The 105,384-nt window shown below is 43.1% G+C and overlaps 3 protein-coding genes and 1 pseudogene across 8 annotated transcripts; 1 reads left to right on the forward strand and 3 right to left on the reverse strand.

The window, feature by feature from the left end:
* The window catches only part of LOC111551872, a 55,641-nt pseudogene extending 52,915 nt beyond the window's left edge, over positions 1-2,726 (reverse strand).
* Positions 2,727-29,685: 26,959 nt separating this feature from the next.
* CBX3 (chromobox 3) lies at positions 29,686-41,361 on the reverse strand. Of its 3 annotated transcripts, none has more exons than XM_023225931.2 (6): positions 41,224-41,352; positions 39,764-39,815; positions 36,383-36,525; positions 34,387-34,549; positions 31,273-31,367; positions 29,686-30,948 (listed from the first exon to the last, which is right to left on the reverse strand). In XM_023225931.2, the coding sequence occupies exons 2-6, from the start codon at positions 39,785-39,787 to the stop codon at positions 30,822-30,824; spliced, it is 552 nt and encodes a 183-aa protein (XP_023081699.1). In that variant the 5' UTR covers positions 39,788-39,815; positions 41,224-41,352; the 3' UTR covers positions 29,686-30,821. The 3 variants fall into 3 exon arrangements, with proteins under 3 accessions (XP_023081699.1, XP_023081698.1, XP_023081700.1); XM_023225930.2 differs by lacking the exon at positions 41,224-41,352 and adding an exon at positions 40,960-41,108 and having other exon boundaries at positions 29,690-30,948; XM_023225932.3 differs by lacking the exon at positions 39,764-39,815 and having other exon boundaries at positions 29,691-30,948; positions 41,224-41,361.
* Positions 41,362-42,009: 648 nt separating this feature from the next.
* On the forward strand, positions 42,010-52,899 carry HNRNPA2B1 (heterogeneous nuclear ribonucleoprotein A2/B1). 4 transcript variants are annotated; one of them, XR_002734484.2, is made up of 13 exons: positions 42,010-42,215; positions 44,949-44,984; positions 45,083-45,193; positions 45,358-45,504; positions 45,804-46,014; positions 46,162-46,263; positions 46,337-46,417; positions 46,922-46,984; positions 49,136-49,255; positions 49,462-49,584; positions 50,251-50,333; positions 51,699-51,834; positions 52,366-52,899. XR_002734484.2 is itself a non-coding variant. In XM_023225928.3 (12 exons), exons 1-11 carry the CDS (start codon positions 42,210-42,212, stop codon positions 50,310-50,312), a joined length of 1,062 nt encoding a protein of 353 aa, XP_023081696.1. In that variant the 5' UTR covers positions 42,010-42,209; the 3' UTR covers positions 50,313-50,333; positions 50,490-52,522. The 4 variants fall into 4 exon arrangements, 2 of the variants coding, with proteins under 2 accessions (XP_023081696.1, XP_023081697.1); XR_002734485.2 differs by having other exon boundaries at positions 51,699-51,771; XM_023225928.3 differs by having other exon boundaries at positions 50,490-52,522.
* A 2,743-nt stretch (positions 52,900-55,642) lies between these two features.
* On the reverse strand, positions 55,643-87,235 carry NFE2L3 (nuclear factor, erythroid 2 like 3). The gene is made up of 4 exons (XM_023225927.2): positions 86,339-87,235; positions 64,913-65,092; positions 59,010-59,093; positions 55,643-58,238 (listed from the first exon to the last, which is right to left on the reverse strand). Exons 1-4 carry the CDS (start codon positions 86,906-86,908, stop codon positions 56,988-56,990), a joined length of 2,085 nt encoding a protein of 694 aa, XP_023081695.2. The 5' UTR covers positions 86,909-87,235; the 3' UTR covers positions 55,643-56,987.
* Positions 87,236-105,384: the final 18,149 nt, after the last annotated feature.

Below are 105,384 nucleotides of genomic sequence, written 5' to 3' on the forward strand. Positions count from 1 at the left end.
GTTTTGTTTTGTTTTTGAGACATGGTCTCACTCTGTTGCCCAGGCCGGAGTGCAGTGGCGCAATCTCAGCTCACTGCAGCCTCTGCCTCCCAGGATCATGTGATCCTCCCACCTCAGCCTCCCAAGTAGCTGGGATTACAGGCACGCACCACCACACCCAGCTAAGTTTTGTATTTTTTGTAGAGATGAGGTTTCGCCACACTGCCCAAGCTGGTCTCAAACTCCTGGGCTCAAGCAATCCACCCACCTTTGCCTCCCAAAGTGCTAGGATTATAGGCATGAGCCACTGTGCCTGGCCAAGAGCAGGGCTTTGCCATGTTGGCCAGGCTGGTCTCGAATTCCTGACCTCAAGTGATCCTCCTCTCTCAGTCTCCCAAAGTACTGAGATTATAGGCGTGAGCAACCAAGCATAGCCATAAAAAATGCTTTTTCTTTTTTTACGTGTGAGACAGGGTCTTGCTCTGTCACCAAGGTTGGAACGCAGTGGAGCAATCTCAGCTCACTGCAGCCTTGACCTCCTGAGCTCAAGCAATCCTCCCACCTCTGCCTCCAGAGTAGAAGGAATATGCCATTAGGCTTGGCTAATTTTTAAATTGTTTGTAGAGACAGGGTCTCGCTATGTTGGTCAGGCTGGTCTTGAACTCCTTGGCTCAAGTGATTCTCCCACCTCAGCCTCCCAAAGCGCTGGGATTACAGGCAAGAGCCACTGCACCCGGCTGAAAAAAAAGTTGTTAGAAATATTTCTGAGTACCATATTTCCTGCTTTGCTTTTAATAATATATTGCAAATACTCAGTTTCCACTCTGCAGCTGACTATGAATATGTTTATACTAACAGCTAATGACTGTGCCAAGCTTGTCTTTTTTACTTTGTATTAAATCCAGCTTTCTGGATTTTTTTCTCTCAGTTATGCTTGTATTTTTCCATATTCCTATGGTGAAGGCAGGAGTAGGCACTGGAGCCTATTGTCATGGATATAGATGACACTAAGTTAGTGAAAAGTATTCAATGATGAGATAATGATTATTTAGTCTCTAATATGAAGTAGTCCTTTTTAAAAAAAAAAAAAATTAGGCCAATGAAAGAAAATTTGACAATGGCTTCTGTAGATTATTTTAGGCTTTTATTTTTCTTTATTTAATTATATAGCTAAGAGAGAAGTCTGGTGTGTGAAGGTCAAACCTGGAGGTGACACAAAGCCATACCCTAAATTCTGATCTTAGCTCTATTGCTAATTAGGTATGTCTGAGGCCGCTAAGTCCCTGTTTCCAAAAGGGTTAAAAACAATCACCTAGCAAGGCCTCCTGCTGTTCAGCATAGTGCCCTAGATCCAGAGAATGCTATTTAAGAGCTCTTTTAAAATCTTTTTGCATGCAGGTTCTTATGTCCTCAGAGTATTATATATTTTATTTTTTGTTTATTTTTTTGAGATGGAGTCTCGCTGTGTTGCTCAGGCTGGAGTGCAATGGTGTGATCTCGGCTCACTGGAACCTCTACCTCCCTGGTTCAAGCGATTCCCCTGCCTCAGCCTCCCGAGTAACTGGGATTATAGGCACACACCACCATGCCTGGCTAATTTTTGTGTTCTTAGTAGAGATGAAGTTTTGCCATGTTGGCTAGGTTGGTCTTGAACTCCTAACATTGGGTGATCCACCCTCCGTGGCTTCCCAAAGTCCTGGGATTACAGACATGAGTCACCAGCCCGGCTGGAGTATTATATATTCTGAAAACAGCAAGGTTATGTCATTTACAGATGATAAAACTGAGAAAGAGAAAGATTAAAAGTTGGCCAACGTTTGACTGGATTGTGAGACAAGAGATCCAAAACCTGAACTTTCCAGCCCCTGAAACACTAACTATCACAGGAAAAATACATAGGGGACAAATGTTTGTGAAGTGTCTCCCATCAGCAACGTCTATATCTGGAACAGTATAGTTTATCAACTTGAAACACTATCTTTCCAATTTCTACGTTCTTCATCAAAATTCTTTCAAACGGCTGCATTAAGAGTTCATACTGGCCGGGTGTGGTGGCTGACGCCTGTAATCCCAGCTCTTTGGGAGGACAAGGTGGGAGGATTGCTTGAGATCAGGAGTTTGAGACCAGCCTGGGCAACATGGTGAAACTTCATCTTTACAAAAAATACAAAAATTAGCTGGGCCTGGTGGCACACTGCTATAGTCCCAGATACTTGGGAGGCAGAGGTGGGAGGATCACTTGAGCCTGGGAGGTGGAGTTTGCAGTGAGTGGAGATCACACCACTGCACTCTAGCCTAGGCAACAGAGCTAGACCCTGTTTCCAAAAAAAAAAAAAAAAACAACCAACCAAACAAAAAACAGTTCATACTGTAGCTGTGCCATAATTTACCATTTTCCTGGTGTGTTGAGTATTTTGCTGGGTGTGTGCCATTTGGACTTTATTTTTATACATCATTTATAGTTTTGGAGAAGTAGGAGTTCAATAGACAGTTATTGACCAAGTCACCAACCCCCGAAGACAGTTGAGAGGAGTTGCTTAAGGGTTTTCTCTCTTCTCTGTCTCAGTAGACACCCTAAACGTCTCAGAGTTTCAGGGGTATAATTAGAATCTTTTGAAGACTAATACGGACGTTAATTCTTCATTAATAAAGGGATAGGCACTATAGGAGCCGTCTAATGAGGTACCAGCTCTCCTTGGAGAATTATTCATTTGCTTGATTTTCTCTCCTCTTTCTCCTACCCCCATGCTGACGGTCTGTTAGGTTAACAAAACCAGTTTCATCCAGTTTTTTTGTAAGCATTTTCTCTCTGAAAGACAAGGAAGTTGTCTTAATCCATTCAGTCTGCTATAACAAAATACCATAAACTGGGTGATTTATAAACAACAAAATTTATTTCTCACAGTTGCGGAGGTTTGAATTCAAGGCAGATTTGGTGTCTGGTAAGGGCTGGCTTCCTGGTTCATGGATGGCCATCTTGTGACTGTAACCTCATATGGTGGAAGCAGCTAATGAGCTATTGGGACCTCTTTTATAGGGGCATTAATCCCTTCATAAGGGCTCTGCCCCCATGAACTAATCATCTCTCAAAGGCCCACATCCTAATATCATCACCTTGAAGGTTAGAATTGCAACATATGCATTTTGGGAGTGGGGACAGAAACATTCATTGTATTGCAGAAGGTATATGTATTAGTTACCTATTGCTACGTAATAAATTACCCCCCAAATTTAGCAGATTAAAACAACAAACATGTATTATTTCACACGATTTCTGAGAGTCAAGAATTCAGGGGTGGCTTAGCTGAGTGGTTCTGAGTGTCTTTCATGAGGCTATAGTCAAGCTATTGGCTGGAGCTGCAGTCATCTCAAGGCGTGACTGGGGCTGGGGAATCAGCTTCCAGGCTCACACACATAGTTGTTGGCAGGCATGGTTTGTTCACTGCCTGTTGACTGGAGCCTTCAGTTCTTCAACAGGTAGTTCTCTCCATAAGACTGCTTAGCACATGGCAGCTTGCCTCCCTGAGAGCAAGTGATCTAGGTTGGGAGTGGAAGCGGGGAGAGCACGCAAGACAGAAGCTGCAATCTTTTATAACCTACTCTTGGAAAAGTGACATACCAGCTTTTGTGCTACACGTTTTTGGTCACACAGACCAAGACTGGTACAATGTGAGAAAGGACTACCCACAGCTGTGAATACCTAGAGGAGGAATCACTGAGGGATATCTTGGAAGCTGGCTATCACAGCATCCAGTCAAGCCCTATTGCCTCTACAACCCATTCTTATCTCCGGAGGATCGGTAGAAACAGGGAAACATAATTTCAGACTTAAACAATGAGCTTCCCGCTTAGTCACTCTGGGAACTGTAAACTTACCCATGGTTTGTCAAGTCCTGTGTGGTTTGTAGAGGCATATGTTGGAGGGAGTGGAAACTTCTTTGTTCTCTCAATGATATTTAATTAGCATTTTGCCACATTTTCGGTTATGTTTGCCTGGTCTTCATAATAGGTCTTCATTTCCCATTGAAGTAACTAACTTTATATAAAATCCCACCAGCTCTGTATTTGTAACATTACTGGTGCTTTTTACATTAAATGCTTTTTTCCCTGAGGGTTGCCAAAGTAATTATGACAACTTTTCATAGAGTCTTTGTGTTACTTTGGGCTTAAATTCACATACTTCAACATGCATTAGAAAAGACATACACATATGTATTAATTCATTCTCATGATGCTATAAAGAAATACCTGAGACTGGGTAATCTATAAGGAAAAAAGGTTTAGGCCCGGCACGGTGGTTCATGCCTGTAATCCTAGCACTTTGGGAGGCCGAGGCGGGCAGATTCCTTGAGGCCAAGAGTTCGAGACCAGCCTGGCCAACATGGCAAAACCCCATATCTACTAAAAATATAAAAATTAGCCAGGCATGGTGGCGTGAGCCTATGGTCCCAGTTACTCTGAGACTGGGAGGTGGAAGTTGCAGCGAGCCAAGATTGCCCCACTGCATTCCAGGCTGGACGACAGAGTGAGACTCTGTCTCAAAAAAAAAAAAAAAGAAAAAAGAAAAAAAGAAGTTTAATTGGCTTATGATTCTGCAGGCTGAACAAGAAGCGTAGCTGCTTCTGCTTCTAGGGAAGCCTCAGGAAACTTACAATCACGGTGGAAGGCAAAGGGGAAGCAGCACTTCACACGGCCAAAGAAGGAACAAGAGGCTAGGGAGAGGTGCCACACACTTTTTTTTTTTTCCTAATTGTTTTTATTTATTATTTTCTTTCTTTCTTTTTTTTTTTTCTGAGATGGAGTCTTGCTCTGTCGCACAGGCTGGAGTGCAGTGGCACAATCTCGGCCACTGCAACCTCCACTTCCTGGGTTCAAGCGATTCTCCTGCCTCAGCCTCTTGAGTAGCTGGGACTGCAGGCGCCTGCCACCATGCCCTGCTAATTTTTGTATTTTCAGTAGAGACGGGGTTTCACCATATTGTCCAGGCTAGTCTCAAACTCCTAACCTTGTGATCTGCCCCACCTTGGCCTCCCAAAGTGCTAAGATTACATGCATGAACCACTGCATCCGGTCTACTTATTTTTTCTTATACTTATTTCAGATTCTCAAGTGTCACATACCTTTAAACAACCAGATCTCACAATAACTCACTCACTCACTATCATGAGAACAGCACCCGGGGGGATGGTGCCAACCCATTCATGAGAACTATGCCCACATGATCTGGTCACCTCCCACCAGGCCGCACCTCCAATACGGGAGATTATAATTCAACATGAAATTTGGTGGGGACACAGATCCAAACTGTATGAGCAAACTATTGTGGGCATTTCAGTGAATGTTAGAATACAGGCTGGCCACGGTGGCTCATGCCTATAATCCCAGCACTTTGGGAGGCCGAGGTGGGAGGATCCTTTGAGCCCAGGGGTTTGAGACCAGCTTGGGCAACATGGTGAAATTCTGTCTCTACAGAAAAATACAAAAATTAGCCGTATATGGTGGCACGCATCTGCAGTCCCAGCTGCTCAGGAGGCTGAGGTGGGAGATTGCTTGAGCCCGGGAGATGGGGGTTGCAGTGAGCTGTGCTCATGTCACTGCACTCCAGTCGGGGTGATACAGCAAGATCCTGTCTCAAAATTAATAAATAAAAAATAAAAAAAAATGCAGAGCTATATATATAATTTATTCTTAAATTCACTTATGTTTAAATAAAAGCTGCTATTAGCTAACTCACAATGTAAATTAAAAGTCTGGCCGGGCGCGGTGGCTCACACCTGTAATCCCAGCACTTTGGGAGGCCGAGACAGGCGGATAACGAGGTCAGGAGATTGAGACCATCCTGGTTAACACGGTGAAATCCCGTCTCTACTAAAAATACAAAAAAAATTAGCCGGGCTTGGTGATGGGTGCCTGTCATCACAGCTACTTGGGAGGCTGAAGCAGGAGAATGTCGTGAACCCGGTGATTTGCTTTCTAGGAAACTGATTTGCTTTCTAGGAAACCGATTTGCTTTCTAGGCTCACCAGGGCCAGTATTAAAGGACCAGCAAGTAGGCAAGGCTAGGAGCAAAACTGCAAGTTTATTTTTTGGTCAGCCAGCTTTGTGGGGGAGGGGTGAGGTCCGTCGGTCTCCGGCAGGGGAGGCCGGGGGAGTCACCCAGTGGAGCTCTCGGTCGAGGTTCCTAATGCAGTCCCGACAGGAGTGGGGGCTGAGTAAGTTCCCGCAGCTCCCCCGCCAGGAGCTGCTTTTATGTCCTGGGCCTGGGAGTGGGAGGGCAGTGGGCGGGACATAGGCGGGTCAGGGGCCGGGCGGTAGGCGTGGCTAGGCGGGTTCTGGTTTTTCTCCGTCGGAGGACGGGTTGCACCTGCGCAGTTGACCCGTGTCTTTCCCGGGCGCTGGAAAGTTGATGGTGAAGAACCCAGAACTGTGCCATCTGAAGAACCCGGAACTGTGCCATCTTGCCTCCGTTGGTCCAAACACCAGGGAGGCAGAGCTTGCAGTGAGCTGAGATCACGCCACTGCACTCCAGCCTGGGCAACAGAGTGAGATTCTGTCTCAAAAAAAAAAAAAAAAAAAAAAAAATCTGGATAAGAATCATTTACAACTAACATTCTACAAAAAGTGATGTAAAATCCTGAAAGAAAAAAACCACTTCTGTTTCCACATTGTAGTATATGGTCCTAGGCATTCTGTTTCTCAATAAAGGATACAAATGCCCAATGAAGGATATTATCTGTGATGTTAATAATGCAGTCTTGGGTAATTACTCTTTCCAATGAAAAAAGAACTATACAAGGCCAGTCACGGTGGCTCATTCCTGTAATCCCAGCACTTTGGGAGGCCAAGGCAGGTGGATCACCTGATGTCAGGAGTTCAAGACAAGCCTGGCCAACATGGTGAAAACCTGTCTCTACTCAAAATACAAAAAATTAGCCAGGCATGGTGGTGGGCACCTGTAATCCCAGCTACTTGAGAGACTGAAGCAGGAGAATTGCTTGAACCCAGGAGGCAGAGATTGCAGTGGGCTGAGATCGTGCCATTGCACTCCAACCTGGGCAACAAGAGTGAAACTCTATCTCCAAAAATAAATAATAAAGTAAAAAAGAACTACATAAAAGTAATTTCATTTGATATATGGTTTAGTTTGCTTATCTTTTCCTCACCAATATTTTTGCACAATTTGAGTACTGCTGCAGACTCTTTAAGGAAATACACCCACTGTTGCAGGACTCAAGAGATTCCTTTCTCCACCTGTATGCAGACGGTGAAATTACTTCTGATAATCATTTGAAACCATGAGCTATGTCCTAGGTCTGGAGTTCTGCCTTCTAGCCAGAAATGTGTCACTTTCCACACCTGGCACACTTATCAACTTTTAGCCTTTCTTCTGCTACCTCATTTCTACTGTCCCCATTCACATTGTGTCCTTGCCCCTCTGTGCCACCAAGTCATCCGGGTAGGGACACTTGCTGGGCTTTTGCTCTAGCCTCTTTCACCTTCCACATTCAGTCATCAGCAGGCCTCGCTTCAGCTTACCCATTCCTATCTCCAATAATCAGAGTCTAAGCCAGCTCTTCATTTCCTCTTCCCACAGCCCCCATTGTAATGCACCTTCCTGCATACAGTGTTCTCGCTGTATCATGTTCCTCCAGCTCCACACTTATCTGACCCCTAAAGATGGCCACTGCTGACACAGTTTATGCCTATCGTTCAGCCATTACAGTGTTCATGTCCTCACTTATGATGGTGGACACACAGCTTGGCACTGTGCTTCTTGTATGTCCTCTCCCATAGACTCAATTCTAGTTTCTTCAAAGTAAGAAGCATTAGGGTAATAATAGTGGCCAAGGACTGTGGCAGATGCTTTACAGACACCAGTGACTCTCAATCTGGGGTGATTTTGTCTCCCAGGGGAAATTTGGCAATGTCAGGAGATGGTTTTTGATCGTCATAACTGGAGGGGGTGCTACTGGCATCTAGTGGGTAGAGGGCAGGAATACTGTTTAACATTCTACAATCCACAGGACAGTCTCCACAACAAAACATTCTCCAACTCAAAATGTCAATAGTTCCAAAGTTGAGAAACCCTGATTATACGCTCATTTAGTTTGTTGTTTTTGTTGTTGTTGAGATGGAGTCTTGCTCTGTCACCCAGGCTGGAGTGCAGTGGCTCAGTCTTGGCTCACTGCAACCTCTGCCTACAGGGTTCAAGTAATTCTCCTGCCTCAGCCTCCCCAGTAGCTAGGATTACAGGCATGTGCCACCACACCTGGTTAATTTTTGTATTTTTAGTAGAGACAGGGCTTCACCATATTGGTCGGGCTGGTCTCGAACTCCTGACCTCATGATCCACCAGCCTCGGCCTCTCAAAATGCTGGGATTACAGGTATGAGCCACCGTGCCGCGCCCAGCCTTCTTCTTCTTCTTCTTCTTCTTTTTTTTTTTTTTTGAGACGGAGTCTCGTCTCGCTCTGTCGCCCAGGCTGGAGTTGCAGTGGCATGATCTTGGCTCACTGCAACCACTGCTTCCCTGGTTCAAGCCATTCTCCTGACAGCCTCCCGAGTAGTTGGTACCACAGGCATGCACCACCACGCCCGTCTAATTTTTGTGTTTTTGGTAGAGATGGGGTTTCACCATGTTAGCCAGGCTGGTCTTAAACTCCTGACCTCAAACAATCTGCCAGCCTCAGCCTCCCAAAGTACCGGGATTACAGGCGTGACCCACCGTGATCGGTTTTATTTAGTCTTTATAAAAGCCCCACAAGGATTCTAATAACCTCCTTTTCCAGATAAAGAGGCTGTTGCTTTCCCCAGTATCCTTTTCCAGAAAACTGAGACTGTTATTTTCCCTAGATCCTGAGTGGAACTAGTACTTGCATTCAGGACTCTGCCTAGAGAGTCTACTCTTTTTTCCACCACCTCCATCTCGGTGGAAGCGTCTGCTGACTGCCAATCAGGAGCAGCTAGGGTAGGACTGAGGCTGCTGCATGCCTGTGTTTTTCAAACTGCAGCTTCTGATTTATTCGTGGGTTGTGTATGAAATTAGTGGTGGTCTGTGACCAGCAAAAATAGCAACAGCCACAGCAATCGTAATAATACAAGATAAGACAGACTAGAAAACATATAGAAGTATCGTTTGGTAAAACTTTAGTTTCAGATATATGTGTGGTAGAGTATATGTTCTATGTTAATGTAAAATAAATTTATTTATTTTATTTGAGAGTGAGTCTCACTCTGTGGTCCATGCTGGAGTGCAATGGTGCCATCTTGGCTCACTGCAACCTCTGCCTCCTGGGTTCAAGTGATCCTCCCACTTCAGCCTGCCGAGCAGCTGGGATTACAGGCGCACGCCACCACGCCTGGTTAATTTTTGTGTTATAGTAGAGACAGGGTTTTGCCTTGTTGCCCAGGCTGGTCTTGAATTCCTGGGCTCAAGTGATCCACCCGCCTCGACCTCCCAAAGTGCTGGGATTACAGGTGTGAGCCAACGCGCCTGGCCAGCATAATTTATTTCTTCTTAATATTTGCCATCAAAATGTTTGGTAAACATGTTCTATATAGTTGCTAAGTTGGGAGTATAATCCACTAAGAAACCCTTACTCCAATCCCTGATGATAGATAATTTTTTGCAGCTTGAATCCAACTTGATCCAACTCATGGGAGATAGGAAGGAAACGGTGAAACTGGGTTAATTATATACTGAAGACGTCATCTCCCCAGAAATTATATTTACTAAGCATCTGCTCTACTTGGGTCTATTCTAGGCAGCAAAGATACAGTGGAGAACAAAACAGTGAAGTTCTATTGGAGTTTACATTCCGGTGGGGGCTGGCAGGCAATAGTCAGGTAGATGGAGAAAAGAAAGTATCCACCTAATAAAGACTGCAGTCACTTTCAGAGTTGTGATCTGCATAGACACCTCCTCACCTGACATCCAAACAGTCACCGCATTCACAGGCTGCATCTTGGTTTCTTTCTTTTTTGTGTGTGAGACAGTCTCCCTCTGTCACCCAGGCTGGAGTTGAGTGGCGTTGATCTCAGCTCACTGCAACCTCCGCCTCCCAGCTTCCAGCAATTCTCCTGCCTCAGCCTCACGAGTAGCTGGGATTACAGGCACCTGCCACCACGCCTAGCTAATTTTGTGTTTTCAGTAGAGACGGGCCTTCGTCATGTTGGCCAGGCTCAAACTCCTAGCCTCAAGTGATCCACCCGCCTTGGCCTCCAAAAGTGCTGGGATTACAGACATGAGCCACCATGTCCGGCCTGCATCTTGGTTTCTGATGACTAAAATTCATATCTCCCTCCAGAATCAGTGCAGTGATCAACCTTAGCAAGCACAGAATTTAGAGAAAGGAAAAATTGGGCCGGGTGCGGTGGCTCACACCTGTAATCCCAGCACTTTGGGAGGCCGAGACGGGCGGATCACGAGGTCAGGAGGTCGAGACCATCCTGGCTAACGTGGTGAAACCCCATCTCTACTAAAAATACAAAAAAAATTAGCCGGGTGAGGTGGCAGGCACCTGTAATCCCAGCTACTCAGGAGGCTGAGGCAGGAGAATGGCGTGAACCCGGGAGGCGGAGCTTGCAGTGAGCTGAGATCCAGCCACTGCACTCCAGCCTGGGCGACAGAGCGAGACTCCGTCTCAAAAAAAAAAAAAAAAAAAGAGAAAGGAAAAATTAAGAAAAGAAAGGGAGTGAGAATGATTGGGATACTGGATAATGTAATCCCGAAACTATTTGAACTTTAAAAATACTATTAATGTGCTCCAGAGATGCCATGAAGAAATAAGAATGTCATGGGGTTTTTAGCCATTTAGTCAAAAATATTATACATTTAAATAATTTTCCCTGCCTTCCAATTTCTTTTATTGAAGAGTGGATTTTTTAAAAATAGCTTTTTTGGAGTCCATCTCGTTTTTATAGATGACGACTCTACTTGAACAATGGATTCTGTATGTAGGAGCAAGAGGTTTATGAATTATTGATATGAAGTCAATAAATAATCAGACTAGTGCTTCTTTATTGCTGTGGTATAGTAATACTGTATGATACAGATAAACCATCCTATTAGAGATATTTCTACTTTTATGAGATGTCATATACACATATTAACTGCATCTGTCTGAGACTGGAAGTGTCTGGTTTGTGAAGTTAGTTGAATTTTTGGTGAATGGCAGGTAAGGACATTGCAAAGAATGGACCTGTGAGCTTAGGTGAAAATGGCCCTTAGGGTCTGGGAGCACATAGATGTTTGGGGTACTTAGATAAGTGACTGGTTGAATTTTTTTTCTTTTTTTTTTTTTCTTTGAGATGGAGTCTCACCCTGTCGCCCAGACTGGAGTGCAGTGGTGCGATCTTGGCTCACCGCAACCTCCGCTTCCTGGATTCAAGCTATTCTCCCACCTCAGCCTCCTGAGTAGCTGGGATTACAGGCACCCGCCATCATGCCCGGCTCATTTCTGTATTTTTAGAAGAGACAGGGTTTCTCCATGTTGGCCAGGTTGGTCTTGAACTCCTGACCTCAGGTGATTCACCCACCTCAACCTCCCAGAGTGCTGGGATTACAGGTGTGAACCACTGTGCCTGGCCAACTGGTTGAGATTTTATTCATATCCTCATAGAATGGTTAATATAAACTAGCTGCATGTATGCTAGGCACAGAGGCTAAAAGAGTGAACAAAACATAGTGCCTGCTCCTAGGAGCTTGTCATGGGAAGTCAGGCCAATTAGCTAGCAATCACAATACCACAATGGAAGAGGTGGTGGGGTAGAGACAGAAGCTCATGGGAGGAGGCCTAACTCATAAACTTCTTTTGGGGGAAAAATGTAAGTTAGCAGGTAGAGGGTAATTGAAAGCAGGAGGAGGTTGGTAAGAAATGGAAGGGGTAGGTAAAAGAAAGGAGAGATCACAGAATGGCAGGGCATGTCGAAGGACTGTGCATGAGCATTCTGAGGGGCACCAGGAAAACTTCAGCCCACCAGAACGCCTGTAATTCCAACAATGAAACTTTGTGTTTGAGCATCATTTTTAGGACACTGTTAGAGTGCACATATATTAAAAGGATGGGGAAGGAAGGAGGGCAAAGTAATTTCTTAGCTTACTGATTTCACCTTGGAAAGCAGAATCCATGATTGTGAGGGGTGGGAAACAGGATAGGCGGGTTTAAAAAACACTGCAGAAGGCTGGGCACGGTGGCTCACGCCTGTAATCCCAGCACTTTGGGAGGCCGAGGCAGGCAGATCATGAGGTCAGGAGTTTGAGATCAGCCTGGCCAATATGGTGAAACCCTGTCTCTACAAAAAATACAAAAATTAGCCAGGAATGGCGGCAGATGTATGTAATCCCAGGTACTCGGGAGGCTGAGGCACAAGAATCACTTGAACCCAGGAGAGGGAGGTTGCAGTGAGCCAAGATCATGCCCCTGCACTCCAGCCTGGGTGACAAAGTGAGACTCCATCTCCAAAATAAAATAAAATAAAATAAAATAAAATAAAATAAAATAAAAAATGAAAACTACAGAAAAGACCTAAAATAGGTCTTTAGTTTTAAGTCAATTTTTTTGTGATGAATTAATTATTTGAGAATATGTTGCAATTTTGGACCATTTGCCTTGAAATTTCTCCGCCAAAGTATTGCATTAAATTCATGGAGCCTCTTGCATCAGGTTAAGAACTTCTGTTTTGAAGTATAGGTGTGGATGGTCTCCAGTGGAATGCCATGTGAGGAGACCCTAGACAGCTGTAGGGAAAACACAGAGGGGAAAGGAAATCTCTGGAAGAGAGGAGGAACTAAAAGAGAAATTTCACAATTTTTCAATGATTGGCCCTGGAAGGTAATGGCCCATACTATGATAAAAAGTAGGTATGCCATTGTGAATATTGCTGCAATGAACATACACAAAGACATGGAATCAACCTAAATGCTCATCAATGATAGACTGGATAAAGAAAATGTGGTACAGATACACCATAAAATACTATGCAGCCATAAAAAGGAATAAAATCTTGTCCTTTGCAGGGACATGGATGGAGTTGGAAGCCACACTAACTCAGCAGAGTAATTCAGGAACACAAAACCAAACACCCACTTGTAAGGGTGAGCTGAATGATGAGAACACATGGACACATGGGGGGAACAACACAACACTGGGGCCTGTTGAAGGAAGAGCACCAGGAAGAATAGCTAATAGTTACTGGGCTTAATATGTAGGTGATGGGATGATCTGTGCAGCAAACCACCATGGTACATGTTTCCCTATGTAACAAACCTGCACATCCTGCACATGTACCCCGGAACTTAAAAGTTGAAGGAAAAAAAAAAAAGAACAAAACCAAAAAAGTAGGGGGCGGGGCAGTGGGGAGGTCTCACCATGTTGCCCAGGCTGGTCTTGAACTCCTAGACTCAAGTGAGCTGCCCACCTCCTCCTCCCAAAGTGCTAGGATTACAGGTATGAGCCACCACACCCAGCCAGTAGAGATTCTTTTAGAGGAAAGGTTTACCTACACACCTTAATCCTGTAGGACAGTGGTCCCCAACCATTTTGGCACCAGGGACTAGTTTCATGGAAGACAATTTTTCCATGGACATGGAGTTAGGGGACAGGGAAAAAGGTTTTGGGATGAAACTGTTCTTCAGTTCATCAGATCATCAGGCATAAGATTCTCATAAGGAGCTCACACCTAGATCCCTAGCATGTTCATTTCTCAATAGGGTTCTTGATCCCGTGAGAATCTAATGCTGCTGCTGAGCTGACAGGAGGCAGAGCTCAGGCAGTAATGCTGGCTCCCCTGCTGCTCACTGCCTGCTGTGCAATCCAGTTCATAACAGGCCACAGATTGGTACCAGTGCGAGGCCCTAGGTTCGGTGATGGGGGGTCCCCTGCTATGGAATAATGTCAAACTATAGTTTTCAGGCTAAATCAGCCCTCTGCCTATTTCTATATGACCAGCTGCCTGTTTTATAGTGATGCAAAAACTAAGAAGGATCTTTAAATGTTTAAGTGGCTGAAAAATATAAACAACAGAATAATATTCCATGACATATGAAAATTACATGAAATTCCAATTTCAGTGTCAGTAAAGTTTTATTAGAACACAGCCACGCTCATTCATCTGTTGTGCTTTTGTGCTAATGGCAGAGTTGGTAGTTACAATAGAAAACATAATTCTCATGGAAACCTAAAATATAACCATGTGGTCCTTTACAGAAAAAGTTTGCCAACCTCTGTGTTAGCGTAAAACTAGTAGGCATCAACAGACCTAAGTGATAGTGTGAATTATTTGGGGCTAATATCAAAGAAATAACTATTTTCATAAAAATAGATCATTTCTTTTTTTTTTTTGAGACAGAGTCTTGCTCTGTCGCCCGGGCTGGAGTGCAGTGGCCGGATCTCAGCTCACTGCAAGCTCCGCCTCCCGGGTTTACGCCATTCTCCTGCCTCAGCCTCCCGAGTAGCTGGGACTACAGGCTCCCGCCACCTCGCCCAGCTAGTTTTTTGTATTTTTTAGTAGAGACGGGGTTTCACCAGGTTAGCCAGGATGGTCTCGATCTCCTGACCTCGTGATCCACCCGTCTCGGCCTCCCAAAGTGCTGGGATTACAGGCTTGAGCCACCGCGCCCGGCCGAGAAAAATTTTTAAAAAGATCTCACCTACAGTATGAGATATATATTAATCCTTAGGAAGCCAGACTGCGCAACATAGCAAGACCTCTTCTCTACAAAAAATGAAAAATAAAAAAAAGTAGCTGGTGTATTAGGGTTCTCTAGAGGGACAGAACTAATGGAATATATATAAATTACTAAAATATATATAAATATATATAAATTACATATATATATAGGAGTCTATTGAGTATTAACTCACACGATCACAAGGTCCCACAATAGGCCATCTGCAGGCTGAGGAGCAAGGAGAGCCAGTCTGAATCCCAAAGCTGAAGAACTTGGAGTCTGATGTTTGAGGGCAGGAAGCATCCAGAATGAGAGGAAGATGTAGGCTAGGGGCTAGGCCTGTCTCTCTTTTCACATTTTTCTGCCTGCTTTATATTCTAGCTGTGCTGGCAGCTGATTAGATTGTGCCCACCCAGATTGAGGGTGGGTCTTCCTCTCCCAGTCCACTGACTCAAATGTTAATCTCCTCTGGCAACACCCTCACAGACACACCCAGGATCAATACTTTGTATCCTTCAATCCAATCAATTTGACACTCAATATTAACCATCAAAGCTGGGTATGGTGGCATGCTCCTGTAATCCTAGCTACTCAGGAGGCTAAGGTGGGAGGACTACTTGAGCCCAGGAATTCAAGGTTACAGTGAGCTACGATGTCACCACTGCACTCTAGCCTAAGTGGCACAGAAAGACCCTATTTTAAAAAAGAAGAAAGAAAGAGAGAGAGAGAGAGAAAGAGAGAGAAAGCAAGCAAGCAAGAAAGAAATATTCTTAGGAAACATATCACTAAAGCTAAGACAATTTAAAGTATGTCATAAGTCTTCACATAAATTATTAATCTAGGCTGATACCTTATTTAAAGTATAGGAGACAAATGATATGAAAATTGAGATATAATTTTATATTTTTCCCATCCTATCTTTTACACCCTTAGTGTAATTGTCTGTTCACTGGTGAGGACGTATAGCCATTCTGCTGTACAACCAGGGTAGTTATTTATTTAAGCATCTTTTGTATCTTGTATGCTACAAATGAAAGCACTGTGATGATTACATAAAGTTTTGTTTTTCTCCTAATATTTAGTTGACCAGTATAGTCCAAGAGTCCTTTCTATGAGCATAAAATGTGAGGCTTTTCAGAAAAACTTCTGTCCAATTCTAAAGACTCTTTTTTTTTTTTTTTTTTTTTTCTGATACAGGGTCTTGCTGTGCCGCTCAGGCTGGAGTGCACTGGTGCAATCTCAGCTCACTGCAGCCTCGACCTCTGAATTCAAGTGATCCTCCCATCTTGGCCTCCCAATGTGCTGGAATTACAGGCATGAGCCACTGATTTACAATCTTCTAATAAGAGTCTTTATCTTAAAGATATTTGTTTCCTGTGTTTGAGAATTAAAATGCTGGCTTTTTGCTGAATAAAAACAAGTTGGCAATAATAGTTAAATTGACATAGTAGGAGAAATTATTCTAAAAACCCACCAGCTCTTTAGTAATTTATTTTAGAAGTTTTCACTTGAGTTACCTTACAGATTTCTTTGCATTTTTATTTTGGAATTTAGTAAGTATGCTTTATTTTCTAGGGACAAACCAATAAGAATCAACCAGTAAGCAAATAGCAAAAAAAAAAAAAAAAAAAAAAAAACAAAAGTTATAACTGCTTTCTGTCAAAAAGTTGAAGAGTCAGCCAAAATTCAGAAATTGTTTGGAAGGTACATTTCATCCTGATTAGTTTCTCTTGACTGACACTTGGGTTTCTAGTCTGTAGGAAATCACTGCAACCCCAGTAGGGTCAGAACAATGTATGGGGGACCCCCAAAAGACTTAACATGGAAGTCATAGTAATGAATCCCAGGGGCAATAGCTGAGGATGTGGCAGAATGTGAAACAAAATTCAGAGTCCGCTGGTCAGTACTTGTACATTGCATCTGGGTTCTCTGTGGTATAAGCCATCACACAGCACAAAATACATTTCCCCAATAGTCTTGCCTTGTCTTTTCTTTTCTTTTCTCTATTCTTTTCTTACTTTTTCTTTTTGAGATGGATGTGATATGGTTTGGCTGTGTCCCCATACAAATCTCATATTGAATTGTTGCTCCCATAATCCTCACATGTCATGGGAGGGACCCAACAGGAGGTAATTGAATCATGAGGGTGGGTTTTTCCATGCTGTTCTCGTGATGGTGAATAAGTCTCATGATATCTGTGGTTTATAAAGGGTAGTTCCTCTGCATGTGCTCTCTTGCCTGTCACCATGTAAGATAAGCCTTTACTCCTCCTTCACCTTCGGCTATGACGGAGAGACCTCCCCAACCATGTGGAACTGTGAGTCCATTAAACCTCTTTTTCTTTATAAATTACCCAGTCTCAGGTATGTTTTTATTAGCAGCATGAGAATGTACTAATACAGGGTGTCACTATGTTGCCCAGGCTGGTCTCCAACTCCTGGGCTCAAGGGATCCTCCTGCATCAGCCTCTTAAATAGCTGGGATTACAGGCACACACCACCATGCTTGGCTAATTTCCCTACTAGCTGACTAGGAAATCTACCTGTAAGAAGCCCCAGCCCAGCTTTGTGGGTATACAGGGCATTCCAGGATTCAGGCGTTTACCCAGTTCAGGCCATTGTATACCAACACTTTCATAATTTCCCTGTTAACACTGTAAGATGTATAATATGACTTTTTAAATTGATGTCACACCAAAGAAGTGTGAGCAAAGGAAGACATGAAGGTAAAAGTAGGAGAGAAAGTTTTGAGGTGACAGAAAATGATGGCATGATCAAATCAAAGAGTCTATGAAGGAGATAATTAAGAAGCATGACATTTTAAAAATTGTTTAATTTTATTTTTTAATTCCCCCAGCTTTATAAAGGCATAAGTGACAAAAAGTGTATACATTTACAATGTTCAATGTGATTTTTTTTTTTTTTTTGAGACAGGGTCTCACTTTGTCACCCAGGCTAGACTGCAGTGGTGGCAGCCTTGACCCCTCAGACTCAGTAAATTTTCCCACCCCAGTCTCCCAAGTAGCTGAGACTACAGGCATGCATGCACCACCATGCCTGGCTAATTTTTTTGTATTTTTTGTAGAGACAGGGTCTTACCATGTTGCCCAGGTTGGTCTTGAACTCCTGGGCTCAGGCTATCCACCCACCTGGGCCTCCCAGATGGCTGGGATCACAGGCATGAGGCCTCAATGTAATGTTTTGATATAACCACCTTACCCCCATTCTACTCTCTGCTTTTACTTTTTTTTTTTTCTTTACAGACAGAGTCTTGCTATGTTTCCCAGGCTGGAGTGCAGTGGCCATAGGGTACTATGGCCCCCAAATCCTGGATTCAAGTGAGCCTCTTGCCTCAGCCTCTGGAGTAACTGGGATTACAAGCACATGCCATCGCACCCAGCTCTACTCTTTCTTCTACAAGGTCAACCTTTGCAGATTCCACATATGAGTGAGACATGCAGTATTTATCTTTCTGTGCCTGGCTTTTTTCACTTAGCATAATGTCCTCCAGGTTTATCCATGTTGTCATGAATGATGGCATTTCCATCTTTTAAAGGCTGAAGAATATTCCATTGCATGTGTGTGTGTATATAGATATATTTTCTTTGCCTATTCATCTGACAGACACTTAGGTTGATTTCATATCTTGGTTATTGTGAATAATCCTGCAATAAACATGGGAGTGCAGATATCTCTTCAACACACTGACTTCATTTCCTTTACATATATTTATCCAGAAATAGGATTGCTGGATCATATGGTCATTTTATTTTTAGTTTTCTGAGGAACCACCATTCTGTTTTCCATAATAGCTGTACTGACTTACACTCCCGCCAACAGTATGCAAGGCTTTCTTTTTCTCCACATCCTTGCCAACACTAGTATCTTTTGTTTTTGTGCTAATAGCCATTGTTAACAAGTATGCAGTGATAGCTGATTATGGCTTTAATTTGCATTTCCCTGATGATTAATGACGTTAAGCATTTTTTTTTTTTTTTTTGAGATGGAGTCTCGCTCTGTCGCCCAGGCTGGAGTGCAGTGGCCGGATCTCAGCTCACCGCAAGCTCCGCCTCCCAGGTTCACGCCATTCTCCTGCCTCAACCTCCCGAGTAGCTGGGACTACAGGCGCCCGCCACCTCGCCCGGCTAGTTTTTTGTATTTTTTTAGTAGAGACGGGGTTTCACCGTGTTAGCCAGGATGGTCTCAATCTCCTGACCTCGTGATCCGCCGGCCTCAGCCTCCCAAAGTGCTAGGATTACAGGCTTGAGACACCGTGCCCGGCCGCAATGTTAAGCATGTTATTATATAACTCTTGTCTCTTTGGTATGGGAGAAAATATTTGCAAACCATACATCTGATCCAAAATACAGAAGAAACTCAAAAAAACTCAATAGCAAGAAAAATAAGAACCAGATTAAAAAATGATTTTTAAAAGTATTTTTTCAGCTCACTGCTTTCTCATACTGCAACTTTTTCTTTTCTTTTTTTTTTTTTTTGAGATGGAATCTCACTCTGTTGCCTAGGCTGGAGTACAGTGGTGTGGTCTCAGCTCACTGCAACCTCCGCCTCCCAGGTTCAAGCGATTCTCTTGCCTCAGCCTCCAGAGTAGTTGGGATTACAGGCACAGACCACTATGCCAGGCTAATTTTTTTTTATTTGCATTTTTATTTTTATTTTATTTTATTTTTTGGAGATAGAGTTTTGCTCTTGTTGCCCAGGCTGGAGTGCAATGGCACAATCTTGGCTCACTGCAACCTCTGCCTCCTGGGTTCAAGCAAGTCTCCTGTCTCAGCCTCCCGAGTAGCTGGGATTACAGGCATACGTCACCACGCCCAGCTAATTTTGTATTTTTTTAGTGGAGATGGGGTTTCTCCTTGTGGGTCAGGCTGGTCTTGAACTCCTAACCTCAGGTGATCCACCCACCTCAGCCTCCCAAAGTGCTGGGATTACAGGCATGAGCCACTGCGCCTGGCCTTGTATTTTTAATAGAGATGGGATTTCTCCATGTTGGCCAGGCTGGTCTCGAACTTCTGACCTTAGGTGTTCCACCCTCCTTGGCCTCCCAAAGTGCTGGGATTACAGGCATGAGCCACCACACCCAGCCAGCTTTTTCTTTAAGCATTGAATTATTGAAATATAATTCACATACCATACTATTTAACCATTTATAATGTACAATTAAATATCTTAGTATAAAGCTTGTGCAACCAGAGGCATGACTCATATGTGGCATGCTTTTTTATTTTGGCTGGCTGAACAAGGTGTCCCAATTGCATATGTCTGCTTTACTCACTCCTGTATTTCAATCCAGTTTGATTGAGTGTTCTCACCAGCGTCCATGTTAAAATGTAAATACTGCCAGGAAAAGAAATATGTCTATGTAGAATAGACTTGGGTCCAACACCTAGTACAGTACCAGCTCAGTACAGAGCGAATGGTTAAAACTTGTTTCATAATAATAGTACCATTTTAAATTTAAGCCTGCTTGTTTAAAGAAGAGTAATTTTCATCATGGATTTAATTCATCCTTGAAAATGACCATGTACTCAAAATCCCTGAGCTCTTCTCACTTCCCCTTGTTCTTCCCTCTTTTCTCATAGCAAAATGATAGGGTATGGGACCATATTAGTCCACTGTTCTGCTCCCAAAGAAAAATATGCTTTTAGTTAGATAAATGAGAAGTAATAGAGGGAGAAATTATTAACAGTATAGAAGACAATGATCCAGCATGGCCAACAAGGGGAAACCCCAGCTCTACTAAAAATACAAAAATTAGTGGGGTGTGGTGGCTTGTGCCTATAATCCCAGCTACTCGGGAGGCTGAGGTGGGAGAATTGCTGAAACCTGAGAGGCAGAAGTTGCAGTGAGCCACCATCGCACCACTGCACTCTAGCCTGGGTGACAGAGCGAGACTCTGTCTCAAAAAAAAAAAGACAATGATAAACACAAGGAAGACCATTGTAGATTATGTGGGGTCAATTAAAGCAGGCTTCGTGATTTAGAGAGGGAAAAAAAAAGTAGTGTTCATTCCTAGGACTATCTTATTAATTCAGGCATTCAGGCACTTGACTATAGCACTTTTTTTTTTTTTTTTTTGAAACGGAGTCTGCCTCTATCACTCAGGCTAAAGTGCAGTGGTGCGATCTCGGCTCACTGTAACCTCTGCATCCCAGGTTCAAGCGATTCTCTTGCCTCAGCCTCCTGAGTAGCTGAGATTACAGGCACCCGCCATCATGCCCAGCTAATTTTTGTATTTTTGTAGAGACGAGGTTTCACCATGTTGGCCAGGATGGTCTCGAACTCCTGACCTCGTGATCCGCCCACCTCAGCCTCCCAAACTGCTGGGATTACAGGCATGAGCCACCACACCCAGCAGCGCTTTTAAGTTAATATATATGTATATATATATAAAATTTTGCGCTGTCCAGCCTTAATATATAATCCATATGTCAAGCTTGCTGTATTGCATTTTTAATGGTAGAACTGGCTGGGTGCGGTGGCTCACACCTGTAATCCCAGCACTTTGGGAGGCCAAGAGTGCTGGGATTACAGGACTCAAGAGGGGAGGATCACTTGAGGTCGGGAGTTTGAGACCAGCCTGGCCAACATGGTGAAATCCCGTCTGTACTAAAAATACAAAAATTAGCTGGGCACGGTGGTGGGCACCTGTAATCCCAGTTACTTGGGAGGCCGAGGCAGGAGAATTGCTTGAACCTGGGAGGTGGAGGTTGCAGTAAGCTGAGATTATACCACTGCACTCCAACCTGAGAGAGCAAGACTCCATCTCAAAAAAAAAAAAAAAGTAGAACCACTGTACTTCAAGCCCAAATTTAAATCTCGGGCCCTTCCTCCAACACTCCTTTCCCCAAATAGATGCTAGGTCCTCTCTTCCAGGTGCTAGGCATACACCAGTGAAAAAGACAAGTACTTGTTCCCATGTTCTAGAAGAGGGGAAAGCAGAAGATTCAGTCATCCTCTGCCCTGGTTTGCCTAACAACCACCTGTGGAAATATCAGTATCTTATTTTTTCATGATACTACAAAGGAGCAGTATAATTTGCTTTAAGAATTCTGTCCTACTAGATGTCATGTTTTGGTGCTAGAAAATGGTTGACTATGGCTTTCCGTGGTGAACAACTGGGATTTCAGAGTAAATCTTGAGTTTTTCATTGTATTGCCACTCTATGTAACTAACTGCAAGAAAGCTACAGCATTCTCTGTGCAAAATGTCCCAATTTTTATCCTTTTCATCAGGTCAGAGATAGGTTTCTATAATATTACTTAAAAAGTTTTCTTGGGGCAAAGAAATCAGATATTCATAAAAGTTAAATAAAAAGACTAGAGAATTAAGAGGAAGGAATCTCCCTGCAACACTCTTTGCTAGAAAGATGAATTTCCCTTTAAAATGTGTCCATCTTGGGGACTATCCAAAGGTGTTCAGTTACTGAAATACCAAAAAGGCCTTAAGTGATGGCATGGATATTGAATATATATCTTCTTTGGTTTCTTAATTTCATTCTTAAACTTCCCAATGCCCATTCTCACCTACACTTTTCCTCTTGATGTCTGCCCCTCAGTTTTCTTTATTCATTTGATTTTCTCCTACTTTCATCAAAATGAATAAGAGCATAGAGACACTAAAACTGGCTTTAGAGCACTAAAAATATTAGCTTAATATGTAAGAATGACCAATTCAGCATATTAAATTATGGTGTTATGAGTGTCTAATAAATGCATCAGGGAAATAGATAGTGGTTGGATATCATTGAGCTTGACTGAGCCTTATAGTAGAAGTTGAAATATGGCCAGGCGCGGTGGCTCATGTCTGTAATCCCAGCACTTTGGTAGGCTGAGGCGGGCAGATCATGAGGTCAGAAGTTCGAGACCAGCCTGGGCCAACATGAGGAAAACCCTGTCTCTACTAAAAATACAAAAATTAGCTGGGGCATGGTGGCACACACCTGTAATCCCAGCTACTTGGGAGGCTGAGACAGCAGAATCATTTGAATGCGGGAGGTGGACGTTGCAGTGAGCCAGGATCACACCACTGCACTCCAGCCTGGATGACAAGAGTGAAACTCCGTCTCAAAAAAAAAATTAAAAAAAAAAAAAAAAAAAAAAGAGAAATTGACATATAAGGAAAAAGGGAAGGTTGGTAGGTTGGTATGAAAGATTTTTTAATATTAGTTTCAGTGTCATATTATTTTCTCCTTTAAGGAGCTAAAATGCAGAACTTCTGAATAAGGATAAAAGGGAGTCTATGGTCTTAAGTTTTTTAAAAAGTGGCCAGGTGCAGTGGCTCACACCTGTAATCCTAGCACTCTGGGAGGCCAAGGCAGGAGGATTGCTTAAGCCCAGGAGTTTGAGACTAGGCTGGGTAACATAGTGAGCTCTCGTTCTACAAAATAAACAAAATTAGCTGGATGTGGCGGTGTGTGCCTATAATCCCAGCTACTTGGGAGGCTGAGATGGGAGGATTGCTTGAGCCTGGGAAGTTGAGGCTGCAGTGAGCTGTAATCATGCCGTTGCACTCCAGCCTGGTGACAGAGCGAGAGCATCTCAAAATCAAAAAAAAAGAAAAAAAAAAAAGATCTAAAAAGCAAGAACAAAAGGTATTTTAAGAAGTCATTTTCGGCCATAGTGGCTCACGCCTATAATCCCAGCACTCAGGTGGAACATCTGAGGTCAGAAGTTTGAGACCAGCCTGGCCAACATGGCAAAACCCTGTACATACTAAAAATACAAAAAAATTAGCCTGGCATGGTGGTGTGTGCCTGTAATCCCAGCTACTCGGGAGGCTGAGGCAAGAGAATTGCTTGAACCTGGGAGGTGGAGGTTGCAGCGAGCTGAGATCACGCCACTGTACTCCAGCCTGGGGACAGAGCGAGACTCCATCTCAAAAAATAAATAGATAAATAAGAAGGCATTTGCAAATTGGCTGAAATTCCATGTTAGTTACACATTTTGTTTATATAGGGCAAATATCCATCTTTTCCTGGAAAGCACTCTTCTGGTGATTGATGTAATCATAGTACTCCACACATCTCCTTATGCTTGATAGTTCCAGGGAGGACATCTGATGCAAGCCAGGACAATCAGAGATCTTTTAGAGGAATTTTTTTTTTTTTTTTTTCCTGAGATGGAGTCTCGCCCTGTTGTCCAGGCTAGAGTGCAGTGGTGCGATCTCGGCTCACTGCAACCTCTGCTTTTGGGGTTCAAGTGATTCTCCTGTCTCAGCCTCCCGAGTAGCTAGCATTACAGGCCCACGCCACCACGCCCAGCTAATTTTTATATTTTTAGTAGAGATGGGTTTTCACCCTGTTGGCCAGGCTGTTCTTGAACTCCTGACATTGTGATCCGCCTGCCTCGGCCTCCAAAGTGCTGGGATTACAGGTGTAAGCCACCACGCCCAGCCTTAGATGATTTTTTTTTCTTTTTTTCTTTTTGAGACCGAGTTTCACTCTTGTTGCCCAGGCTAGAGCGCATGGCTTGATCTTGGCTCACTGCAACCTCTGCCTCTCGGGTTCAGGCGATTCTCCTGCCTCAGCCTCTCAAGTAGCTGGGATTGCAGACACCTGCCACCATGCCCAGCTAATTTGTATTTTTAGTAGAGATAGAGTTTCATCATGTTGGCCAGGCTGGTCTCAAACTCCCGACCTCAGGTGATTCACCTGCCTGGGCCTCCCAAAGTGCTGGGATTACAGGCGTGAGCCACGGCACCCGGCTAGAAGATTTTTTTTTTTTTTTTTTTAGACAGAGTTTCGCTTTGTTGCCCAGGCTAGAGTGCAGTGGTGCGATCTCTGCTCACTGCAAGCAATGTCTCCCAGGTTCATGCCATTCTTCTGCCTCAGCCTCCTGAGTAGCTGGTACTACAGATGCCCACCAAATTTTTTGTATTTTTAGTAGAGACGCGGTTTCATTGCGTTAGCCAGGACGGTCTCGATCTCCTGACCTTGTGATCCACCACCTTGGCCTCCCAAAGTACTGGGATTACAGGTGCGAGTCACTGCGCCTGGCCAGATTTTTAAACTGGACACTACAGTGAATTTCAGTCTCCTTAGAACAAACCTGTGGATCTGGGAGTTGCTAGCAGCTGTTTTTGGTTTGTGGAGATCAGTCCCAAAGAGGAGAGCTAACATAAGGAAAGCAGCAGAAACCAGGGATGGCAAGTCTTGAGGTTGTGCTGGGTGAGGGTTCCAGATATCTGAGGCTTACAGTGGAGACTGGCAATTAACACTGATCTGGTTCTTCTTCTTATATACCAGATAATCAGCTCTAGGTGTTTTTCACATTTCACATTTAATCCTGAAAAGCTCGAGGTAAGTACCATCATTATCCTGCCTGTTTTACAGATGAAAATATTGAGGCATAGGGAAGTTAAGTAACTTGCCTAAATTCATACAATAAATAGCTGAGTTTGGATTTAAACTGAAGGGGTCAAGCTCCAGAGCCAGCGCTCTGAACTACTTTGTTATTGTCTCTAGGCCAGGAATTTCCTTTATCTTTTTTTTTTTTTTTTTTTGAGAGTCTCGCTCTGTCACTTAGGCTGGAGTGCAGTGGTGCAATCTCAGCTCCCTGCAGCCTCTGCCTCTCAGGTTCCAGCAATTCTCCTGCCTCAGCCTCCTGAGTAGCTGGGATTACGGACCGATCGACTACTGGAGCTCTTGTTAAAATTGCTCCCCTCGTTCAGTAAATATTCAAGGCATAAATTCACTTGATTCAACAAAGGATAAGAGTCTCTATTGTATAGGTAACATACAAATACAGACACAAAATATTCACATTCCACTTCATATTAGAGATTGTTTTATTGTTGTTGTTTTGAGATGGGGCCTTGCTCTGTTTCCCACACTGGAGTACAGTGGCACAATCATAGCTCACTGTAGCATCAAACTTCTGGGCTCAAGGGATCCTCCCGCCTTAGCCTCCCAAAGTGCTGGGATTACAGGTATGAGCCACCACACCCGGCCTCTTTTTTTCTTGATACTCAATGTCCATATTGGCTTAAAAAAATGAAAAGGGCCAGGTATGGTGGTGGTTCACACTTGTAATCTGAGACAGGAGGATCACTTAAGATCAGGAGTTTGAGATCAGCCTAAGCAACAGAGTTAAGACCCAGCTCCAAAAAAGGTAGCCAGGCATGGTGGCACGTGCCTGTAGTCCCAGCTACTCAGGAGGCTGAGGTGGGAGGATCACTTGCCCTCAGGAGTTTGAGGCTGCAGTGAGTTATTGTCTCACTGCTCTCCAGTGCAGATGACAGATGAGGACCCCCCTGGGGGGGGGGGGGGGGGGGAGAAAAAAGCCTACTGTAAGGATCAAATATAAGACAGCTTATGAATTTTTCCCATTAAAATACATTTGTCTTCATTAGCCTTCTGGGGGAATAGAGCCATACATATGAGTCCAGCTAGGAGTCTGAGGGTTGTGTGGTTAAGACAAAATAAACTGGGGTGTTTTTTGTGTGACAGAAATAGAAAAGGAAGATCTAGTAATAATCAAACTCAAATGCATGATTTCCTGTCATGCATTGCTTAATGACAGGGATGTTCTGAGAAATGCATCATTAGGCAATTTCATTACTGTGTGAACATCACAGAATGTACTTAGGCAAATCTAGATGGTGCAGCCTACTCCACACCTAGGCTAGATACTGGTCCTAGGCTACAAACCCATACAGCATGTTACTATATTGAACACTGTAGGTAACGGTAACACAACAGTAAGCATTCATGGATCTAAACATAAAAAAAGTAGTGTAAAAATACTGATATTATAATCTTATGGGATCCACTATTGGTATATACTGTCCATCATTGATCAAAGCCTTGTTATGCAGAGCATAACTAATCTACATAAAAGGAAATGCAAATAGTTAAGTATGAAAAGAATGCTCAACAAAACCAAACATGTAAAATTAAACCAAGATGCCATCAGATTGACTAAAAATTAGTAAAATCGGCCTAGCAAGTGGTTCATGCCTGTAATCCCAGCACTTTGGGAGGCTGAGGTGGGAGGATCACTTGAGGCCAGGAGTTCGAGACTGGCCTGGGCAACATAGTGAGGCCTCATCCCTAAAAAAGATTAAAAATTAGTAAGATCAATGGTGTTAATTTGTAGTACTAGTGAGGAAATGGGGTAATGGCTATTGATAGAAGAGTAAATCACCACAATCTTGACTTCTCTAATGACTTCTGAGAATCCATCTGTCTGCTAAGTGTCACTATATGTAAGAATGAGCACTACATTAATCTTTTTTTTTTTTTTGGGATGGAGTCTCACTCTGTCACCAGGTGGGAGTACAGTGACATGATCTCAGTTCACTGCAACCTCCGCCTCCAGGTTTCAAGTGATTCTTTTACCTCAGCCTCCCAAGTAGCTGGGACTACAGGTGCACGCCACCACGCCCTGCTCATTTTTGTATTTTTAGTAGAGACGAGGTTTCTCCATGTTGGCCAGGCTGGTATCGAACTCCTGACCTCCTGATCTGTCTACCTCCGCCTCCCAGAGAGCTGGGATTACAGGCGTGAGCCACCTCGCCTGGCTTCCCTACATTAATCTAATAGCAGGAAACTACCAACCACCTAGGTACTCATACCCAGCAATTGGTTAAGTTGGGGAGCTGCCATATGATATCCTACTATGTCCCTACTAAAAAAGATAAAACACATCTTGATTACTAAACAAACACAAGGCACTGTTCTGTCTCACATGCATACATTTCACCCTTAGACGAGCCCATGAATAACAGATGAGGAAACTCAGACACAGGGAGATGAAGTACATTAATTTGTTCAGAATCAAAGAATAGACAGCAGATTCCAACCCTGGTAACTTTTCTGGAGTGGTTAGCAGCTATGCTAGAATATATTTTAGTGTATTAAATAAGATGGCTCAAGAGTTGGGTGAAATATAAGTTGCAAAATAAAATTAAAAAATAAAATTGTTTTTGTTAAAAGCAAATTTTTTTTTGAGGCAGAGTTTTACTCGTTGCCCAGGATGGAGTGCCATGGTACAATCTCGGCTCACTGCAACCCCCGCTCCCTGGGTTCAAGCAATTCTCCTGCCTCAGCCTCCACAGCAGCTGGGATTACAGGCACACACCCCCATGCCTGGCTAATTTTTGTATTTTTAGTAGAGAGGGGGTTTTGTTATGTTGGCCAGGCTGGTCTTGACCTCAGGTGATCCATCCACCTCAGCTGCCCAAAGTGCTGGGATTACAAGTGTGAGCCACCATGCCTGGCCTAAAAACTGTATTTAAATGTATAAAGCTGGGTCGGGCACAGTGGCTCACGCCTGTAATCCCAGCACTTTGGGAGGCTGAGGTGGGCGGATCACCAGGTTAGGAATTTGAGACCGGCCTGGCGAATACGGCGAAACCCCGTCTCTACTAAAAATACAAAAATTAGCCAGGCATGGTGGTGAGTGCCTGTAGTCCCAGCTACTGGGGAGGCTGAGGCAGAATAGTTTGAACCTGGGAGGCAGAAGTTGCAGTGAGCTGAGATCGTGCCACTGCACTCCAGTCTGGGTGACAGAGCAAAACTCCATCTCAAAAAAAAAAAAAAAAGTATAGTCATATACGCAGAGATATGGGTGTCAATTAAACTTTGAGTTGAAGCAAGGAAATTGGTGAGGTGGCCTTAACAGCATCTGAGTTGTTACAAGAAGCCTATTACACAGACGTTAGAGGGTAGAAATGATAGAAAAAGGGTTTTCTCTTCATCTAAAGACCTAAGCTCCAGGAATTCAAGAACTTGAACGAATGATTTGGCTCAATCCATAACACACCGTGGTAGCCAGGAGAGACGGAAAGAGGAAGAGGGGAAGGGGGAGAAAGATAATGCAAGATGCTCTACTGCTTGCTGGTTCTGAAGATGGAAAGGGCCAGGAACCAAATATAGGTGGCCTTTTGAAATGGAAGAGACAAGGAAAAAAGATTCTGCCATCGAAAACTCCAGAAGGAACTCCCCTGATAACCTGACTTCAGCTGGCTGATTTTTGGACTTCTGACCCACAGAACTACTGTAAGCCATAAATGGGCTAAATTTGTGGTAATTTGTTAAAGTACCAATAGGAAAGTAACACAAACATGAGTATAAAAGGACAGTATTTTAAAAAATTTTTTGAGACAGAGTCTGTCATCCAGGCTGGAGCACAATGGCATGTATATATAGCTGTCTTAAACTCCTAGGCTTAAGGGACCTTCCCAAGTAGCAAGAACTACAGGTGCAAGACACCACACCCAGCTAATTTTAAAATTTTTTGTAGAGGTGGGGGTCTCACTATGTTGCCGGGCTGATCTCAAACTCCTGGGGTTCAAGTAATCTTCCTGCCTTGGCCTCCCCAAATTTTGGAATTACAGGACATCAGTTATTTCCTTTTCTGTATGGATTTTGGAAATCAATTAAAATGTGTCTATCATCACACTGAGCCCTATCAGAATACTTTACGTTCTTTAGAAGATAGTTACAACCACCAGATTTTAAAACCTCATTTTAATGAGACAATTCCTCCTAGCGATCACATGAAACTAACTTTTTTGTTTGTTTGTTTGAGACGGAGTCTCGCTCTGTCGCCCGGACTGCAGTGCAGTGGCCGGATCTCAGCTCACCGCAAGCTCCGCCTCCCGGGTTTATGCCATTCTCCTGCTTCAGCCTCCGAGTAGCTGGGACTACAGGCGCCCGCCACCTCGCCCGGCTAGTTTTTTGTCTGTTTTTAGTAGAGACGGGGTTTCACCGTGTTAGCCAGGATGGTCTCGATCTCCTGACCTCGTGATCCGCCCGTCTTGGCCTCCCAAAGTGCTGGGATTACAGGCTTGAGCCACCGTGCCCGGCGAAACTAACTTTTATCTCCCAACTGTGGAAACATTCCTGTGGAAATACATATTCAAGTTTAAAACTCATAAGCTCAAAAGATCTAGGATATGTACTCTAATGCCTTACTAGTATCATCCAACTTATAAACAAAGATAATCCAATGAGTGTGGGCATTTCTATTTCTACCGTAAAGGCGTATCAAATAAAGAAAGAAAAGTCTAATAATTGCATAAAGGAATATAAAACTATTTATTAACCACTGTTCACCAGTATTTACAATAAAGTAAACAATATACAGTTGGATAACACTCTGATTACTACAAAGTTGTTCTTCCTGGCTTTTGTTGAACCAGTAATGCAAATAACTGAAGATAGAGCCTACATGTAAGGAATCAGTTGGGGTAAAGAAAAAACATGCAGGTCAATAGGTTAGATCACAAAAGGCTGTTCACACATTTATGGCAGCAGGTCTTCAACTGCCAACATGTCTAACCATCTGATTAGGTTTATATGAGCGAAGTCTTACATATTCCATTCAACATTACCTTTTAGTCAATGTAGCAACAGGGATTTCAACATTTTGTTAAGGAATGGCTCACTAGGGAAAATTTTAAATTTTCATTTAACTTAAGTTTTGTTTAGCTAGTTAAAATACACTAGCATTTGTCTAGTTTCCTCACATGGATGAGGAAACCTGCTGCGATGGCAGTGATAAAATTTTTCCTTTTAGGAATTTTGCAAATAAACCACTGCAATTATAGATACTTTAAAATTATCCAATTTAAATTGTCCTATTTAGAATTACTTATTCCACTTAAAATGTATGGCTTCAGGAAAATTTTCAATTTAACTTGAAGTGATTATCTCTTACTTTGGTCAGAATAATGGCATCTCAGAAACATGGGTTTACCTGTGATTTTTTGTTTAGGTGAATGCTTAAAAACAAAGAAAAATTTACATATGCATTTTATGGATACACACACACAAAAAAACATGTAAAAAACCTAAAATGGTCCTTAGGCTTATGAGAACACAAGTTTTGATTGAGTAATGACTATGGACATTTCCCCCAACATTTAGAAAAGCTGTTCTTCAATGAAGAGGAAATAATATACCATGGTATCAAATGTTCTTTTCTGATAAAGGAAGCAACTACAGAAAGCTTTTATTTATTTGTTCAAAGTAACCAGTGCTATGGATGCAAAAAACCCCCCAACAACTCTTCCAACGCTACTTTCAAAACAAACATATCAAACTTGATTTTCATTAGGATGTAGTTATTTCGTCACACTAGTAAATCAAAATCCAAGACCCAAATTTTATATATATATATAAATATATATAAAAAAAAATGTGAACAATTATTGAGCTTCATCTTCTGGACAAGAATGCCAAGTTAGTCTCTCTTCATAAAAAGCAATTACAATTTGAGGACACTTCATATTTGCCTCTTTCGCCAGCACCAAGTCTGCCTCATCTGAATCTTTCCTGTTTTAAAAAAAAGAAAAATTCAGTTACAAGTCTAAGTTGTTTGTCAACTGACAACCATTCATTTAAAAAAATAATAGTCCAAACAAAAGGTATTAAGTGCTCCAGGAGGGTTATATGTTACTTGTTGGTGTGTTCTAAATAAACTTCATTTTCAAAACAGGCCACAGTTTGCTGACCCTTGCTTTAAAACACTACTAGTAAAACTAACCAGAATCATCCTCTCGGCAGATAATTTTTCCCTACCTAATGATGAAAACCATTTCACAAATTAAAAAAAAAGTCTATTCTTACTTTCAAATCTAACAGTCCCTGCATACTCACCATTTCATAAGAAACATCAATTCTCCACTGCTGTCTGTGGCACCAATTATTCTTTCAGGATCAAGACCTCTGGCAAATCCTCTTGGTTTGTCAGCCTGTTTAGAAGACATTTTTTTCATATAGCAAACTCAAGAGTATTAAATTGTTTTCATGGTGTTATTTTAAATAAACACGTTCCAATAGCAAGACAGAAACGACTAGAGCAGGAACCCATATTTGGTAATTAAAAACATCTGATTTCCATTAACTTTACAAGTAGAAAAACAACCTGAGTTTGATACTCAACGTAGAACACTTAAAATTTCCAAAAACATTCAGAATCAAAACTCAAGAAAATTATTGCGTTCAGTGACACCAAAGGCAGAGTTGTGTGGGCATACAGAAAAACTAATCTCTTTATTTCTGGTAATAATAAAGTCTTGAAAGTTAATATATTTCAAATTACTTCCAGGAATTAGTCTGAATTACCAATGCATTTTAAAAGCATAAACAAAACACAGTGAGAAATATTAAAAATGTTAAAACTCACACCAACTATCTGTGATCATTCTAAATGATAGGAAATGTTAGAACAAACTTGTCTAACCTGCGGCCCAACACAAATTTGTAAACTTTCTTATACTGAGACTTTCTTGTGATTTTTTTTTTTTAAGCTCACCAGCTGTGGTTGGTGTTAAGTCTATTTTATGTGTAGCCCTAGACAACTCTCCTAATGTGGCCCAGGGCCGCCAAAAGATTAGACGCCCTGCATTAGAAAGTACTTAATATAAACCAGTGGTTCTCAAAATGTGGTCTACGGATTCATTGGGGATTCCAGAGTTCTTTTTGGGAGGGGGTTGTGTAAGGCCCCCTTTTTTCACCTATTTGTGACTTTGGATTGTCTTCATATACCTCCACCAAAACAATACGCCACAGCAATCAAATGTGTTTCAGTAAAATTGCCTTAAGACACAAGTCGAAGATTTGTAAAAATGTAAAACGCTATTCTTCTCAACTTTTTTAGAAAAGTCATTTTAGAAATTTGTTTTAATTTCTACCATGTTAGTATTGATAGTTACAACCCATATAAACAAAAGCTCTCTGGGGATTCTCAATAATTTTTTTTGGAGTATAAAGAGGCCTTGAGACCAAAAAAGGTTGGAGAACGAATGATTTCAATAAATCCTTTATTCTTGTCAGAGTTTTATGTCAATGTCACAGGCTCTGGAGTAACACTGCCAGGGTGAGAATGATGGACCTACCCCACTTACGAACTGTGTGGCTTTGGGCAAGTTAATCAACCTCTTTGTGGTTTCATAAAACAGAATTTTAGTATCTATAGCACAGGTATTTCACAGCACATTAAAAGCAAAGGATTTGGCACACAGTATGGCACATGGTAAGCTCAATAAGTATTGTTAAAGTAGTGCTTGATTTATTATTTAATAATTTTCGGAGACAAGGTCTTGCTCCATTGCCTAAGCTGACGTGCACTGGCATGATCACAGTTCACTACACCTTCAACTCCCAGGTTCAAGCAATCCTTCTGCTGCAGCCTTCCAAGTAGCTGAGACTACAGGAGGCGTCCACCATGTCTTGCTGATTTTTTTTTTCTTTGTAGAGATGGGGTCTCACTAAGTTGTCCAAACTGGCCTCCAACTCCTGGGCTCAAGCAATGTTCCTGCTTTGGTTTCCCAAGGTGCTGGGATTATAGGCGCGAGCCACTGTGCCTGGCCAAAACTGTGCTTCCGCTAAGCATGTGATTTAGTTTCAAAACCAAATTTGTTGCTGTAATAGCGATTATACCTATGACCTTATACAGAGTTATCATGAAGGTTGTACTTCTTTGCTTCTAGTTCAAATGATCAAGTTTTAAATCATGTTTATAGTGCCTAAGCCTAGAACCTAATTCAGCACCAAGATGTTTCCCCAAATTGCCACACTAGGACAGTGGGCAAGATAAGTATGATCTGTTTTACAGTCAAGGATGTAAGTAAGAAGTTACCTGACTTGCCTGAAGCCACAGAAACGTAAGTAAAGGAAAGACTGGACCAAAACACATGTATAGTGAATCAACTGAATGTCTCAATTCATGTCAAGAAAGTGTGTAACGATTATCAAAGATTATAGACTTCAAAATCAAGGCATTGTTTGGCAATACAAAGATGACATGCAAATACTTTTTGGTGATCAATGCCATTAATGGACTATAATCAGAAAGTTCTGTTTACATTGTTTTTACTATAGTGCAAAGGCTTTCAATAATCTTAGTATTGTTTGTACTTAAGATTGCTAGCCTGGGATCACAGGTAATTAATGGGTCTAATCAGGGATCAAATCCATGAAACTAAGAAAAACCGCACTAGCACAACCTAAGTGGCATAAGCACTTACAGCACATTTACACAATGTAGGCTAAACCATGCCCATCCTTATTGTCCTAAATATTAAAATATTTAAGATACGATTAAGAAGCCTTTTATAAAAGTATCTGAGTTTTAAAAAAGCAAGCCATCAAAGCTGGGCTTGGTGGGGTGGCTCACGCCTATAATCCCATCACTCTGGGAGGCCGAGGCGGGTGGATCACCTGAGGTCAGGAGTTCGAGATCAGTCTGGCCAATATGATGAAACCCCGTCTCTACTAAACATACAAAAATCAGCCAGGTGTGGTGGCGCACCCTTATAATCCCAGCTACCCTGGAGGCGGAGGTTGCAGTGAGCCGAGATAGCGTACCACTGCACTCCTGCCTGGGCGACAGAGGGAGACTCTGTCTCCAAAAAAAAAAAGAAAAAGCTGGGTGCGGTGGCTCACGCCTGTCATCCCAGCACTTTGGGAGGCTGAGGCGGGAGGATCACGAGGTGAGGAGCTCAAGACCAGCCTGGCCAACATGACAAAACCCCATCTCTATTAAAAATACCAAATTAGGCGGGAACCTGTAATCTCAGCTACTTGGGAGGCTCAGGCAGGAGAATGGCTTGAACCTGGGACGTGGTGTTGCAGTGAGCCAAGATCATGCCATTGCACTCCAGCCTGGGCAACAAGAGCAAGTCTCCATCTCACGGGGTGGGGGGCGGGGGAATCAAGCCATCAACGTTTTACGAAAGGACAAGCTGGTGGGCAGTATTTTATACTTACAGCATCTCTTTTCTTCTTTGATTTGCTGTCATCAGATTCACTGTCAGATAAAGATTTTCTTTTTGTACCATCTTTTTCTTTGCCAGCTTTCTGAGAGTTAAGAAATGCTTCAATCAACTCTGGACAATCTAAATTTTCTTCAGGTTCCCAAGTATTGTCAGCACTGTGTTTAGTTTAAGAAAAAATTTGATTGAATTAGACACAATTCATCACCATTATCCAGATCCATTTTAATAGACAACTGGGGGAATAAAAAGTCCTCTGTACTGCAGATACTAATAATTTCCTTCTTCCCTACACTACCCACCCCCCGGCCTGCCTCTGCCAAAGACAGGGTCCTGCTTTGTTGCCCAGACGGGAGTGCAGTGGTGGAATCACAGCTCACTGAAGATTCCAACTCCCGGCTCAGGCGATCCTCAGCCTTAGCCCAAGTAGCTGGGACTGCAGGCAGGCACCACCATGCCCAGCTAACTTAAAACACACACACATTTTTTTTTTTTTTAATAGAGAAGGGGTCTCATTTTGTTGGCCAGGCTGGTCTTGAATTCCTCGTTTCAAGTGATCCTCCAGCCTTGGACCCTCAAAGTGCTGGAATTACAGGTGTGAGCCACTGGACCCAGGCCCTACATTCTAATTTGAGACTCCAAATTAGTAAATCCAAATTACTGGGTAGAGAACAAAAGTCTCTGCTTTGTAGTATTATTTTCATTAAAGTCTTCTTGGCCGGGAGTGGTGGCTCACACCTGTAACCCCAGCACTTTGGGAGGCCAAAGCAGGTGGATCCCTTGAGGTCAGGAGTTTGGGATCAGCCTGGCCAACATGGTGAAACCCTGTCTCTGCTAAAATACAAAAATTAGCCGGGCATAGTGGCAAATGCCTGTAGTCCCAGCTACTCGGGAGGCTGAGGCAGGAAAATCGCTTGAACTCGGGAGGCAGAGGTTGCAGTGAGCTGAGATCACGCCACTGCACTCCAGCCTGGGCAACAGGGCGAGACCCCATCTCAAAAAAAAAAGTCTTTTACATTACTTATTACACTGCACATGGCCAAATGCAGTGTAATTTTGCTAGTGGCCTTAAGTTTTGGGAGAAAGAAAAGGGAGGAGCCCATTCATTTCCTAAAGTTTTGCTGGGTAAAAATAATTTTTCATGTTTCATGGGCTTAATAAAGTATGGACTTATGATACATACTTAATTTCAACTAAAAATACTGGAGAATAAAACAGGCAAACGTAAATCTCCCATTCAACTCATATTTCCCAAACTGCTATGAATTAAATGTGAAGAGCAGGGAAAGCAAAAGATAACAGGTATGTGAAACCCAATCACTTGACTGCTCTACCTCCAGCAAGCTCAGGAAATTGATTTCCACCTATCCATTTTTAATTGTCACTGCCTATGGAGCTTTGTGGTGTAACAGGGAAGAATCAAAGCAGATAAGCACAACAAACACTAAGTGTTAAAGTATGTAATTGCTGCATGTTCGATATTCACATTTTGTGAAAATTATCAAGAATCCATATCAAAGAACACAAGGAACCAGAGAGCTTAAACATGCCCAGGCTCTACTTCTTAGGTATTAGAATATAATAAACTTAGTATAAAGCCTAGATTATATGTAATCCTGTATGAGACCCACTAGTCTATACTGTATAGCTTCAATGCTTTTTAGTACGCTCTGTGTGGAGGAAAACAAGGCAGATTATTATAATCCGTATAATATCTAACCACATTAAAATATATTAAATAGTAAACTACACTCTATAATTTTATAAATTTGACTCCCCAGGGTAATAAACTAGTCTCTAGTCTGCTCAGCTTCAACTGTACAATAAAGTCTTGGTTCTTTTTAAATATATTTCAAATAAGATACCTAAATTCAAGGTGTCTTTACATTTAAAGACATCTATGGGAAAGCAGGTAAAAGAGGGTAAAAACAAATTCTAAAACCACTTAGCTGCAGTCAAACATACAATACAGATGCACTAAAGTTTCTTACTCTGTAAATCCCTTCCACTTCAGGAAATATTCCACTTTCCCATTCACTACACGTCGATCTAGTACTTTTTCCACCACAAATTCTTCAGGCTCTGCCTCTTCAACTTTTTTACTCTTTCCATTCTGTTTTTTTCCCATTTTTTGCTAAAATAAAACAAATGAGAAATTAAGAAATATTCTTCTTGAATTTTGGGCATATTTTCAAGGCTCAATTGCTTACATTATTATTACATTCAACATACATTTTTACTTCCATATCCCAAGGCAGACAGGGAAAGATTAAAAGTCAACAGACAATAAAATAAAAGAATGCTTTATTTTGTTGATTTAGCTCAAACTTATGACCCACCACCAAAATAATACAATCAAAAACGCTATCCGGAAAAATTATTTTTTTCCAGTTTTTTTTTTTTTTTTGAGACAGGGTCTCTCACTCTGTCACCCAGGCTGGAGTGCAATGGCGTGATCTCAGCTCACTGCAACCTCTGCCTCCCTAGGTTCAAGCAATTCTCAAGCCTCAGCCTCCCCAGTAGCTGGGATTACGGACGCATGCCACCATGCCGGGCTAATTTTTTGTGTGTTTTTATTAGAAACACGGTTTCACCATGTTGACCAGGCTGGTCTCAAACTCCTGATTTCAAGTGATTCACCCGCCTCTGCCTCCCAAAGTGCTGGGATTACAGGCGTAAGCCACTGCTCCTGGCCCCGTAGTCTTAAAAGACCAAGTTTACTAGAGTTTTCACTCATTTTAACAACACAGCAACTATACAGGAAGTACTTAAAGGGTGATACAGACAAGAAAATAATAGTGACAGGTCTTAGGTGAACCGACAGACCTAAGAGCCTCCTTCTCAATTCAAATACTAATGTCAAAAGCTTCAATAATACAGATAAAAGGTAAGCGCAGAATGAAAACATGACTCACAATCCTGATACCAACTGCAGAGTCAACTATGGAGACCACTAGGAGGTTAAATTAAAGGACAAGATTATTTTTCCATCTCTGTAGATAGTATTTCTTACCACTTAGAACCTATAAAACTGTCACTTCAAGAGGACAAAAGGGGAGATTTTAATTCCCTAAGGTGAAAAAAATCCTTCCTTCCTGGTTTCTCAAGACAAAGTCTATATTGGTAGCCAACTTCACTTTAAACAGGCATTTTTTGGTATGACACTATTTAAGAGAAGCAGGAGACCAACCTCAACCAGCTCTTTCCAATAGCTCAAGATTTGCTATGAGAGGATTAAAAATGGGGGGGAAAAACCCTGAAATGGTTAATCAGAAGATCCTATGGGCAGAGAAGAAATCCACCTTAACATTTCATTTTAAAACAAATGCTACTGCCGGGTGTGGTGGCTCATGCCTGTAATTCCAGCACTTTGGGAGGCTGAGGTGGGCAGATCACCTGATGTCAGGAGTTTGAGACCAGCCTGACCAACATGGAGAAACGCCGTCTCTACTAAAAATGAAAAAGTAGCCAGGCGTGGTGGTGCATGCCTGTAATCCCAGCTACTTGGGAGGCTGAGGCAGGAGAATCGCTTGAACCCGGGAGGCCGAAGTTGCGGTGAGCCAAGATCACGCCATTGCACTCTAGCCTGGACAAGAGAAAAACTGTCTCAAAAATATCCCCCACAAAACCAAAAAACCCAAATACTATTAAAAAAAGATAACCCTTAATTGCCCAGTCACTAAAGCCATCCCACAAGAAAGGCAGCAAGCAGAAAAAAGTTAACAGCAACACCTCAAGGCTACAAAAGGACATTTCAAGCTATGCAGGCATATGAAGTACGCAAACATATATGTAAGAAGGGCCTCAAGACTGCAAAATGACATTTCAAGCTATGCAAGCAAGCATATAGGTAACACACACACACAATAAAAATCCCCTGGAATACAAAAAAACGCAGCAAACACCTGACTTTTTTGGATACCATTTCCAAGTCAGATCTTATGATTCTCATTAGTCAAGATACTTGAGTACTGGGCCCAAATAGCTTTCTGCCACTGTACAGTACAAGAAGGTAGAAATAATAGTGGGAGAAGCAAAGACAAACTGGAATAGACAGAAGTATATTAGATACCTATACTACATGAAAAACAAAACAGCTACTGCCACAAAGGGAGAAGGCTAACAAAATAAAGTAGTAGTAAAAAATAAATATACAAAATTAAAAGGATATACACTAAGGTTAAAAAAAGAAAAAAAAAGCAGACAAAATACCATACAGTATTTACTACTATGGCATTCATAAGCTAGTTTCAAATGTTCACCATTTTCTTTTGTAGTATATGTTTGGCTTAACCCAGCACTTTTTTCCAAACGTGGATTTGAGTCAAAATAAATTTCCCATTATTTAAGTGAAATTAACAGTACACATATCTCACAACACTAATGAATTTTTAAAATGAAAAGTTAAAAAGTTTTAAAGTGGCCAACCTGTGATCCTTCACAAAATAAACTATTTAAATACCAATAAATAACAGACCCCAAAGAGTATCAATTGAGTGCAAAAACAACTTCTGTTTTCCAGGGTATCTGACTTAACACAGAATCTAATGATGGCACAAATTAAAAATCACCAACGTGCCCTTTCTAGTGTGAAACCCAGAGAGAACATATACAGACCAAAAATAAATGCTTTACTTTACTTAGGAGACATTAACATTCACCTTTACCCGCTTAAGATTAATGCAGTATGTTAAGAGTTAAATATTGTGAAAACTGTAACTTTGAATTTCATGATTTTTATGTGAATATTCCAGGGTTTTAAAAAACTTGTAACATGACATGGCTGAATAAGATACAGAAAATCTAGCCTTTTCTCCCTTCTGGATCGTATTTGCTATTTCGATCTTTTTTTAAAAAAAACAAAACACCGCAATGAATTATATTTAAGATTCTTCTATATTTCCGAGTAAATAAAAGATAAAGTGACCAAAGGAATTTGAAAGATTCAATAACTTTTGCTCCAAACTAGGTGCACAAGGTACCTGGTTCTTTAAATTTGGGTTTAATGAAAATACTTCTCCAGAATTCTGGGGATTTAAGGAAAATTACGCCAACAAGGGCTTTATCATTTTATGTAATATTTTTCCATGTTGCAAAAATGTGTGTATTTCTATCTGAAGATAAAAATCCTCAGCAAAATCCACATTGCACTGTCCTTCAAAGATTAAACTAGTTAAGACGCTATTAAGTCAACTCAGCAAGTATCTTCATGTAATGAATTCGTTTTGCTCCTAATTTTCCCCTATAATTATACTAGGAGAGCTGGGAAATATGTCGATGTAAATTTCTCAACCACAAAGACGCAAAGTTACACTTTGGGGGAAAAAACCTTGGGTTAAATCCTTACATACTTTAGCTTTTCATTAACTTACCAATGTAGTTTTATTGGAGGCCATTTTTTATTGCAGACTTGAAGAACTATTACTAGAAAAATGCATGACAGTTAAGAGAAGTTTGCACGACACAGAAAAGGTAACTAAATACAAGTTCTGTTTGGATTCCAACCCCCAAGTAGGGAGCGCACATTTCAAACGTTGATACAAATCCAGAGTAGATTTGCGCTCCTACCTACATTGCTGATGATGCACGTAAGTACGTGTTCTAACCATGTGAGTCTAGACAGACTTTACTGGGGATCTTGGTACCTAAGGCAGCTTCACATGGCTTAAAATAGGGGACAAATATCTTTTCCAATGTAAGTCCCATTTGTAATAAAGTCCATATTCCATTTTTAAAGGACAATCCTTTCGGTTTAAAACCATGCACGATTACCCAAACAACTCACAACTGTAAACCACTGTGAATCTTCTCTGTTCTGCAATCCTAACTTTGTTTCTGCTCAGAAACCCTCTCTTTCCAATCGGCAGTTAACTAAATAAAGGAAAAAACTTAACGATGCTTCAACCCCATTTCGTGACACTTTGAAGACGCAATCACCTTTTGCATACACCCGCTCCCCCTCCGACCCCCTCCGCTGGAGCCCTGCGTCCCCAGGCCTAAGCGCAGGTGCCCGCCCCCACCCGGGAGCGCGGGCCTCGTGGTCAGCGCATCCGCAGGGAGAAACAAAGGCCGCGGCGCGGGGGCTCAAGGGCACTGCGCCACACGGCACGCGCCTACCCCCGCGGAGGCCACGTTAACGGAACGGCCGTCGCAACCTCGGGACAGTCGGCCGCGCGCCGCCAGGCCTCGCGGAAACGGGACCACGCGCCGCCCTCCCGGAGGCCCAAGTCTCGACCCAGCCCCGCGTGGCGGCTGGGGGAGGGGGCGCCTCCGCCGGAACGCTGGTGGGGGAGGGGAGGGAAAATGCGCTTTGTCTCGAAATAGGGCGACGGTCGCCACAGCTCCCTACCCCCTCGAGGACCGAACAGTCCCCCCACTAACTGCCGGCGCCGGCCCCGCGCCAGCTCAGCCGCGAGGCCACCGCCCGACCCTCTCCAATCCTTCCCGCAGCTCCCGGAGCGGGGTCCGGCAAGGAAAGGACGGGAGCGGAGAACCGGGCCCCCGGGGCGCGTGCAGCATCTGATGCACCACCACCGAGCGAGAGCTAGAGAAAAGGAAAACCACCGACTTCACCGCCTCTGAGCTGCTCCGGGTCGCGGGTCTGCAGCGTCTCCGGCCCTGCGCGCCTACAGCTCTAGCCACATCCGAGGGGGGAGGGAGCCGGGAGCTGCGCGCGGGGCCGCCGGGGGGGAGGGGTGGCACCGCCCACGCCGGGCGGCCACGAAGGGCGGGGCAGCGGGCGCGCGCCCGGCAGGGGGGAGGGGCCGCGCGCCGCACCCGCTGGGAATTGGGGCCCTAGGGGGAGGGCGGCTGCGAAGACCGCGGCACTTACCGTTCGCAGCGTAGGGCCTGGTGGTCCCCGAGGGGAGGGAGGGGGGAGGAGGGGCGAAGACGGTGACCAGAGTCTCCTCAGCGGTGGCTTTTCTGCTTTGCAGCCTCAGCGCTGGCGCCAAAACCAGACTCCGCCCACTTCCTCGCCCCTGCGGTGCGAGGGTGCGGAATCCTCCAAACGCTGGGGGAGAGAGAGTTGGGAGCTTAAAAACTAGTACCCCTTTGGGACCACTTTCAGCAGAGATCCCTCTTGTACCCTAGGGGTCAGCTGCATAGACGCGGGTCAGGGTTAGGTCAGTGTGGCGTGAACGATAATTTGACTAGAAATTGATTCGGGTGTTTCCGGAAGGGGCCGAGTCAATCCGCCGAGTTGGGACACGGAAAACGAAAAGGGAAGGCTCACACTACGATTTTTCTGGCGGGGGTTATCAAAGGCGTAGCTGCAGGGACCACCTCCCAGGTTGAGAGGGATGGATCTCCGGGATGCGGATTAGGCTCCTCCCGTCGGCGTTAATTTCAAACTGCGCGACCGTTTCTCACCTGCCTTGCGCCAAGGCGGGGGGCGGGACCCTATTCCGAGAGGTAGTAACTCGCGGGACTCGAGCCTTCCGCAATTCACTGAGCGCATTTACGGAAGTAACGTCGGGCACTGTCGCTGGCCACAAGAGTGGGAGGAGTACGCATTTGGCGTAAGGAGGGGCGTAGAGCCTTCCCGCCATTGGCGGCGGTTAGGCCGTTTACGCAACGGCCTGACGTAGAGGAAGACGCGTTAGTGGGGGGGAAGGTTCTAGAAAAGCGGCGGCAGCGGCTCTAGCGGCAGTAGCAGCAGCGCCGGGTCCCGTGCGGAGGTACTCCTAGCGGTGTTGTTTCTCGAGCAGCGGCAGTTCTCACTACAGCGCCAGGACGAGTCCGGTTCGTGTTCGTCCGCGGAGATCTCTCTCATCTCGCTCGGCTGCGGGAAATCGGGCTGAAGCGACTGAGTCCGCGATGGAGGTAACGGGTTTGAAATCAATGAGTTATTGGAAAGGGCATGGCGAGGCCGTTGGCCCCCTTGTGGAAGTCGGCCAGCCGCCTCCGTGGGAGAGCGGCAGGAAATCGGACCGCTTCAGTAGCAGTGGGGCTTGAGGTTTATGAACGGGGTCCTGACCGGAGGCCTGAACGTACAAACAGCTTCCCCACCCTCAGCCTCCCGGCGCCATTTCCCTTCACTGGGGGTGGGGGATGGGGAGCTTTCACATGGCGGACGCTGCCCTGCTGGAGTGAAAGTGGGGCGCGGAGGCGGGAATTCTTACTCCCTTTTTAAAGCACGGTGCTTCGGGGGCCACGGCGTCTCCGCGGCGAGTGTTTCGGCGGGCACGGGTCCCCGTGAGCGAGGCTGCGGAGCTTCCCCTCCCCCTCTCTCCTGGGAACCGGATTTGGCGGCCGCCATTTTCATGGCTCGCCTTCCTCTCAGCGTTTTTCTTAAAACTCTCTTATTCTCTTAGTGTGCTTTTTCTGTCAAGGCATAGAAGTGGTTAACTATTTTTCTTTCTTCTCGGGCTCTTTTCATACCGTTTCGAGGTGGATTTGGAGTGTTTTGTGAGCTTGGATCTTTAGAGTCCTGCGCACCTCATTAAAGGCGCTCAGCCTTCCCCTCGATGAAATGGCGCCATTGCGTTCGGAAGCCACACCGAAGAGCGGGCGGGGGGGTGCTCCGGGTTTGCGGGCCCGGTTTCAGAGAAGATACCACCACCCAGGGCGTCGGGGCCGGGTTTAATGCGAGCTGTAGGACAAAGAAACCGTTTTATATTTTTCCTGTTTTTTAAATTTATTTGAGTAACGGATATATCTGGGTCTGCAGTCACTAAAACGGCAGATGAACCGCAGCAAAAATAAACACACTTTGGAAGCCATCGGCCACGAGGGGCAGGGACGAGGATGGTTTTCTGGGCGGGGGAGGGATATTCGCGTCAGAAGTCTTCAGGATTCCGCTTAAGTTGTAGAGCCGACTCGTATTTTAAGTAATGTTTTTACTGAGAAGTTTAATCCTTACGGGACAGTTCCATGGACCATTATAGATGATTAGTTAGAAATTACGAGGAAAGTGAAATAACGATTTTATCCTTAGTTGTACTTCGGTTAAAACATGGCTTCAGAGGCTCTTTCCTGTAATGCGTGTGTATTTTTGTGCAAAATTGTTTTGGGCCTGGGCCGCTCTGTATTTGAACTTTGTTACTTTTCTCATTTATGTTTGCAATCTTGGTTGAACATTACATTGATAAGCATAAGGTCTCAAGCGAACGGGGTCTACCTGGTTATTTTCTTTGACCCTAAGCACGTTTATAAAATAACATTGTTTAAAATCGATAGTGGACATCGGGTAAGTTTGGAAAAATTGTGAGGTAAGTAATGAGTTTTTGCTTTTTGTTAGTGATCTGTAAGACTTGTTATAAATGTACATTATCGATAATTTCAGTTTAGAGACACGTATGTGCTGACGACAATTAAGAAAAAACTAGTTGAGAAAATGAAAACACCTATCTTGGCAAGTAACCATTTCAAGACTGCGTTGTGTCTCATAGGAAGTAGTTTAATCATTTCAGTTAATTTTTTTTTTTTTTTTAATTTTTACCAGTCCTGAAAACAATTACAGGAAAAAATCCGAACTGGCTTTTACCACTATTTTTTAGCAGTTAGGAGCATGTGAATGGAGGGAGAGAGCTCTGTAGAACTGGGATGAGAGCAGCAATTGTGCTTGCTAGGAACAAAAAATAATTCTTCATTCAAAATTACGTGTGACTTTTCAGCGTGCATTATGCATTCGTAGCAGTTGGTCCTGGACATCACTTCCTCTCGTTTGAGTTTTTTTTTTTTTTAACGTAGTTACTTTTTAAGACAGGTTTACTTAACATTCTTAACTGCCCAAAATACTGGGCTGTGTAATACAGCATATTTGCTTGTTTGCAGGTATTAAAGATTTCAACTCTGAGATTTTTCCTATTGAGTTAGAAAATTGTTTCGTTCCGTGTCGCTTGCCACATGGCCAATCAAGTTCAGTAAGCTTCAGCTTTCAGTAATAGTTAGCTTAGAGATTATGTTAGGTGACTGTATTTTATTGTACATAAGGTTAAGCGGAGTAATTTATATTCTGTATTGTCATATCCTGTATAGACAATGTCCAAAAACCAGTTAAAACTTTTAAGCTTTGAGTGCTACTGGTCATAAAAATGAATTTGTCCTGGTTTTAAGTAATTTTTAAGGTTATTGCTAATGCATATCATGATTTTAAATATTTTTGTCACAGAGTCATAGGGAGAAACAGTGTTTTACAAAGATTTTTTTGGCTGATATACTTAGAATCACCACCAGAGGGGGCAGTTAAGGGAAAATAAATGGTACTGAATCGTGAAATAAAAACTTTGGGTCATAACCATCGAACCAAAAGTTATTTTCTGATGTTTATAAATAGAAATCTGCGTTTTTAGGTTATAGGGTTGAAATTTTTGGTAAAGATTTAGTAATCTTTTGATAACCACGGTCTACATTTGTTCATTTCTCCTTAGAAATTTTTTAAATTAAGTAATAATATTTGTTTAAGATAATTTAATGTTGAGTAAATTTAGATCAAGCATTAATGACTTTGAAACTTGTGTAGATCAGCTGAGGCAATTTTTTTGGTGTAACACAACTAATATGCAGTTTAACATATGGTTTAAATTTGATGTAAGTTTTTTTTTTCCCCCCCAGAAAACTTTAGAAACTGTTCCTTTGGAGAGGAAAAAGGTACTCTGCCAGCAGGTCACCTCATATTTAAGAATTTAATTTCCTGCATACAAAGAGGAAAATGTAAATAAAAATTGAAATGGTATTTTCCTTTGCAGAGAGAAAAGGAACAGTTCCGTAAGCTCTTTATTGGTGGCTTAAGCTTTGAAACCACAGAAGAAAGTTTGAGGAACTATTACGAACAATGGGGAAAGCTTACAGACTGTGTGGTACGTAAGTTACTGAATTTTTACTGTATATTAGTATTGTAGCTGGCTGTTAAGTGAATCATGGAGGAAGTAACTACATCAGTATAGTAAAAAATTCTATTATGACTGTTTACTTATAAGCCATAATGAGATTAAATGCTAAAGTTTTCTCTTTGGTTTGAAAGGTAATGAGGGATCCTGCAAGCAAAAGATCAAGAGGATTTGGTTTTGTAACTTTCTCATCCATGGCTGAGGTTGATGCTGCCATGGCTGCAAGACCTCATTCAATTGATGGGAGAGTAGTTGAGCCAAAACGTGCTGTAGCAAGAGAGGTAAGCAAACCATGACTGTCTTGTGCAATTAAATTAACATAAAGAATGCTGCCTTGCTGAACATCGGAAAGTATTTCTGAATTTAGTTTTAACTCAAGATTTTATTAAAGTTCTGTTGGGTTTCTGGACCATTTTCTGAAGCTAACTTACTTTTCAAAAGCTAGGTCCCTAAAAGCTGTTGTTGTAGATCTGGTAGTTTTAAGGTGGATACAAGCCAAGTATGGTACAAAGGTCGGCTACTTTGAATCATGCTTGTGTTTTTTTCTGTCGGGATGACTTTTACCCCACCACTATTTTAGGAATCTGGAAAACCAGGGGCTCATGTAACTGTGAAGAAGCTGTTTGTTGGCGGAATTAAAGAAGATACTGAGGAACATCACCTTAGAGATTACTTTGAGGAATATGGAAAAATTGATACCATTGAGATAATTACTGATAGACAGTCTGGAAAGAAAAGAGGCTTTGGCTTTGTTACTTTTGATGACCATGATCCTGTGGATAAAATCGTATGTAAGTGTCTAACCACAAATGTACTGTTCTTGCCATGTATTCAATTTTGTGTATGTTAACATCTAATTTTTTTATTGAAAGGTAAACTTTTAAAGTTGCTTAATGTTGTTGTTTTAATTTAAAAGGAGTTTGAATTTTTCATTGCAGTGCAGAAATACCATACCATCAATGGTCATAATGCAGAAGTAAGAAAGGCTTTGTCTAGACAAGAAATGCAGGAAGTTCAGAGTTCTAGGAGTGGAAGAGGAGGTGATTTCAATTCTGTTTTTTCTTTATTTTTATTCACATAAGGGCTTGCTTCTAACTGGGGCATTTATTGTAGGCAACTTCGGCTTCGGGGATTCGCGTGGTGGCGGTGGAAATTTCGGACCAGGACCAGGAAGTAACTTCAGAGGAGGATCTGGTAAGTTCAAATTCTATGTGTTGAAAGGATGAGTGTGCTTTTATTTTAAATATGATTAGGTTTTCATTAGTAGAATCAGGAAATCAACCTAAATCAAAACCTTTCCCTAGGACTTCAAATAAATAGTATCCTGGCAAGTTCCTGTGATTTGGCCAGACAAGAAGTTTAATAGGGTTGTGTTAATAACAGTTGTGTTTTATCTGGATTAATAATGTAAAATGAAGTGTCATCAGAAAAGCTTTGGCCCCATGAAGTGTCATTCTTATGTATAAATTAAATGGAATCTCTAAAGTTGAGACTTGTTCAGTTAAGAGTTCAAAATTTAGGTGGTAATGAGATATAATTATATGCTTTCATGTTTTGTGAATAAACTAGTAGCAGTAGTGTGTGCTTTTCTGAGGTTCTTAATTACTGTGCTGAGGTATTAAGAGAACTGAAAAAATGAGTATTAGCAATAATGGTGAACAGCTTATAATCAATGTAATCTTTTTTGGCCCCTAACAGATGGATATGGCAGTGGACGTGGATTTGGGGATGGCTATAATGGGTATGGAGGAGGGCCTGGAGGTCAGTTTCCTCTATGTTTTGGTTTGTTCATGTGACTAATACTTAACCATGTTGTATATTTAGTTCGTTTATATTTTGAGTTTTTAAACATTTTATATTGCCCCTTATAAAGGGCTTAGGTGATAGTGGTCCAGTTATTTCTTTTATAAGTAATTTGCCATCTTAGTTGTTACAGTCTGAGGAATACAGTGCTATTTAAAATGAAAATTTAAAGATAATCATTATCATATTCCATCTTAAGCAAAATAATTGGATCTAGATATATATTTGTACTGTGCTTCTCTGGAAAAGTGCAGAAGACTGTATTTAACTGAGAGTAAAATCTTAAGAGGGGGGAGAATATGTAGGAGAAAAATGTAAAATATGTCTAAACCCATAACTAGATGGTAAACATCCCAGGATAACTTTCAAAAAGTAACCTAAGGAAATTTTCCAAAATGTTCACTGTGCTCCTGGCTACAGATAAGGTTGTGAACTACCATTGAACCTGAAATGTGATATAATAAATATATCAGTTTTATTGGCGTACAGAAAAGGCTGGTACACACTGACAGATTTTGTGATAAGGAAGGGACATTTAAAACTATGAGCTGGTAATAGACTTGATTTTTGGTGTTGCCACTCATTAGGTGTGAGTAAGTACTGTATCTCACTGTTCTACCTTTTAAAATTTTAGAGAAAGCTGAGTTCTTGTATTTACAAGTAATTTGAGACTCAGCCCACAACACAAGCCTTTTTTTTTTTTTCCCCCTTTTTATAAGGTGGCTTTTGTGTTTTTGAGACAACCTTGCTCTGTTGCCCAGGCCTGGAGTGTGGTGGCGTGTGTCTGCTCACTACAACCTCTGCCTTCCCGGCCCAAGTGATTCTCCTGCCTCAGCCTCCTGAGTAGCTGGGATTACTGGTGTGCACCACCACGCCCACCTAATTTTTGTATTTTTAGTAGAGACAGGGTTTCCCCTGTTGGTCAGGCTGGTCTTAAACTCACTGACCTCGTGATCCGCCCACCTTGGCCTCCCAAAAGTCCTGGGATTAGAGGCGTGAGCCACTGCCCAGCTTTTTGTTTTGTTTTGTTTTGTTTTTTAGGTTTTGCATTATGTGAAAGTGTTTCATTTGTCCTTACTTCTGTTTACAGTAAAGAACATACTATGTGGAGTGTTGCGTCTGTTTTTTTTCTTTGAGATGGGGTCTGGCTTTGTTGCTCAGACCTGGAGTGCAGTGGTGTGATCTTAGCTCACTGCACCCTTAGCCTCAAGCCATCCTCCCACCTCAGCCTCCTGAATAGCTGGAGCTACAGGGTGCACCACTGTTAACAGCTAATTTTGTGTTTTTTTGTAGAGGTGTTGTAGGGGTTTTGCTATGTCGCCCTGACTGGTCTTGAATTTCTGGGCTCAAGCAATCCACCGGCCTCAACTTTTCCAGTACTGCTGGGATTACAGGTGTGAGCTGCTGGGCCTGGCCAACAACATTGTTTCGTTTTGTTTCAGAGAGTCTCTGTTGCTCAGGCTGGAGTGCAGTGGCGCAATAACAGCTCACTGCAACCTCCGCCTCCCTGGTTCACTCCATTCTCCTGACTCAGCCTCCCAAGTAGCTAGGACTACAGGCACCTGCCACTACACCTGGCTAATTTTTTGTATTTTTAGTGGAGATGGGGTTTCACTGTTAGCCAGATGGTCTCATCTCTTGACCTTGTGATCCACCCACCTCAGCCTCCCAAAGTGCTGGGATTACAGGCGGGAGCCACCGTGCCTGACGGAGAACATTGTTTTAAGAGATGTAATTCGTAGAGACATAATCGTTTGGGCCAGTAGGGGGAAGTACTCTTACTTTCTCCCTAACCCACGCTGCTAGTCTAGCCTCACAGTCCTTACCCACAATATACATGCAGTATTTCAAGATAACTTAAGATTTTTAGTTTTGAGGGAAAGCTGTAGCATTACAGGTTATTTAAGTAGGTACACATGGTGTTATCCATTTGGCTGGGTGGGCACTCCAACCACCACGTTTACCAAGGGTAGGTATTCAGTCCTTGAAGCTATTTTAGAGGAATTTCATTGAATGTTTCACATGCAAACTTGGAAATGGATGTGAGGAGACAGTTCAAAATGGCATTGAAAATATTAAGTGATTACTTAAAGGCTTATTTTATAATAGGTGGCAATTTCGGAGGTAGCCCCGGTTATGGAGGAGGAAGAGGAGGATATGGTGGTGGAGGACCTGGATATGGCAACCAGGGTGGGGGCTACGGAGGTGGTTATGACAACTATGGAGGAGGTAATAAATTCACCTGCAACCTTTATGTGGGAATTTGGAATTAATGGCTTTGTAACACTTGGTCTTTTATTTCAATGTTTGTCACTAGATAAAATGTTTGCTTTTGTTTTTGTGGGAGCTTTGTCCTAAATCCTTAGCATGTGTCTTTGGTTTAATGTTTGTATTGTTCTGAGGTCCATTATACCAGTATTCCAATTTTTTTATAGGAAATTATGGAAGTGGAAATTATAATGATTTTGGAAATTATAACCAGCAACCTTCTAACTATGGTCCAATGAAGAGTGGAAACTTTGGTGGTAGCAGGAACATGGGGGGACCATATGGTGGAGGTAATTTATAATAATTGAGATGATTCAGATTTTTGTGATTAAAGGATTAGCCTTTTGTGATTTAAAGGGAAAATAACATACTAAGTAGTTTGGGTTATGGGATATACAGTCTTAGTGAAAATAAAGAAATTTTGCATAAATCTCCACAGAAGTACTCAGCAAGCGGTTGTAACATCAAATTGGGATTAGGGGTGTTGGAGGTGGGGAAGTTCAGTAGTTTTAATTTCTGGTGGGGGCTGGTAAACAGCTAAGTAAAATTGTAACCCACATTGCAAGTGGTGTAAATTGGAATGAGGGTCTTTGAAGCTAAATTCTTAAACTATGATTCAAACCATTGCTTAGCTTATTCTTGAGGTTTTTAGCAGGAGTAAACATTTTCTGTGTCTTGTTCTTGGTGTAGTTTAAAAAAATCCCTTACTCAGTCCAAATGAGGATGAGAGGACCCTTTATTTAAAAGAATAGCATAGCATCAGCCACGAAATAAAAATGTCTATGAACCTGAGTAATTTATCTCCCAAGTAATTGTGCTAACTGGCTGCAAAAGGTTAGGATCTGCTTGTTTTTATTAAAGACTGGATGGATAGAAAATAGAATCAGCTGTAGTGTTATGGTGATCATGGGAAATCAAAGTAAGTTTGTTTTCTCTTGCTGTTCCAACAACTATAGGAAACTATGGTCCAGGAGGCAGTGGAGGAAGTGGGGGTTATGGTGGGAGGAGCCGATACTGAGCTTCTTCCTATTTGCCATGGGTAAGTAGCTTTTGAGTTTTACAATTATTATTATCTTGGGAGACATAGCTGCAGGAGTAAAAGCTTTTTAGGATCATGTTATCTTTCCTTAAAATCTGGTTAGATGGATAATTTCATAACCTATTTTTTTTTTACTCTTTACTTCTGTTGAAACAGGCTTCACTGTATAAATAGGAGAGGATGAGAGCCCAGAGGTAACAGAACAGCTTCAGGTTATCGAAATAACAATGTTAAGGAAACTCTTATCTCAGTCATGCATAAATATGCAGTGATATGGCAGAAGACACCAGAGCAGATGCAGAGAGCCATTTTGTGAATGGATTGGATTATTTAATAACATTACCTTACTGTGGAGGAAGGATTGTAAAAAAAAATGCCTTTGAGACAGTTTCTTAGCTTTTTAATTGTTGTTTCTTTCTAGTGGTCTTTGTAAGAGTGTAGAAGCATTCCTTCTTTGATAATGTTAAATTTGTAAGTTTCAGGTGACATGTGAAACCTTTTTTAAGATTTTTCTCAAAGTTTTGAAAAGCTATTAGCCAGGATCATGGTGTAATAAGACATAACGTTTTTCCTTTAAAAAATTTAAGTGCGTGTGTAGAGTTAAGAAGCTGTTGTACATTTATGATTTAATAAAATAATTCTAAAGGAAATTGTGTAATTATAGACTTTTTATTTTAAATAAGTTAAGGAGTGGGTAGTATAATTAAGGTCCGTTGCAAAGCTGTTGTTATATTTGTATAAGATAAATGCTGGTCAGATGTAAGTGTGTTGTCTGCAATTCATCAGGATTAAATTATGTAGATAACTTAAGGGATATCTCTGCAAGGAGAAACACCTTTTTAGATCTTTTAGATGCTGCTTCTTCAATGCAAGGAAAGGAAATAACCCCAGCGAGGTACTCTTCAGGGACACAGGTCTAGTACAAGAGAACTCTTGACGGCTACTAAGTTCAGCCAGTCTTAAAAAACTGTGCTGTTTCTACAAAACTTTAACTACAGTAGTTTTTAAGGATGCCAACGAAAGCTGAGGGTGTAGAGCAAAATAGTTCTAAGCTTCAGTTAAACTTCTTTAGGTAAGATCTTATTTACTTTTCCTTTCTTAATTTTCCTCCCTAAAAGATAAACTAATACTCTTAAATGGTCTTTCAGTATAGTGGTTCTTACGTAGTTTAACATAGCTATAAATTGAGTTTAACAATTTATAAACTCAAGAGAATAATTTTTATAAAACCTGTTTTCCAATCTGTCATTTACTTAAATTATTTTGGTTGTTTTTCCCTTTTTTTCCTTCTTTTCCTACCCCCTCCCCCTCCATGTGAAGATTTGGGTGCTTAACATATCATTTTTTTCCCTGCTGGAATTTTAGCATTGATATGAACCATGGACAAGTATATTCTGCTGCCACAAAGACTGTAAAGTGCTTCATTTCAACAGCTGAGGCAAGCCAAGTGATCATTAATAAAGCTTTTCTTGGTTCCTTCAGTGGTGTTGGTAGTAAAATGGTAGGTAAAAGTTAGGCTGCAAGTTCAATAAATCATGAGATTTCCCATCGTTACACCCTTGTGTATTCACATTTCTTGGATCAAACATTTTGAGTGAACTAGGGGTTTTTATTAAAGACATTTGTTGTATTTATGGTTGTAACTGTACATGCTTATCAGGATGAGACTGAAGGTAGGGCAAAAATGGTTGAATCTATTTTCAGATAGTAGTTCATACTTGAGTGAAGTGTCTGTCTACATTATGAAGCCTGTATGTATCCAGTACCAAGTAGGTGGGTTAAATGTGGTTATTTTAGTTCAGTGTCTTACCCTGCAGAGAAAGTTGTAGGTTGGCTGTTGAAATTCATTCCTTAGATACCATCAGTTTGATTGCCTGGCTTTATTGCCTTTACAGGAATGTGATACTCAAGGCTTACTCTACTATATGCACCAGTGAGTCTTCTTTGATCCTAAGACCACCACTGAAGTTGTTTAGGTTCTTTTGGACAAACATGATAAACTTCTTCAGATACTTTTTTTTTCCTTTGGCAGGAAGGTGTCTTGCTGCAGGTAACTAATGAAGAAGTGGTCAACCACAGAGTCTTCAAGAAATAAGAAATTCTGTACCATCTGAAAGTAGTTCTTGTTGGTGCCTTCATTTAAAAAGCACTCTTTAAAATAAAAGGGAAATGTTTTCTGATAAAACAAACATTTAGTTCAGGTTTTTGATATAAAACAATTAAAAAATGAGTGTTGTTTGTAAAACTAACATCAAATTGGCTAGAGAGATAAATGTATCATGTTTTAAATTAGGTTTTGTGAGTAGACAGATTACAATTCTATTTTAAATATAAAGTTTATAAAATAAATATTTTTTGTATCCAAATACTTGGTGTAATGTTTACACATAAAATGTGTGAATCTTGTTCTATAAACATTTGGTTGTCTAAAAGATCACCATCCCCTAAATTTTTTAAAGCAGTTTGGGGCTATGCATATTTTCTTTTAATATTAACAGATAAATGAGAAGAGCATTGTGGACATTATTGACTGTCCCCAATAAAATGCTGTTCATTATGCACTGTATATTCAGCGTTTGAGTACTCCTACTAAAGTTCCTGGCTTTACCTTGTATGTTCAGCAATACTGGTGGCATTTTGAAAATCATGGATTTTAAAGGTTAACTGGCCAGAGTGGTCTAGATTAACTGGCTTTGCAAAAGCACTGAGGCTTAAAATATGTACTAGATTGTCACATGTCAATTAGTTTTATTGTGTTTCACACAGAGTAAATGAATATTGGTGTTTTTTTTTTTTAAATGTGTTTATTTGGACATTTATCTGAATTAAGAAAACCAAAAAATAAGGGCCAAGTTAATTGATTTGTTTCTATGATAATTTGTTTTGGTTTTGATAATTTGAGATCTAACAGGTAAGTCACACTAACAGTGGGTAACACATAGCACTTTTCTGTTTGAAATAGCTGAATTCATCACAGACTTGTACAAATACCCCAACTTCAGGAAAATTTTGAAGTTTTAAAAATGTTTGGATGTACAAAGAACGTTGAGCTTTGAAATACATCAGGTTGATATGCATAACCTCAAAATACCAACCCCTATCCAGCAAGGTCAAGGGAATATCACAAATACGGGAGAATTAGGTAATTGCACAATAGACTGAAATGAACTGATTGAAGGAGGATTTACTGAAACATGGGGTAATGTTGGATATTCAACATAGACTTATTTCCTATGTGTAGTGTTGAACTGTTTTTCTTGGAGAAATTGAAGTTTAAAGTAGTTGTTGTGCAGCTTTGAGACTGTTCTAAAATGAAGAAAGGCTGCCTTTTGCCCGAGGCTTTGTATTGTTGCTGTGTAACAACTTTTAGAGCAGTTTAGAGAAACAAACTTCAGCATCTATGGGTCAGCAGTTGGGAGCAACTTAACTGATTCTGGATAAAGCTCACAGTTGAAATCACAGAAAACTAGGATTGGATAATTTTTTTTAATATCCAGAGTGGCATACTAACAGGGCTGAAAAGTTACTGCTGGTTGTCATCTTCCCTCGGTGAGTGAGCAAGAAAAGCTGTAAAACTACAAAGTAGTCATGCCATCTTACATCCTTTATGGGCACAGAATGTGGTGGGAGGGTTCTATTCACTGGTACAATTACCAAGCAGGCAAGGATCATTGGGAACTGTCTTAGATGCCAGCTGTCACACACTTAGATGCCTTACTCAGTTTATGCATGAGTGTAAAACCGGATTTCCCTGTGTAAGGTTTTCCTTGTAGCCCAATTCGGTAGATGCCAAATTGCTTGACCTAATAAATACTAGTTAGGTATTGGGAGCTAACAATGTAAGGCAACAAGTCTCGGTTTGTCACTGATGGTTGAAAAGTGCAAAAGGTAGTAAACACCTATCTCAGGACACCTGGAGTGCATGTTGTTTAAATTTGCTATCTTTAAGGTTTGGAACTAATGTACCGAGTTGGTTGACAGGTCCTACGTAATTTTGACATTTGCACTATTTAGTAATGCACTAATACTGGCTTGTTTTGGGGTGGTGGAGGGGAATTGGGGTAACCAGTGAGTTGCATGGATTTACCAGAGAACAAATAGTTTGAAAACTGAGATGGGGAAAGAAGGATCTAGCCACTTGAGTGCATTTAGGAAAGTTAGTATTACCACAAAAACCCTGTATACTGGTTCTGTAGCTCTGCTCAACCGAAGCCTTGCCTTTATTTTCCATACAATTGGCCTAAAATCTGATCACACTTCAGAAGATGCTCAAGTGAGTTTTAATTGGAAAAGATATCCTACCCACTTGGGTTGTCTTTCTCCCTATCTTCCTCATTCTGATGAAGACATTCGATATTGCAATCAAGATTACTCAACTAGGTAGGTAATGTGGAGGGTCCTAGGCAATGGTGGTTTGGTTTTTGGCATTGACTTTGTAATCTAGTTGGGTTGCACTGGAGAGCGAATGTGGAATTCCTTCTACCTTTAACACTGGACTGTCTGAAAAGCAGTTCGGTTATTATGCCTTGAATCCAGCATGTTAAGATGGAGACGGGGTAGTGTCAGGAAGCCAGCCCATAGCCAATTAGATCTTGTAAAGCTGGCTGCTTAATGCACCAATTAAAAGTCCGAACCTACACTACCAAAATATGCTGTAGTCCCCTTGTATGAAACATATTTGCACATGACCTAAGCACGTCTCATACACTTCTTGTCTCTAGGTTACTTTTATTTAATCCAAGATAGAAGCTTGGTAAATAGTATGCTGCATTGTATGGGGGAATAATGACAAAGTTCAGTACAGACACTACTATCTTTAAATATATTCAGTTTGCAGTTACTTGATCTGTGTGCTATATTTAAGGTTTTTTATAGCTTAAACTTCAGGCCAGACATGGTGCATAATCTGAGCAGCTTGGGAGGCTGAGGTATGCGGATCTGAGTACAGGAGTTCGAGGCTGGATCTTTGGGGGCCACTGCAATTCAGCAGTGCCAAGACTCACCATGATTACCAATTCTGCTTTCTGCTGTCCTTTCCTTTTAGAGGTTTGAAGAATGCTGATAAGCAGGCACTGGTGCGGGTGCACTTGGTCAACTTTGAAACAAGTAAATTGGTACTGTAGGATTTCCTACTGTAAACAAATGTTTTACGTGTGTCCTTAAATTATAACTATCAAAAGCTTAAGACATTTGAAATACTCCCTTGTAAAAAGCAGCTCGTCAGCAGACTAAACAAATGATCATCGAACACCATGAGTCATTGAATGGGGCAATAATTTTATCTAGAAGCATTTCTGGCAAAATGCTTGGGTCTTGGGAAAAAAACTTACTACAAAAATCCAACGGTATATATAAACTGCGTTTCTCTAGCCCAAGATATTTATGTGATACTCTACACTGTAACGGCAGAAATAGCATGAGAAACTTCATTTTGAAAAACTGGACATAAAATTTTATGTACACATTATAGTACACATAATGTGTTGATGTTCCCCAGACTTGACAGTCATCTAGGTGAGGTCATTGCTGTCTTCAGAAAACTCAATCTGTTTACTGTTAGAGTGAACTTAGGTTTTCATTTCAAATGCCATTATTTCTAGAATTTACCTTACCCTGGTTTATTTTCAAATTCACCTTTTTTTTATTCCCCCCCCCCCCCCCCCCCCCCCCCCCCCATAGCTTTTGCCTATTTTAAACAATCTTAGATGGTTTCACTGTTACTCTTCCTACTGTTGGTTTGTTTATATGGCTTACCACAATGTTCTGGTGAGGTCTCAGTATTCTAAGATGTGAGGCCATCCCTCCAGGCTGGCTTTACTACTGCCAGAGATTTTATGGATTTAATATACGCGCAAGGAGTTCTGTTTATGCAAGTAGCCCATTTTATCTCTGGTTACATGAGGAAAGCCTGTGGCTTAAACTACCAGTGACTCCAGGTCTTCAGTGCACTCTATATCACATAGTGTTCAGTGTGTTAAGTATTGGGGTGGAGGGGGGTGAATTTGCCTTACTTTGGCATACTATGTTGGCCTCAATTTGGCTTGAGTCTGATCAATTTGCTATGCTGCCCTATTTGTTATTCACCTATATTTCTGAATGGATATTTTGGAAGGAAAACAAATTTGCTTGAGATTTCTGTATAAAAGGGAAAAGTTAATTTTTTAATACAAATACAAAATTTATTTCAACAGAAAGCAAAATGTATAAGTTAAATATAAAGACTAAAATAGTGTTTGAAAAGCTTACTATAGTGCTAACAAACTAAATGAAAATAAGGCTATTTTGCATTTAAAAAACTGAAATACCTCTTAAAATAATTTGATCCCCAGTGTTTGCTCTTTCTGAAGTAACCAACTTACTAAAAAGGATGGCTGCCAAAAAGTCTTACTGGGTTTTCAAAATGTTAACCTATTCTTTGGACATAACTGAATTTTGTATACAATGCATTTCATGAAAAGTTGTGGCTCCCCCAGATTTCCCACAAGTGTGATCCTGAAGTCCTAAACATTTGTCCATATAAGCTTCAAAACAGAGCCTTAACTGAGTTATTCAAGTAGCAGTACTTAAAGATAATTCTTGAAGCAGTTTCTGATCCAAATAATCAGTTTCCGAACATTACTACTTCACATAATAGAGTCCATCTTCAGTTTCTTCTCACAGGTTTCTCTTTCCCTTTTGGGTTTCCTTTTTGTGCCCTGAGGCCCCCAGTTCTTTGGGTACTAACAAGACACTTCCATCATGGGTACACTGAAGTGCATAGTGGTTTGGATTGACTGGCCTACCTTCGTCATCTCTTAATCTACTAACAACATCATGATAGAGGTCATGCAGTTTCTGTTTCATTATGTTAATAGCTTTGTTACATTGTGCTCGCTGTCTCTTAAGAGTTTCCTTCTTTGCTTGCAAGTTACATACATCATTTTCTAGATTCAAAATTATGTCCAATTTGCGTTTACGACAGTTCTGTGCAGCAACTTTGTTTTTCCCTCTTCGTCTGATATCACGGATAAGTGAGACTTGTAGGTCTGTCAGATAGTACCTACTTAACATGCTATTGAAAGAATCAACAGGCATGCCGACAATTTCATCTACAGAAAAAGGGATATGCAAAGCTTTAGCACGCCGTTCATCACGGCTCAAGTTTCTATCTGTGTCTTCAAGGTACCTACTCCTTATCTTCTGTGACCTCCCAGGCCATGAAAAAGGTTCAGAAGTAGATTCTGGTGCACTTGGCTGTAAGTGGTAAGTGTGGTTATGAAATATGTGTTGAAATGTAAGATCCCCATGGAAACCAGAATCACTATGATCCATGTGACAAAGCTTACTAGGTTCTGGGTAGTCGCCGCCTACGGCACCTTCTAAGTCATGGTGGGAACTAGATTCATGGTCAGTACAATAACCTGTAGCACCTTCACACACACAGTGAGAGGAATTAGACTTGGTGACAGAGGTACTATTGTGACTTGAATCTAAAGAAAGGCCAGAATCAGAATCTGGTTCATCAAAAAGCTGAGAAACATCGATTGGATCAAAGTCGTCTTCTGTGCCCAATGACATTAGGTTTATCTCATCAAATATATTTACGTCAAGGTCATACAGTAGGTCTTGGCTTGTTAGATTCCGCATATGATTGTCAACCGGTGAAAGAAATCCTGTCGAATTAGTTCCAGGAAGGGTTTGCTCAGGATTGGTGGTATGAGAATTTAACTGCAGAAATGGTTCTTGTGAGTGTGAAGTCCTTGTTACTGGATTTCCTCTAAGTGTATTGTTGGGACAAAGCAAGATGGCCTCGTGAAGATTCACATCCTGACTTATAGCCTGGCTGAAGTTTACATGATGATGTGCTGAAGAATTCATGCCATCACTGATACTGCCTGGAAGAGGAATATCTCCCAATGAGACGCCCTGAAAAATGAAGGAAAAACACTTTAAACATGAATAGCCCTATTTCTGAAGCAGTCCTATTACCTAACAACTTTTCTTTCCTGTCTTGTCAGTTCCTTTATATTTAATACAGAGATGCTGTTGGCAGTAACTTCATGGTTAAAATGCAGTCAATAACAATACATGATGTGAGTCCAAATCCGAATACTTGGAATTCTGCAGAATACTTGGAATTCTGAGTAACCTAGAAATTAAGATTGATTAGTATAAAAGCTGACTGCATTTTCTTATTAAAAAGTCTAATTTACTACTTTATAATAAGATGTAACTCTCGTCCTAGTGGGTTGGTAATCACATTGTGGCAGGTCAGGGATAATAAACCACAGTGAAGTAGTCTGAAGGAAAGAGGTTGTTTAAATGCCTCTAAGCACTACAACGATAAGGCTATTGTGAATGTTGCTGCAGTAAACATGGGGGTGCAGGTGTCCCTTTGATAACACCAATTTCCTTTCCTTTGGATAAATACCTGATAGTGGAATCATGGCAGTTCAATTTTTAGTTTTTTGACAAACCTCCACACTGTTTTCCATGACCAGTCTAAATTTGATTACACTTTTGGGATTTGGAAAGAGGAATACTATACATACTTGGTTAATTCTAAGCTGAAGTGCTTCTGTAAAAATAAGCATTACTTTAAACTGCTGTGTCAACCAAGTAAAGGAGTTGTATTTATTCACCAAAAAGTCAGTGCAGATACGTTCCTGCAAGGATAAAGGCCAAGGTTCCAATTACCTCCAGTGAATTTTCAGGCTGCGATGAAAGCAACTGGAATAAGTCTTCCAGAGAGAAAGAAGTATCTGTCCCATTCAGATGTAACTGTTGAGAAACACAAAAGGTGCATCCTTCACGTAAAAGACCGAACTGGTTGTCTGGGGCTTTAGGCTTTATCTTTAAAGGATCACCAGGTCTTATCTTCACACTGGGTTTTTATCCTATTATGTTCCTCGGTTGGTTGGAAGTTTTACTTTTTATTATTTTTTGAGACGGAGTCTCACTCTGTCGCCCAGAATGGAGTGCAGTGGTGTAATCTCAGCTCACTACAACCTCTGCCTCCCAGGTTCAAAGGATTCTCCTGCCTTAGCCTCTGGAGTAGCTGGGATTACAGCTGTGCACCACTATATCTGGCTAATTTTTTTATTTTTAGTAGAGACAGGGTTTCACCATGTTGGCCAGGTTGGTCTCGAACTTCTGACCTCAAGTAATCCACCCACCTAGGCCTCCCAAAGTGCTGGGATTACAGATGTGAGCCACTGCAGGTGGCCTATTTCTTTTCTTACAGTACTCAATATTTCAACATGCATACTTAAAAAGTTAATCAGTATTTCTATACCTTCCATAAACAACTTCCATATAATTTTTGGCTAGTTCTTAGTTTCAGCTTATTTTGCCCCTCCATAGCCAGCCCTCCCAGTTGGTTACACAATTACGTAATTTTGGCCAGGTGTGGTGGCTTACGCTTGTAATCCCAGCACTTCGGGAGGCCAAAGCAGGCAGATCGCTTGAGCCCAGGAGTTGGAGATCAGCTTGGGCAACATAACAAGACCGCCTCTACAAATAAAATGAGCTGGGTGTGGTGGTGTGCACCTGTGGTCCCAGCTACTCTGGGAAGCTGAGGCAGGAGGACTGCCAGAGTCCGGGAGGCTGAGGCTGCAGTGAGTTGTGACAGCGCTGCCACACTCCAACCTAACAGAATGAGATCTTGTCTCAAAAAGTAATTTTTACAGTCGATACTTATTTACATGTACTCCCAATTTTTTTTTTTTTTAAACCAACTTAATGCTTCATCTCACTCCTGGCCTTCATGGTTTAGTTTAGCTTATTTCTAGTTGAAAGAACTCTTCAGAGTTCTGTAGCTGGGACTACAGGCATTTGCCACTGCACCTGGCTAATTTTTATATTTTTAGTAGAGATGGGGTTTTGCCACGTTGGCCAGGCTTGTTTTGAACTACTGACCACAGGTGATCCACTGGCCTTGGCCTCACAAAGAGGGGATTACAGGCATGAGCCACCATGCCTGGCCTACATGGAATTATTTTGCCTTCATGCTTAAATGATGAGTTAACAGGTAAATTTAAGGTTTAATGTTTTCCCTCAGTACTCTGTCTTACGGCATTTATTACTACTGGTAAGTTTGCTCTCAGTGTTATTTATAATGAACCTTTTCTATCTCAGGTAATTTAAAAGATTTTTCTTCTTAGTTCCTGATGTTCTGCTTCAATCTGGTATGTCTGGGACTTAATTTGTCTTTATTAAGAGCTCTATGTACTCCTTTAATCTGAGGACTTTTCTAGAAATTTATTATTGCTTCTCTTTCATATTTTATAGTCTCTTCTGGGACTCCTATTAGAAGTAACTTAGATTTTTCTCTTCTATCATTGTCTCAATTTTGCTTTCATATTTTGCATCTCTGTGGTACATTCTAGATAATTTTCTTAGATCTGTCTTCCAACTTACCCTTTTCTTTAGCTGTTCACACCACTTCCACTGAATTTTCAATGAAAATGACTATTTTTCATATCTAGAATTTCATATGGGCTCTTTTCTAGATCTTTTTCTTTTTTCATGATAGTCTGTTCTTGCCTTATAGATTCTGTTCCTTCATGAACAATTTAAACACTATTTTAGAGTTTTTCAGAGGACTAGGAATCCTGACTCTTGCATATGCCGACTCATGGCTATTTATGTCATTTTTAATTCTTACAAGGTGAGCTTTTCGGGGAGCAGTTTTGCATTCTTCTCTTCAAGAACCAGTGTTTGTATCATTTTCCAGATGTACTTCTCTTGGCTGAGGATTCTTCATGGTGATGGTAGTGTGCATTCAGATCTTATATCTAGCTTTGGGGCCCCCACTGGGGTTCTGATTTCTAAAGCATAGCCAGAATTGTACCAGTCCCCATTTCCTAGATATTCTTCCAGAGTTGTCATCTGGAAGAATGGAAATGCCAGTGATTCACTGGTCTAACTCATTTTTGTTTTATTTCAACAAGCTTTAAAAGCACTTTCTAAATAATAGCTCAATAAAAGAACAGAAATATATTGTCAGAACTACTGTAAGAAATGTGACCGGGTGCAGTAGTTCACACCTGTAATCCCAGCACTTTGGGAGGCCAAAGTGGGCAGATTGCTTGAGCCCAGGAGTTTGAGACCAGCCTGAGCAACATGGTGAAACCCCACCTCTACTGAAAATACAAAAAATTAGCTGGGCATGGTGGCGTGCACCTGTAGCCCCAGTTACTTGGGAGGCTGAAGTGGGAGATCACCTGAGCTTGGGTGGTTGAAGCTGCAGTGAGCCATGATAGTGCCACTGCACTTTAGCCTGGGTGACAGAGTGAGATCCTGTCCTCCCCCAACCCAAAAAAAAAAGTGTAAGTACACAAAGATGTGATGTAAATGCTCAGGCTAGGAACATGGAGATACACAATAAGGAACCAAGTCTGATAAGAACTAGGCACAAATGCCTGGCTTTGAATGATTAGTATGTTTCTGAAAAGTTTTGTCCAAATTGATGTTTGTCCTATGTCAAATTATATTTTTAATTCTCTCCAAGGAAGCTCCCTACTTCATTTGTCTCCTCATTAATATTTAGTAAGTGCCTATTCTGTGCCTAGCAGTGAATTAGTTTGTTACAGGTAGAGGTAGAGAAAACAGTTCTTGCTTTTCTGGGAAGCCCAGTGAGGGAGTAAAGATGAAGACATACCTCGGAGAAAGGCAATATAGAATTCAGTGTTAAGTAAGTGAAAGACTACTGAAAACATCTTTTTCCTCAAAGAGAACTGTGAACACTCAGGGAAGTAGTCAGAAATGTTGTCCCCTTCAAAATACATATGGTTCTGTCAGTATTTTAATGTAAAAGTCCAGGGGTATTGATTTGACAATACAGTATGTATGCTGTGGGGAGAGTGGTAAAACCATACAACACATCCAAATATAAATATAAAGCCTAGATAAGTCAGAGGAGCTGGGGAGAAAACCAGCTGGGAAAAAAGAACAGGCAGTTGCCAAATGCCAGGCTGCAATTGAGGGTTACAAAAGGGTTGAAGCTGCAGTGGTCAGAGTGAAAATGGGAGGGTTCCTTGGGGTGTGCTCTCTACCCCTCCCCTTCATCTGAAGAATGGCAAAAAGGGCCTCAAGGAGACCATTTAGAACTTGGTGTGTGTTCTCTGCACTTTGGGGACACAGAAGCTTAGTATCCCACTTTTGCCTGGGAAATATAAAGGGTGAGAGACCATGCAAGAGCCATAGTTAGGGAACTGAAAAAGGGTCTAAGGTGCTAGGTCTAAGGTGCTAGGTGGCCAGCAAATGGTTGAGAGGACCACCTGGAGAGGTGAGATGCATGTATGCCACAGAACATTCAGGGAAGAGCCCTAAAGGACCAGCTACAGTGGAGATGCATTTGCCTCTGTCAAGAGGAAGACTCCCAGCTGTGGCGCCAGGGGTCTCCAAAGAACCTATATATGAAAATGTGCCCACGTGACAAAGAGTTGTATAATATTTAAATGTATGGGATGGTCAAGAGAAACAATTTCCTATGTTCTTAGCACCCCACACCCTCAACCCCAGAGAAATCGGCAGGGCAGGCCACACAAAACTGAGGGAAGATGCTGACTTTTAGCTCAGTGTTTTTTGTTTTGGATTTTTCTTTTTTGAGACAGGGTCCCGCTCTGTCGCCCTGTCTGAAGTGCAGTGGCATGATGACGACTCACTGCAGCCTCAACTTCCCAGGCTCAAGTGATCCTCCCACCTCAGCCTGCCAAGCAGCTGGGACCACAGGCACACACTACCACGCCCAGCTAACTTTTGGTTCAGCGTTCTTGAAAATTACACTGGGTTATACCTTTTTTTTTTTTTGAGACATGGTCTCACTCTGTTGCCCAGGTTGGAGTGCACTGGTGTGATCACAGCTCACTGCAGCCTTGACCTTCCAGGCTCAGGTAATCCTCCCACTTCAGCCTCCTGGGTAGCTAGAACTACAGGAAGACATCACCACACCAACTAATTTTTGTGGAGATGTGGTTTTGCCATGTTGCCCAGGCTGCTCTCCAACTCTTGGGCTCAAGTGATCTGCCTGCTTTGGCTTCCCAAAGTGCTGGGATTACAGGCGTGAGCAACTGTACATGGCCACACTGGGTTATTCTTATCAATTGCTGCACTGGGATGGCCAAAGGGATTTTCATGAGTATCTAGAATTTATGGGACCTGCCCTAGATTTCACCAAGGGGCTCTAGGTGGAAGCTGGAGGGGCAAGGGAGTGGCAGGTAGGCAAAGAGAACAAACCTGTTTTCTGATTTCATGCCAAATAAGTAATGTTCCATGTAATATTATAAGCCCTAATAATACGCAGGCCTAAACTCCACCTTCTGGGAAGGGGACACACTAAAGCAGGTGATGGCTAAGAGAACCATCAGGGCAAGACCTGTGAGGGTATGCCTTCCAGGTGGAAGTGCCACATGGTTATTAAATATCTCTGGAGTGCCTGTTTGCTATGCTGTGGGCAGGACCTCAGCAGGGCTGAAAAGAAACCACAGTACAGCCCAAATGAAAGAAGAAGGAAGCACAGATCACAGGAAGCATCCATCCCTTCAGCCTGGCTCTGGAAATTCATTTGTACACCTCTTCTCACAGCTAAAGAGTAAGGTTAGGCAATGAGGAGTTAAGGAGGTGGTCCCACTGGACCATGGATGCCCAGTGGTTCAGCCAGGCCTGCCAGGAGACTGAACAAAGATTTGAGTCCAAGCCTTAGCTGACATCATAGGTGTTCGGCTGTAGGGTTGGTTGGTTCTCGGCTTGCTCTCCTGGACTAGGCCAGCCTGGCTGCCTGTTCATGTGGCTGGTTGAGGACTCCTAGGTTCACCATTTCTTCATCCCTTGCCTTGGGAAACATAACTAGCAAAACCTGCTAGCAAGGTCCTGGAAGGGGGTGTGTGCACATACACACAAAATCTTGAGTTTAACCAGAGAAAATAACTGTATGGGCTAATTCATTTATAAATCAAATTACTACTCCCATAACTTAAAGACAGAGGTATTTTCATATATGATATTTGTTAACAGTAGAGCATACTTACATGCTTATTCTTTTTTTTTTTTTTGAGACGGAGTCTCACTCTGTTGCCCAGGCTGGAGTGCAGTGGCGAGATCTTGGCTCACTGCAAGCTCCACCTCCCGGGTTCACACCATTCTCCTGCCTCAGCCTCCTGAGTAGCTGGGACTACAGGCACCCGCCACCTCGCCTGGCTAGGTTTTTGTATTTTTTTTTTTTTTTGAGACGGAGTCTCGCTCTGTCGCCCAGGCTGGAGTTCAGTGGCCGGATCTCAGCTCGCTGCTAGCTCCGCCTCCCGGGTTTACACCATTCTCCTGCCTCAGCCTCCTGAGTAGCTGGGACTACAGGCGCCCGCCACCTCGCCCGGCTAGTTTTTTGTATTTTTTCAGTAGAGACGGGGTTTCACCGTGTTAGCCAGGATGGTCTCGATCTCCTGACCTCGTGATCCGCCCGTCTCGGCCTCCCAAAGTGCTGGGATTACAGGCTTGAGCCACCGCGCCCGGCCTTACATGCTCATTCTTAACACAAACTGTCAATGCCACAAAATCTACATTAAAACCAAAATGGCAAGGCTTGAATATTCTGACAGGCGTACCTCATTTCTAGATTCAGTGTTCTTTTCTGCCTCCCAATCAGGTTTCTCTGCTACTTTGTTTTCATCTTCATTATTCTGCTGAAGTGAGTTCTCCTTCTGGGCTGACACCCTTTCTTCATTTTCCTCACGCTGGGAACTATGACCCACAGCTTCGTGCTTTTCTCTTAGTACCTCGTTCTCCTATAAAAGTACCAAATTGCATCAAATAAGCAAACAGTCTTTAAAACTGCATTGTGCTTATTGTTCAGGGACCATGAAACCCACAAGTCAAAAGCTAAGACTGGCATTTCATTATTTTAGTATCAAAGAAACATTTAATTCAGAAACAAAGGTCAGTTTTATATCTTGTCCTGAGACAGGCTGTTCGAATCTGTGCAATTTAAATTAACACGCACTTATAAAGCCCCTGAATTTAAAATACTCGTGAGTTAGATTAGATATGGAAATTAATGTTGCCAGCAGGCAGTTTTAGTTTTCTGTTCAAAATCAAACAGCTAAGTTGGAAGCAAACACTGATCAAATATGGAAACTATTATTACAAACTATTAATTGTGGTTCTCTCTGGAAGGTTGGGAACAGGGTGGGAAAGAGTTTACTTCACTTTATACATGTCTATAACTGTGAATATTTTACAACAAACACATATTGCTTTATTTATTTTTGAGACGGAGTCTCACTCTATAGCCCAGGCTGGAGTGCAGTGGCGAGATCTCGGCTCACTGCAAGCTCTGTCTCCCGGGTTCACACCATTCTCCTGCCTCAGCCTCCCTAGTAGCTGGGACTACAGGTGCCTGCCACCACGCCTGGCTATTTTTTTAAATTTTTAAAAATTTTTTTATTTTTAGTAGAGATGGGGTTTCACCATGTTAGCCAGGATGGTCTCAATCTCCTGACCTCATGATACACCCGCCTCGGCCTCCCAAAGTGCTGGGATTACAGGCGTGAGCCACTGCATCCGGCCATATTCCTTTTATAATCAGGAAAATGATACATATAAAACATCTCCACAGATCTATACTTATTTACCCAGATATGTCCTTCTACCTTAATTTACTTTATAAATAAGGAGACCTAAATAACTAAAAGGCTAGAGAATTCCTCTAAACATTCAAATATGATTACCATTTAGAGTGTACCGCGTATTCAGATAGTTTCACATAGTTTCAACATAGTTTCAACTATGATATCAAAAGCTCTCTGGATATATTTTTTTCCCCTATAACATTAAAGCTTGTCAAACTTTTTCACAATTTCTGTTCTTCCAGGAACAGACACACTGGCACACCCCCTTCCCACCAAACCACAGAAAAAAAAATTTTTAAGTGAAGGTTGAAGAAATGGAAATTTATAGATGCCAGAAGAAAGGGGAAAGATCAAGCAAGATAAGGAAAAAAGGAGGCTGATATTCTGCTGGCCCACTTGGTTTACTGGCTTCTCTGTCTGATTGTGCCTAATTGTGACACTGTGCCTTCCCTCTAGACACTGTAGATGATGTTCGGTCCTAGCTCAATCAGTCTCTTCCTTTGCACATTCCATTACAACCCTGCTCATGTGCTCAAGATATTGCTCCTGCTACTCTCCCGTCTCTTCTGCATCAACAGTTGTTTCTCATCTACTGGACAATTCCCATCAGCCTACTATCATACACAAATACCCCCACCTTTAAAAACCACTCCCTTGGTCCCACACTAGTCTTCAGATTCCATCCCATTTTTCTGCTCCCCTTTAAACCAAAAACCTCCTAAGAGTTATCTGTACTCAGTGTATTTTCTCTTCATCCATCAGCAAAATTTGACTTAGTTACTACCTCCTCCTGGAAACAGCTTCTTCAGCTGGCATCCAAGTACCTCTCTATTCTCCTACCTCATCAAGAACTTCTGCTTTGCGGATTCTTCATCCCCTTGATATCTAAACAGCAATGTCCCAAGGCTCAGTCCTCAGGTCCACCAAGCACTCTCCCACTTCACAGCCCTTGTATTTGCAGCCCTTTCTGCCTGTAAGCTCTCTCAACCCTCTTATCCTCCTGCCCCCAGGTCTCTTCAAATATTTGCCATCCCCGTTTTCTTTCTTAATCACTCTATATAAAAAACTACACCAAAATCTATTTCCCTTATCTTGCTTTATTTTTTCTCCATAGCATTTAGCACCAGCTGATGTATCACCATGTTTATTTGTTTGCTGTTTGTCCTACTAGAATGCTAGTTTTTTGAAGGCAAGGGCTCTGTCTGCTTGGTTCCTGCTATTGGCCACTTCCTAACCCAGATTCTGGCACATAACAGACCCTTACTACACATTTGTTGAATAGCTGAACTCTTAGACACAATATCCCAAGACTTTGATAGAGATCCTACTTCTGATGGATTGTTCCTTCCTGCAACAATACTGATATAAATTTGGGGAAGAAAGAAAAGGTGACTGACCAAAGGTTTTTTGTTGTTGTTAAATCTGAAGATAATCAAATTCAAAACTTTGGATACCTGAAGCAGCTAACTTTGTTTAAAAATTTGCTGTTGGTAGAGAGATAAACTTCTAATCTCTAAATCAAATGATCTATTTTAGAACCATGAAGCAAACTCCCCTAAATATGTAATATATGCATTAATACAACACACATGGACACACACAAACATGCAAACACAAGAGTGTCACCTATATTACATAAATAGTAACAGGGAAACAAGTGGTTGATATAGATCAAACCCATAGAGGAACTGATTAAGAAAACTTTAGTCTGGGAAGGCTATTTTTGTGGGGGAAACTTTTTGAGTGTAACGAATTGGTAACAAAGGTATGTAAGATGTCTTGCCTGAAAACTCAGGAAGAGAAGGACTGGAGGCAGAGAAATTCTGTGTGGTCAAAATTCACACTATAAGAAGCCAAAATTAGGTCAAAAATCCTATAATATAATAATGGATCATAACTCATTGAATAAAATGAGTTGAACAAAAGAATCAATGAGTGCATTTAAATATAAATAAATAAATGAAGGAAAGAGGAAATCTCTTTCTTAAAGTAGAATACAAATAATAAATATAAAAGGAGAATGATGAATTTGAAAACCATCAATGGATGCTTAATTTAGGGAGTGAAAATTTTATGAGAAATAAGATACTTAAATAGTCTCAAAGTATCACGCTGCAGATTACTTGTTAATTACAAAAAAAAAAAATAATAACACTGCAGGAGAAATCTGGCGGACACCATCTAAATCAAATGGTCAACTCTATCATCAAAATACGGAGTTAAACCAACATTGTGCTCTCCTGATATGGAGGGCACGATACCATTTCTGTGGTTTTCTCACCAAAAATTCATAACCTCAATCTAACCATTAAGGAAACATCAGATAAATCAACATTGGGGGTCATTTTTACAAACTAACTGATTGATGCCCTTCAGCAATCTAAAGGTGAAGAAACACCAAGAATGAGGAGTGTTTCCACATTACAGGTGACTAAAGAGACCTGGCAACTAAATACCTACTGACAGATTCTGAAGATGGACTGTAGATTAGATAGTGGCCTTACATTCATATTAAATGTCCTGATTTGATAACTGGCTATAGAAAAGAAAATCACTGTTCTTAGGAAATATACACTAATAAGTATCTGGGTGTTGAGGGATGCAATGGTTTCAATTCACTTATAAATGTTTCAAAACAAAGAGAATTACATATGTATACAGAGAGACATGGTTCTTAATACAGCTAAATGAGGCAAAACATAAACAGGTAAATCTGGGTAAAGGGTATATATATATATATATGCCATTTTTTAAAAGTTTGAAATTATATTTAGCTAAAAGGTTCACCTAAAAATGCCTACATAGCAAAATCACTTTGGCCAAGGCAACAGCAAAGGGTTAGCCCAGAATAATTCTCCCATTAAATTTTCTGTTTATTTGCATTTTGCCCCCAAGTGTATAGACATATAAACTTTAATATTTTCAACTCTTTTAACATTTAAATTTCTTATTTCATTTTCTTGTCTATTGCTTTGGCTATGCTTCCCAAATAATGCTAAATAATAACGGTATATTTTTGCTGATTAATTTAATGAGAATGCTTCACCAATAAGGATGACTTGTATTTGAGATACAGTCAGTCATTTTAAATTGAGTATCGAATACAACACTAGTGCTGGGAATACAATAGTAAAAAATACAATCAGACCCTGCCCCCTTCACATCTTACATTCTATTTTTATTTTTTTGTAGAGATGGGGTCTTGCTATGTTGCCCAGGCTAGTCTTGAACTCCTGGCCTCAAACAATTCTTCCTCCTTGGCCTCCCAAAACACTGGGATTATAGGTGTGGGCCATCACTCCTGGCCAGATCTCACATTCTAAAGAGAGAGGGAACCAAAAATACAAGTGAACTAATGAAGTAACTGCAAGTTATGGTAAGTGAGAGAGCTAGCTATGTGAAAAAAGGAGACAAAGGAATTCAAGGCATAGATAATATCCAAATGGTATACTCATTTGCCTCTTACTATAGTTTATTTAACTGACTTCTTTTTTTTCTCTCTTTTGAGGAGTTTTGATCTTGTTGCCCAGGCTAGAGTGCAAAGGCGCAATCTCAGCTCACTACAACCTCTACCTGCAGGGTTCCAGCGATTCTCCTGCCTCAGCCTCCCAAGTAGCTGGGATTACAGGCACCTGCCACCACACCCAGATAATTTTCGTATTTTTAGTAGAGACGAGGTTTCATTACGTTGACCAGGCTACTCTCGAACTCCTGACTTCAGGTGATCCACCTGCCAGCCTCCCAAAGTGCTGGGATTATAGGCATGAACCACCACACCCAGCCTAACTGGCTTCTTAATGGTGGATAGTTGTTTGTAATCTTTTCTTGTAACAGATATTAAAATCTCCGCAAGTAGGATACGTTCCTGGAATTTATGCTGGGTCAATGGATATGTGTATTTTTTATTTGATGGAATCTACTGAAAAGGCCTTCAAAAAAGGATAAAAGTGCCAATCTGATAGATGAAAACTGGTGATCATGGCTTACTGCAGCCTCAAACTCTTGGGCTCAAGTGATCCTCTCACCTCTCAGCTTCCCCAATAGCTGGGACTACAGAAGCATGCCACCATGCCTGGCTAATGTTTACTTTTTGTAGAGATAAGGGTCTTGCTGTTTTGCCCAGGCTACTTTCAAAACTTTTTTTTTTTTTTTTTTTTTTTTTTTGGTTGAGACGGAGTCTCGCTCTGTGGCCCAGGCTGGAGTGCAGTGGCCGGATCTCAGCTCACTGCAAGCTCCGCCTCCCGGGTTTACGCCATTCTCCTGCCTCAGCCTCCTGAGTAGCTGGGACTACAGGCGCCCGCCACCTCGCCCGGCTAGTTTTTTGTATTTTTTAGTAGAGACGGGGTTTCACCGTGTTAGCCAGGATGGTCTTGATCTCCTGACCTCGTGATCTGCCCGTCTCGGCCTCCCAAAGTGCTGGGATTACAGGCTTGAGCCACCGTGCCCGGCCTAGTTTCAAAACTTCTAGGCTCAAGTGATCCCCACTCAGCCTTCCAAAAGGACTCAGTCATGCAGGCCAAGAGTGATTCATGGTTTTCTTTGATGTGCTTTTTTAGGCCTTGGTATCATTGTTATCCTGGTTTTGAAAAATGAATTGGGAAGGTTTATTTAACATCGGAATTCTTTATACTTGGAATATTTGAAAGAATTCCCCTTGAATTCTGTCTGTGCCAGGAGTTTTTTGTTTTTCTGAAGAAACTATTCTGACAACTTTTTAAACTTATTTCATGGGATATACCAACAGACATCCAAAAAGGCTGTTCCAACCTACACTGCCATCTGGTATGTGAGCACACCCATTTCCTTACAGCCCACCTACCCTGGGTTTGTTTCTCAATATTAGCTAATTAAAAGGTGAGAAACACAGCTCATTAGCAGGACAGTCTCGCGGGTTTCAGTGTACATAGGAAACACGGGGTGAATATGAAGACGGTAAGGGCACGACTCTGGACTGAGGTGGGGATAGATTTGAAATGTTAGCGTGCCTGCCTGCTCTTAAAGATGAGCAACTAAAAGAGCCAAGGGAAGGAAGGTAGTGGGTACAGTGGGTATTTCTTCTTTAGCCGGGTAGAGAGAGGCAGGAGAGGAAGGCAGCAAGACCTGGGGGCATGTCACATCAGTGTTGAAAACCTGGTTTCCTGAGAAGGCCCCTTCCAGCTCTGACACTCCAAAGGTCTGTGAATAAGTGACTGTATAATTTATCACCAAACGCATCCACTTTTGAGAGGGTAGGAGGTTACTATTAACAATTAGGCTGGGCAACAAGCATAAACCAGGACTATTCCACATGGTGACCCACCTGAGGCCACAGGGGAAGAAGAGACTGCATAGCTCTTAAGAAACTTTTTTTTTTGGTAAAGACAGGGTCTCGCCATGTTGCCCAGGTTGGTCTTGAACTCCTGGGGCTCAAGCAATCCTCCCACCTCAGCCTCCCAAAGGGCGGGGATTATAGGCGTGAGCCACCGCACCCGGCCACTCTCAAGAATCTGGATAGCAGACTGAATTCCACAGACTGAGGGAAGAAAAATACTTCAACCTGCACAGACTTAGGTATTGAATAAGTATCTTCTTAGATGATCCTTCCTGTATCCATTCGACTTTTCTTTCTTGAGAGCCTATTATGAAGCAAATATAATAAACACAACAAGCATCGTAAGTGATGAACGAGAGGAAGCATTTCCCCCAGGGCTAGTGGGATGCATGTGGAGATGTGCAGCCCAGGTCCCCTTCAAAGGAGGGCTTGTGGCTATTCCTGGACACCTGTGGGCGGCCAGCCTCCACCATCCAAGAGCTGCCTCCCCTAAGGTCACACCCGTCCCAGTGTGCCCATATCCCATTACCCGTCAGGTGAGAGTAGAGAGACAAGGCCATCTAGGCCCAATGTGGGACAAGTCTGATGCATCCATGTCAGCCCAAGTGCTGGGTTCTGCCAGCCTGCATCACAATTCGACTTCTGCTTCTGTCTAATCCTGCCTGTCTCCAGTTATTGATCCCAAGGGTTCCCCCTAATAAACCTCCTTCACCCTAAAAGTAGTCTCAGAGTCTGCTTCCCAGAGAACCCAACTTCTAACAGTTAGCAATTATTCTACCTTGAGGGAGAGAAAGGGAGAATCTCAAGGCAGGGAGGGGTGGAGGACTTGCTGCTGTAATATTTACAAAGTAAAAAGGGCCTATGGAATTTGTAATATAATTTGCAATTGCTTCTTGGCATTTTGGCTAGAATCAAGTGTAATACAATATGCAGTCTGCAAAGCCCAAAACAGCCTATAGGCTAGGAGGGCCCAAGTTCAAACCAGCTGAGTAAAAAGACCTATCCTACCTAATAGCTGGGTAACACTGGGCCAGCTGCTAAACCTCTTTGACCCTCAGTTTCCCCATGTGCGAAATGAGAAGGTAATATCTAATTCATATTTTAAGGAATTAGTTGAAAACAGCCTCTTCAGGAACACTTCTGCACTGCTGGTGGGAATGTAAACCACTATGGAAAACAGTATAGAGATTCCTCAAAGAACTAAGAGTAGAACTACCATTTGATCCAGCAATCCCACTACTAGGTATCTACCCAGAGGAAATGAAGTCATTATACAAAAAAGATACTTGCATATGCAAGTTTATAGCAGCACAATTCGCACTTGCAAAAATACGTAACCAGCACAAATGCCCATCAATCAATGAGTGGATAAAGAAATTGTGAGAGAGATATATAGAGATTATATATATATAATATATATTCCATCATATATATATGTATTCCATCATATATATTATATATATATATAATCTCTCAGCCATAAAAAAGAATGAATTAATGGCATTCACAGCAACCTGGATGGAAATGGAGACTCTTATTTTAAGTGAAGTAACTCAGGAATAGAAAACCAAACATCGTATGTTCTCACTCATAAATGGGAGCTAAGCTATGAGGATACAAAGGCATAAGAATGACAAGAATGGCCAGGCATGGTGGCTCACACCTGTAATCCCACCGCTTTGGGAGGCTGAGGCAGGTGGATCACCTGAGGTCAGGAGTTTGAGACCAGCCTGGGCAACATGGTGAAACCCTTTCTCTACTAAAAATATAAAAATTAGCCAGGCATGGTGGTATGTGCCTGTAGTCCCAACTACTTGGGAGGCTGAGGAAGGAGAATCACTTGAACCCAGGAGGTGGAGGTTGCAGTGAGCCGAGATCACGCCATTGCACTCCAGTCTGGGTGACAGAGTCTTTTTTTGAGACTCTGTCTCAACAACAACAACAACAAAAAGAATGACAAGAATGACACAATGGACTTCAAGGACGTGAGGGGAGGGGGGAAGGGCAAGAGGGGGGTAAGGGATAAAAGACTACAAATTGGGTTCAGTGTATACAGCTTGGGTGACGGGTGCACCAAAATCTCATAAATCACCACTAAATAACTTACTCGTGTAACCAAACACCACCTGTTCGGAAATAAAAAAAATTAAAAATAATTTAAAAATTAAAAAATCAGATACTCATTTTAAAAATAGCCCCTTCATATGTCTAAGCTGCTATATAAACACGAATTACTCCTTTCTACCACTTTTTGATTCTGAAGATTTGCAATTAATGATTAACTGCCAATAACTCAATCTGGATTTCAAGAGAAAGTGAAACCAGCTAGCCCTGGTAGCCAGTAATTATTATCTCTGCTTTCTTTTTCTGTTTTTCTTCTCAATTCAGTGACACGGAACTGAGATAGAGTATGTTTTCCTAGTTCTGTTGTGTATACTTGAGGTTTATAGTTCATGCTCTTTATTTAAAGAATAGGCAAGTTAAACCCATCATTAAGTTACTTTTTATTTGTGAATAGGTGACTTTTACCCTTGTGGGGCTGGGACAATTAAAAAAAAAGTACATTTTCACACCTGCCACACAGAAAGCTATCGTAAACTTGTGAGCTGGGGCCCTTAGTCACAACTAAACACCTACTGACTTGTACAGAATTGGCACCTGCTGGAAAGGCCCGCCCCACCACATCTCTCTGTGCTGGCAACTGAACCATCCGTGCTCTGCAAGGATCCAGAACGTTCTCAGTTTGGGCCCTTTAACTAAAACTGGGTTCTCCTGTCTCTAAAATCCCATGTCTTCTAGGTTTTCTCTTATGGCACTTATCCTGTTCTATCTAAAATCACAAATTATATGGGTTTTTTCTTTCCTACTGGCTGTAAACATGATACCTGCCCTCCAGCCACTCACCTTTGCCACCCGCGTAAGGAGCAGAGCAGAAGAGTCTTGCGCAAAGGTTTTCTGAATCAGTAATGTAATGGAAAGGGGAAGAAAAGCTAGGCTTTTCTCTTCTCCTTGCAGTGTCTCTGAAGCCCCTGTCAACTGGCAAGTGTGCTGCTTATGCTATACTGGGATGTGAGTCATGTGGCAGAGGGTTTGCCCCTGAAAATACCCTTTGTGAACAGCCTTAGCTGCCTTAGCTAGGCCTTTCATTTATTCATCTGGAGGAGGAGGGACGGAGACCTGCTTTGACCTCTAGGGTTGGGAGAACCTTCAAAGACAAAGAACAGCGTGGTGTCTCTGAGAAGGATGACATCAGAGGGAAAGTGGTAAGGCCAAAGCACTCTGAGGCCTGTCTCTAGGCTGGAGGCAAGCTGGAGTCGTCAGGTTTAGAGAGAAACATGGAGCCAGATAAAGAGAGACTGTGTCCTGTTTGGCCTGGGTGGTTTTTAATAGCAGTTTGTAATAATTCCAGCTTGTGTTGATTGAGCACTGGCTGTAGGCCAGGCCCTATGTACATTATCTCATTTAAGCTGCTCGGCATCCCTGTAAGGTAGGTGTTGTTATTACAGAGGAATATTACAGAGGAAACTGAGGCACAGAGAGGTTAAGCAGCTTGCCTTAAGTTACACAGCCAGTAAATGACAGAACCAGGATTTGGCGGCAGGCATTTTTATTTCACAGCCAGTTCTTGGCCACAGTACTGGTTCTTGTTTGCCCTCCAGGTCCATGTGCGTCCCTGAGAAACTCTAGGGCTCCTGTGCTGGCTGGCTTCCAGCTGGGTTCACCAGGGGAAGGCTAGAGCAGAACACAGGTATAGCCAAGGGGGAGGGAGGTCAGAGCATTTCCTCCATGATCCACGATGACAGCCCCTAATCCTGGGCTCCAGCAACTCCTTCCATCCCTTCTCACCGGGAGCCTCTGGGGACTCCAACATCCCTGTCTGTCCCTGACCACATGGCTGTAAGAAGTCATTCATTTAAGTGTCTTCCTTTCAGCCATCCAGGGTGAATTCTGCTCCCCCGCCCCCTGCCCCACCCGCTCGCTTCACACTGCATCACACAGATTACAACAGCGGTGCTGGCAGGAGCGGACTGCGTACAAATCCAGTGAAGCACCTGTCTGCTTGAATATTACTTTATCATGCAAAAGCAGCTGGATACAATGCAAGGTATGGATCTCATCCGATTGTGATTCAAACCAACTATGAAAAATTATTCATGAGATAACAGAAAACTTGAATAGTGACTAGATATGTGATGATTATTAAAGAATCCTGGCCGGGTGTGGTTGCTCACTCCTGCAATCCCAGCACTTTGGGAGGCCGAGGCAGGCAGATCACCTGAGGTCAGGAGTTCGAGACCAGCCTGGTCAATATGGTGAAACCCCGTCTCTACTAAAAATACAAAAATTAGCTGGGCTTGGTAGCTCACGCTTGTAATCCTAGCTACCTGGGAAGCTGAGGCAGGAGAATTACTTGAACCCAGGAGGCGGAGGTTGCAGTGAGCTGAGATTGTGCCACTGCACTCCAGCCTGGGCAACAAGAGCAAAACTCCGTTTCCAAAAAAAAAAAAAAAAAAAATCCTTGTGAATTTATTTTAGGTGTGCTAATGGCATTGTGGTTATGTTTAGAAGAGTCCTTATGATTTGAGGATATATACTGAAATATTTACAGAAGGTTTTGAGTTAATGGAGGCAGTGGAAGAATAAGAAAGGAACAATGCTTGTCTTTTCTCTTCTCCTTGCTAAGAAATGTCTGGGATTTGTTTCAAAAGAATAGAGGGGCACACAGAGAGGGTGAGAGTTAAAGATGAAACATGACTGGCCATGAATTGGTAACTGTTGAAGCTACATGATGGGAAGGGGGGCATTATCCGTCTCCATTTTCTCCACTAGTAATAAATGCTTGATATTTTCCATAATAAAATGTGATATGAACCTGTAATCCCAGCACTTTGGGAGGCCAAGGCAGGTGGATCACTTGAGCCCAGGAGTTTGAGACCACCCTGGGCAACATGGTGAAACCCATCACTACAAAGAATACAAGAAATTAACCAGGTGTGGTGGTGCGCACCTGAAGTCCCAGCTACTCAGGAGGCTGAGGTGGGAGGATCACCTGAGCCTGGGAGGTCAAGGCTGCAGTGAGCCCTGATTATGCCACTGCACTCCAGCCTGGGCAACAGAGTTAGACCTTGTCTCAAAAGGAAAAAACAAAAAAAGTCAAATAGTCTAAACTTACTTCTAAAGTCCCCTGGAGAGGGCAGGGAAACAGCTGAAAAACTTGGCAGACATACTCTAGGAAGCTGAAGCTAAGACACAAGAGGCCCGTTCCATGGGGGCGGCAGTAAAGAGCATCATTTATGATTCATTTATTTAGTGTTAAATTATCCCAGCAGGCAGAATAGACCAACTGGTCCTCAAAATACATATTTTTGTATTTTTCCTTATTATGGAAAATTTCAAACATGTAAACAGAATACAGAATCATACAGTGCACTTTCCATGTAACTATTACCCAGTTTCAACAATGATCAGCACTCTTATATCATCAATACCTTCACCCCTCCCCACTGAATTCTTCTTTAATAGTTTTTAGGTAGGATTTATACATGCAGAAATGTAGACACTTTGACAAATGGAGGCACCCATGTAACTGACACCCCAACCACGATACAGAACATTTCAGAAAGTTCTCCCTTCCTGATATTTTTAGCTCAGTTTTGCCTGTTCTAGAACTGAAGAACGAATTTTTTTTTTTTTTTTTTTTTTGAGATGCAGTCCAGCTCTGTCACCCAGGCTGGAGTGCAGTAGTGTGATCTCGGCTCACTGCAACCTCCACCTCCCAGGTTCAAGCGATTCTCATGCCTCAGCCTCCCAAGTAGCTGGGATTACACGTGTATGCCACCATGCCCAGCTAATTTTTGTATTTTTAGTAGAGACAGGGTTTCACCATGTTGACCAGGCTGGTCTCAAACTCCTGACCTCAAGTGATCTTCTGGTCTTGGCCTCCCAAAGTGCTGGGATTATAGGCATGAGCCACTGCGCCTGGCGTTAAGCATGAATTTTAAACTGCACTTATGTGCAAGCTAGTTTTGCATTCATTGTTTTTGCATGCTAGATCCCCATTCCCCAACCTACCTCCACCCCCATCCAGAGAGATGTTCTTTAGAATATATCAGGAAATAGCTGGACGCAGTGGCTCAAGCCTGTAATCCCAGCACTTTGGGAGGCCGAGATGGGCGGATCACGAGGTCAGGAGATCGAGACCATCGTGGCTAACACGGTGAAACCCCGTCTCTACTACAAAATACAAAAAACTAGCCGGGCGAGGTGGCGGGCGCCTGTAGTCCCAGCTCCTCAGGAGGCTGAGGCAGGAGAATGGCATAAACCCGGGAGGCGGAGTTTGCAGTGAGCTGAGATCCGGCCACTGCACTCCAGCCAGGGTGACAGAGCGAGACTCCGTCTCAAAAAAAAAAAAAAAAAAAAAAAAGAATATAATAAAAGGAGCTAGGAAAATTGGGCTTTGACTTTTAAGTACCTGGTAAGTCACTTTGGCCCAGTTTTTTAACTGCTCTGGACCTTAAATTCCTAGAAGGGCTTTCAGCCAGACACTCCTTCCATTCAGATATTGCTGGACACTGAGGAGCCCTGGGGGAGGAGCACCAAGGCAGAGGACTTTAAGCTTAGGTTGGCATAAGAACCACCTGGGGGTCTGGAAAACTCCGGAGGTATTCATTCAGCCTGGTGGTAGATGGGTGGGCCTGGCAATCTGCATTTTAACTAGTGCCCCAGGAGTCTCTCATTTAGTCACTGAATTGCCCTTAGACCCTTGGAGAAACTCTAAAGAAAGGCAAGGCCAAAAAAGAGAGAGAGAAAAGCTAAGAATTAAGTTCTTCCTGTGGTTGAGCTTTAGCAGAACTTCAGTTGGCATTTAGAGTTCTGCCTCCTCAACAAGTCCAAGGCCTCCTTCACATAACAGCTCTTCAAATATTTGAAGTTGGTGATTATGATCCTTCCTCAGTCTGATCTTCTCAGCATGGGACTGCCCCAATTCATTCAACCATTTCCAGTATGACCTCCCCCTTGGGGAGGGAAGGGTTCCTTTCATGCTGAAGTGGATTCCAGTCTTTGGTAATTTCCTCTAGAAGACGAGGGGTGTCCTGGAGGTTTGTCCTGGAGCTCAGAAGCAATAAAAGCGAATCATCTGTTGACCATCTATTACTATGTCAGGAACAGTACCAGCCCTTAAACATACAGTGTCATTTAATCCTCATAAGAACTCTTCAAGAAAGATGTTCATTTTCTCCATCTACCAATTTGGAAACCATGATTTCCCAGGAAGAGGTGGAGCTGGATGGCGTCATGGTCAGTTTTAAATGTCAAGGAGCTAGGCTATTGTTCCTAGTCATTCTATTAAGTGCTAAGCTATGTGTTGCTCTGACGGTATTCTGTACATGTGGTTAGCATCTACAATCAACCAGCTGACTTTAAGGAAAGGAGATTATCTTCAATAATCTGGGTGGGTCTCATCCAATTAATTGAAGAGCTTTAAGAGCAAAACTGGGGTTTCCTTGAGAAAGAAGAAGTTCTCCCTGAAGCCTGCAGCATCACGGCTCCTGCGGAGCTTCCAGAGTTTCCGGGTGCCCTAGAGAGTTTGAATTTGCCAGGCTTCCCAATTATATCATCTAATTCCTTGAGATAAATCTGTGTGTATGTGTGTATTTATTTATTCACATTCTACTTGTTCTGTTTTTCTGGAGAACTGACAGATAAAGACAGGAACCCGGTTCTCCCCAATTTCAAAATATCACGTCTTGCCTCTGTGACTTGCCCACATTCTGCCAACCACCACGTGCAACTCCACCAAAAACAACTCAGGGATGTACCTCAGCCTAGGCAGGCTTCAGCTGCCCAGAACTGTATTTGAATATCAACATAGATCCAGCAGGGCGCGGTGGCTCACACCTGTAATCCCAGGACTTTAGGAGAAGAGGCAAGAGGATAGCTTGAGCCCAGGAGTTTGAGACCAGCCTAAGTAGCATGGCGAGACCTTGTCTCTGCAAACAAATTTTTAAAAAATGAGCCAGGTGCAGTGGTGCATGCTTGTGGTCCCAGCCACTTAGGAGGCTAAGGCAGGAGGATGGCTGTGCCCAGGAGGTTGAGGCTGCAGTAAGATATGACTGCACCACTGCACTCCAGCCTGGGTGAGCAAGACCCTATCTCTCAAAAAAAAAAAAAAGACAAAGAAAAGGAAAAAAAAAAAGCGACAAGATTTTGAGAATAAACTCTTTGGATCACAAGGCTGCCATGAATGGGAGAGACTTTTGTTTTTACCTTTGAAGTTTTATAGTGAGCAGGAGGTGTGGTTTACTCAGTGCTTAAGAACGGTGACCTGTTCTATTCCTAGCAAGGTCACTAACTTGCTATATAACTTTAGGCAATCCCAAGTTTCACCACTTGATTAATTATAATGCCAGCCTGAAAGTCTGCTTTCCACTGCCCCATCCACTCAGACAGTTGGCATTAAATAGTCAGATGGCCCATCAGGATTTCAGATCTGACCTACTTTCTCGTTGAGACTCGGGCCTTGAAGGACCCAAGACACCTTCACACTCGTGGTGTCTCTGAAGTTCTGCAAAGCCAATGTCATGAATGATAAGTGCTCAACAGACAGACACTGGCTGAACTGACCTCTGCTCCTAACCCTGTCCCTGGGTGCTGTTTCAGGTGAAAGCCAAGACCCAGTCTCCACACTCCAGCCACTGGAGTTCAAAGGAGAGGACGCCATAGGACTTAGAAGAAATATTACAGAGTGCAATAGGGCTCAAAGGGAAGAACAGGAAATGTTTTATGGATGAGGTGACAGTTGAGCTGAGTTTGAGAATTTAACCATAAAAGAGAGGAATGAAAGGAAGGCATTCTGGGCAAAGGTAAGAGAGTAAAGGGCAGGAGATCATGGCGTTGTTTGGGGAAAGGGACGGAGAAAGTTTTCTCCTGGAAAGAAGGCTACATGGAGAGGCCCAGCAAGAGCAGCTGGGGGCTGGGTCACATAAGCCACAAGGGCAGCCGTGAATGACAAAATACTGAATAAGTAGACAATGGCGAGCTAGAGGAGGCATCCCACACAAAGCAGAGAGATGAACCAAGGTGTGCTTTGGAAACCCGCTCCTGACAACGCAATGGACAGGAGTAAATTGGGGAGGAAGCAGTATGAGTCCCACCTAAATTATTAACAGTGTATCAACCCTGCTCAACTTGCACTATTTCATTTAATCCTCACCACCACTTCCTAAGGTGCTCTTACTATTCCATTTTACGGATAAGGGAACCAAGGCTCAGAACAGTTAAGAAGTGTGCCCCAGATCACACAACCAGTGTGGCACTGGGATATTCCCCAGCTGGTCTGACTCCAGGGCCAGCACACAAGACCCCTAGACCAGCCTGCATCAAGTCAGGGTCAGGGCTTGGGCCCTGCATGCTAATTTCCCACTGTCTGGGTTGAGAAGTAGGGGTCATAGAAAGAAGAAGAATGACACAAGAGACTTGGCAAAGATGATTTCTCCACAATCTACTAATGGAGGGGAAATACTGACTGGAAAAAGTTGGTTTGAGCCAAGCTTCCCCAGGGTTGCACATCAAGCCAGCAAAACCCCAGATTTTCTCGGGAGCACATACCAAGTCCTGTGCAAATGATCCTCCATATAGACCAGCTGCTTTCAGAAACAGCTCACTTAGCTTTTAATCATAAGCAAGCTGAACACCCTGAGAGTTGACGGAAGGAAGATGGTGATTGTTATAGATTGAACTGTGTCCCCAAAATTCATGTGGAACTCCTAACCCCATACTTAGAACATGATCTTATTTGGAAACTGGGTCCATTGCAGATGTAACTAGATAAGTTAAGATAGGAAGAAGGGTAGACCCTTATCCAATGACTGACTGATGTCCTTATAAAAAGGGAAATTTGGCCAGCCTGGGCAAAATGGCAAAACCCTCGTCTCTACAAAAATTAAAAAATTAGCCGGGCGTGGTGGCAGGCGCCTGTAATCCCAGCTACTCAGGAGGCTGAGGCAGAAGAATCGCTTGATCCGGGGAGGCAGAGGTTGCAGTGAGCCGAGATTGCACCATTGAAGTCCAGCCTGGGAGACTGAGCAAGATTCCGTCTCAAAAATAAAAAACAAAACAAACCAAAAAAACCCCAACAACAAAAAAGGGAAATCTGGATACAGACATGCCCATAGGGAGAACGCCATGTGAAGATAAAGGCAGAGCTCAGGTGATGGAGAAGAAACCAAGGAATGCCAAAGATTGCCAGCAAACCACCAAAATGCAGGAGAGAGCTGTGGAACACTCTCCCTCACAGCCCGCAGGAGGGCCAACTCTGCTGACACCTTGATCTTGGACTTCTTGCCTCCAGAACTGTTAGAGAATGAATTTCTGTTTAAGCCACGCAGTCTGTGGTATTTGTTATGGCAGCCCTAGCAAAGCCATACAGTGACTTAAATGACATCCTTTCCCATACAAAGACAATAGTGCACCTTTAAACTTCCTTTAGTAAACAAAATGCAAATCCCACTGTGAACGCTTGTCATAAATGCAATGTATGTAATTTTAAGACTATTTCCGTAACATAGCTGTGATTTTAAAATGGGCAAATGTCTGAAATTTCTTTTCCAATTGCCTAGGCGTTAGGGGCTGTTTTTTATTCTGAAATGAAAAACAATTTTTACTTTAACAATCAAGGACCTTCTTTCTCTTTCCTTTACTCTTAGAATTAAATGTTGAGGCCGGGTGCAGTGGCTCATGCCTGTACTTGGGCCCAGAAGTTTGAGACCAGCCTGGGCAATATAGAGAGACCTTATTTCTATTAAAAAAAAAAAAAAAAAAAGCCAGAAGCAGTGGTGCGTGTCGGTAGTTTGAGCTACTTGGGAGGCTGAGGCGGGAGAAGCGTTTGAGCCCAGGAGGTTGAGACAGCAGTGAGCTGTGATGGTACTACTATACTCCAGCCTGCGAGGCAAAGTGACCCTGTCTCAAAAAAAAAAAAATTGACTAGATCAGATTCTCTCTGTGCCCTGAAGAAACCAGCCCAACAGTTTCTTTTCTTTTTTTTTCTTTTGAGATGGAGTCTCACTTTGTCACTCAGGCTGGAGTGCAGTAGAGCAATCTTGGCTCATTGCAACCTCCACCTCCCGGGTTCAAGTGAGTCTTCTGCCTCAGGCTGGGACTACAGGCACGTGCCACCATGCCCGGCCACGATGCCCGGATAATTTTTAGTATTTTTAGTAGAGACGGGGTTTCACCGTGTTAGCCAGGATGGTCTCGATGTCCTGACCTCGTAATCCCCTGCCTCCGCCTCCCAAAGTGTTGGGATTACAGGCGTGAGCCACCGCGCCCGGCCCAGCCCAACAGTTTCTTCAAGCAGTTAATCAAGATGTCTTACCAGACCCCTCACTCAGCAGAAGGTCTCTGTACCAGGATAGGAAACCACATCAAAATGACCACAAGCCCTCTCAGTTTCAAAGTGGCAACAACTCTCTGAAATACTGAAGCTGGCTGTAAGCAGCTGTTCCATACGTTTACACATTCAATTGTACAAAAACACTTCACTTCTTCGTTTAACCTGTGTGTTACCTGGAAGAACGCATGCTTCATCCGTTGTGAATGACTGTGGTTATGAAGGGAAGCGTGTCGGCCCTGGGGAATTCCAGAGTCAGTTTTCAGATAATGATAAGCCCCAGTAAGAAGTGAAACCAAAGCAGTACTCCTTCTGATACTTGGAAAATCCCCTACTCCAAAATATTTTTGCATATGTACATAAATTATGGAAAATTATACTATAAAACTCCTGCAACTCACATGTAAGCCACTGGAATTATCTATTTTTTAAAATTAAAAATTATGTTCCTAGGGGACAAAGCACTTCCTCTCTTTGAAGTTAACAGTAGCTAACATTTATTAAGCACTTAAGTGACAGGCAAGTTCTAAGCCCTTTACGTGGAATGAACTTTTTAATTCTCACATCAACCCTCTGAGGTAAGCACCCTTCTGATTCCCACTGTGCAGAGGAAGAGAATGAAGCACAGAAAGGTTAAGCAACTTGTCCAAGGTCACAGAAGTGGTAGAACTGGGATTCAAAACCAGGCAGTCTGGGTCTAGCACACCCCACTTCTTTAATAACCAACCAAACTAGATATGTAGACAAAAAAGCCAAAAGGAATCCAGCGAGCAGGGACAGGTGAAGGAGGGTGGGTTAAGGACGGAGGGCAGAAGAGAGCAGCTATACAATTCAGGCACCATGCTGCCCTTCCCAGTGGGCTTTTCCCACTTAATCAGCACAACTCCCTCAGGAGTACACATTCCTCTCCCACTTAACATGAGACACTGAGGCTTGGAGTGATTCAAGCAGCATATGGGAGGGCATACTAGCAGGTGATGCTCCCAAACCCAGGTCTAGCTGACTACAAAGACCAGTGTTGTTTTTCCAGCCCATTTTCTCCCCAAGGTCATGGTTCCAAATTGCAACCTCTTCATTATGAATGGCACAGTCTAGCACTGGAGAGTGGTTAGCGTGGGCAGTGGGAGGCTGAGTCACCCCATCCCAGATGCACTGAGATGTCCCAGATGTCCAGAGAGCCTGAGTACAGTGTAGGTACTTAATTAATGTGCCAGTCTGGGAGTCGGGAGACTCAGGCTCTAGTCCCTCTTTTTGCACTGACATGTGGCTTTAGCCAAATCCCTAACCTGGGCTTCTAGTTTTCTTCTTCTTTTTATTTTTTTCTTTTTGAGACAGATTCTCATTCCGTCACCCAGGATGGAGGTCAGTGGCACAATCTCGGCTCACTGCAACCTCCGCCTCCCAGATTCAAGCGATTCTTGTGCCTCAGCCTCCTGAGCAGCTGGGATACAGGCATGTGCCACCACGCTCAACTAATTTTTGTATTTTTAGTAAAGATAGGGTTTCACCATGTTGCCCAGTCTAGTCTCAAACTCTTGACCTCAAGTGATCTGCCCGCCTCAGCCTCCCAAAGTGCTGGGATAACAGGTGTGAGCCACCACACTCAGACCTATTTTTCTTAAGTACAAATTGTATATAAGGGTGCCTGGCCAGTGCATCACGCAAGGTTGGTGTAAAAGGCTACAAAAGTGAACTGGCCGTGACAACTGTAAGGAGCCAGACAGCTGATTTTTGCCAGATTGAATGTAACCAGGTCATCCCAGAAGTGAACACGGTGCACACATGCCAGCCCAGCCAGGAAGGCACTGCCAGGAGAATGGTTATCGGGGAACTTCACTCTCTCCCCTAGGAAAGCTGGACTCAGAGCCTCCACAGTGGTTTGGCTGGCCCAGGCTCAAAAGCTGCCTCCAAGGCAGGCCTGCCAGTCTAGGCCACCCACGGTGGCTCATGCCTGTAAATCCAGCACTTTGGGAGGCGGAGATGGGATGGTTACTTGAGCCAAGGAGTTCGAGACCAGCCTAGGCAACATAGTGAGACCTCTCTCTACAAAAAATTAGCCAGTATGGTGGTGCACACCAGTTGTCCCAGCTACTTGGGAGACTGAAGTGGAAGTATCGCTGGAGCCGGGGAGGTTGAGGCTGCAGTGAGTCGTCGTTGCATCTTTGCACTCCAGCCTGGGTGACAGAGCAAGACCCTGTATTTAAAACAAAACAAACAAAAAACAGCCAAGGGAAGGCCACCAGTTGTCTCCCAGGTCATGTCAGGAGGGAAGTTTCTGAGGACTGAACAGCTTCCTCTCTCCTCCCTCCAGGTCCCTGTACACTTTGCACACGGGTTGGCATTCCGGTGTGGGTGGCAGAGTGCCATCTGGTACAGCATCCAGCACTAGGTTTCAATTCTGTGTTACAGAACCAGGAATGGTGGCAGTGCAGCATGTACTTGCTTATTAGAGGGCAGAGCATTTAGGTGAGACAGACCCCATAGGGTCCAGAATGGATAAGTGAGCGGGGAAGAACCTCCCACAGTATATCCTGAACACAGAAGGATCCCTCCAAGACTCTCACAGGCCCCCACCCCGTTGGTTCCGGTCCCCAGGAAGAGGAAGGGCTCAGATCAGCATAACAGTGAATCACCGAGCACTTCCACACAATGACCCCTCCAGGAGGGTGGAGAAGCTTGTCTGGCAACTGCCTACACAAACGGCAATTCTGAAGAGCAGCAAACAAACCAGTTTAGCCCCAAATCCCATTTTGCATAAGAATGCGCCCCACAAAAACAACACCCGAAGAACACTTGTTGATCACCACTGGTTGATCGATACCAGTTGCAAACACTAAAGTTTGAGCCAAGACAGAATTTTAAAAGTCCCCTGGAAGGAACTTTTGAGTAAAGTGGTTTTGTGGAAATTGGTGCTAAAGTGTCATCACACTGAACTCAAACGTTCCATGGGGAGCACCAGATACTTCAATCAACAGATCTTGGTAAACTTGGTTTCAGAAAGAAGTTAAGCCAGAGAAGGGATTGGACCCATAAACCAAAGGGAACTTGTTAGTCACTAGGTGACTGTCAAGGTACCTGTTTTCTTTATGCTAATAAGAGGTTACACAAATTCCAGGAAGAAGGATTGCTAGGTGCAGGGGATGGTTAGGTCACAGGGGGACCGCCTGCCAGGTGGCCTCTGAACAGACCCTGACTATGGCTCCTTAATCCAGGGAAGCAGCAAAAACGAACAGCAATTGGGTTGAAATCAGGGCGAAGGCCCTTGCGTTAGGCCGGGAGAGTCTTCTTAAAAACGTGCATCCTCCCAGAGGTCACGGCTTCCTTCATATCGTCCATGTCGGGCACGGGTCCCAGAGAACGACATCCCAGTGTACATGAGGTACTCAGCGAAGACAGCGGGCATTGCTTCTCCCATCCCCATCCCCGAACTACTCTTGCCAGCCATCGAACACAAGGAAAGGTGTTCTCTACAACCAAACGGATGATTTCATCCGCTTCTTCCTTAAACACCTAAAAGCCACCGCAACAGCACTAGTAGCCCTTCACTCGGAATCAGAGCAGCAGCATCTGCGAACCTGCAAAGCCCAGGGGCTAAGGGTGTCAGGACACAGCGAGAGTGGCCCCTGCCCAGATCCGACACAAGCCTCGGGGGCTCCCGGCGGCGTAGACGCCACACTTTGCTCGCGTCCCACTCTGCACCTACCTCGCTCGCACATCCGCCAGCGTCCGGCACCTGAGCCGTCGGTTCCCCAGGTGCCTTCTCCTCTTCCTCGGCGTCCAAGGAGCCACTCCGAGCCGCTCGGGGGTCCCCGCCGCCCCCCTGCACAGCCTGGCTGCCGCCGTCCACGCTGGTGCCGGCTCCTCCCGCGGACGAGGCGGCGGCGGCGCCGAGCAGCCCATGGGCCTCGTCCGCGCTCCCGGCAGCCACGCTGTGCACCAGCCACGCATCCACCCGGGTGCGAGGGATGAAGGGGACCCCGAGCGCGCGCACCTCCCGGAGCAGCTGGCCCTCGGGCGGCGCGGCCGGGTCCAGCTCCCGGCCCTTGGGATGCAACTGGCCCGCGCGCCCCCACCCTCCCGAGGCGGAGAAGCGGTTGAGCGCGTAGGCGGAGCTGGCCGGGCCGCCCTGGAGCAGCAGCTCGTCCCGGAGCAGGGTGGGCGGCGGCAGCAGCAGGTAAAGGTCCAGGTCTACGCGAAGCCCCGCCAAGCTCAGCAAGAGGGTGAGGTGCAGGAGGCCGCCGCCGGCCGACCACCACCGCTTCAGGTGCTTCATCGCTGCCGCGAGCCCGGGAACGCCCCTGCCGGCGCCCGCAGGTCCCCGCGCCCCAGCCGCCGGGGTGACACGTGCGGACCCCACGCGCCGCCCGCACCTGCCTGGGACCCGGAGAAGCGAAACAATGAACCGGGGCGCGCGGCGGCCGTCGCGGGTTCCCAGGACCGGGCACAAAGGTGTTCCCTCGGCAGCCGGCACCGTGCCTGGCACGGCCGGGAATCGGGAGAAGCGAAGGAGGAGCCACCTGCGCAAGGAGCCCGGCCGCCTGCAGCCAGGCGCGGTGGCCAAGCTCCGCCCCCGGCCGCGGGCGCAGCCGCCGGGAACACGCCCCCTGCCGCCCCGGGCCCGCGCCCGTGGGAGGGGCCGTGCGGGGCGGGGCTCCCCGAGCTCAAAGCCTCTTTATGTTCGGGGAACGCAAGGCTTTCTGGGAGCAGAAGCTGTTCTGGGCACCAAGTGGCCCCTTGCCACCCGTGAGCTGCACCATCCTAGCTGAAAGCCAAGGGCGGGAGTTGGGGTGGAGGACTAGGTGGCGGGTAGCTGGGTGGGAAGGGACAGGATGTGTAGATTAGACGGAGAGTGACTGGGCAACGGCGAGGCGTCTGGCAGCTTGCAAAGGGCTTTCACTTCCACGTGAGGACACTTGGCGGGCACAGTGGGCAAGAGTAACTTCTCTCAGTTCCCCATCTGTAAAATGGGGATCATAGCGCCCGTCAAACAGGGATGCGATGAGGTCAGATGAAATATTTTGTGTACAGTTCGTAGTTTCACATATAAATTACACGTGAAATTTATATGTGCCGTTGGGATCAGTCATCCCACCACTCTGCACACCCCAGTCCCCGCCTCACAGACCCCTCTCTCTTCTCTGGGCGTGCTCTCCATAGTGCTAGACCTCCTCTCTTGGTATCCTTTGCTCCTTATCCGTTGTTTCCTTGAGGGTTGAGAGCACCAGCTCTACAGTTACCCTGAGTGAGTTCAAGTCTCCCCTCCACTTGAGAGGCGACCTTGGACAAATCTCTCCTTTTCTCTGTGCCTCAGTTTTCTCACTGTAAAATGAGACTAATAATGGCACCTCCCCAGCAGACCTTTTGTGAGCCCCAAATGAGATAATGCATGTAAACCACCGACCACAGCACTGCATAGGTAGGAAGTGCTCCCTGCTACCCATTGTTTGTATTACTCACCCTCAAGGCTTAGCTCCAAAGCTACATCCTCTGAATTTTCACCAGTTGGCATTAATCTCTCCCCCATCTGTTCCACAGTGCTTTCTCCGTTCGCCAACATTATAACAGTTGGCTCATTCTACTCTGTGTTGTAGATGAGAATCGGTCTGATTTGCCCATTGCAAACTCTTGAGGACAAGGAACCTGTTTGGTTCACCTTTGTGCATGCACAGTACCCAGCACTGGGCCTTGCAAGGGTAGATTTTACTAACCTTAGCTCTCTTCCTTGGAAGAAAAGGGGACAGGAGGGGATGTCCAACTGAGAATGGCCAGTTGTGTAAAAAGTTGAGCAAGATTTGTTTTAAAAGGCCCCTCCCTCCACCTGGGTTTCTCATCTCTCTCCTGGGCTAGTGTAGTAAGAAGAGAAAACAATGGGGACCAGGGGAGCAGAAACAGACTTCTTAAAGTTGCTTCCTCTGTGCTAAGCCTTGGAGGATGGGTTGGGGTGGCAAAGAGAATGAAGAAATGTGATTGCCAGGTTACCAAGACCCGGTTCACAGCATTTAGTCTCTGAACAGGGGATTCAGAGTCTCAGCTTAGTAAATGCTGCCTTCAGCTTTTTACTGAGAACCTACTAATTGCCTGAGGCTGTGCTGGAGGCATGAAGGATATGAAATGGAGTACTTTTGTTCTGTAAGTTTATGGTTTCACTAGGGAGATGAGATAAAAATTTGTGAGATACCAAGAAACAAGAGAAATAATGTATTCGATTGCCAAAATACTTAGATGTAAATTACTTCAGGGTTTATGTAGGGAGCTCTATAAACTATTGAGAGTAGAGGAGTGCCTTCTTTAAGGTGGTGCCCTCAAGAATATTACACACAGTTGATGCTCAAAAAAAAATGTATTAGTTGAATTGAGGAGGTTACACTTGAGATGTATTTTGAGAAATCTGAATAGACTAGGAACAGGAAGCACATTCAAACTTCTAACATTTGTTGGGAAGTGGGCTGACCCCTCACCATTTTATAATGTGAATTGATAATCATAGTGTTAAATACCTTTCAGACTACACACTTCAAAAGCGTGGCTTAACTCTATGACTTCTGACTGGCAGGAACAAGGGTACCTAAAAGATCTTGCAGTAAAGTGTTAACCAGGAGACTATCCTACATACCTTTGACTTTACTCACAATAAAAAGTCCCATTTTTAGGAGCATGGAGAGAATGGAATGAAATTAGAAGGAAAAACTTCCTAAGGTTTATTTCTAGAATCCTCCATCTAGGAATAGCCAAGCGAAAAGTCCAAACCATTGTCTTGTAAAAGCCTCGAAAAGTCATCTGCATTCATAAAATCCTGAAATCAGTGCTACTCAAAGGTTGACCTGAAACTGATGCCCGTATGTAAACTTTTTGCTTCTGATCCAAATGAGATAAGTAATAGAATTGAGAATTGAAATAATTTTTTTTCTTTTTGTAGAGATGGAGTCTTGCTGTGTTGCCCAGACCTGTCTTGAACTCCTGGGCTCAAGTGATCCTCCTCCCTCAGCCTCCCTAAGTGCTGCGATTACAGGTGTGAGCCACCATGCTTGGCCTAAAGAAATGTATATAGCAATTTGACATCATTACAACATCAACAGATGAGCCGAGATTTTGGGGGTTTTTAATGCCTTTGTAATTTTAGTTTTCTAGAAATGAATTTCTATTTTATTTGACAAAAGTACTGACTTGCAACAAATTGAAATTTTTTTTTTAAGTTGATTCTTCACCAGGGTTAGTTTGAGAAGCACTGCTTTAAATGGCATCCTGGTAGGGTAGGCAATGCCTAAGATAATGTCCAGTGATTATTCCCTTCCCTTGAGCGTGGGCTAGACCTGGTGATGTGCTTCTAATAAACAAAATGTGGCAAAAATGGTGGGCTTTCATTTCTGAGTTTAGATTACAAAAAGATGGAGTGGCTTTTATCTTGCTTACCCTCTCTCCCACTTTCTCCCTCTTGGAGCCCTCACTCTGGGGGAAGAAAACTACCATTTGTGCAGTGGTGCGATCTCGGCCCACTGCAGCCTCCACCTCCCAGGTTCAAGCAATTCTCCTGCCTCAGCCTCCTGAGTAGATGGGATTACAGGTGCCCACTAACACGCCCAGCTAATTTTTGTATTTTTAGTAGAGATGGGGTTTCACCATGTTGGCCAAGCTGGTCTCGAACTCCTAACCTCAGTTGATCCACCCACCTTGGCTTCCCAAAGTCCTGGGATTACAGGCATGAGCCACCATGCCCAGCAAGGAAGCTACCATGTTTTAAGGAGTCCTGCGTAGAGGCTCATGTGGCAAGGCCAATATCCAGTGAGAGAGAAGCTGAGGCTTGCCAGCAGCCACTTGAGTGGGCTTAGAAGCTGATCCTTCTTCAGTTGAGGTTTGAAGTGACTAAGTTGGCTTGTAGGCCATGCTAACTCCTTGATTGCAGCTTTGTGAAAGGCCCTGAGCAAGAGGACTACACTGCACATGGATTCCTGACCCAGAAATAAATCTATGATAATAAATGTTGTTTGAAGTCACTACATTTTTGGGTGATTTGCTACATAGTCGTAGGTAACTTGTATACCTTGTGTAAGAGGTGGACATCGCCGGGCGCCGTGGCTTACGCCTGTAATCCTAGCACTTTGGGAGGCTTAGGCGGGTGGATTGTCTGAGCTCAGTAGTTTGAGACCAGCCTGGGCAACATGGTGAAACACCGTCTCTACTAAAATACAAAAAATTAACCAGGCGTGGTGGCATGTGCCTATAGTCCTTCCCAGCTACTCAGGAGGCTGAGGCAGGAGAATTGCTTGAGCCTGGGAGGTGGAGGTTGCAGTAAGCCGAGATTGCACCACTGCACTCCAGCCTGGGTGACAGAGCGAGACTCTGTCTCCAAAACAAAAAAAAAAAAGAAAAAAGAGGTGGACCTCCAGTCTTGAGTCCAGGGTCCAGGAATTCAAGACCAACCTGGGCAACATAGTGAGATTCTGTTTCTATTTAAAAAAGAAAAAGAGGTAGACATCAGTCAAGTAGAAGGAAAAGCTGAAAATGTAACTGCATTTGTGCCATACAGTTAATGCTATAGTCAATGAATAATTTATAACTAGGAAGTAACTTTACAGTAGTACATTCTAGTCCCTAGATGTATTTAAAGGGCTTAACCATTTAAATGTAAAATTATAACTTGCCATGAAAGATAGTAACCACTAAAACATGGCCACGCCTACCTGGTATGAGATGAACACAACATAGCAATTTCTTGTAGACCTCTAAATAGAAAACACTTTTTTCCTCCTCTCTATACTCTCACACAACACTTCTGACAACCAAATGTGTGGGTTTTCGACACCAAGCAATTCTTCGATTCCAGTTCTCTGGGGTCAACAGGGTGTCCTCCAACCCAATTCAATTCTGACACTATGTGCCTGGAGTTAACATCAGACCTCACTTCAGATGCCAATCTCATCTGTGCCTTCTGAACTTCTGACTGATGGGCTATACACTGGGGGTTCCCACAACCCCCTTCTCAGGTTTAATAATTTGCTAGAATGGCTCACGAAACTCGGAAACATTTACTCGTGTTTATGGGTTTGTTATAAAAGATACAATACATGGAAGAGACACATAGGGCAAGGTATGGGGAAGGGGCACAGAGCTTCTCCAGGTGCACCACCCTCCCCAGCATCTCTATGAGTGCATCAACCCAGATGGTCTCCAAACCCTGTCCTTTTATTTATCTATTTATTTTTTATGAAGTATTCATTATGTAGGCATGGTTTTTTTTTTTTTTTTTTTTTTTTTGAAACAGAGTCTTGCTCTATTGCCCAGGCTGGAGTGCAGTGGTGCAATCTTGGTTCACTGTAACCTCCACCTCCTGGTTCAAGTGATTCTCTCGTGCCTCAGCCTCCCCTAGTAGCTGGAACTACAGGCATGTACCACCATGCCTGGCTAATTTTTTTTATTTTTTATTTTTTTATTTTTTATTTTTAGTAGAGATAGGGTTTCACCACATTGGCAAGGCTGGTCTCGAACTCCTGGTCCCAAGTGATTTGCTTGTCTCAGCCTCCAAAAGTGCTGGGATTAGAGGCGCGAGCCACCACACCAGGCTTGTAGGCATGATTGATTAATTCCTTAGGCTTTGGGGACTGAACTCAATCTCTAGCCCCTTTCCTCTCCCACTCTTATCACATTGTAAGTTATAAGGGTTTTAGGCGCTCTGGCCAGGAGCCAAGACAAAGACCAAAGACTTATGTATATATGGTGGGTTTGGAGTTTTTCTTTTTTCTTTTCTTTCTTTCTTTCTTTCTTTTTTTTTTTCTGGGACAGTCTCCCTCTGTCACTCAGGCTGGAGTGCAGTGGTGCAATCTTGACTGACTGTACCCCCTGCCTCCTGGGCTGAAGAGATCCTCCCAAAGAGATCCTCCCACCTCAGTCTCCTGAGTAGCTGGGACCACACGAGGCTAATTTTTGTAGTTTTTGTGGAGACGGGGTCTCTCTGCGTTGCCAAGATTGGTCTTGAACTCCTGGACTCAAGCGATCCACCCACCTCAGCCTCCCAAAGTGCAGGGATTACAGGCTTGAGCCACGGCACCCAGCCAAAGATATATTTCTCATTATATTACAAGATCATAGCATCTATCCAAAATCAGCAAGAAAGAAAACAGGTCAAAACCTTGACATCCTTCTTTTAGAAACTGTCTGTTAATATTAGCCACAGGAAATTTAAATTTGTGGTAGAAATTCCATGATTAAGCAAAATAGCCTGTTAAAGTCCAAGACATAAATTAAGATATACATTGTATCATCTAGGAGGGATAATTAAGTATAGCTAGCTTAAAACAGGTATAGTCACTAGAATTGAAATTCTTGGGACATTTTGCCAAAGGCTTTTGCAAAAGAGAATAGCTTTATGAATTACCTGATTTGCTGTGTTAATACCAATCTTGGAGATGAAGAATCAATGATACTTAATGCAAAGGATGAGTTTGTGCTTTTTTTTTGGTTAGTTTATAATCTTCCGAAAGTTTGACTTTAACGTTGCTTTGGACATTGTGATGACAATGATCGCTAAGTGCTTGCACATAGTATTCACAATAGCAGCCACGATGTACTGAACCCTGCTCCGCGCTGGCCCCTTTTTGTGCATTTATTCCTTACAGCATCTTTGTGAAGTAGGGTAGCCAGGGATAAAAACCAAATATCATAACAAAAGATGCTTTTGTCACTTTATGTATTTATTTTTATTTACTTATTTATTTATTTGAGATGGAGACTCGCTCTGTTGCCCAGGCTGGAGTGCAGTGGCACGATCTCGGCTAACTGCAACCTCTGCCTCCTGGGTTCAAGCGATTCTTCTGCATCAGCCTCCTGAGTAGCTGGGACTACAGGCGCCCGCCACCACGACTGGCTAATTTTTGTATTTTTAGTGGAGACAGATTTCACCATATTGACCAGGCCGGTCTCAAACTCCTGACCTCGTGATCCGCCCGCCTCAGCCTCCCAAAGTGCTGGGATTACAGGCATGAGCCACCACGCCTGGCCACTTTTATCGCTCTTATCACTTAGGAAGTTACAAGGGTTTTAGGAACTCTGGCCAGAATTCCTAAAATTGTCTCCATTTTATATAGTCTAGATGAGGACACTGAGGCTCAGGGACATGCCACCCTCTGCCTAAGGAAATTCCCTCAATAAACGGCAGAGTCAGAATTGAAATTAACAATCTTGTCAACTTTCTGTTGCCGTCCGCCACTCCTCTGCCCTGTTTTGCTTGTTTATTCATGACTCAGCCTCCTCCTTTTGCAAGAGGGAATGCCCTTCTTCAACCAAGCATTCTTTCCCCAGCTTTGGAAAATGTAAAATCTGCCAAAATCTCTTCTCTGCAAAGTGTCAGAAGAAATGAAGTATTGGATTTTGCCCCTTTGTACGATGCCTTTCTTGATCTTTTACACAAAAACAACTAACTGTATTTAAAGCATTTTATCTTGTTGCTTGGCTCTTTGGTGATTCCTGCATACTTTTCGTTCCTATTGATTCATGCCGGCCTTGTTTACTCTCAAAGACATATTTTAAGCATCCATTTGTGACAGTCCCTGGGATGCAAAGACTGTCAGGGCAAGAGCTTGCGGTCTTATTAGGGAAGCAGGGTGTGTACGGGGTGAAATGCATGCCACTGATTGAGGAGTCTGGGATTCCTCATATGAGAAACATGTTTAGGACCAGGCCTATCCCAGAGAATTCACAAGCTAAGTAGGCTTGCTGACTCCCACCTAGTCTCTTTGGTGTGACTTGGGATTCCTACACTCAGGTTAAGGTTCCAGGGTTTGTGATTGCGCTCTCGCTCTCTCTCTCTCTCTTTCTTTCTCTCTCTCTCTGTGTGTGTGCAGAGGATGGAAAGGGAATTAGGAAAAGGGGTCTAGGGGACCTCGGAGTCAAGCTGATCAGTGGGGATTATAGCATACATCATTTGGAAGCAAAGGGGAACTACCATTGGCAACCTTTGTCCTGTCCATCAGATCCAAAGTGCTGGATCTGGTTCTGTTTAACGACCCACACAAGCATAGTGCACTAATCAGGATGGGATAGCCACTATACCAATCCCCAAATCTCAGTGCTTTAACCCGACAGGGTCTGGCTCTGTCACCCAGGCTGGAATGCAGTAGCACGATCTTGGCTCATTGTAACCTCTGCCTTGCAGGCTCAAGCCATCTCCCCCACCTTAGCCTCCCGAGTAGCTAGGACTACAGGTGCACACCACCACATACAGCTAATTTTTGTATTTTAGAGATGAGGTCTTGCTGTGTTGCCCTGGCTGGTCTTGAACTCCTGGACACAAGTGATCCTCTAGCCTTGGCCTCCCAGAAGTGCTGGGATTACAAGCGTGAGCCACTGCACCTGGCCTCTTGCTTATTTTGTGGTTCAGAAAAAGGGTGTAAGATAAAGGGAGACCGTGTCCTTTAAAGTCATTTGAGGACACAGGCTCTTTTCTTATTGTGGCTCTGGGCTCCTCTGGATCCTCAGAGTCCTGTCCATTCAGCCGGTGGATGGAGCAAGTGAAAATCAAGCACGGGAGGATGGTATGGGCCAGGCTAGGAAGTGGCGTTCATGACTTCCACTTCACACTTCATTGGCCGGAACCGCGCCACAGGGCCACACCTAAACCGCGAGGTGTTACAGTAGGTAGCTAGTCAGACATCAACAGGGCAGGAGAGGGCTTCCCTCTCCCCATCAGGAATGTCAGGTGGCCATCAGGTGATGGTTAACTCTCTCTCTAAAATAATAATTGGTCACAGCCGACACCAGGGAAAGGCAGTCTCCCAACAGACAGAAAAACCTGAAACTGGTGATCAGCAGTTTCCCAACGCGATCTCAGGAGTTGAGTGAGTGGGCTCACGCATGCGCACTAAGAGGCAAAAATGGCAGCATTTAACTGCAATATGATCTTACTCTAGGAAGGCCTCAAGTGAGCATGCATAGAACTTCAGTAAACACACTGCTCCCACTGCACATGCTGACAGCCCACCCCAAGGGAAGAATCAGGGGAGAAGTAACAGCAAGACCTCAGAAGCCGGGCTCCGTGGCTCATGCCTGTAATCCCAGCACTTTGGGAGGCTAAGGCAGGTGGATCATGAGGTCAGAAGATCAAGACCATCCTGGCTAACACGGTGAAACCCCGTCTCTACTAAAAATACAAAAAATTAGCCGGGCGTGTTGGCGGGCACCTGTAGTCCCAGCTACCCCGGAGGCTGAGGCAGGAGAATGACGTGAACCCGGGAGGCGGAGCTTGCAGTTAGCCAAGATCATGCCACTGCCCTCCAGCCTGGGCGACAGAGTGGTACTTCCGTCTCAAAAACAAAACAAAACAAAAAACCCTCAGAAGTATGCCAACGCAGAAAACTTGAAGTCAAAGGTCAAACCATGCACTTGGTCTCTCAAGTTGTCTGCTTGGCCCTCTTCCAAGTATACATTATGTCCTTGCATTCCTGCCCCAAAACTTTTTAATAAACTTTCATTCCTCTTCCAAAACTTGCCTCAGTCTCTCACTCTGCCTTATTCCCCCTTGTCTGCATTCTTTCTTCTGAGGAGGCAAGAATTGAGGTTGCTGCAGAGCCTTATGGATTCACTGCTGGTAACAAACGGAAGCTGCAAGGAGGACCTGACTCTGCTCAAGACCAAGAAGAGAGCATGGATGGCTATCTTTGCCACATGTGGTAAGTTACTGTCCTTTGGTTTTATTCTGTATTCCATTCATTTGCAAACCACTTATTCAATACCTACTGGGTATCTTGCCCTTTTTTGACTAAACATAGTCTTTTAGCCACTCATAGTGAATTAATACACTAACACAAACCTCAATGACTTGTTCATGGTAGAGCAGCACTTTGCCCTGACAGTCTAGGTGTTTAGGAAATGCTGCCTGGTGAGAATGGTCAAAGTGGGGCACATCGTGGAAAGAGCTTGGGGTTTAGGTCTCATCATAGTTTGGCACAAGCAAGTCATTTTAGAAGGAACACCTACTACATCTCTGGACCTCAGAGCCGCTCACCTTCACAGTGAGGACTTGAACCGGACAGATTTCTAAGTTCCCTTTGCGCCTTGAGTGTCTCTGAAAGCCCTGGCAACAAGTGAGGAATTATGCTAGATAATGACCAAACTCTGGTGTTCTTGCTTAACTCTGTGGCTTTCATCCCTAGAAGCACTACCACATAGATTTGGAAAAGAAAGAAGATTATTTCGCTCTACTCTTGATTAAATCTCCATCTGGAGGAAGAATCTGAAAGGCCTCTCTCTGGCTTTGGGATGCATCTTACTCTTTTTGTCAGCACATGTATCTGCCGGATGACACTGTGAACACGTGACACTCATATGGATCTGCATTCCCTAATTGCACACTATTTGACGGTAGGAAAACTGCACATATGGAAGTTGGACCGTAGGCAAAGTCACTGATTATTTACAAAGTAGAAAACCCAAGCACCCGTAACTGAAAATTAACACAAGCATAGTTGGCAGAGGGCCTAATTATTACTCCTTTGCCAGAAAGAAACTTTAGTTTTGAGGCCAGTGACCCTGAAATAAAGTTTAAATTAAACTTTATTTAATAAAGTTGATGGTTTTTTATATTTGAACTGACCGTTAGTTTAGCACCTGAATTCTCTCAATTGTTTCATCATCTCCCTGAGGTACATTTACATTTTTGGTAGCAGCTACAATACTCTCTTTAGTAATTCACATCATTAAACAATTCCTTTTCAACTGTTTGTTTGTCCTTGCTGGTTTTATCTAATTCCAAGTTTTATCATCAGCTCTGTGGAATCTCTATCTGACCTTAACCAGGCAGCAGCCTTCTGATTGTCAGAAGGCAGGATCAGAACAGAAGGTGAGACTTCCCAGCCATCTAGGCCAACTTCTGAGCCCCCTCAACCTCTGCCTTCTGCTTTCTAAAAGGTAAATGCTAGTTATAATTTTAGTTTGCTGAACAAATGTATCTATGCTATTGTAGTGGGTTGAATATACCTCCCATCCCCAAATTCACATCTACCTCAACCTCAAAATTTGACCTATTTGGAAATAGGGTCTTTGCAGACATAACCCTAAGGTAAGGATGGAGATAAAATCATTCTGGATTAGTATGGGTCACAAATCTAATGAGAGTGCCTTAAAAGAGACAGAAAAACTCACATAAAGACACAGAGAAGCAGATGATATGAAGACAGAGGCAGAGATTGGAGTGATGCTGTCCCAAGCCAAGGAATGCCAGGAGCCACCAGATGCTGGAAGAGGCAAGCAAGGATCCTCCCGTAGAGCCTTCAGAGGGAGCATGGCCCTGCCGGCACCTTGATTTCAGATTTTCTGGGCCCTGGAACTTTGAGAGAATACATTTCTGTTGTCTTTTTTTTTTTTTTTTTTCTGAGACGGAGTCTTGCTCTGTTGCCCAGTCTGGAGTGCAGAGGCGCTATCTCAGCTCACTACAACCTCTGCTTCTCTGATTCAAGCAATTATCCTGTCTCAGCCTCCCAAGTAGCTGGGATTACAGGTACATGCCACCATGCCCAGCTAATTTTTGTATTTTTAATAGAGACGGGGTTTCACCATGTTGGCTAGGCTGGTCTTGAACTCCTGACCTCAGGTGATCTGCCCACCTAGGCATCCCACAGTGCTTGGATTACAGGCATCAGCCACCACATCTGGCCCATTTCTGTTATCTTAAGCAACCAAGTTTGTGGTCATTTGTTATGGCATTCCAGGGAAATTAATACAGCTTTTTATATTTTCTTTCCCTTTTTGTTTTGTTCTTGTTATTATGTAAGAACTCTTCCTTTCCCTCCCTCCCTCCCTCCCTCCCTTCCTTCCTTCCTTTTTTAGATGGAGTCTTATACTGTCACCCGGGCTGGAGTGTAGTGGTGCCATCTGGGCTCACTGCAACCTCCGCCTCCCAGGTTCAAGCAATTCTCCAGCCTCAGCCTCCTGAGTGGCTGGGATTACAGGTGCGCGCCACCACGCCCGGCTAATTTTCTTGTATTTTTAGTTGAGATGGGGTTTCACCATGTTGGCTAGGCTGGTCTCAAACTTCTGACCTCGTGATTCGGCCACCTTGGCCTCCCAAAGTGCTGGGATTACAGGCATGAGCCACCATGCCTGGCCTACATAAGAACTATTTCTATGGAATATATATGTGTGTGTGTGTGTGTGTGTGTGTGTGTGTGTATATATATATATATATTTTTTTTTTCCTTTTGATACAGGGTCTGGCTCTGTCACCCAGGCTGGAGTACAATGGAGCATTCTCCATTGTTCGCGGTAACCTCTGCTTCCTGGGCCCACCTCAGCCTCCCAAGTAGCTGGGACTATAGGTGCACACCACCATGCCTGGCTAATTTTTGTATTTTTGATAGAGACAAAGTTTCACCATGTTGGCCAGGCTGGTCTCCAACTCCTGGGCTCAAGTGATCCTCCTGCCTCAGCTTCCCAAAGGGCTAGGATTACAGGCCTGAGCCACCATGTTCAGTTTTGGAATATTATTCAACTATAAAAAAGAAGAAAGTCCTGTTGTTTGGCACAACATGGATGAATCTGGAGGACACCATGCCAAGTAAAATAAGCCAAACACAGAAAGACAGATAACTGTATGATTTCACTTATGTGTAGAATCTTTAAAATTTTTTTAATTAAAAAAATTTTTTTTAGTGATAGGGTCTTACTCTGTTGCCCAGGCTGGAGTGCAGTGGTGCAGTCATAGCTTACTGCAGCCTCAAATGCCTGGGCCCAAAGCAATCCTCCTGCCTCAGCTTCCTGAGTAGCTAGGACTACAGGTGTGCAACACCACACCCAGCTAAATGTGTCGAATCATTTAAAAAAAGAGTCAAACTCATAGAAGCAGAGAGTGAATTGGTGGTTTCTAGGGGCTAGGAGGTTGGTTAAAGGGTACAAACTTTGTTATAGAATGAATAAGTTCTGAGAATCTAATGTACAGCATGATGATAATAGCTAATAATACTATATCATTTACTTGAAATTTGCAATGAGAATAGATTTTAAGTGTCTTCACTACACTCACATACATAAATGGTAACTAATTGCATTAGTTAGGTGATGGATGTGTTCCTTCATTTGATGTAATCATCTCACAATGTATATCATATATCAAGTCATCATATTGTATACCTTCAATATATATAATTTTAATTTGTCAATTACACCTCAATAAAGCTGGGGAAAAAATGAACTCTTTCCCTGAGTAAAAACTGGGGGACTCTGGGTGCTGCTAAGTTCAAGGCAGCCTTGGAGCAAAGGTACAGGAGAGTACTGCTGAAGCAGGGCGTTGAGATACCGCTGCTCGGGGCCAGCACTTGTCTAACATGATGGAGCATGAACACAGGAGATGGTCTGGCACTGAAAGTGGGTTCTTGTCTGAGAAGACCACTTGAATCCTTTCTTCTGTCCCTGTCTCACCTTCAAGGTTGATCTGTACCATCTTCATTTCATCCTTCTCCTCCCATCCACAACAAGGCTGCAGTAAAACACAAACCTAAGGCTTTAATAAGAGAGTTATTGGGTCAGGCATGGTGGCTCACGCCTGTAATCTCAGCACTCTAGGAGGTCAAGGCAGGTGGATCACTTGAGGTCAGGAGTTCGAGACCAGCCTGACCAACATGGTGAAACCCCATCTCTACTAAAACTACAAAAATTAGCTGGGCATGGTGGCACATGCCTGTAATCCCAGCTACTCAGGAGGCTGAGTCAGGAGAATCACTTGAACCCAGGAGGTGGACATTGCAGTGAGCCAAGATTGTACCCCTGTACTCCAGCCTAGGCAACAGGGCAAGACTCCATCTCAAAAACAAACAAGAAAAACAGTATATACAAATTTTGAATTACAGTAAATATTCCCTGATTTTCTAAGTAAACTACCATAACCTTGCTATTACTAACATCTAGGTTGGAAAGGGTCTTTTTAAAAAAGTTTCAGGCTGGCGGTGGTGGCTCACATCTGTAATCCCAGCACTTTGGGAGGCTGAGGTGGGCAGATCACTTGAGTCCAGGAGTTCAAGACCAGCCTGGGCAATATGACAAAACCCCATCTCTATAAAAAATACAAAAATTAGCTGGGTGTGGTGGTGCGCACCTGCAGTTGCAGCTACTCAGAAGGCTGAGGTGGGAGGATCACTTAAGCCCGGGAGGCAGAGGTTGCAGTGAGCTGAGATTGCGCCATTGCACTCCAGGGTGGATGACAGAGCTGACCTTGTCTCAAAAACAATAAAAATAAAAATTTAAAAAGTTTCATATAGCAATTTGAATTTTTGGGAAGCATTTTTCTTGTGTCCTCTCCTCTCTCCCTTTCTTTCCTCTCTCATTTCTGCTTGAAAGTGCTTTGTGATCACAGTGTCCCAGTATTATTTATTACTTTGTGACTTTTACAAGCAGCAATTAACCAAGAGCATTATTCTTCAAGATGTATGTCTTTTTATAATTCAATGGTAAGTGCGTTTTCACAATTCTATTGAACTACACCTCTTCAAACCTTCAGGATTGCCAGGATGAGTTAGGAAGAAACAGGATCTGGATCAGTTTCCTACAAAGGTGTCAATATTTGTTAAAACAAAGAGTACCCCCAATGGAATGCCATCTGTCCTTGTCTTTGAGGGCCTGCCGGAAAATCTTTTCCCAGCCAAGAGACAATTATTTGGCATAACTGACACACATTCAGTAACATGGTTTACAGATCAGAAACTGGCTTATCGCCGGGCGCGGTGGCTCAAGCCTGTAATCCCAGCACTTTGGGAGGCTGAGACGGGCGGATCACGAGGTCAGGAGATCGAGACCATCCTGGCTAACCCGATGAAACCCCGTCTCTACTAAAAAATACAAAAAAACGGCCGGGCGCGGTGGTGGGCGCCTGTAGTCCCAGCTGCTCCGGAGGCTGAGGCAGGAGAATGGCGTGAACCTGGGAGGCGGAGCTTGCAGTGAGCTGAGGTCCGGCCACTGCACTCCAGCCTGGGGGACAGAGTGAGACTCTGTCTCAAAAACAAAAAACAAAAAACAAAAAAAAACTGGCTTATCTAGCCCGGGCGCGGTGGCTCACGTCTGTAATCCCAGCACTTTGGGAGGCTGAGGCAGGTGGATCACCTGAAGTCAGGAGTTCGAGACCAGCCTGGGCAACATGGTGAAACCCCGTCTCTACAAAAAATTAGCCAGGCGTGGTGGCAGACACCTGTAATCGCAGCTACTCGAGAGGCTGAGGCAGAAGAATCGCTTGAATTTGGGAGGTGGATGTTGCAATGAGCCGAGATTGCACCACAGCACTCCAGCCTGGGTGACAGAGCGAGACTCTGTCTAAAATAAATAAAGAGGTGCTTTGTTATGTGAAAACTGGAAGTACAGTAATGTGTTTCATTTTTGAAAGTATAGAGATTGTTTACCAAAGTATTTCCCATAGGAAGCTTTTAAACAGCAGGATTACCTAATTGATTTAAATATTCAGTTCATTAACAAGTTATTTTGTTGTACAGCATTTTAGAAAGTAAGCAATTGATAGGTAAAACACAAGGCCTCTCTCATGGTTTTGTTGTTTCAACTATGCTCTCTCTGAAGCAAGTAAACTCACTACTTTCTCCTATTACAGATGGAAACATAGTTTTGTTGCAGTTTTCAGGCTGAAGCATGACACACTAAGTGTAGCACCTCAGAGTGTTGCAGTTCCCAGGTCTATGCTGGTACCTCACCCCCATCATCAGTAGCCTTTCTTTTTAGGAGGCAAGTGTGTTCAACATGCTTCTGAGTATGGTCAGTTATCTGACTTGAGTTCCAAAGGAGGGTTTTAGCTACCTCAATTCCTCTGGAGAAAACTCAATATTCCTTCAAATAGTAACCTGAAGAGTAATTCAGAAGGTCATCTCAGGTGGGAATTGTGAAAGTTGATCAATAAATCGGGTCATCTTTGTTCTACCCAACTAAAACAGTTGAGAGGCCAGGGGGAGAAGGCCCTCAGGGCACATAACATTGCTCCGAGAATGTCATTCTCTGCAAGCCTGGCTGCTGAAACTGCCTGCTGTAGCCTAAAGCCAGTTTTATCTACTAGCTACTGAAACTACCTCCTGTGACTCTAAGAATTATTTTACCCTTTGCCATCATTTACCAATCAAAACTTGCCAGCTTCCTAAAACCTTACTAGTGCCGATGAACTTTCTGAAAGAGCAATATGTAACATTTATCCTTTTAAACAAAACTTCTGACCTTCTCTTTGTTCTTCAGACATACTGAAGACCACAGTATGTATGGCCCAAATGGCAATTCTTTCTTCCCAAATAAAACATTTTAATTTCAGAGATTTGGCTGTGTATTTCATTTGAGTTCAACAAAGTGAAATTCTTCAAAATGCATTAGACAATTTTCAGGGCCCATTTCTCCTCCTGCAGTGGATTGCTCAGTGGGATGTTTGCCACTCAGAATTTCTATCCATCTGTGTCTCCTCTAGCTCTCCCTGAAAATGAATTAATTTGGAAACCTCAAACCGTCTGTAGAATCTGACTCCACAACATTCTTGCAGCCCCCAAACACTCCATCCAGCTATGCCATTCCTTCCCAATTTATTTTCTACAGATACTGCCACCCTTTATTTAGACCTTCATCGAATCTCACTTTTCCCAAGAAAAGAACAGTCATTCCAGCCTCAGCCAGGGTCCTAGGCCAGCTCCTGCAGTTGTCCCTCCCTTAGGTTGGAATAGACCAGGAGTGTGTGTCTTCTTCCACTGCAAGGCATTCAGCTGCTCTGCAGACATCTTAGCACAGTTTAACCAGATACAGCTAATCTAGGAGGACCTTGGCCACCATGGAAACACATACTTCCAGCCTCCAAAGATACATGGGCATGTTTACCAAATAGATTTTTGTATGTGCTAAGTTAATTAATTAATTCAATAAATATTTCATGGGCACCTGCTATATTTAAGGCATTGATCTGAGAACATTGTTCCATGAATAAAACAAAGTCCCAGATCTAATGGAGCTTGCAATCCACTTGGGAGAGACAGACAACAGATTTTTTTTTTTCCAGTGGATACTAAGTGATAAGAAGAAAAATAAAACAGGGGCAAAAGAATGAAGGGGAGGAGAGTGGTGGTATGTAAATGGGATCATCTACCTGTGTTACATAAGGAAGTGGGCAGGGAAAGTCTGACCTGAAAGAAGGAGACAGCCACACAGTTATTGGTGGTTGGGAAAGAGTATTTCAGGAAGTGTGAATAGCAAGTACAAAGACCCTGAGGCAGGAGAGTACCAACCATGTTTGAGGAATGGAGAGAGGCTAATGTAGGAGGAAGGAAGAACTGTATTATGTACCAAATCATACTGAACATCACAGACTGTGGTGAAGAATTTGTATTTCATTCTCAGAAGGGTAGGAAGCTAGTAGATGATTTTATTTTTATTCATTTATTTTTATTGAGATGCAGTCTTGCTTTGCCAGCCAGGCTGGAGTGCAGTGGCATGATCTCAGCTTACTGCAAACTCTGCCTTCTGGGTTCAAGTGATTCTCCTGCCTCAGTCTTTTGAGTATCTGGGACTACAGATGTGTACCACCACACCTGGCTATTTTTTATTTTTAGTAGAGACAGGGTTTCACCATGTTGGTCAGGCTGGTCTCAAATTCCTGACCTCAAGTAATCCTCCTGCCTTGGCCTCCCAAAATGCTGGGATTACAGGCGTAAGCCACTGTCCCCAGCCTATTAGAGGATTTTGAACAAGAAATTAATACATACAAAACACAATATGTCACACATAGTGAGTACTGAAAAAAGCCTACCTTTAATTTTTACTTTTCCTTGACTTTAAAGGAGCTCTCTATTCTGCTTTATAAAAATTGTGCTGTCTTTTTCTAACGGCATTGTCTTTTCTAAAATTGACAGAAAAGATGGAAAGCAAATATAAAAATCCTGGTCTTGTAATCTCTAGGTGAAATTTCCACATCCTACATCTACAAAAGATAGAATTAGTAGAAAATTAAGGCCCCATGTCCAAGGCTTTAGGTCCTTCTCTACATTTTGCTGCTCAGCAATGTATTTTTTTTAAAAACTTCTTCTTATGGAAAATTTCAAATTCAATACAAAATTAGATAGAACAGGCATCTCCAAGCAATTATGAATTCAAGGCTATTCTTGTTTCTTCTATTCTGCCATCCATTTTCTTTCCCTTCCTTACACTGAATTATTTTGAGGCAAATTCAAGACATACCTTTTCATCCATGAATGCTTCAGTATGTAACTCTAAAAATAAAATCTTTTCTTTTTGCATTGCCACAATACCATAAACACACCTAAAAGTTTAACTATAATTTCTTAATACAACCAAAAATCCAGCCAGTTATGACATTTCCCTGGTTGTTTCATTAATGTGTTTTTAAAAATAATCGATTTGTTTAAATCAAGATTCAAATACTGCATGCATTTGGTTGATAGGTCTTATAAATCTAAAAAGAATAAATGTGATTATTTACCCTACTGTCCTTTTTGTTTGTTTGTTTTGAGACAAGGTCTCACTCTGTCACCTAGGCTGGAGTGCAGTGGCACGATCTTGGCTCACTGCAACCTCCATCTCCTGAGTTCAAGCGATTCTTGTGTCTCAGCCTCTGGAGGAGCTGGGACTACAGGCATATGCCACCACACCCAGCTAATTTTTGTATTTTTTGGTAGAGAAAAGGTTTCACCATGTTGGCCAGGCTGCCTGCCTGCCTTCCTTCTTTCCTTCTTTCCTTCTTTCCTTCTCTCTTTCTCTCTTTCTCTCTTTCTCTCTTTCTCTCTTTCTCTC

Source organism: Piliocolobus tephrosceles, chromosome 8, assembly GCF_002776525.5.
Source record: "Piliocolobus tephrosceles isolate RC106 chromosome 8, ASM277652v3, whole genome shotgun sequence".
Lineage (NCBI taxonomy): Eukaryota > Metazoa > Chordata > Mammalia > Primates > Cercopithecidae > Piliocolobus > Piliocolobus tephrosceles.

Coding starts and splice junctions, on each gene's coding strand:
- NFE2L3 (XM_023225927.2), bottom strand. CDS start 86,908: ATGAAGCACCTGAAGCGGTGGTGGTCGGCCGGCGGCGGCCTCCTGCAC. Junction 65,093..86,338: donor CTGGCGGATGTGCGAGCGAG/GTAGGTGCAGAG, acceptor GTACTTTTATAG/GAGAACGAGGTACTAAGAGA. Junction 59,094..64,912: donor ACACTGAATCTAGAAATGAG/GTACGCCTGTCA, acceptor GTTTCTCAACAG/TTACATCTGAATGGGACAGA.
- HNRNPA2B1 (XM_023225928.3), top strand. Junction 46,418..46,921: donor TAACTTCAGAGGAGGATCTG/GTAAGTTCAAAT, acceptor GGCCCCTAACAG/ATGGATATGGCAGTGGACGT. Junction 49,585..50,250: donor GGGGGGACCATATGGTGGAG/GTAATTTATAAT, acceptor CAACAACTATAG/GAAACTATGGTCCAGGAGGC.
- CBX3 (XM_023225931.2), bottom strand. CDS start 39,787: ATGGCCTCCAATAAAACTACATTG. Junction 34,550..36,382: donor AAGTGGAAGGGATTTACAGA/GTAAGAAACTTT, acceptor AACTAAACACAG/TGCTGACAATACTTGGGAAC. Junction 31,368..34,386: donor CAAAGAAGAAAAGAGATGCT/GTAAGTATAAAA, acceptor TCTTCTAAACAG/GCTGACAAACCAAGAGGATT.